Source organism: Epinephelus fuscoguttatus, linkage group LG10 (genome assembly GCF_011397635.1).
Source record: "Epinephelus fuscoguttatus linkage group LG10, E.fuscoguttatus.final_Chr_v1".
Classification (NCBI taxonomy): Eukaryota; Metazoa; Chordata; class Actinopteri; order Perciformes; family Serranidae; genus Epinephelus; species Epinephelus fuscoguttatus.
Window position 1 is genome coordinate 26689787 of NC_064761.1, and position 103202 is coordinate 26792988.

Below are 103202 nucleotides of genomic sequence, written 5' to 3' on the forward strand. Positions count from 1 at the left end.
TGTCTTTATGTTGAGCAGTGTGTTTTCCTTCGCCCAGACGGCGTGTCATGTGAGCGGATCTCCAAATGATAATTTCTCAGTAATGTGAAATCATTACAATGAGTTTCAACGTCCACGCCAAATTGGTTTTGTGCTTTGTTTGCTGCTTGCCCTCTCTTCACCAGCCCGGGCATGTATTACTCATACAAGAGGAAATAATGACGCCAAGGTCCATTAAGTGGGATGGCAGGACATCATATCAGCATTAATCTGCCACTTAGCAGAGCAGCCTCAGGAGGGAGAGACAGGGAGAGGAGAGATAGAGAATATGATTTTCAGCTCCTCCCAACTGGACTGAGGCTTTTAATTTTTATTACTGTTTTTTTTATGATATAAAACTTTAGTCGAAAGGTCTGGTGGAAACAAATTGATTTTGGTGACCCCAAATTTTCTGTTTCTTTTATATAACCCTGTTACGTTTCCCTTAAAGTCACAGTGGAATTATTTAATTTAATTGGATGAGTTTATTTATATACCAAGATGAGTCACAAAAATATTTCACTATTACAGGAAGAGAAGGAATGGAGGTTTTATATACTATGTAAAAACATGAAGATGTTTTTGCTTGTGTCTTTCTTTACACATAATTGATTTCATACCAGAAGATGGCAGACAAATTAACACAGACACAGAGATAGAAGTGTATCTAAAGTGCCTCATCTGGTCTTTTATCTGATATGAATGTTTTTGTTTGTACATGTTCCCTGCTAAAAACATCATAAACATTTTTTGGAAAAATATATTGTGTGTCCTAGTGTTGTTGAAAGGGACAACAACAGGATACAGAACACGACAGCAGAACCATTTTCTTTAGTGCAGTTTAAAGGCATTGGTCACTGATGCCATATATCAGACATGTTCAAAATCTGGCCTCGGGGCCAATGGTGGCCTGTGGACCAATTATTCAAAAGATACTATATGCAGCCCACCACACAATGCTGCTAAATCAAGCAAGACCACTTTGCATGTTTCCGTTCACCTCAAACTGGCTGGATTATCATATAGTTTGTAGACATGCACCAAGTAGAAACTGTGCAGATGAAACTAATGTGTTTTCATAAACAGATGGCAAATTATGGTAGCAGACGTGGCCACAGCAAAGAAACATAAAGTGAACAGCAAGGGTGCTGCTTTCAAGACTAGTGGAAAGTTGAATAGTTCTTCATTGAGAGATTAAACAGCTGCATTTGTCTCATTTGTGTGACATTTTTTTAATAACTCATGTGATGCAAGATCCTCAGATATTGCCACAATATCTAATCTGGCTCCCGTTCAAGAAAGTTGCCACACTCCTGCAAGATATGATATGAGTTGTGGTTATGGTTAGGTACAGACATTGTTTCTTTTGGCCTTTTTTCTTCAATGTGCATGTTTCACAACATTAACATTATGAGACAAAGATCTTATTTATGATCAGAGAGCTAAGTGTAAGTCTACTGTTTAGTAATTTCTCTCACCAAAACAGACAAAACATTGCATGCAGGGCTCATGAGTACACAGTATTTGTAGGGTCACAGTGTCACCAAAAGGAGTGCTTACTTTGTTAATTTCCAACCTGGAACCTATCTGCCCATGTTTTTGTGTCTAAGTGACTAAAAAGACCACCAGTTTTTGAAGGTGGTCCAGTACTGAGTGAGAGTGCTGCAGCCGGCAGCCACTAAACAAACTGCAATGTAACCACTCACAGCAATTTAGGTCCACTAAAAGTGCTTGTTTTTGCCACTGACAGGCTCAGACTGTAGTTATAAGTGTCTGACAATTTATTGAAAGCATTCCTACAGAGATAGCCTTTTTTGTCAAAGGTTAAGATCCACATTTTTAACCAGAAACAGCCCCGAAATCGTCATTGCCAAACCCAGCAGCCTCCATTTAAGTAAACAGTCATTTTAGGGTGTATTGAGCCAGTATATTTTCACATCTAACAGGGCTTAAGGCTTTTTTTTTTTTTTTTTTTTTATAAAAACAGACCAGAGTTGGAACAGTGGAAAGACAAACTAAGATGGCTTTCATGAGTTTTATTTTGTTTGTTTCAACTTAGAATGAAATGTGTTTTATGTTGATACACTTGTGTTTTTTTTTAAATGGAGACTGGTGTGTGGTTAAATGGATCATACTCTTTAACGAAAAGGTCTATCTCTGGGGGAACCTTTCCATAATGTTGTCAGACAGACTAACAATCTGAGCCTGCCAGCGGCAAAAACAAGCAGTTTTAGGGGACATATATGACCATGCATAAATGCCCCAAATGGTGACACTAAAGCTTGTTTGACTGCTGCCAACTGCTGTGATCTCTTTAATGCTGGGACAGTTTCAAAAAATGTCGTTCCCTTAAGTCACTTAGACACAAAAACATGGTAAACTGGGGTCAAGGTTGAAAAATACTGACATTACCCTTAAGTATTGTGTAAAAATGATACCAAACTTATTTGATATTTTATTTGGTGCACATTTGGTGCAGTCAGATTGACATGATCGGAATTACAATTATAAATGCAGCTAAATCTTTTCACTAAGGTCTGATCAACATTGTAAATCCCAGTCAAGGATATTACATGGCCTCCACCGTGGCTAGTTTCTATGGTGTACAGCGCCATCTAGTGTCAATAATAATACACGGTCCCTTTAAATATAGCTGCCCTACAAGATGCCTGAAGGGCCGTAGATTCAACTCAGTTTGAAATGAGTAATTATCAGACAAATATTATAAACAAACGCGTACTATTCAATAAACATTTAATTGTATTGAAATATTTTCACAATCTGGCACTAATGTTGTATTTGTTGTGGTCTCTCTTTAGAGTATTTGGTCGTCCGAGTATTTGCCTGATCAGAATTACCTATCAGTTGTAGCTCCGCTTGGTTAGCTGCCTGGCTAATCTGGGTCCCCGGCTGTCAGTTGCTGAGAGCGGTGACAGCTGAAAAATACCATTTTATCCTTAGCTGTGCGCTCAATACAATCGCCACGATGTTCGAGGAGGCTAGTGAAGTGTTCGATAACATGTTTAAATCCTCGTTTCCCCTCACCTTCATTGTGTTTATCCCCGCGGTGTTGATCCTGGTGTCACCGCTCCCGGCCGAGGCGGCACATGAGTTCACGGTGTACCGTATGCAGCAGTACGACCTGCAGGGACAGCCCTACGGTAAGTCAGCTGTTTCTCTATTTTATCACGCTGGAATAAGTGTAAGCATTACTACGCTGGTCCCCAACAGCTAACCCAAGTTAGCCTCGTTGTCGCCTCCAGCTAACGTTCAGTTGCCTGAAGTAACGTTTCAATGACAGCATGTAGGGGGGCGCTAGCTAGCTAGCTGCTAATGTAGCTTAGCTTTGCTAGAAGGCAATACCAAGCTAGCTCATTTCCTAGACGCAAAACAGGATTATTATTCCGTAAAATTGTATGTGGGCGTCACTCTTAAAAGCGTATTCCTCGGTTAATTATATCGCTTTCATGCTTACCAATATTAATATACCATTAGAGAAATAGCAGTGCGGAAAGACCTGTCACACTAAATCAAACAGGACAGTCAAAACGCTGGCAGAGTGTGTTCACCTCTCCACAGAACAGTGTGTACAATGATTAGTGGACTGTTTCTAAACAGTGTATATCTTTGTGAGTAAGACTAAAGTGAACTAAGATTTCTAGCACAGGTTATGAAACATGTTGACAAGGAGAAATTGTAGAGTACTACTCATCTCTTTCACAATTCAGAAAGTGAATCAAGGGGAAGTGGTTGCATTTTGACACATAAACACATTTTCTGTGACACGTCCAAGATGAAGACTAGTACAAGCTACTAGACTTGACAAAGAGATCAACAAAACTCAGCCTTTTTGTTATGGTCTGTGTCAAGTAAGGTGTAATTCACTCTGTTTCAGCCTCAGCATCAGTTTGTCAATACACTGGCATTTGTTTCAGTCTCTATTCAACAGCTCCTGTGCTCTAATACTAAGTACATAAGTAAGTCAAATTTATTTGTGTAGTGCTTTTCTCAGACATGGATCACAGAGTTAATATACAACAAGAAAGACAAAGTGACTAAGTGAGCCACATAGTTCAAGTGCACAATGATTTGGGCACGCACACACACACTACAAGAAGATTTCACAATACACAATAACGATACATAAAATGGATCAAATACAGATCTGGTGCATTCAAGTTACTCAAACATCTGTCTTAACAGGTGCGTCTTTAGCTGGCTTTTAAAAGAAACCCCAGAGTCAGCAGATTGTAAGGGCGCAGGCAGAGCATTCCAACATTTAGCAGCTACTGCTGCAAACACTCGATCACCACATGTCTTAAGGCAGCAGGAGAAGTCATTCCTGTGCTTGCCTGTTGACATAAAGACAGGATTAACGTATCATGATTGATGATAAGTGTGTCACTGTCTTCTACCCTCAGGTACCAGGAATGCCATCCTGAATACGGAGGCTCGTACTGTGGAGGCAGAGGTACTAAGTCGTCGCTGTGTCATCATGCGACTCGTAGACTTTTCTTACGAAGAGTACCAGAAAGCCCTGCGCCAGTCAGCAGGAGCTGTGGTCATCATCCTGCCCAAGAACATGTCTGCTATGCCCCAGGACATAGTACAGGTAATAACACACTTCAGTGACACAAATCAAAGTACTGTGCTGTGTTCTGTTCTGTACCCCTTGACTTCTCCTGTTTTTTTACTGTGATTGTGTGTTCAAGTAAAATGCTGTGATGTCACAGTGCAGAGCTTTGCTTTGCTTTGTGAATTAAATATTTAGCACTACTCTACCTTCAAAAGAGATCTTTAAGTGATGCATTTAGTAGCGATGGCAACCTTTGACAAGTGAATAGCAAAAAAGAAAAAAGTACAAAGGAGGCAAGTGCTGTAGCATTGAAGTGAATGTGATCTACAGATACACAGCACAAGAAGGAGAGCAATTAGAGCCATATTGTCATGACCCTGCTCACAAGCCATGACAAAAAACGGGCCGTCACAGTACACATTTTTGTTGTGCCTGGTACAAGTCATGAGTTGCATCCCTTAAGCTTAACTGAAGATAGCAAGCAGTGCCCTGCTCCCTAATCACACAGTCAATCTTATCTGTTTTGGGCTGAATCTGTTTTGGCTAGTGCCTTGCTCAAGGGCATCACAACAGTGGAAAGAACTAAAAAGCATGTAGTGTCCCAATGTATAATTGATTTAACACAACCATCCTGCTGATTACAGTTTTTGAAGATTTTCCACTCAACATTTCCAAGCTCGGTATGACTTCAAAGCAAAAAAAAAAAGGGGGGGGGGTTAAAACTTTGATAAAACCTTGAATTTGCAGCGTTTCTAACCCTTCACAGATATTGGTTGTGATGTTAAAGCACACTGTGACTAATTCCATGAGTGGGATCATTAGATTAGTCTCTCTGGAGAGCAGAAGTTGTAGGCATTTGATGAGTTACTCATTTGGTTATGCAACTAAATTCCATTTTTGGTGAATTATCGTAGAGACAAAAAGCTCATTTGTAATCATTGGTTTCTCTCCTGTTCGCCACTGTAGCTCTCTCCCATTAATTACATTCCTCTCCAAATGTGAGCAACACTGCATTTGCAGGGTTGAAGGAGCTAATCAGATCCCCCCCCCCTTTCAGGTCCAATCCATCAGAATTTCACGCCAACAGACGGAGCTATGTGTTTCAGTTGTTCCCTCTGTTTATCCCGTGTAGCAGTTCATGGAGCTGGAGCCAGAGATGTTGGCCACAGAGACCATCGTTCCTGTCTACTTTGCCATGGAGGACGATGAGCTGCTGTCCATCTACACCCAAACCCTGACCTCCTCCTCCTCACAGGGCTCCTTATCAGCAGCTGAAGGTAGAGAGTCATTTCATCTAAACTGGACCTGTTTTTGGGCCCAATTTCTCCACCTGTCTGCAATATACACAGAATTTTATGCACATATATGATGAGAAAGTCATCCTATCTTTAACAGATAAGAAAGATGGTGATATGGATGGGCACTCTGCAAGTCAGTCAATTCTAATGTTATGTTTTCTGTTGATTTTTGTAGTGCTGCTGCACACAGCCACAGCCAACGGCTTCCAGATGGTCACCAGTGGAGCTCAGAGTAAAGCCATCAGTGACTGGGCCATCACCAGTCTAGAGGTGAGAAATGTAACCATTATCTGAAGGCAGCTGTACCTGAATCGGCTCATTGCAACACACAGACAGTTATAAATTGTTTGTCATTTGAATCATGTAACAACATCTAGTCACTCGTAAGATTAGAGGGCTTTCCAAGCAGTCAGATTTTCAGTATTTTAAACTCGGGGTAAATATAAAAATATAACGGCACAATGCATTTTGGAAGAGCCGAATTGAAATGGAAACAGAAAGTACTAGAAGTTTTCTGTATGCAGAAATAAACCTCAGAGGCACCAGACAGAGGGCCGCAGGATAGTGTTACAGTAACATCAGGCAGAGCGATGGCTCTGTGGTTAGGACTGTTGACTCACAGCAAGAATGCCCTGGATTTACCTCTGTGTCTTGGTCCTCTCTGTGCGAGTTTTAGTTGGCGTAGTTTTCTCTGTGGCTGCTTGATCCAGTTTCCTCCCACAGTCAACAGGCCTGAAGCTCAGATAAACGAAAAACTGATTTGAATGTGTGCACGATTTAAATGTTTGAGAGGTGAGAGTCATTTGCAGAATATTTTAAAGGCACACTTTGTTCTCAGTTTGGTAAGGCTTCAGTACTAAGTTACATTTCTGTATTTTGTTATATAAAAGGCAGAGTTTTAGTAGATGAAATCAGTGAATCCTGAAAGACTGTGGCTTAAGAAATCTTCTGTCTATTGCATGATAAAGATTTTTAACCTCTAAAGGCTCTGTGACTCGGATTTAATGGTAATGCATTAAGGCGCACAGTGGGGCAAAGTCCCTACCTGTTCCCAAATCATGTCAATTTGGGCTTTGATAATTAGACTTTTTGGCTTGTTTTGTGGCCTCTTACCCCAGGTAATGTACTGTTTACGCAAAACGTTATTTATGAAGAATTTTTAGTAGCTTGCCTAAGACAGGTGTTTCACAAATGAGCCCTGTCTCCAAATTATGGGGATCCACTTGTGAGGTGGAATAAGAGAGGCCTCCGCCACCTGAAGCTGTGGGTCAACCTTGTGTTATTAGACCAGGGTAGTATATTGTGCTCTGCCTGCTGACTTAGTGCCCAGTGAGTGTTTTCTACACATGTGGGTGGCCATAAATCCCAGAACAATGATGGTTGTGTGGATGGAAAGCCTGCACATTTTAAATCAAGATGGATTTAAAAAGAAGTGCACAATATTTTTTAGTTGATTTGAGACTATATTTTGTAGTGCTTATTTATATTTACGCACATGATCTAGCCTGATGGGACTTAAACTTGCTTGGTGCTGATCTTTTTCTCTATTTTGCCTTCAAGGTTAAAAGAGTCCTTCACCCTTAACAAGCCGATTATTAATGCTCAGTGTGAGAGCATGTGAATGTCTTTCTTCAGCTGTTTTCACTCAGACGTTACAAGAACTGATTGTCACAGTATTTCTAACCCTTCTCTTAAGAGTTCATGAGGGGATTTGGGTGGCTTTGATCATTGTTTGAAGATACTTTTTGGATCAAACAGTTTGAGTCAGAACAGGTCCAAAACAGAGCAGGGCTGAAGTGTTAGTTCAGGACTTTCTAATCTGAGCTTTGTGTTAAAACCAGAAGGAAGTGGTTTAGACACACTGCAGGGGATTAGGAGGCTCAGAGGTCTGCGGACAGGAGGTCGACTGTGACTAACCCACTGCAACTCTGCACTGTCATGCTGCCAGCCTGACAGTTTAATGCGCACAGTGCTGTTGGTTCAGCTGAATCTTCATTCGTTCGCTTTTGTTTTGTTTCACTTACCAAATGGCTCTGTTTTTATTTCCCAGGGCCGTCTGGCGGGAGTTGGAGGAGAGGACCTGCCCACTATTGTCGTGGTCGCTCACTACGACTCCTTTGGTGTTGCCCCAGTATGTTCACTGCTTACTTTGTCTTACAATTAAGCCCAGACTCTTTAATTCAGCAGCTGAAGGAATGGTTTGTCTGCAGATACCTGTAGGATTTGGTTACATTTAGTCTCTAAGTTGATTAGTCAGACACTGTGTCTCTTTATAACTTGATACAATAGTAGCTCAGGAGAGAACACAATCATGCAACACAACTGTCACTAAAAAGAGAGTAGGCCAGGAAAATAATCTGACTGTGTGTGTTTGTGTGTTGTTGTGTCCAGTGGCTGTCGTACGGAGCAGACTCAAACGGCAGCGGGGTGTCTATGTTACTAGAGCTGGCTCGTCTTTTCTCAAAACTTTACACCTACAAGAGGACACACGCTGGGTGAGTAATGATGGTGACTCACATTTAGATCATTTTGTGTCTCATTAGCCTCAAACAGCAGTTAAACAATTCATAACCACCAAAAGCACAATGTCTGATTATTTTACACGTTCAGTGAAGCGCTATGCTGCACACTTCATGCACTGTATACACGATAAAGTGGTAGAAGTAGCATCGATTGCTTGCCTAGGTGGTTCATCTCAACATGAGGTAAAGTCTATTTGTTATGTCTCACACAGTTGTTGTGGTTAGTACCCTGCCCTAAATGCTTTTTGAGAACGATATTGAACATTATCTGTGCGCTCCGCAGGCAATAAGAATCACATTGGACCGTGTTAAACACTTAAAGCAGTCAATAACATCATACAGGTTCATTCCTATGTCTAAATGTACTTAACAATAGCTGAGTGTAAGGACCTTCCTCTTACAAAGAGTGCAGTAAAGGAGTAATCGACTTTACTGTAACACGCTCTGTTTAGGTTCAAAGTCAGCACTACTCACATGATTTGTCCGTCATTTAAGACGTACCTTGTGGTTTATGTCTCACAGACTCTGATACTCCCTCATGTCAACTCTAGTCTCTCATCACACATCCTCCTCCATCATCAAATCAAATCAAATTTTATTTACATAGCACATTTCATACAAAGTTATCTCAGTGCGCTTTTGCCTACAACATCATGTTCCCTGACTCATCATGTTCCCATGTTCCCTGACTAATTTGTGAATCATGCTGTGTGTTCAGGTACAACCTGCTGTTCTTCGTATCTGGTGGAGGAAAATTTAATTACCAGGGCACCAAACGTTGGCTGGAGGACAATCTGGACCATACAGGTACTGTTCAGTTCGTACTATACTTAAAGAAGGGACTATAAGAGTTCATGCAGCTGGATTTGGTGCGATATACAGCTTTGGGGCTATGAATCAGTAGAAGCAGAAATTTATCCACATGGCGCCCGCTGTACAAAGGCTGTGTCTGTGCCACAGTGGCCATGGATTTAACTCCAACCCACGGCCCTTTGCTTATGGCCCTTTGTTTATGCCTTGAAATGGCTCCGATGTAACTCTACAGTTTTGTCACATTTAGTATGCGGAGATCTATAAATAAGCAAATTATCCCTCAACTGTTCGGCAGCAGCCTGAATCTGAACCGTGTGACTCTGCTCATCACTCTCTTCAACTTTAGAAATGTAACAGAAATTGATCATATGAACCTTCAGCAAGACTAGGTTATCAAACAGCTAATGATATGTTGCTAGTGTTAGATAAACCCTGTTCCCAGTTGCAAATTTGCATTTCCTAGGATAGCGAAGGCACCACCTGCCCACTCTGCCTCGGATTGGCTTACCATGACATTCTTACCCTTTCCCTAACCAGTCTCACTCCTCTTGCCAAAACCAAACCAATCTTACTGACAAAGGCAACAATTACTAGCTAATCAGAGGGAGGGTACGGCAAGTCATGCTTACACTACCTTAGGAGAGGCAAACTCGCTTCCCGATTACCAGATCTGACGACTTGAAGTAAAAGGGAACGTTAAACTTAACTTGCAAAATACTGATACGATGGCCTGACTTCTCCTCTGATACCCTTCATTTCACTGTAGCGTTATGCTAATGATACAGAAAGCCCTGACCCGCAACTTGATGTGATTGGCTCCATAGGATTGTGACGTATGAAACCCTGGCTGTCATTGGTACACTGCAGGTCCAAGGCGGAAGTGCTCAGCCATGGCGTTGACTGCTTATTTTGCTTGATTCATCTTGTAGCATATAAAACACCTGCTTGTTGTTCAAACCTGTCGCTCCCTTTCTTTTACAGACTCCAGTCTGCTACAGGACAACGTAGCCTTTGTGTTGTGTCTGGACACGCTGGGGAACGGAGACTCTATGCACCTCCATGTGTCCAAACCTCCTAAAGAGGGAACTCCTCAGTATTCTCTGCTAAAGGAGCTGGAGACGGTAAGAACCTCAAGGCTTGATGCCTCTCGGCTTGATTTTTCATTTACTTGTCACTGTGTCACTTAAATACGCTAAATCTCTCACTACAACCTTAGACAAAACATGTTAAAATGCACTCTTATTTAGTAGCAGATGTATAGATCTGATTAATAATCTAAAACTTATTATAGAAATGCAAATGTTTTTAACACAATAGCAGTTATACTTCTTTTTTAAGCCACATCATGTAAGTTGTGAACCAGAGCACATGTGCTGCTTCACCCTAAATCAACTTACAGAGTGCTAAAAATTAGTTAGATCATACATTATATTATAAGCTATAATTTTCTCCCTCTCATGTCCTCTCAGGTGGTTGCGAGCCAGTACCCAGAGGTCAAGTTCTCCATGGTCCACAAGAAAATCAACCTGGCAGACGACATGCTGGCCTGGGAGCATGAGCGCTTTGGGATCCGCCGGCTGCCGGCCTTTACATTGTCCCACCTGCCCTCCCACCGCCTGGCTCAGCGCTCCAGCATCATGGACGTGCGGTCAGTGTCCCCCTCCTCTCGCCACGGAGCGGGAGAGCCCCCTGCTGGGTGGGTTCATTACTGCAAGTCTCTCAATCAGCGAAAGAAAAGAGCCTCCATTCTAGCTGCCAGTAATTTCTATTCATGCCATAGGTGTTTGTGTAGACACACATCCTCTGTCAAGTCCACTTTCACCCTCCATGGATAGACTGGGTGTTGTGAGAGCGCCGCCAGTGCCTATTTTACATCACTCATGACTATCGGAGTGTGGCAGTAACGCCTTTTGTCCTTTCACTTCCTCTTTTTTTCATTTCTTAATCCACTGCTCCCACAGCCATCCATCTATCTGACTCTTTGTTCATAAACCATTTATCTGTTCTGTGTTACAATTTCACACTTGACCTATTAGTAGATTTGGCATTTGCTCAGTCCTCTTGTCTCAGACTTTCCTCTTGTCAGCCCACCTGTGTGGAAATGGATGCTCTATAAGTGGTTCCTCCTCTCTTCCTTGCTGCAGAGGGTTTCTCTCCTCGTGCTTTGGAGCTTTTCCCCGTCTCTAACTGTCTGCACACTTGTGTCTGTGTCTTACAGGCCTCATGTAGATGTAAAGAAACTCAGCAGGAACACCAAGCTGGTAGCAGAGGCGCTGGCCAGGGTCATCTACAACCTCACCGAAAAGGTAAACACACAGATGGAGAAAATGTTTTGACTCCAGATACTGCATCTGCTTTCTGCCTGCAATGTGACAACTTTGTTGTTTGTGTACTCTGCTGCACAGGGGGCTCCTGGGGACCTGCAGATCTTCACCGAACAGATGGTAAGTCACCGAGCTGCCAGGGCACAGTGGTAACAGATCTGTAAAGAAACAGTAGCAGCAACAATTGTCTCTTTGTGTGTGTGTGTGTGTGTGTGTGTGTGTGTGTGTCTTTATCAGGACAGAATTTGTGTTAAGTTTTATATTGCAAAATTGCAATTTTAAGTAACTTTTTCCATCAAATCTGAAAGTAAATCTTACATATTACTCAAAAAAACCAAACAAACGGTATTGCTATTTGTAATTATTATTCTTAATAAGAGGTTTTACTATATCCTGCCCTGTCCATCACACACTCTCGTGGTAATTTTGTGTGTGTTTCATGCTGTTTTGAATGTATCCATGTGGTCTGCGCAACACCTGACAGGACAACACAAAAACCTGACCTATTAAAGGTCACAATAAATAATTAACAGTAATAATAAAAGTTGTTGTTTGTTGCACATTACAAATTCTCATGAGTGTCATTTAGAAATATCAAAATTATAGTTCAAGTTGAAGACATTTAGTTGAGGCTACACAGCAATAACAAATAATATAATCAATTATTCACACACAAAAAGATTAAATCGAAATACATACAGGGCTAAAATCCATAGCCTTAAAACAATACCAATAATAACTAATATAACGGACATAACTCACCGCTGACTTCAGAGGATTTAAGAAAATAATCTGTTAATCATGTTCAGTTCTGTGGAGTGGAGTGAGAGGAAAAAGGAAGTGACCTCATCTAATCTTTATATCTAAAGAGTGGTCCAGGGTTGGCTAGATTGTTATCTTTTTAATCAGGATTACCTGCGCCTCTGTTGTAACACAGTTGCCATGTCAGCAGGTGCAGGACGAGCAGCTATCAGCGGTGGTGGATTGGCTCACAGCGCAGCCCCGAGCCGCTCAGCTGGTGGACAAAGACAGCAGCGTGGTGTCCACTCTGGAGTATCACCTGGGACACTACCTCAAGGACGTCAAGAGACACTACGTCAAAGCTGACAAAAGGTAAAGATAAGGGTGGAGGCGCACAGAAAAGATGCACAGTCGTTACTATTGGACTAAGCATGTCGTTAAAAAGTTTAGATGGTGAAAATATTCATATTCCACAAGACTATCAGCTGCCCATTTAAATGCAGAGCTTCTGTTCCCGTTTATTAAATCAGACAGCACTGTATGAAACTTTAATGTGCTTGTTGCTGTTTGTTCCTTGTTCCATGAGATTGAACCGCCAATACTGCAAAGCTGTTTTCACAGTGTGGTGTAGTAACCGCCCTGACAACTGCCTACCTCTAAGAGCGACTCCCTAAAAAGCAAAGTGTTTTTAAAAGTGACCGCTATAGTCCACGGCTGCGATGACAGGCAGGTGCCTGAACTGAAATTGTAGAAATTACCAAAGATTTCTACATATTCGGACAATTTTCCAGTCATCTGAAGTTTGGTGGGAATGTTATGACAGGTCCGGCTTTTGTTCTGGTTGTCCTCTTTAGTTTTTAGCGCCATAACTCCGGGTAGTCGGACACAGACATTATCAGCTCCCCCATCTTGTCTTTTTTCTGTTTCCCTGATGTCCATTTATTGAGCAGCCAAGCCAGGTGAAAACCACCAAAAGTTCAAAATGGTTGACTCGTGGCAGAGCAAAATATGTGCAAGAGGGAGAAAAGCGGTGTAATGCAGTGGCCAGAATGCAGTCTTGGAACCCACAGGCTCTTGTCTGGTGACGATTTAGCTTTTTATCAGCAGATATCTGTTAATAGTGTGTCATGACTCGATGTGCATAGCCTCACAAGTTGCTAATCCAATATATCCTTATATCTACTGGCTACACCGGAACCCTCTAAATACTGGCTGTTGCCCCCAGAGGCTAAATGGTTGTCAGACTGGTTGTATATTTCCAACAAGGACAGATCTAATGTGTGTTGTACAATTTGGGTGTTCTGTTGTCTTGATGTCATAGTGACAGCTTTTAATCTTTTCATCCTCAGGGATCCAGAGTTTGTATTCTACGACCAGCTGAAACAGACTATGAATGCTTACAGGTACGCCTTAATGAGCTCCTCTTCCTCCTCTGAGATGCTTCAGTGCAGTTCATTCTGATTTACTGTAGCTTTGTAAAAGCTCTCCAGTTTACAGCTGTCTGAAAGCAGATGAAATAGCCTCATGACTTTACAATCAGTCCTCAGTTCCCTGTGTTTCACACTTTTATCTTTTACTACTATGGACCAAATCCAAACTTTAAAACCAGCCATCACATCATTATGTCAAAGATAAATTCTTACTGTTTCTCTTTTAATAATCTCTGTATCTTACTCACTCTTCTTCCTCTCAGAGTGAAGCCTGCTATTTTTGACTTGCTGCTGGCTGTCTGCATTGCAGCCTACTTAGGGATGATGTATCTCGCTATCCAGGTAAGTCACTGTTCATGCAGTAGCTCCTTTAGGACATGCACCACATTACATAAATGTATTCTCATTTTTACATATTTGAAGGAGCTATAACATGTATTTTACAAAATCAGTGTCAGTGGGGGGTTAGATATAGAAATATTTCGATTGTCTTAAATTCATATTGAAGGGGTCTTAAATATTTTTTCAGTCACACCATCGATATACTGTAATTGTTCATGTTGGTGCTATAGGACACATAATTTTAACAGGAGGGAAACACTTTTCAACGAGGTACCAGACTTTAACACAACACCTGTATGTGCTTAGTGTCCCTATTTTTCCCCCCTCAGCGTTCTTAAAACACATAATGAGTATGCAGCGTTAAACCAGGACCTTGCAAGCTATGGAAAAATGCAAGTAAAAGGACAAATAGCTTAAAAGAATCACCATGATTACTCGTGGTGATTGAAGCCAAGTATGTTGAAGGTGATTCAGACGTGGTAACACGGAATCACACATGCAGAGCCACAAGCACAGAGTGTCGTCAGGGTCATTTTAATTGTTCATTTTGAACTGACATGAATGTGTGTACTTGGAAAGAGGATATTATCACTTGTGTGTATTTCCATTGCAAGTTTGGTCTTATATTTTATAATACTTAATTTAAAGTGGTATGAAAATGTCTTAAAAAGTCTTAAATTTAACATGTTTGTCAGTTATTGTATCTTTAAATTTGTCGTTTTTACAGAAAAAGGCAGGATGCTAATCCTACGAGGTCTATGAATGTTTCTGTATCACTTTTAACATGGCACTAGTCTGAATTCTGTGCCGTCACATTAATGTAAAGGCTGCAGCAGCACAGAGAGATATCCGCTGCCTTGTTTAGAGCACTGTGATGCATTTATCATCTCTAATGCAGAAAGGAAATCTATTAAATCAACCACAGAACACCAAGAGGCAGCCAATTTGAGACTGTTGAGGAGTTTCTCCTGATGTCTTTCAATTGAAAACCACTGATCATCACATTAGCATCTCCCTTCTAAGTTTACAGCTTTCTGTCATGCAGTGGACCTGGATGAAATGATATCCTGCAAAACATAGAGCATGTGGATGGATGGGAATTAAATTAGGTGTTGAACTCAATAGAGGACATTCATAAGGGGTTTCAGCAGAAAGAAGAGGAGCCAAGCTGAGCTCACAGTGGTGATTAATAAAGGCCTCAGAGACACTGAGTTTCAAAATCAATCACTGATGCAGCCTGTGAGGGAACTAAAAACCTCTCCTTTCTTCATATTGACACTTTCCTACTCGATGCTTGTTCTTGCTCACCAGATGACAAATGTCAAGCAGGCATTGTGGCTGTCGTGTTTGCTCAGAGCTGAAGTGATATTTTCCTCGCTGACAAAGCCCAGAAATATTTACTTTTAGGTAGATGATACCGACATTGTTAGTATTCCACGTCTGAAAAGGCTTTCAGTGTCGAGATGTTTTGTTTGTCTTCTTTCTCGATGCATGAAATCAACCCATCTTGTGTTCCTTTGTTTTTTTTTTACAGAACTTTGGAGTCCTGTACAGTGTTGTCCGTAGAATCACCCAACCCAAGGCGAAGGCCCATTAAGGCGCACGACACCATTTTTTTTGTTTCTTTTGTTTTGTTTTCTCCAGATCCCACCCTTCTCCTCAGATTCAGATCAATAAACTCTAACCAGTAAGAACGCAGAAGCTGGGCCAAGCTGCTGTTCTCATGATGGTTTCTAAACCAGCAGAATCACTTTCATTTCTTTCATCCCGCTCCACAAACTATGATGTCAGATCCTGTCCTGCTGCCAACTTAATCCATTTGGTCTCTCGGACCAGAATAATCAGGAATCATTTCTCACTCTCCCTGTCTTCATGAACACAGATGTCTTTTCAGTCATTTAAAATGATCCCTTGTGTTGGAAATATTCCGTTATTCGACTCCTGTGAGGGATGTAAAGCATTACATCGACGCCTGTGAGATCTCGATGAGATTGGGAGTTCCTGATGTTGCTGTCCTCCCGATCACGCCTCATTACTCGTCCTCTCAGTATACTGTATGAATGATCGTTCTGCCAAACTGACGTCGTGTTGTCTCAGGCAGCTACAGGGAGAAACTGACCACAGAGTTTAGCCCAGAATTTCCTTTGTCGAGAGATGTGTTTCCCCAACATGTTAAAGGAGAGGTTCACATTTATTTCAATCTGCTTAAATACAATACTCACATCTTTATACAGACATTTAAAGAGTTCCTGTTTCTGTAATTGTTTTTTTTTTGTTTGTTTGTTTTTTAACTCCACACTGGCATCGAGACCCCCTCCCTAAATCCACAGTGCTGATTCTGTACAAAAACACATTTTAATGTTCAGCTGAAGAACATATTAAAGTCTTCTTTGTGTCATACCTTAAAGACTAACATTAGAGGATACCCATTTGGCCTCATTTTGGCTTCAGATGAACTTCAGAACACATTTTTGCACAGAGAGGACTGTTGGCTATGTCTTCCATCTCTTCAGGGCTGCAGCTAAACATTAATTTCATTATCAACTGATCAGTCGATTATTTGTTTTTAATTAATGAATCAAGCGCTTACTCTATAAAATGTCAGGAAATGGTGAAAATGCAGATCATCAGAGTCCAAGATGATGTCTTCAAATTGCATTTTCTGTCAGAGTATCTGAAGAGAAAGCCAGAAATTTAAATTTACAACAATATGGATCATAAAAGGCAACAAATCACATTGAAAAAAGACGGCAAATGTTTTGCATTTGTGCTTGATAAACAATTTAGAGGACCAGTGTGTAGGATTCAGTGGCACCTAGTGGTGAGTTTGCAGATTGCAACTGACTGAATACCCTCTGCTCTCCTTATGGTTGCCTTCAGGTAATGCAAAAACGTGACTGGCCCTATCGGGAGCTAGTGTTCGGTTTGCCCATGTCCGTTTGTCGGGGTTGCTGTAAAAACATGGCAGCTCCTTGGACCTGCTGCTTATGTAGATATGAAGGGCTCGTTCTAAGGTAACGACAACACAATGATTCTTAGTTTCAGGGTTTTTCTTTCACGTTGGTGAAAGAAAACACACTCTTATATTGTAATTCCATTTCTGCCAATAGATGCCACTAAATCCAACATCGATTAGCATCATCATATTATTTAATATATGAGCGAGTGAGTATTGTATTGAGGCAGACTAAAAACAAAATCTGAACTTATCCTTTAAACGCTCAGTGAAAATGACTCCACAAATATCATTTACAGTTAAGATGAGTTGCCTGAATAAAATGTGAAGTAGTGTTTAGATGATCCTGATTCCATCGCCTTGGTAGTGAATTTATTAAAAGAAATATTCAGTTGAATGAAAAAAATCCTTGCTAAATTATTAAAGTATGTATTAATCTCCCCGTTAATATATGATGTTACAAAAATTTAAAGCAGATTCCCTGTGAAATTCTCTCCTCACTTTTTGTGCCACCTTTTTCTGTTTGCTGTCACTGTGTGATTTGATGTGTCTTATTTTTACTGCTCAGAGTCTTTTTTTGTTTGCTTTATTCCTGATAAAGTTTTGCTGGGGATGTTCAGTCCTGTTGAATAATGTCACATGCAACAAACATGTTTGTCTAATCAGAGGACATGCGTGTTCGGTGTGTTGGAGTGCAACGGCCACACATGACGAGATAAAACTCCCCCTTTACTCCTTTTTTATCAGTAGGAAACATGTCTTTGACCTTTTGCTGACTGTAGCAATAATGTGATTCCACTTAATCAGAGATTTTTAAAGCCGTGTTGAGATTTTGGTCAAGCCAGCACTGCGGTGTTTGTACACTGGAAGTCTTAAAGTGGGCCGTAACACAGAGGGTGTTGGATAAAATAGGGACGGATATCTTAAACACACCTGGAATTTAATTTCATGAGATGCCGGTGTGTGTAGAAGTAACACCACAGTGTTTCCTTGACCTTTTCTCTGCCTTGTTGTGGGTGAATGGTGTTTATTTGCCTTTTTGTATCTTCCATGTGTTACTGCATGACCTGTGACCCACCCGCCCCCCTGTCGCCATGGTAACAATGACAGGATTTTTATGATCTACGGACATGAGGGAAATACTGTGTGGTACATATGATTTTTTTTTAATTTATTGAAGGTTTCATTTGTGCACTGAAATGAACTCTCCTCTGGTCTGAACTCTGTTTCACCTCATCCACAACACTTGATCTTTGCAATGAAAATGATATCAGTTGTGATTCAGAAAAAAATAAATTAATGAAAAAGAAACCACGAGGAGCACGACTCTTGTTTACTGACATGTTTTTATTTTATGGGAAAAAATGATAACATTGGCTGAATGGTATTAAAATTGCATTACAAAAGAGCAAGTATGTGTCTTTATCAAGTGGTTAGATTTAGAAAGTGGTCAAATTGAACTTGGACAAAAAAAAAAAAGGGGGGGGGGGGGGGCAATTTGTATCAATTACAGTGTATCAATGGTCCAGAAAAACATGTAGCGTTAAATTAACAAGAGGTTTAGGTACTGATTCTTTCCAGAAAGTCATAAAAATCCCCAAATTCTCCCTTCCCTTTTCTAATTTTGATCTACGAATGAACAATAAAAATAATACTAATAAATTACAGTGCAATTTATAAGAAATACCTGCAGGGCTTTCTCAGCCCTTCATTCTCTACTAGCTCTCCTCGTTGCTCGTCGCCACCTCCCACAAACACTCGCCTCGCAATTTGGGTGGACATTTTGGCACAATCGTGACTTTGTGTCGTAATGGAGGCGAAGCGTGCGAGCCAGTTCAGGCAGACAACTCCACATATTCAGTACAAAACATCTGCCACTGCTCAGCCTGTAAACACTGCTCACTCCATCGTCACTCCCTGCTCTTAATGCAAACAGGGAGCGACGAGGTCAGAGAATAGATGCCAGTTATTACATCATACTCCTAATCGTTGCAATACAGATCTACTGCAGCCTTTCCAATTTTTCTTGCTCAATTTATCAATGTTTTTTTTTTTTTATCATCACTCCTTAAATTTCTTTGTACTGATTGTAATGTATAGAAACAGGGAGTGATGAGGTCAAAGACTAGACATCAATTATTATATTATACTGTAAAACTTCATTTAAAAGCCCAATTAAACGCCCAGTCTCTTTTACTAGCCTGGTGTGGCTACACATTTTGACAAATAAAAGCCTGTCTCATTTAGAGGCCTGGTCTGGTCGCTAAGCTGTTCATTCTTACAGAAGCTCTTCTGGTGTATAAAACCAAATTGCTAAGGTAACACTTAGCTGTTTAGATCATACACAGAAATAGAAATGTTTAAACTTTTGTCAATATGGAGATGCTACACATCGTTAGCTCAGTTCATTTCATTTTACTAAAACCGTGATAACCAGAGACCATAATTTATTTAAATTTAGGGATATGACGACAAATACAAGTCCCTTCCTCAGAGTACGTGTCCATTCCTTGATTACCCTGTAAGTTATTTATATTCCTTTATTCCTTCTGTCCCAAATATAGGCCTGTTGAGTTAAGTGATTTAAGCAAATAATAGCTTGGGCTACTAATTGAAGTTTTACGGTACTGTACTCACTGCGACACAAATCTACTGCAGCCTGTGAAATGTCTTAGCTCAGATTATAAACACTGCTCCTTTTATCATCAGTCCCTGATCTTAATGTATACATACAGGGAGCTATGAGGTCAGAGACTAGACGCCAAGTAGTTGTTACAACACTGCTTCTGCAGTGTTCTTGCTCAACTGCTTCTTTTATCATCACTCCCTAAATTTCTTTGTATAGATCATAATGTTTGAAAACCAGTGATAAGGTTCGAGCCTAGACACGCTATCACATCACTACAACACAAATCCAAAGGAGCCTTTACAAACTGACCAGTGAAGCAGCAGCACAGACAGGTCTGCCTTACCGCAAACACTGCTTCATCTTTTTATCGCCACTTCCTAACCCTCTGATTAAAGTGTATGCAAAGAGGAAGTGACGACCCCTTTGATGCTTCACAAACACAGCTTCATCATTTCATCCTCACTCCCTGATCTCAAGGTCATTAAACATCAGGGCTGTGCATTAAGAGTTGTCTGACTGAACTGAGCCACACATGCAACACATGTCCGGCATGCCGGATGTTTAAATAAGAATCAGCCAAATCCACAATGAAAGACAAATTAATTGACATTTTAAAAATGTTTGTTTTTCCTTCAATTTTTGATAGTTCATCACATCAGGGTAGAGGTCAGGGGTGGGCGACATGGGTAGAATCTGAAGTTATTTCATATCATACAAACACACATGATGATTTAATTAACTTTGAACTATTGCATCAAATTAAATGCCTGAAAAGACATAAAATAAATTAAAAAATCCAATATTTCCATTAACAGTTCATTGATTTACAGCATTAACATCACGGTGTAAACAGTACAGCAAATTAATATCACCTCATGGTGTATTCTGTCATATCGCCCACCCCTAGTAGTTACTCGTTTATACGTCACATCACAGGACGGTTTGTAGTATGACGCAGTGGGGGAGAGATTGAAGGCGCACCGTTCGCACACAGTACCATACCGGACGACCAGATCCAGATCACAGGTCTTTGTGGGTTTACTGCAAACTTCACTCCTGTCACCTGCCATTGTGTCACAAAAATATCAGCAAACTATGGATCATATAGTCTCACAGTTGAGCAGTTAAGACCTGAGAGGTCACTTCCTGCCAGAACACCATGCTAGTAAAACCAGTCAACCACAGGACTCTGAATGTCTGATATATTACACACAGTGACATGTCTGATAAAGCATGTCACTTTACAGTACAGGTGTATAATGACTACAGTAAGATGAGTGTAAGCCAGCATACAGATAAAAAAGGGAAGAGATCTGAGACTTAATCCAACTCTCCCTGGAAATTATCTGATCTGAGCAGACGATCACCGACTCATACGTAGCAGAAAAAAACAAAACAAAACAAAAAAAACAAACAAAACTGGAATACCAACAGTGCTCTCAGAAAAAAAATAAAACAGCAGCAATTCCAAAAAAACAACAACAAAATCATCAATGATAACCTGAACTACAGCAATAATAGTGATAGTTTAACGTAAAATTAAAAGTTAGTTTTAACCTTCCCCCACATGCTCATGTGGGGGTTGTGGAAGACAAACAGAAAACAGCACAACATCTGCGGCCCGCTCCAGCAGCACAAGCATGCTGTTCATCAAAACAAGAGCTTGAATTTGATCGAGAAGGTAGGAAGAATAGAAATATCCCTTATTTTCTGCAGGTGCGGCAGCTGTGTGTCCACTAACACACACACAGTAAACCAGCGGGTACCCAGGGAAACCCTTTCCTGTGGTTTAATTTAACGTGTTCAAATTACAGATGACATCAAAACACTTCCCATATGTGGGATTTCTGGGACAAAATTCATCGTGTGTATCTTAAAATACCCATATTTAGACGCCACATGAGGGTTTATCACACACTGGTTTGTATGTGTTTGTCAGCCAGTGTGATGTGTGTTGAGTGGTCACCGCTGCTTCAACGAAAGATCACTTTTCAGATGATTCTTAGACATTAATAAAGACATTATGATTACATAGCTAGAGGATTTTTTTCTTTGTTGTTTGTAAGACAATTTCATAGCATATTTCCAAAATCATTCGATGTCATGCATTCCTGAATACCATAATGTGCATACATAATGTTTTTTTTATCATACTGATTTTTATCTTTACACAAGTTCTGGGCTATTGTTCCAATTTCATGTGAACCCGATAGCCGCCACCACCCACAAACTGGTTATAAATGTAAGTCAAATCCATATTGTTTAAACAAATCAAATGATGAGGATGAAACCCAGTCAATCAATTCTAGCTATTTGCTGTCATTAAACCAGCAACCAGCTTGTATGCCTTCATGTCAGTGCAGCAACAGATGCTTCGCAACATACATGTAGGAAAGACGAGAAAACAAAAAAACAAAAAAGCTTTTTCCAAACAATTAAATATTCCCAATGCCTGTTGATCATCAGTACAAGAGATAAAATGTCAAAGAGAGAAATAAACTCAGAGGTGAAATGTTGTGAATGGTTTTGAGTTTAAAAGATTCGGCTACATCCATCCTGAAACACCGAACACACGCACATACCTACACACACCGATGTGGCTTTTCACTTCAAAATGATGGACGCTGGAGCTGTGCGATTGCCACTGCTGACTTGTGCAATGATATGGAAATCAATACATGTGGTGAAACGGCAGCACACAACGCCAGGCGGGCTCTGCTGCATCACTGCAGCCATGGGAAATGATATTGAGAGAACAACGCAGTGTTTCCCGTCTGAATCATGATTTTTAGCCTTTTCACGTCTGGAGTCAGAGGGGATGGACGGAGGTTAAAGGACAAGAGGAATTCATTATATCACTGATCACCTCTAAGGAATTAGCATATTGCTTTTTGCTAAAGGTTACAGTGGGTCTAAATGTCTACAGAGCCACGACAGGCCTATATGAACCTGTTCCTTGTCTGCTGTTCAGGTTGACGGTGGTGATTATGACACCCTGTACTACTGTACGTGACAATCACAGTCCAACTCTCACTTAAACTGATTTTTGTTTCTATTAATCTATCAAATGTAAAATTAGCAACGATAAGACAAAAAGTCACCTGAAATAACATTCACAGTGCTCTAATAAAAACAAAACAAAAACGACAGCGATGAAATGAAATGTTCTAAAACAAATAAAAAGAGTAAAAACTCATTGCAGCCTAACTCACTATTTTCCTTCCTTTTTTTTTTTTTTTTTTTTTTACTTCTTGTGACACTCTTCCCTTCTCCAGCCACGTTTTTTTCAGCGTGAGCCGTCCAAGGAGGGCGTCTTGTCTTGCTTGTACTTGTTGCCTAGTGCCAGGTGGTGGCGACGGAGAGCCTGTTATAGATGCTTCTCCTTGGTGATCCCGTTCTGCACGTGCTTCCTGCAACACAGAAACAAGAGAGTGTCAGGGAACTGAGAGAGCGAAGGACAGGATGGGAAGAAGAGAACAAGCTTGTCAGGCGAGGTGATCAGCAGGTGTGAAGCATTAGCAGGCAGAGAGGATATCAGCGGTGGTCAAGGCCAGTCAGATAAGGAGTGCCACATGATCACATCTCCATATGGTCTCAGGCTCTTTGATCCTATTTACTTGTGAGGGCTGCTGGTTACACAAGCTGAGTGGAAGATCTGTTCTCCGCAAATACACCTGGACTTCATTAGAAGAGAGCAGCGGAGGAAGTATTCAGATCCTTAACTGCTGTAAAAGTACTAATACCACACTGTAAAAATACTCTATTACAAGTTAAAGTCCTGCATTGAAAATGATAAGTAAAATTATGTCAGCATAATCAGGAAAATGTACTTAAAGTATTACAAGTAAAAGTACTCAATGCCAAAAATATACATATCTTAAGACTATTATAAGGCTTCTCATGCATCAGTGTAGAAGCAGGATTTTACTGTTGTAGTTGGTTGAGGTGAATCTCATCTTAACTAATTTGTGACTGCGACTAATTTTTATTTTTATTATGCATTAATCTGATCTTATTAGTTTATAGATTTTTTGGTTCACAAAAATTGTGAAAATAGTGATAAATGTTCACCATAATGACCCAGAGCCTCATGAGACACCTACACAATGTTTGTTTTGCACAATTAACAGTCCACATTGGAAAGTTATATAAACATAATTAAAATTATTACACTACCTGGAAGGAAAAGCAGCAAATCTTCACATTTTTGAAGGTTAAATGCATGGAATATTTTTACATGATTTATTAAATGACTAAAACAATTATCAAATGCATCAATGTAGAAGCAAGATTTTACTGTTGTAGTTGTTCAAGGTGGAGCTCATGTTAACTAATTTGTGACTGCAACTAATTTATTATTTTCATTATGGATTAATCTGTTGATTATCTTTTCTATTAGTATATAGATTTTTTTGGTTTGTAAGAATTGTGAAAATAATAAGTCATCACAATGACACCTATGTTTTGTGCAGTTAGCAGCCCATATTGTAAAGTTATTAAAATTTAATTAAAATTGTTACAATAACTGGAGGGAAAAGCAGTAACTCTTCATATTTGTGAAGATGAAATGCTTGAAATATAGTTTCATGATGTTTTAAACAACAATCTTCAAATAGTTGCCAATAAATCCTCTGTTAATCGATTCATTGATTATGGAGTAAATGTTTTAGCTCTGCTTGTTGGGCATGTTAACCTAAAAAAGTAGCTAGTAGCTAAAGCTGCATGTCGATGAATTACAGTGAAATAAAAAAGTAGAATATCTCCCTCTGAAATGTAGCGAGGTACAAATAGAAAGTGGGATGAAAAGAAAAGACTCAAGTAAAGTACAAGAACGCCAAATCTGTGCTTAAGTACAGTACTTGAGTAAATGTACTTAGCTATATTTCTCCATTTAGAGAGGAGAATGTGAGTTAAATCTCTAGATTGTACCACGACAAAACAGCTTAGACAGTCTTATTTTTTTATGTAATTATTCCTAACTAAGAGAAATGTGAAAGGGATGTCGTCAGTTTCAGGGTCTTCAGAGTGTCAGCGGTCAAAGGGTAACACAATAATCAGCAGCAGATGATAGAGGTACACATGTCAGTCAGCAGATGGATCCATAACTTCAGATAAAGGTTCAAACAGATAGACTTCAGTTTCAGTCAAGTTTGCATTTTTTCTTGCTTAAAGCTCGATGTGTTTAAAGTGCTGAGTGAGTGTTTTTGCATTAGAAGAGACCACCATTACGTAACACAATGGTTTGTCTGGAAGTAGAAACAGAGGACATTGACTTGTCTGTCCACTGGAGACAACAACTGACTACAAAAATGATAAAAATCCGCCATTTTAAATAATCATTAAATGAAAAAGAAAAGTGCTATGTGTACCATTTACCAACACAAACGAGTGATTGTATGTAAGCAGTGGTAATAGCATTAACACATGATTAAGAGTATTAAACACAGGGCGGTGGCACTGATAGGAGCTTTTATATCACACAGAATGTGGCTGACGAGAAACAAAATTGCGTCAATGTGGTCTCTGTTTGTAAACAAGCATTCATTGTATTACATACATTTCAATAGTTTTAATGTCAATACACAGAGCCTATGCCGGCAAAATGAATGATCATATTAGGCCATATTTATATTGAGAAATATTATTTTTTATAATTAGCCACACTAGCAGCTAACATTATTTTCATCAGGACTTCTTCAGTGATAGCTAGTAAATATTAGCATGCTAACATGCCAAACTAAATGGTGAGCATGGCAAATATTATTCCTGCTAAACCATGTTAGCATGCTAATGTTAGCATTTAGTATTTCAGAGTGGTACAGTCTCACAGAGCTGCTGGCGTGGATCTGTTTTCTTAGGATATTGAATTACACCTGGCTGAGTGTTAACATGTATCTTCTCAAATAATTTAAATAAACTTTAAAATGTGTTAATTTCTAAAATATTTATTGTGTTATAGCTTAGATCTCTGTCTCATAACATTAGATCAGCCATTAGAATTAAAATTGGTGCAAAAACCTACACAGGCCTCCTCTTTACAGTGTTCCATGTCTCCATAATGACCTGTCTCAAAACTAATGATTTATTGATGTGGAAATTCTACAAATAGCAACGTAAACCACTGGTTTGGTTTCAAACTCAACATTTACAGTGAAAACCTGCCAGCAGTTGGCTGGTGGTATTTTTCCACCCTGAGCCGAGGTCTCTCAGTCAGATTAAACAAACCAGTGCAGAGCCTGTTCAAAACGTGCCTGTTCAGAGCGGCCGATTGCTCGGCCTCCGGTATTGCTGCTTTCAGCTTTCCTGAGAACTGCTTATCTAAACAACTTTACCCTTGACACTGCGCTTCCTTCGGAATATATGCGTCATTTGCTAACAGCTAACTATTTGGAACCAGGCTATTTCTGGGAACAAAGGCATTCAGTCCAAAAGCTAGGTTGCTAATACTTGAAATGTCTCTGTGCCTTCATCTGTGACGGACAGAGAGCTGCACCCAGCATGCCATTTGGCGGTGTAACAATTAATAGGGGTCTCCATGAACTACACAGTGTACATGACGCACTACTAATAAATATGTCCTGCAGATCTCAAGAGCTCACACTCGACACTGCACTTCCTTGAGTCCTCAGCAATACACCTCACAATTGTGCAGCCCAAGATTAAATGACAAACGGACAGACAGACAGACAGGCGGCGACTGCTTCCATTTCAGTTAGATGACAGGGTCTGTAGGTGTTAGCTCACCCCTCAGCAGCATTGTGATGTCCAGCATCATCATCGTTGTTTTCTGCCTGAGGTTCTTTGAGCAGGCTGGCTGCCGCCTTGCCGCCGTCCTCGTCCTCGTACTCTCTGACGTCGTTCACCTCCTTAACCTTTAGCACCTTCACTACGAAAACCACGATGAACTACACAGAACAGGAAACACAAATAGGTCAGATTGTTGCGGCAGTTTGGACAAAACAAACATTGAACATGAATGCTTTCTGGGTTTGAGGTAATAAACCTGTGTGACCTCACCAAGAACCAGTAGATGTTCATGAGCAGCAGCGCCAGTAGGAGAGCATTGAAGAAGAAGTAGAAGGGAATGTTGGGGACGGACTGGAGGCTGGACACACATGTGGCGTACAGCACCTTGAGAGGGAACCAGTAGAGACGGAACCAGAACCTGGAAACACAAAAGAAACCAGAAATAGAAATTCATGTCCGTCCAATTAGAATCAGAGAGAGAAGAAATATGAAGCTGCATCAAGTGTGCGTGTCCTTTTGTGCATCTTTGTTGAGCCTCACCAGGTGATGCTGAAGCTGACGGAGCCCATGTTGGACAGCACGTCGTTGAGTAGGTGATAGCCTCCTCCTCTGGACTTAAGGTAGATGTTGAGCTTTGTGAACTCCAGCTGGATGTCGTTGATGTCGTGGAGGAACAACACCAGAATCCCTACGTTGTGGTATCTGAACAGCACAGAATGTATGGTAGAAGTCTGAGTAAGTTTCAGATTTGGGTGGTGCAAACTAGCAAACTGAGCACTGAAACTGTGTTAATCAACCTCAGTGACCAAAGTATCTTTCATCACACATATGACTCAGTGCATCTGTGCTCCGTCATGTGGCCTGATGTGGTAAAATGATATACACTGACATTTTACACTCAGTCAAAACCAGGTCAAAAGTACATGTTTTTAGGCAAAAACATCAAACTAGAATACGTACCTGAAGGCGTAGGAGAAGATAATGAGTGCCAGTGTGATGATGTGGTGCACCACCATGACAGCGGAGTCCTTCCTCCACGCGTCCATGTAGACCGTAGCGTAAATGGAGTGGCCGTAGAAGCTGCCCTGGATCAGGTAGGCTATGGCGATGTCTGCAGGCACTGACATACCACTCTTCCAGTCTGGACAAACAGGAAGGAAATGTGCAGAGAGGTTTAAGAGCACATTAAGGATGTCAGCTTTTAATTCAACTTACAAATCAAACGATGAATGACGGATATAACTGACAACATTTGTTTAGTACTTTTTGCATTAGAAGGCTTTTAAATCAGAAATACAAAGACTACAGCAGATACAAGCTTACTTGTTTAGTATTTATTCACATTTCTTTGTTTATTTGTTTGATAGCAATCACCAACATTTGCATATACAGATCTGAGGCCAAATGCAGATTAGAAATCAAAAATTTTGTATTACTAAAATAGTTATGCAGCCTTTGGCAGAGGTGCACACACTCTGAGAGCTTTCTCGTATCTGTTGTAATCATGTTGTTTCTTCCTGTTATCTGTTTTCTGTTGTTTCTAGTTGGGGGTCTCAGACTGTTGGCTCCTACACTTAAACAGAAGGAGGTGATTGTATCATGGAGTTAGAGACAGTTCATGCCAACAAACGTATTTACTTGAAGCTCACTGCTTATCAGTGCGAGCTCATGTGGAGGAGGCGCTTGTCAGTTAGTGTGTGTTGAGACAATACCACTCATTGTCTCACAAAACTATCAGAGATTGTGAATTAAAACCAGCGCTGAGTTTATCACAATATTATTGGTGATAATTTAATAGATATTGAAAGTCTTATTCACACAGGACTAGTATTACCAGGGGACCTCATGATTTTGAACAAACAGAACTGATTCTGCCACAAGTTGTCACAGGTATCACGTCACCCATCTCATCATCTTTTGAGATTTCACTCTTGTGATGGATTTGAACTTGAGCCTCCTGCACCCAGAAAACTGTCAAAACTTTAATTTATAATTGCTAATGCAGACTCCATAATTCTCGAACGGAACGAGGCAGAAAGGAGACAAACTATGACCTAAAATCACTGAGATGCAGATTGGTACAGGTGTAATATCATCACATGGTAATATGGTAATAATTAATAAATAATGAATAACTTGACCAATTATGGACATGGTAGATTCACACAGGATAAAGATCACAGACAACCAGCACAGTTATTACAAATTAGAAGAGGACTCCACTTAACACTCATCGATTGTGAACAGGGTTTCAGTGTACTCAGTTCCGCTTTTCTGCTGCTTTCAGTATACCGCTAAAATACAACAAATTGCTTGTTGAATAAAAAATAAATAAATAAAAATTCTTACCAACATTATTTTATTGGAAAAAAATGTACATTAAGCTGAACACAAAAGGCACCAATAAAAAAATGACAGTTGCATTTTAAAGGTCTAGTATGTGGGATTTAGTGACAACTAGTGGTGAAGCAGCAGAACTGAAACTTCTTGAATGTGCCAAGCATGTAGGAGAACTACGGTGGTCAATGAGAGAACATGAATGACTCTGTCTATATATATATATATATATATATAAACAAACACAACACAACCATTCTTATTTTGAGGTGATTATAAATGGATGAAAACATAGTTATGAATACTATTTACCATTGCTGCTAATTGATGCCCCTAAATCCTACATACTGGACCTTTAAAGTGCAGTTTTCTACTGAAACTGGATTTAAGAACTGTGTAATAACGCAGTCGTTCATGATGTGTTTACAGTATCATGTAAATTGACTTCTCGATGACTATTAAATAAAAGAATAAATAAATAAATAAATAAAACCTATATAATGTCCTGATTAAAACCAGGGAATTTGGACACCATGTTAAGTGTGACTCAGCATCTGTATGTCCATTTTCTAACACATTTCAGATCACAAATGACTGTGGAGGCTGGAGAAATCATTTACATTTTTAAACAGCTAATCATATAATCTTTAAGGTGAATAAATCTGCATAAAACTAACGCAAAATGTGCCAATTATTCTTCTTCATTATTCTGTGTTTTAATGAAACAATACATTCTTGAGCAGATTTGCATGAGGATATCTTAAAATATTCCATTTTGCAATTAATTTATCACCTTTTACACTTTTAGTTTTCTCCAAACTCTAATTTAAAATAGTTGTTTTTAACTGACAGACACTTCTTTTTGGATACAAATACAGTATATCCAATCTGTCTAGATACTGAGCTATATACAGTGACCTCACCAGATGTGAAGGGTCGGCTGGGGTAGTTAGTATGAGGAGGAGGCTTAGGGGATCAGGTTTAACCTCGGAGGAATTAGAGAGGGTTTCAAAAGTACCAGTAGGCAGGACAGGCCAACTGTACGTTAAGGCTGCTATGCTAAGCTCATGTCTCTCAAACCTATCAGATGTTGGACGGAAACTTTCTCCTCCGATGTTTGAGTAAGGTTTGTCTCTGGTGGGATGGGGTTACGTTCGGGCCGTGTGTAATGTTTATTGATTGGACCTTCCGTCATTAAACATTGAGGAGAAGGCTGCTAGATGGATCACAACAGAAGAGCTGCCAAGGGGAGGCATGGGAACTGGAGACTTTTTTTTTTCTCCCAGAGACTGAAGCTTTTTTCTTTCTCCTCTTTTCTCTTCAGAGTACAAACCCCTCTTTGCGTCTGACAATGTGTTACTTTGATTTCTCTTAATCCACCAAATAAACTCTTCTCTTTTCAGCTTCATAGCTCTCTCTGTCCCTCTCTCTTCCTCTCTCTGCTTACCTAACAGTCCAGGAACATTACAGTACACTGCTCCTGTACACATCTCAGGCTGACAGCAATTAGAGGTGATGCAGCTATTAAAGATGAACCTGGCGCTGTCAACCAGCCTTTGCTAGCTCCACTCAGAGCGATGGAGTTTCGACCGGAGCCCTGACACCTCCGTGTGTAATGCAGGAGGCAGAGAGACTATTAAAGATGTCGCTGGATTATCAGTGGAGTCCTCATCTCACATATATCCTCCATTAGCGGTGATAGTCATCCATTAGGTGCAATTATGCAGATAAGTGTTGGGGCAAAACTTAATGTATTCTGTCATAAAACTTTGCTCTATTTTGGATCATTGTTATTTCATTTCTGTCCTTTCCCCTTTTTTACTATAAAATGAAGGGGTTTATGTAAGGGTGGGGGGAAAAAATGAATATCACAATATTTTGCATGGATATATTGTATTGATTCACAGACGCCAAGTATGGATTTTTTAATAACGTTGCAAATACAAATTAAACTTTTGGTGGCCTGCAAAAATAATAAAATCAATTGCTTTTTAGTCCACTAGATACATTTTACTGCAATAAAATTGACTGAAATGAGATGAACGGTCAGAAAACTATATCCTGTGCTGTCGTTACGTTTTCCTTTAGCAGGGGTGTCAAACTCATTTTAGTTCAGGGGCCACATACAGCCCAATGTGATCTCAAGTGGGCCGGACCAGTAAAACCACTGCATAATAACCTATAAATATCAAGTCTGATATAGATTTATTTGTACAGAAGCTGCTGGTTGACAATATTTTGCGCAACGTTCAATATCTTTGAATATGACCACAGAAAATATTCATTGTTGTTTCAGAGAGCTGTATTCTGGTCAGAGTGAAAAAGCCATTAAGGCAGTATTTTACATGAAGTATAAGCTCACTGTTTAAACTGCTCCTGAACGCTCTCAGCCGTCACATGTGCATCAACACTAGGTGTGCAAAGTCATCTTGAGGGCCGGACTGGACCCTTTGGCGGGGCAGTTCTGCCCCCCAGGCCGTATGTTTGACAGCCCTGCTTTAAGGAAATAATTTGCAGTTGAGAAAAGGTACTAAACATCTTAAATCCCAATAATATTGTATCTTGTATCGTGACTTAAGTATCACAATGTCGTATCGTGGGGCCTCTGATGATTTCCACCGTTTTTTGTATCAATAACAGCTGATTGCTAACGATTGAATAACATGCAAGTGATCAATTCAAGGCTCAGCATGAACCACCAGGCTGCATATCCAGTATGCTCTGCTATAAATATCCTTCTATTTGAATACTCAAAGTGGCATTTTACCCCAACAGAGTCTCTATAGGATTAAGGCGTGCTGCCCGCTGTTTCATTAGATTAAAATGACTTCAGTTCCTTGAGAGGTTCGCGAAGAAACTGCCTACGTTACTGTGCTGTTAGAGATGCTTTTTCTGAGGTCAGTGTTTATCTAATATGGACAGACTTCAAATACTGAAAATGAATTAAAAGCAGTAAATTCAATTTCAATTCAAGTTACAAATATGTACTGATTAATTAATTAATTGATTAATTAGGCTCTTTTCTTGTAACATCTTGAGGAGCAGATTCAAGAGGACTAATGTCTAAACTGCTAAATAAATGACCCTAGATGACACTATGTGTTCACACTGTTGTGTTCCTTACTGTAGAAGACAGAGGGCGGGTCATGGAAGAAGGAGTAGGAGGTGAAGAAGAGCAGGTAGGTGCTGTATGACCACGACATGGTGTAGAAGACCAGCTTCCACGCGCTTTCCGGCATCTTGGCAGCATCTTTGGGCAGCAGCCTGCACCACTGTGCTAGAGGCTGCGGGGACAGAGCAGAGAGAGGAGGCACAGTCAGACAGAGGAGAGGAAGTCACACTCTGAATTAATTTAGCTGCTTCTTTTGAGAATGCGGCCAGGTGAGCTGCTGACAGGTCCTTTGGACGCAGTATCTGATTAATTTAGAGGCTGTTCTTTTACAGGATTGTGACATTTATTACAAGGCTCTCGGTTCAATATGTGTGGTGAAGCAAACAATTCACCACACAGATTCTTTACAGTCTTTATTGCAATGTTGTGGCTTCTGGGCTGAAATCATTTGGTTGCTTTTGTTTTATTGTTCCAAGATGTAAACGCTGAGGAAAAAAAACATCCTGTTTCTTCGTAAGGACTTAAATATTTTGGCCAGTTGGACCACAGATGTTTTTAAAGGGGTTGTAATTGTTGCAGCAACCCTAGGCACATTTTTCTGAACTAATAAACTCTGGCTGAAGAAAACAAATGGGCCTAAGTGGAAGCTACAAGGAAGACATGAAGAGGGCAGCGTACACTGTGTCTATGTAATAAACAGCTAGTAGTATCACAAAGTATCACAAATGAATCACATGAACATTCAAGACAATGTAAACTAAACAAGTTGTGAAACTGGTGTGCACAAGTTCAAACTGATGGTATATCTTTGCAGTAGAGAAGCTAACTGAAGAATGACAACATCGTCTACACAAAAGAGGTATTTAAGAATAAGCATGATTGTTTATTCATCTATATGGTGGTTTATATTAAGATGCCGATAGAAAGTGTAAGGTGATCCTCTGTTGGCCCGTGGCCAGCACTACTGACAGTGTCAAGATGTTGTTTGGATGCTGGAGACAGAGCAGATGTTGTTTTTACATACACACATAACTAATATTACATTGACACTTGCACTCTCTTCCTTTCTGTATATCGCTCACAGCTGTGATTACATCACCACATATTGAGGGCCACATCCCCCCTATACTCACTATACTAAAAATGCTCTTTCCTCTCCGGTATATAGATGAAAAATGTATGTATTTAAAAAAGTGCTATTCTACAACAGGCAAACAAAAAATTATAATAAAAATTGCCATTAGCATAACTACTGGTTGTAGCATTACAGTGTTCTGCAGCTCTGTGTTGTTTGTCCAAGTGGTGTTGCCATACCCCAGCAGTCTTTGTTACCTTATATCTGTCAGATAGTCCTCGTGAAGTCTGAGTAAAGTGTCAATCATTTATGTTAAGCTCCTGTGAGGAGGCTCCACTTACTCACTCCTTCACCAGTCAGATGAAAAGTTCCTTTATTTATTAGTTTAGCTGAATATTTCCTTTTGGTTATGTGATGTGTTTATCATCTAAACTTAGATTCCAGTTTGGTTGATTTATAAATCAATATATTTAGGATGTTTTCATTCCAGTATTTGTTTTATTGTTTCCTGTTTGTTTTGATTTCTAATCATATTTTTTTTCCAAAGTCCACTTCCTGGTTGAGGACAAGGAAAATATGAAAGACTGTGACAGTGTTTAGGAGCCAGACGGGCACAGCAAATCACACTATAACCCATCATGTCTTTGTTGTTTTAACTTTGACTGAAAAATCTTTCCACCATATTAAAAAAACACACATTACGTGATGTATATTGACATATTTATCTCAATATGTGCATTAGTTTTCCTTGTTATTGGTCTCCAAACAGATCATGGTTCCGTCTAGCATCTGCATCTCAGCCTCACTTGGACAGACCCATGATCTGTTCGGAGACAAATAACAAGACAAACAAACATGCATATTTAAATAAAAAAATCTCAGGATTTTCAGTCAAAGTTAAAACAGCAAAGATATGATGGATTATAGTGTGGTTTGAAGTGTCCACTCTATTGACTCCAGTAGAAATGACACCAAAGTCTGGCTCCTTGAATGCGTTCGCTGTCATGACCGGGACTAGGCTTCACCAGGATTTGGTCATATGGACTGTACCCAGTGGGACTTGTGGATGTGGAAGGATGTTGTAGAGTCATTGTACTTCAAGGCCTCAATAAAAAGACTGATTTATGTGACATCTATTATAGCTTAAAATGTCTGTTTAATTTTACCTGTTCTAGTACTAGTCTGATCATTGAGTACCTTAAGTCCTTGTTTCAGTAATTTGGCCTTTTGTCTGTGGGCTAGGGACCCCTTCTCAGGCTCCAAGGAAGTTTGCCAGGCTTTGAGGCCAATTTCACATAGCGGCCAAACACTGGAATTACAACTTTGGAGCCCATCACATGATTCCCACTGGGCTCAAAAGGGCCTTTTCTGATACTTACATTATGAAAGAGACGTCTGTAAATCAGGGGATAGATTTTTTTGACTTGTTTCACAGTTAGGATTTGATCCATTCGGTCCGATAACATAAGGAAGGTCTAGAAGAGATGCACAATTGAATCATTTTTTTCCCATTCAAGCTAGCAGAGCGCTAAACTTGAAGCAGCTGGCTCAACCATCTTAAGTCTCTAGTGCACCTGCTCTATGGGCCAAATGATGCAGAAGCAGAGCTGATCATCCGGGTAATTTTCATGGCGGCAGTTGAACCATTTTAGCTTCACTTCCACTACCCAACTTTGACAGGCCTGAACAGGGGTCCACCCCCAACACTGTATCTGGGTCTCTTAACACATCTATGCCTTTCCTTCATGTCAGTATGTATTTGTGTCTGCATTGATGATGTGTGTTTGATGTATATTGATGTTAAAAGACAGTAAAAAGCAGAGCTCTGAACCAAGTTACTGGACTGTTATGCTAATTTTGGTTCTCCAAACCTCTCAGAGCTGCTGGCTCACAACAGGGTCTGACATTCACACCCTAACAGATACATGTGTAATTTATGCAGACAGTAGTAGCTTTCATTTGTTGCATAATCATATAGTATATTGTAGAGCTGTACTTGCTAATGATGGACTGTATGGTTTTTTTCCTGGAGGGGTGGGAGGACACCAGATCCCCCAGCAGATTTGGTTAACCCCAGTGTTGACTCAGTTGGTATGGCCTTGATTTCGTTCTCTTCCTGACACACACTTAGACACCACCATCAATATGCTGCACTACATTACAACCATGTGACCTTCTGCCCACAGAAACACGTCTTTCACAAGTCTGCTTATGATTTGCTATGCAAGCAGAAATACAGGAAGTCAGAGCAAAGGCTTCCTGATGCTGCCTGATAACATACAGACCCCACCCACTCACTAGTGGGGCCATGTTATCATCCTCCGTCTCCTCCCTAATCATGCTGCCTCCACACTCCCACCTTTTACTCCTTTTAACACTCTTTCCCCAACCTCTGTCTGAGCTGTGGCAGCAGAAACTCTGAATCACAATCATGGAGGCACAAAGATGTGCAGAGTGACAGGGTAAAAAATGTAAGACAGGTACATTAGTGAGGCAGTAAAACAGGCAGGTGTTCAGTTTGCCTTTGCTGGACCAAGACAGGAAACCAAACCCAGCCCACAGCCTCACACACACACACACACACACAGAGACACACCACTTTGGAGGGCAATGAAATGGTGTAACAGGAGGCAGGAAAGTGAAAGTTGCCGGTGTCAGTGATACAGTACATCTCAGCCCGTTGTTACTAAGCAGCTAGTCTACAGGATATGATACGACAGGGCTCAGTGACCAAGTACATGACAAATTAATGGAGGGAGAGCTGAATGTAAGCCATGTCTTCTAAGACAGTCACTTTCACAGAGGGTTCATAAAACTGTCTGATACTTTTCCTGCCTGCGTGACAAAAAAACATGACAGGACACTGTGTTATACGTCTTGTTTATCGCCTTACTTTCATTCTCTCCCTCTTTCTCTCTCTGTTTTTTCTTTGTTTTCTGTCCCTTTTCCTGCTGTTTTCTGGATTTGACGGCATCCTTGCTTCAAACGCGAGAGAGTCAAAACAAGACGGGGAAGGAAGCTGACAGGGCAACACTGATGTGAGATAAAAACTGTAACAGCAACAGACTTTGTGGTCCTCAAGCCGTGACACACGAAGAAGAAGCAGACAGACAGATGCAGGGGAGCACATGATCCCGCCCGGGGCTGCTGATTGGTTCAGACGGTGGTGACATGTGGTGCGTGTTCGGTAAGTCATGACCGGAGCTCAGGACACTCACCACATTCTTTTAAGTCTTTCAGTACATCTGTAACAGTCCTGCTCTATCAGCCCTCCCATCCTCCCTCCCTTCCCCTCTCCTTCCCCTTTATTTCTCACTCTTGCAGCTCCCTCGCTCTTTCTCTCTCCACCCCTGTGTCTCCCCCCTGCCTGCGACATTTATTTATAGAAGCCAGCTGTCAGCACACAGCATACCCCCCCAGTCTTCCACCACATCACCCCCTCCGATACACAAAAACACAAGCCTACGCACTCTCACAAAGGCGGAAACACACTAGTGGCTGGCACAAGTTACTGCAGACACCAGCCATGCCTCTGCACCTCATACTTTACATGGTAACCACCACAACTGCTGTCTCACTGCTGATACATCTCTTACTAATGTCTCTACATCCACATCTGGTCTGTTTACCTCCGTATTCTTCCGCCCACTCTGTCACTCTGCCCTATTTGCACCACTTTAGCACCAATTGTTATACCTTCCTTCCTCTGTGTCAGCGTTTGTGGCTACGTTTACACTGCGACTGTACTCATACGTGTAGCGAGTTATGAAAGAGTTGAGTGTCAGCCGCATTTTACAACCAAAGTTGTGATGTGTAATCTTCGGTTTGGTAGTGACAGACAATTTGGTGTATTCCTGCAGACTGTACTGTAATTGCACATGACAGCTTGAAGTCGGCAACATAATGGTCATGACATTTACGGTGCGGAAGTGTGTACTCTGTTACCATGCTGGCTACAAGTCTGCTTTCTCTGAGTAGTGGAGGAAATTCAAACAAACCTGCTCTGACAACATTAGCACTGCATAAAAAACTGGTACAGTAGATTGCTTCTTAACATGAATGCACAGTTGTACAGTTTACTCAGTGACTGCCTTGATGGAAAACAGAAATGACAATATTACAATAACTGTCATGATAACTTTGCAGAGTTGTCAGACATTCCTCACACTAACATAAACAGCCATGCAGTCATTTGGGTGTCTGATAAGCTTTCAGACTCATGGATCTGTTACTCAAAATGGGCTTTTTGGATCACATTTCCTTCTCTAACCTGTACCTCTAGTAACACACCCCCACCAAAGCAGCCCCATGCATTTTTTAATGCAGCACTGTTCCTGGAATTTTACCCGGCGTGACTATAGAGCAAGAAGTCTCCTGATTACACCCAGTTTCAATGTTTAAACCCTTGCAATATCTGCCTCTGATAATACATAAACCCCAAAACCCAAATATGTACAGAGCCTGTTACTAGGGCTGTGTATTGGAAAGAATCTGGTGATACAACAGGCACCATGATACAGGGATTATGATTCAATATATTGCAATAGCAAGGTGAAATATTGCATTTTATTTTTTAAACTTATTTTAGGAAAACTGCTACAGTATAAAGAACACACCACCATATGCACAGTGTCTGAGTTTAAAGGGGACCTGTTGTGTTTTTTTTGTATTTTGTGTCTTATATAATGTTAGTGTCAGACGTTCATAATAAACGTGGCCGAGGTTTTAAATAATAAGGTATATGTACAAGTGTTTTCTACTGGCTTTCCAACGACTACATAGTGTGTGTCAGATTCTTTACATGGCACACTGCTGTATGTGTTAACAATACATAGCCTACACTGCTACATAAAGCTACATGCTAGCATCAGGGAAACATGTAAACTTTGTTGCCAGTATTGTACATTTCTCCCCTATATGGATAACATTCCTGCTGGAACATTTGGTTGTGTAGAAGCTTTAATTGGTGATTTTTCACGGTAAACCATGCTGCTATCCTCTGGCACAGTCATTCCTTAGTTGCAAGTACACTGCAAACTAACGTACATGTAGCTACATGCTAACATCGGGGAAACGTAAACTTAGTTGCTGATGTTATAAAGTTCTCACTGAATTTTGGATCATATATCTGCTGGAATATGTTTGGTTGTATTAAGAAGCTTTTATTGGTGATTACAGTGTTGCTATAGCTGCAATGACAATACAGAAAAGCCGGAAACGACTGGGCTTTTTTATCTTGTTCAACACAAGTATTAATCTGAAAATGAGCATAATAGGTCTCCTGCAATCAGAACAGTGGGATCTAAATTTGTATTTATCAGAGTCCCTGTAACACACTAGCAAAGTGACCATATTTGGGCGAGAGGCTGGAGCTGTGAAGGAGTGAGGGGTGGATCTGACTGAGAAGCCGAGGACAGCCTGTCACTCCAAGCAGCCCGCCCTTAATGATGCGTAACTTTACAGTTGTCATGAAGGAGGAAATTAGTTATAGAGACCAAAACTGTTTTTATACCAGGCTGTAACCATGTTTATTTCTACTGTTAAGTTGGGCATTTTAACATGGGTGTTTAAGGGGTTTGACTGGCGTCTAGAGCTAGCTTCAAGCAGCATTTCTAATAACTGTAGTTTTTGGCACTTGGTGTTGGCTTCAGTTTTCAGCCCTGGAAGCTGCCACTTGGTTAAGAGAGAGCACAAAATGTAAACTATTAGTTAAAAATTGCTGCAGTGTTTATGAGAATCGATACATGATCACAAAACCTAATACCCCTGATACTCAAATTAACCAATATTTTCTTACACCCCTGCTGGCTGTTGCAGGGAAAAAGCAGGGTATGAAATCAGCTATTGGCAGTGGCATGACTGGGCACCAGCTGACAGCAGATTTGTCTTTGAGGTTCACTTACTGGCATTTGTTGGGAAAATGTGATGTTTTTACTTCCTGAATAATTTTGGACAGAGGTGGTCTCACTGGTCTCGGCCTTTCAGTGACCAAATCACACAGCAGGGACAAAATCTTTGTTTCAAATGCAGATTCTGAGAGATTACATAACAGCCTGCCAATGGCTCCATTACTGTCTCTCTGTGCCAGCCAGCCAGCCCACCATCACACTGGGTCCTATCCACCCACTCTATCCATCTACCCTTTAGTTTTCTATGCTAGCCTACAAAGTGGGGGTATAGTGGGTCAAGGACACCGAGATAATCCACTCGTCCTCTGCCGGATAAATGACAAGGCCTTGAATTACACTCAGCTGGGACCTGCGACCATTCAGCAGCTCCCCCCTCTCTTCCGCTCTCCCTCTGACAGACAGATTCTGGCTGAACTCATTCTCTAGCTCACGGCATCACTGGATTTCATTTCACTTTACGCTTCTCCGTGCTAAAGAGAAGCAGCTTTAAAACAGAAGGAGAAAGGGAAGCGGAAGAGAAACAGAGTGTGACATGACAGGAAAAGAGTCGGTGTGAAAGAGACTTGACGACAAATAAGCGGTTCCCTTAGCAACCGTGCAGGGATGCTGGCAAAGTCCTACAGTGTGGCTTCCATCTCTCCTCTACTACAGTCCTTCCTCATCCATCCTTTCCCCCTATGTTTCCCTGCTTATCTGCAGCTGCACCCCATCGCTCTCCCTTTCACCCTCCACTCTCTAAAAGTTCCCCCCCACCCCCCCTCCACCCCTGCCCTTCCTCGAAGCAAGTGATGAGAGAGGAGAGAGGGTGAATGGACTCTGCCGGCCTGTTGTGTAAGAAGATAAACTGGGCCAGTGAGTCAGGATGCTGGCTCATGTGTGAATCTGTTCAATAAGCCCCCCCTCTCTCATTCACCCTCTTTCATTCCTTCGATCTCTCTCGTTAATCTGACGTCACTTTGTCCATCTCAGTGTCGCTTTTAAACCCAGTCCTGTCATGGATCCTCTCTGCTCTTTTTTTCCAGAGTGGGGCCTAAATGGGATTTACAAAGGCTAATCCAATGGATGGCCGGAGTTTTAAACTACATTTACATATGGAAATAAATGAAGCCTATTTATCTGTGATTATTAGTTCACACAATACTTGAGGTGTGTTCCACATTTTCCTAGTGCTCTAAATTGGTTGGAATCATCCATTTTTAATCCCCTTCACTACACTTTGATTACCTCACCCAAAAAAGAGTATCAGCCTCTATAAAGAGAAAATGAACTCACCCACCCACCACACTCCCTCTTCTCCCCCATTGTGCTTAACAAGTTGATGAGCGTACAGCTGTCCTTGGGGATAACTCTCTCGCCCCAGAGGGAGGCAGAAGAATCCAGAGAGGATTCCCTTTGCTGAATTTTTATATTGTTGGTTTTCAATGTGACAGGAATGACACAAGAAGGGTGTCTCTTGTCTGAGTGATATGTTGAAGGCTTTACGTTCAAATATATAATAAGCACATGTTGCCCACATGGCTACTGCGGCTGCTTCTTTTTACTATATCTTGTCTACAATAGTTGATACTTATTTACCGACAAATGGTGCTAATATCATTCAAATCCACCTGTAGATTTATTTTTAGTGAGCAGTTTTAGTAGACTGGCAATCAGAACCTTTCCCAATGGACAAATAAACCCACAAAGATTTGGGTGGCTGTGGCTTAGGATGTAGAGCAGGAATCAGAACATCAGCAGCTTGATCCCCGTCTTCTCTAGTCCCCCTGTCGAAGTATCCTTTAGCAAGATACGGAACCCCAATTGCTGCTGATGGCTGTTCCATCGGTGTGTGAGTGTGTTAAAGAAAAAAAACTGAGTAGCAGGTGGCACCTTGTGTGGTAGTCTTGGCCACCAGTGTATGAATGTGTGTGTGTGTGTGTGTGTGTGTGTGTGTGTGTGTGTGTGTGAATGAGTGAATGTGACTCATAGTGTAAAAAGCACTTTAAGTGGTTGGAAGACTGGAAAGGCACTATACAAGTGCAGTCCATTTACATCTGGCTTTTGTGTTCAGTGGGAAAGGTTACAATCAGCATTCATGATTCCCAGGAAAAATGACACTGCAGTAGTCACGGGTATTTATCGGCTTTAGTTTCGATCAGCAGTGATGGAAACACGACACATTGGTGAACACACTAATTTGCGGCCCTTTTATTTCATAAAATGTAATGACAGGCCACAATAAATTTTGTCTGTCTCCATCCAAGCAGGGCTCAAAAATCATTACAAATTAGTCGACATTGCACTGAGGTTGAAAGAGAGACTGAATAAGTAACAAAAAAGGAATTAACCACCATGAGATTATTAATGGCCTCCAAGTTGTTTCCTGTTTTTCGGCATGTCTGTGACGTTGATCCCGTGTCACGTATTTATAGCGGGTTTTCTTGTTTTTAAAAACTAAAAAAATTTGGTGTAAAAGTTGCAAAAATTGCCTTTTTTCACTACTTTCCTTTCATCCTGAATATTTTTATGCAAACTGATATGTTGGGTACTTATTGTACCCAATCCGTTGGCAGCTTTGGTAGTCACTGCTAAGAGCAGTCAGCGTTTTTCGACATTGATCATCTGATCATGTTGATTCAAATGTTATTTCTGTTTGTACAATTAAAACAACTTGTACAGCAGCGTTGGTCTTATCCACGCTCGTCCCCTTTATCCTGTCACTCTTTTTCACAGAGGTAGCGAGGTAGCTAGGAAGGAAAATGTCCCCATTCTTAATCCCACCTACTTAGCTCTGATTAGTCGAAAGTTTCTCAAACTGGTGGACACAGCCACGAGTGGGCACAACACCTCTTAAATCATGAATCAGAGGTCTGGAACCAGGCTTCATTAGCAGTCATCACCATCAGAGGCCGCCTTCAAATAGTTCGCTAGTGAAAGGTTTTTAATGAGAAGCAATGACATGGAAGTATTTGCATCATCGCCAGCTTAACACAGCGACAGGCTTCATCACAGTGGGGCTGCTATCTGTATGATAAAAGTAACAAAAATGTGGGAGTGCAATCAAGAAGTGTAAAAGCATGGGGCACGGTTAAGGCACACACCACATTATCTCAATGCCACTGATTCGACTCTTGTCGGGAACCTTTGTTGCCTGTCGTACAACCCTCTCTCTTCCCATGTTTCCTGTGCCGTCTACATAGTGGGACGGAGAGGAAATGGGTACTGGCTGTCCTTTTGTAGTCTCTTTCTCTCATTTAACCTCTCCAGGTCACTAATGTTGGGTAATTGCAGCTTTTCCAGTCCTGACCTCCTCACTTCCATATCTTGCTGCCTGATGAAACGAGTCAGCTGTTAATTTGTATGCAACTCAGGAAAAGGAAATAGACTAGAGATGAAAGACATTCTGTGAGGACTTCTGATCAATCAGACGAATGTGAGTGATGTAGAAGAGAAACTTGTGAAAGTTTGTGTAGGCAGTTTAAATGTGGCCTTATTGGGCAAAACTCCCATAATAACTTTGAGCATATTGTAATTCAAGAGGATTTGGAGTAAACAAGACGTCTGCACCTCCTCTTTGCTCTGTTGTCAGGCTTTAGAAAATCTGTGCGGTGAAGGGAGACTTTGGCCAATTACAAGTCATTTCAGAGGGAGGGTGTTACTATTGGCAGTTGTACAAATGAAGCTGTGTGTGCACGTCCCTTTGATGAAAGCCTGATTGAATGGTGGAGAATCCTGCAAAGTAAGTTGCTATTCCAGCATTGGCTACAACTGGCTACACAATGATGGGCTTATCAAAAAGTGAGTCTAAAAACTGTCAATATCTGCAGAGCTTTTCAGAGATGGAGAGAAAATATTGCTAATTGTTAAGCGTCCAGCTAACAGGAGCTAAAGGCTCAGAGCTGTGACTTCAAGTTCACATATATGTTGCTTAACATTACCTAGAGCCTCGAATCACAGTGTGACCTCCACCTCACTCCCCACTACAGACCACCTCGGCGGGAGAAGAGCTAGCAGCGGCTCGGGAGACAGATCCCCAGTCAGCAGCCACAGCAACACAAATCCAGCCAGCCTAAATCCCAGCTCCAGGCAACCACCAGACATCCCTTCCTGATCAGCTAATAGGTTAAACTTGATGCTGCCACTGGCCACCAGTCTGCTGTAACATCTGGTCCTGGGGGTGCCGAATTTGAGTCTCAACAGCAGCCGACCGAAGGTCAGTCTCCAAGCTGCTGCCAGCTTTCTTCACAGGGAAGCAGTACCACAGCAACATCAACTGAGGCAAAGAGACAGTTGGGTGGCTAACGTTAGCTTGCTAGTTCTTGTCTCATTTGTGGTCTGATACACAGAGGCACAGAGAGAAAGAGGGCTGAGTGAATGAGCTTTGTGCAACTGTAGATGAGATTAAATAAACTGAAAATAAGATTAAATAAACTGCAACTGAAGATGAGATTAAATAAATCAATGTATCTGGGTAACACTGGGTATCTGTATGAAGCATGTGCATATGCCCGGGGTCGCCTGGAGGGGCTTGGGACAAAGAGGTGAGCTGCAGGAGGAGGGTGGATTTTCAAATGTTTATGTTTATTCTTTTGCTTTTTCCAGATTTCCCCGGCTTTAGTGCAATCACATTGAGAAGGAGCACTCACAAATAAACCCTATATTTGTAAAGCAAATATACACATAACTGTGTATGCACACATAAACTATCAACACTACACTTCTCGGTTCACTACAAGCTACCAGATGGTTTGAAACCTGTTTCTTATCTCAATATAGGTCAGCTGATGTATCTATATAGTAGCAGCAGGTGAATGAACTTGATGAAGCCTGGTAATGAGAAATCTTTGCAGAGTTCTTTCTGCACATGCACAAGTAAACAAACATTTATAGGCCCTCTTTCTTTACACTTATATTGCAGTTTATAGCGGTAGATGGTCTCTGTCATCAGGTTTAAGCAGGTGCTTAATCGGATGATACGTTTAAAGTTTGGATCAAACTTTGAAAATATCCCTACAACCTTTTTGCTCAACTAGTATTTTTTTTCATCAGGCACTTAAAGGCAACAGATGTCGATGACTGCTAGGACAGAAAGACATATTTTCTTCAAATAAATAGCCCAGTCATATCCTTGATAAGGACCTTGAGGGACAACAGCTCTGTCTATTCCAACAAAAAGAAACGATCCACCAGATGTAATGAATTTATTAGACACATCTGGACGAAGCTAACCCCGCGAGACTATTTCAAGATCAAACAGTGTGTGATGTTTTCTGTCTTTCCATTTGCACGTTGCTTAAACTTCTGGCCCACCGGGACAACTCGCATTACTCCAGATGGCCAGTCCAACACAACGCTGCTGGAAGCCTGATGCTGAAACAAGAGGCTGGCTTGAGGTTTGAACCTGATTTCATTACAAACACATGATTAGACGAGGCATTGTCCCCGCTGAACAAACTAATTTGCACAAAAGTACGTGACTGGAAGAGCTCCCACCGCCACAATCAATGACTGTGGTAACATGTAAAAAACAAAATATCTGACCAGCGCAGATTAAGCAAATTTAAAGCCGCCCCTACTGTCTTTGGCTAGTGTATAAATTTAGTTGCTATTCAACAAGTTCAAGGTGCACGAATGTGATTACTTCAAAACTTCCTCAACACTTACAGTCCTCATATTAATATGACTCACAGCAAAGGAACCTTCAGAAACCTGCAGTGGTTTCAGTTCCTGCTGTATAAATAAATTAGATATATTCAAATAAGGAAAGGGTTTGAAACCTTTCTGTCTCATGTGTGTGAGTATGCATACGATTTCCTGGCATATATGTGTCACAATTTGAGTGTACGTGAGAGAGAGAGCAGGTGCACCTGTTAGGAGGAGGTCTAGCCTATTAGTTGATCCCAGTGGAGGCATTAACCCCGTACTTGGTTCTCAAATTAACTCCTGGAGCATCAAAGCAAAAGAACATGCAAAAGACTTTCACAGCATGAAGCTAAAGCATCAGCTACATATTTGTAAAGCAGCTTCACGTGTTCTTAATAGTATCAAAGATTAGCAACTTTTTTCACTCTGTGCTAGATGTAGAAGAGGTTATTCATGTATATTAAGTCTGTCTAGGTTTGTCAAGACTACAATAAAGTCTTTTTAATGGGTAAAATCAGCTGCTTGTCCTAAACATCATAACATTAACACAACAGCACAGTTACACCTGCCTAAGCACTATACAGATTGCTTATAATCTCTACTGATGTGAGAAATAGTTTGTTTTAGATTTTATTATTCCTTCATCTTTATTATCTGTGACTGCACAGTGCTGTTTCCTCACATACTAAAGCACAGAGGCACTCCTGGATCCTGACGTCAACCCTTTTTATTTTTTTTTATTCTGGTGTCTACATCGTATTATTGCATCATAAAGCAGACACTTAAAAGAGTACAAATTATAAATGGGGGGCTACTGCAAAGATCAGAAAGATGAAAGCTACAGGAGAGATCACCGCAAGAAAAGCTAGCTGGGCTTTTGCATTTAAAGGGACAGTTCACCCCCAAATCAAAATCAGTCTAGATTGTTTTGGTGTGAGTTGCAAAGTGATAGAGATATCAGCCGTAGAGATGTCTGCCTTCTCTCTAATATAATCGAATTAGATGACACTCGGCTTGTGGTGCTAAAAGTGCCAAAAAAATACAATTAGACAATTAAAGCAATGTCTCCAGAAATCAATTTTCCTTCTACCAAACTACACCCGCGACCTGTATCACCACACAGAAGGAAGCATGCATCTACTGCAAGCTCACCTAGAACCACTAAGATAACTAATGTTACATCTCAGCCAAGGAGGATGCCATTAATGGTTACATCTCACACTGTCACAAGCACAAGCCGCTTCCTTCTGCACAGTGATACCATTGGCAGGTAAAGTTTGGTAGAAAGAAAACAGCTCCCACATGACACTGTCAGTGTTGGGCAGTAGCATCACTTTAAGTACAAGATGAGGGAAGTTCTTCCGTGTGACATCACATACTAATCCTTCAGTTTATTTATGTGGATTATCTTGAGTCACCAGGTCATGATTTCTGGAGAAAGACATTGCTGTTGAGTTTTTCTAGTGTTTTTTGTTTGTTTGTTTGTTGTTTGCTTGGTTGGTTGGTTTTTTGGTCCTTTGAGCACCACAAGCAGAGTTCCATCTAGTTCCATTATACTGGAGAGAAGGCAGACATCTATATCTCACACACTGCTCACACCAGAACAGTCTAGACTGATAAATAGCACTACAAGTAAGAGGAAACGCCCCCTTTAAAATAGAAATAGTTAGAAAATGTATTATACAAAAATATTTTAGCCAGTGGCTGATTTTACATGTTCCATTTTGGCTGGAAATGGCACATTTGTCCACTCCACAGGAACAAAACATGACTTTCCCACCATGTTACAACAGACATAGTCTACATCAGTACAGACACACTGTGGCATTTAAGTAGCATACAGTGAGCTCTTTATTTGATGCAATTGTACATCCACTTCTTTTCATCTTACTGTGATCAGGGAACATAAAGCTTGTGATGTTTGGTCACATGTTTTTTTATTTGTGTCTGATGACTTCCATACTGAAGGATATATAATTACTATAATGCCGTCTCTGTCTTTGTCTCTGTCATTATTCATGTTCTCATAATGCAGAAAGAACCACATGTTTATATGAATACAATTTAATACCTTGCATAGCCTGTTACCCCCATGACCCAGCCCTGCAGGAAAATGGAAGGGTGGACTACGATTTAAAACCATCACATTTCTGATTTGTTTAAATTAACAGAAACTGTGTGGAAGAATAAAATGAACGTACAGTCTCAGTGAAGTGTTAAAATATTCACTCAAGCTGCTCCCTGTCCAAACTGACAGCTAGAAGACATATGGCTGTCATTTATAATGCACTAATCATGCCGTTGGCAACACACAGAGAATGTGTGTGTGTGTGTGTGTGTGAGTATAAATAAATGCATGTGTGTGTCTTCAACAGGCCAATTTATGGATGCATCAACAGGCCTATGGTTCATGAGTCCACCATAATCATCCACCCACAGATAAGCTATCTTAAAACACACACAATCATAGACAGACAGCAGTGTTGACTGTCAGAGATAGGAAAATCAATCTAATAACGTACCAGTATTTTATTTAGAGACTTTTATGGTGCATTAACAACTAAATGTGGAGTATAACAAAACACAGACAGAGAGTCAACTGCCTGCGCTAAATGCAAGTTTTTGCTGGATTTTACTCAATTCGGAGTCTAATGATTAGAGTTGTGTTCAAAACTTGTAAGTCACATATCTCCATAATGTAACCAGCACAAAAACATATGTTGCTTGACACCATATGGAGCTGAATAATAAATACAAATCTGGCTCATTTCATCTGGCTTCATTTCTCATTCAAAGATATGATGCAAATATAAATGAATGATGTATTATGAAATACATAAATACATAGCTAAGTTAAATATTAATGCACAGCTAATATAAATGAGACTTTCTGATGACATTGATTCTTGTTAAAACTGTCAATCAACAGTCCCACACAGGCCACAAATCATATAAATGGTGAATGATACTTTATTATAATATCAAATTGGCAATTTAAGATCCAACATAGCACGAGGACAGACCTGAATCTTCTACAAGTTAGAGAAGCTTGTCTCTCTGATGATTATAGCTCTGCTGTAATGCAGATAGGCCTCATTACACTAACAGTCTAATGGAGTTAAATGATGATGGGATGTCTGGATTAAGGTTAGGTTATTGGTTCAGGCATGGATTACAGTAAGGAGTAAGGCAGAGCCACATCACTGTGGCACTATAGACCTGTGCAGTTAATCAAACAATGTGATTCTGTCTTTTTTAATTTTCCTTCACTTTGATAATTCACACTGAGTGATAGAACAATTAGTATTTCTCTGTAAACAGGTCATTTTAAACCTGTGTAAAACATGCTTTGATCCCCAGATGTCTGTCATAGTGTTTTCTATATAGAAGAATTTCGTACTAATATCCTTAAATTTCTACAATGCAATTTCACTTCCCTTTCACAAACTTCTAAATGCTCACTTCCTCTTACAAAACATCCACATACAAACCAAACAAAGACTTGTACTTTTGACACTGTACCAGACTGGACATTAATCATCTCAAGTGGAAAATAGCTGTCATTCTTTGCCAAAGTATCTGTTTTTCAGGGGATTTCAAAATGTGACAACAACAGTGGTCTGTGTGTTATCTCTGAGTCACAACTCAACTCATTCTTGAGAATTGGGACAAAACTTTCTTTTGGGGGTGGTTGATGTTTCCTCTTCAGTAGGCTGGGAAATGTATTTTAAAAGATCAAAGTCTTTACTATTAAACCTTGTTATAGGCCAGGGGTGGGGAACCTTTTTCATATCAAGGGCCATATCAATTTTTATAAAGTCCTCCAAGGGCCATATTACTATTATGAACACGTGACCAGCGATGTAAAAAAAAAAAAAAAAAAAAAGACAGAAAAAAATGTCTATAACCACTGTGTTACTGAGCCTCAGGATTGCTGTATTTCTTCACATCAGACTCATCTAATGCGATGGCTGGAACTGTTTCTCTTTGGCGAGGCGTCTGATGTCAGCTGTCAGTGATGATGATGCTACTCGAAGCTGGTTCTCCAAGTTTGGGTCAGTCAGTCTTGAGCGGTAGCGAGTCTTTGCAAGAGTCAATTTTGAAAAGAATTGTTCACAGCGGTACGTTGTCCCAAACAGAGATGCAAACTTCAGGGCGTTTCTCCTCAGGATGGGAAAATCTTCAGCACGAGCATACAGTTTGTAGAAGTCCAGCAGAGGGAGACTGTTGTACTTAGCTTTTAGCTCGTTGTTGCTTTGCAGCTCAATTATTTCCATTTGGACATTGTCTGGCACATCAGCTGGTTGCACATTAAACAGTGTAGTAAACATGTCCGGTTGTTTTTGTATATATTTCACATCATTAAACCTCTCATCAAATGCCTGAATGAGTTTTGCACACTCACCAGCATATTCAGTCATAACATCAGGCTTTTATTCTTGCAGAGTGGAAAAGTGCACAGTGTTTCACCTTTCCAGTTGTCCTTGCCACAGCCTTAACTTCACTTCAAATGATTTCACATTTGAAAGCAGGGAGCTGATCAGCTGGTTGGGACCTTGCAGTTTGATGTTTAACTCTGACAGGTGCTTGGTGATGTCCACCATGAAGGCCAAATCACTGAGCCACTTGCCATCACTGAGCTCCAGGACAGGTTTCCCCTTCATCTCCATGAACTGTTTGACTTCTTCCCGCAGTGTATAAAACTGTGCGAGCATATTTGCACGACTCAGCCATCGCACTTCACAATGATAAACCAAATCACCATACTCTGACTCGAGCTCGCTGAGTAGCTCCTTTAACTGACGGTTGTTCAGCCCTCTGCTTTTGATGAAGTTCATGGTGGACACGACGGTTTATATCACGTTGTAAGCTTCAGGGAATGTGCACACAGATTCTCTTGATGTATGATACAGTGACATACAACTCAATCACTTGGATCCAGACTCAGACGGCTCATTTCTTTTTTGACTAATGCAGTTAATCCTTTTTGCACGCCAACCATTGCAGGTGCTCCATCAGTAGCGATGCCGCTCAACTTCTCAAATGGCAATTCAAAACTGTTCATGGCCACAACAACTTCACTGAACAAATCCTCACCTTTGGTAGTGCCATGCATGGCTTGCAAAGACAGCAACTCCTCCTTCGTCTCAAACTCGGCCGTAATCCCACACACAAAAATGGCAGCTGCGCTGTGTTTGTGATGTCTGTTGTCTCATCACAGGCCAGAGAAAAATACTCAAAGTCTCTTGCAGTGCCCTTCAGTGTTTTTTTTCAATGTCTTGTGCCATATCTGTAATCCTGTCTGCAACGGTTCTTCGAGACAAACTGACGCTTTGAAAAAAATTCACTTTGTCGGGCGCGAGCAGCTCCGCAGCGGCGACGAGACACTCCTTCACAAACTCTCCTTCAGCATGAGGTTTCAGCTTCTTGGCTATTAATTCACTCACCACAAAACTTGCACGCGTAACATTCTCTCCGTCAGCCTGTGGTCTTGTGAAAGCTGCTTGCTGGGCACCCAACCTCCGACGAAGAACGTTGATTTTATCCACACGCATTTGTCCTTTCAACTCGCCGAGTTTAGCATGTTTCAAGCTGTAATGGCGCTCGAGATTTGCCTTTTTCATCACTGCCAGCGCCTCGCCACAAACTAGGCACACTGGCTTGCCTTTCACTTCAACAAAGAAAAAATCGTTTGTCCATTTTTCCTGGAATATGCGGCATTCTGCATCTACCTTCCTTTTCTTGACAGTCACCATGATTCATCACTAGTCAACATTGCGCACTCTAGTGTCAACACACAAAGTCACGTAAATCACATGCTGTGTTCACAGACCCTGACGTTGACTCGGACATTTATAACAGTCTGTTTTATTTCAGAAAACTAATGGCTGTCGGTCATTGTTTCCCTGTTTTTTTTATTCATACTAGTATAAAATGTAAAAATTTTATTACGTTGCGGGCCGGTTCAAATGGCCTCGCGGGCCGTAGGTTCCCCACCACTGTTATAGGCCAACCTCCCAGTGATTTATTTTTTTCTTAAATGTCATGCATAATTGATGTCAGAGGTAAAATCTGACAGAGTTGACATCTTACAGAGTTGAAAAAAGCTTATATATGTATCAATTTCACAGCAGTTGTAGCGAGTAGTCATTTTATTCTTCAAAGTTGCTAAGAGTTCCCTTAATGCTAATCAAAATGCTCATTTTTAAAGCATAATTCTTATTCAGTTTTGATTTACAAGGGCTACGGAGTTGACACATTATGGTTAAGACACACCCAATATTTATCAAAAAAAATAGAGAGCTTGCCAGTAGGTACTTGAGCAGCATCCCTGCTTTTTTGGAAACCAGGAAGTAAGTCAGGAGTCCTTGGGATATAGCTTACTCCTTGCAGGCCTGATTAAATGATGTAGAAATCTGATGGAGTTGACAAAAATCTATGACACATCTTTATAAATGTCCAACATTTAAAGGTGCTGTATTTAAGAATGTGGCCAAAACAGTTACCTCACTCAAATTCAAAATACTGCAGCGAGTCGTGTCCGCCCCCCCTTCCCCTACAGATTCGAGGTTGCTGGACAGCGGCACGCTGGAGACTGATTTGTTTGCCCATGGACGGCTGCCGTGGCAGGGCCGCGTCGCCGCGTCCGTGATCTTCGGTTTTCCAGTGGAACATTCGAGCAAGTCCGGCTTCTCTGCTGCTAATGCTGCTGCCGGGATACAGCTGAGGAGGAGCCGGCTGCTAATGCTATGTACTGGGACACTGCTAATGCTGCTTGCCGTGCTGCTGTAGCTCAGTCGTAACTGTAACTGATGCTGAGACTCTACTGACTGCGTAACTGGTAGACAGTGGTGGGTGGCGCAACAGGCCAAAACACAAATTCAAAACATAAACATGATTTGCGGACTGTAAAATATTTTTTTAAATGTGAATATTCTGGCTGTACTATTGTTGTCGGTGAGATCAGTATGTTATATTAACATTATTCCTTAGTCTCTGTGACATATTAGGATGATTTTATGACTATTTGCTTTAGATTTCTTACATATAGCTCCTTTAAAGGCTTTTACACATCTTTTAATTGTCTGAAGTTGTGAAATCTTGTCTGGGATCAGGCTTTTTTTCTGGCACAGGGCAAGTTTGAAGTTTAAAAAAACAAAAGCAGATCAAAATATTTCATAAAAGAACATTTCTTTACTGATATATAAATTCCTTCACGATGATGTTTCACACAGAAACAAAATTTGTGTGTTCATAGGTTATAATTTTAATAGCTTTTGGATAGGAAAAGATTTGCCCCGATTATCAAGAATGGATGTGTTACAACAACCTCTGTAATCGCTGCCTTAAGGGAGTGAACTTCAATGAAAGTCTCACTCTCAATGTTCAGGTCTGGGCTTGGTAGCTATGTGGCTATACAACCCTTATACTAAATAGTGGGTGAGAACGAGACAGAGAAGATGAAATGTAAGGGCAGAATATGAGAGAGTAAAGTTAGATCAAGATAGAGAAAAAAGAAAGGTAGGTGAGATGAGGTGAACAGAGGGGAGAGGAGGACAGAGAAGAAAGCCACAGGCAACTGTCCTGATCGCATTTAGTATAGGAAAGTGCACCCTTTCTGATTGTGAGTCCATGCGGATGTACCAGTTTCTTTCACAGACAGTGGGAGACAGAGACTGGAATGGAGAAACCGATCTAATTGCATCCCAAGAATGCTTCTGAGACCCTACCCATAACGAAAGTAAAGAGAAGCACACAATTAATTATCAACACCCTGTGGACCTCGATGAATCACACACACATAAACATGGCCTAACAGTGCGTGAAGATGATGTCAAAATGAACTTTCCCCCGCGCGACCACTGCGCTCTCACACGCCGTTATAGAGTGGCCTTGTTAGAGGAGAGGCAGCTGCCAAGTGTGAAGCCTACAGTGACAGTGTGTTCTTGTCTAATGACAGTCTGTCGACTGTGTCTATCTGGAGGCAAGTAAGTGAGACAGGAAGAAAGAGGAAGAGGGGAAAGATTGAGAGGCTGGCCACCGCAGCTCTGTAGCGGTCAAGGCCTAACAGCACATTCCAGTTGACCAGAGGAGAGTTGGACTGTCACGGTCAGCAAACAGAGCTGATTCATGATCCTGTTTTGTAGCTGGTGGTACATATGGCGGTTGTGACTCACCATGTTAAAGAGTATAAAAGCACTCCTGCTGTTTCTACCCTCAGTGGAATCCCTGACAGACCTGCTATCTATGCAACAACTCAAGGCTTTTACTAAATTATGGTGTATGAGTCTTCTAAAAAATGTTCTATTAAATACTGAAAAGTTCCATACACATCTGATAGCTGCACTCTCTTCTGATGGAGAACATAAGAGTACGGATGCAACAATTGATTAGGGGTCCAAGCAGCACCCTCACTACTGGAGCCCTTCTCATTCTTCTTCTTTATTTCGTTCTGTCTTTCTCTTCTTATTTTTCTCCGCTAAGTGTTTGTGCAGCAAAAACCATAAAACGAAAACTCACCAGAATTGGCAGATGGGTTATAAATTCTACCCATGACTTAGGCACAAAAAGATAGCACTGTAACAATCAAGTTTAGGTTTTCACATCTCAAAAATGGCTGGGCTTAGAGTCAAAATTCTCTCACCACATAAATCTCTCAATTCTTTTTTTAATTTTAAATTTTTTTATTGAGGATTTGCACATCACAACAATGCCACAATGAAGTTGGTGAACAATTAATCTTTAGTTTTGTAGTTTTTTAACTTTTTTGTTTTGTTTTGTTTTTTTTCTCTTAAAAAAACTATAAATCTCTCAATTCACCTGTATCTTTGCTCAAATGGTCTTCTGTTCCAAAAATACTGAATTTTGCGACTTTTTCGGAAGTTTCTCTTCATCAGATTTCTGCAAACTTGGTCATATTGTCCCGAAACTTTGGCAGGATCATCTACAGACAACTGTAGAAAGTAGATTGAAAATACATAAAATGGGAGGTTTGGGAATTGTGTGAGTGTCACTCTGGTGATTTCTTTTGCACTAATTTGTGCACTTGTTGCACTCAATGGTATAAATGTCTGTAATCTTGTCAAATGAGGAGGGCATCCCCCTGAAATCTAGGCTTATGTTCCGATTTGATCAAGTCTATAAAATTACAAAGTGGTGAAGTTCACAGAGCCCAGTGTGACATCTTCAAATGTTTTATAATGTTCAACCAAAAGACTAAAACCTGGAGATACTCAATTTACAAAAAACAGACCAGAAAAAAAATTCTATCACTTGAGAGGCAACCAGAGAATGTTTTGTATCTCATTTTTTAGTTGCTGTTTTAATTGTTTTTTTTCTCAACCAATTATTTAATCTACTAATCAAGATCTACATAAGAATCTATGTGTGGTGTTAGTTAGCAGGGCAATTAAGGATAGCAGGTGTTTTCGAAACTGGGTTAAGTGTTTTCTTCATTTTGCCAGACTTTAAAAATTCTGATACGTTACTTCAGTCCTAAAAAATAATATTAACTGATCACTGGCAAAACATAGTTTATATAATGGGTCCAAATCAGAGACTGTTCGTAGACTCCCATGTTGAAGCCTCAATTTTGGCATTTCGGCTAGGGATGCACCGATCCACATTTTTTCACTTCCGATCCGATCCCGATACCTGAATTTGGATATCGCCGATACCGATACTATTCCAATACCAGAGCTCTGTTTGCTTTAATATTATTATTATTATTATTATCATTATTGTTGATTTTCGGCCCCATCCCTAATTTCGGCCGTTGCCATCTTGGTTTGTTGGTGCCAAAAGTGATGTTAGCCTGTCACTCAAAGCAGTCGTGCCCTTAACTATGTGTGACTTCAAGCCTTAATAACATTTAAACAGGTGAGTTATACAGAAATTCATCCCCTGTACAGTTGTCATAAATGGGAAAATAAGCTAGAGACCTAAACCTTTTTTTGTACCAAGCTGTAAACATAATTATTTCTGCTGTAAAGTTGTGCATTTTAACATGGGGGGTCTATGAGAACTAACTCTCGTCTAGAGCCAGCCTCAAGTGGCCATTAGAGGAACTGCAGTTTTCACATCGGCTTCATTTTTCACCCTCGGAGGTTGCTGCTTGGTCCAAAGGCTTCAGAAAGCCAGGTATATGGAGACTAGCTGCTAAACTTGACAAGCAAGTCACCAAATACGTCAGTAGGAAATTTGAACTGGACAGCTTGATGCTGAGTGCATTGCAGGTTGGAACAATCCCGCAGGCAGCCGACTCTACGAGAGCACAAAGCCATCAGACATTCAACTTTCTGCAAACACACAAGAATAGAAACACACTGGGGCCCCAAAATTAGGTATGTTTTACTCTTAACATACACAAAAATACTGTGAATACACAACACAAACGTGATGGATATAATTAGACTTATGTAGCCCCATATATCACAGGGACACATTGTGAGTAACTGAAGCACAACCTGTGTGAGAAACAGTGGCTGACAGCTTTGTGAACCCATAAGGGCTCTATATTTATGATGTATGACACACTGGAGCACACACAGCAATAGATCACGTGACAGGTGATGGCGAAAGTGCTGCTTGCTTAAACGCTATGTGATGATAGATACCTGAGTCAGGAGAGGAGAGGAGAGGAGAGGAGAGGAGAGGAGAGGATGTGACTAATAATAACCAAACTTCCGCACGATTGCTTGCAATCAGTGTCAAAATTACAAGCCAGATTCACCTGAGTGGGCACTTTTGGCTGAATGGATAGCACTTCCCATTCACCACAAATCCAGTATCAGGTTCCTCTCTGCGGCTCTAATGCACAACAATGAGCAGGGGCTCAGTGGAAGGTGATCTGGGATCTGTGGTCGGGAGACCTTGTCAAACCTCAGGCTGTTTTCACATTTAGAACAACAGCAGGGGATGAGGTGCTACTCGGCTCTATGCAGGGAGATAAGCTCTGCAACAAGACTGGAGCTGGCAAGCACACACTGCTGCTCTCCTCTTTGAGTGACTGCTTTAGTGTGGGTGTGTGTGTGTGTGTGTGTGTGTGCGTGGCGTGTGTGTGTGTGTGTGTGTGTGTGTGTGTGAGAGGAGCTATGGGAGGCATTTATGTGAGCAGTTATAAACTGCTGCAGCTTGGACAGTTTGACCACTGTCTGCCTTGTTTGTCTGCACTGAGTGAGCAGCAACTGTGTTGTCTCACTCAAAACACATGCTCTGATGCCGATGGATATAAAAGTTATGTGGCGTGTGTGGATGTTGCATGTGCATGTATGAGACAGCTTATATCCTATTTACCAGCATATCCATGTGTGTGGGTGTGAGTGAAATTGCATTAATGATTGGCTGCTGCATGCTGAGTCAGCGACCAGGCCCCAGCTGCACAACCCGCTTCTCCTCTCCATTCTTTCCTTCCTCTGTCTCTTCCTTCTGTTTATTTATCACCTCTAATAACCTCTTCTTCAACCCAGCATCATCACTTGGTATGCTCCTTTAAAACTTTCTCCTCTCTTTGCTATTCTCATTAAACCAACACACACGTGCATATTATAAATGCAATGCACCACTCATAAACCACATCACCTATTTGAATCAAGCAAACATGAACCACGCTTCAGCAAATATGTGTGCAGAGTGAAGTTATAAACACAATGAGGAAGGAGCACAGCTACTTTCACATGCGTCACGTGACATTTACAAGATTACAAGGTGCATTTTCTCCTGACGACAGATCATAAGAGCCGGGTGAAGCATTTCAACATTTCAACATCCATTTCCCTGAGCTAAATGGTGAGCCTTTCAACAGCTTAACTTAAAGGACACATTTTAAAATGCCAGTGTCAGTAGTGACAATGGATGAGTCAGGAGATTATAACGCACCGCGGTGTTTTGATGTAACAGCGGGGCTCAAGTGGCTTATCAACAAGTTGTGTTTAATTTAACCTGAATAGGTGCCGCTCTAACTCAAGCATCAAACCAAAAGTAAAACATGATGAAAAGCACTCACTAAAACCACACAACGCTGTGCACAGAGGCTATCCCCACCCCCAACACACTCTTCTTACCTCACCACAGCATGCTCACTGACATGTGAAGTGATGGTACCATGTGGAACCTAGTTTGGTTACCATAAACACAGAAAGGTTGACACATAAAAAAAGACTCCAGTGTAGGCCAGGAGTTGATCCATCTTGACCTTATTTGCTAGCCTTGTTCATGAACCAAGTTAGGTCACCATAAAAGCAGGCATCTATCTGCACTCTTGTGTCTAGCAGTGTGCTTGAGGACACTGAATCCTTGATTGAATATATCTAAAATATTATACCGTTTCTGACAGTGAGTGGGTGGCATTAGTCTCACACGTGTACGGCTTACACATTATAACAAGGTTTGGCTGCTGTCATTTGGTACCACTGACTGAGTGCAGCGAGATAAGCATACAAAATCAAGTGTCACTGCGCTGCCTTCATAATTGGGATCCGACTGTACGGTGGAAAATGCAGAAGAGAGAGAGTAAGTGAAGATTTTTAAGTGGGTCAACCTTCATTCTTCAACCATGACTGGGAGTACTGTAAGTAACAAAACAGGAAGCTAATTATTTTCATCCATCAGTGGCAGATGTGCTCTGAAATTCAACAGCAACCTCTGCAAATAGAGCTCGATGTGAGACATGAAATAAGGGCTGCAACAAACACTTATTTTCATTATGGATGAATATGCTAATGGTTTGGATTTATCTTTCGGTCAATAAAACATCAGAAAACATTAAAAATGGCTGTTTTATCCGAGCGCTTTGTTGTAAAGACGAAGAAAAGATGCAAATTCTCACATATGAGAATCTGGTGTTATCAAATATTTAGCGTGTCAGCTTGAAAAATGACTGAAACGATCTTTGAACTAATCGATTAATTGCCTAATTGCTCTACAAGAAATAGGTCCTGTGAACAAAAGCATGTCAACTGAAGCTTATTTTGACAGACAAATGTCCATCTCTATCCTTGACAGTTATATTGATGTCTGTATGATTTCTTTGAAGTGCATAAATAGTGCTTTCAAAGTATGTCAGAGGAACTAACACTCATTCTTCACACGTCAGATCAAATCATCACAGTCCACAAAAGGTCGCGACAAGACGAGATGACACGGTGCTTTGTCCACTGATGTCTAACATTTAATGTCCATAACGTGGCCTCAGCTCTGAACCTAATTATGTGTACTCACGACTGTCTGTCATTTATCCTGCTCATGTTGTGCACACATTACTTTTCATGCATTACACACAATACATTACCAGCCCGTACCCATTGTGAAAACCGCAATTCAATCATCACTGTAAAGGTTTTAAACGCATTGCGGTTTGCTCGACTGCCAGTTTATCAAGTGAGAAAACATCCTGCATGGGTCAAGTCAATGCAATTAGCTGTGCTCAAATAAAGTTGCACTCTCCTGACAACCCACCTCAGCTTTTGTGATGTATAGCAGCAATATTCATATTGCATTAGCTCAATACAGCTGACCTAACACTGAACCCATCCTCTTCATCCCTAATGTAAGCACTGTAAAGGTGGTATTATACATGCACTAAATAACGAGGGAACGCTGGCTGATTCTTAATTCGCCTGATATAAAAAATCTCACCTCATCCTTCACAGCCCTTATATGGGGTGTAGCCCATATTGTTCCATAGGGGTCATGAGTCACATGCATACACACTGTGAGACACATATACATAATGTAAAGTGGAAAACAGGCCTCATTCTTTGCATTCTCGAGCCACATCTGGCTTCACACATGGGGCCCTGAGCTACAGTATACCGCCGTAGCATCGTCGTCGTAGCATCTACCATGTGCAGGCTCTCCACCCCCACCCACACTCATGGCAGAGTAACGAGCCACATCCTGGCTATCTGTGGAGAAGGGCTCCTCCCTGGGATCACCAACAGGGCGGAGGTGCTCAGGACTTGGGACGGGTGTAGGGAAGACCCAGGCATAGGGCCAGTCAGTCAAAGCATAGCATGAGCATCTGGCGTCTGAGTGACAAACTATTATAAGAAGCAACGTGGTGGTGGTGGTGGTGATGCTGCTTTTAGAGACACTGTGGTTTGTAAGTGCACATCCTCAGGTATATACCACACATTTCTAATGTTGCTTGTTGGTCTCATTTCTGGAAATAAAGTCATTAATATAATGTGGATGCAATAGGTCAAATGTGTAAATTTGCCACACCATTTAAACCAAGGGAAGCCATCTCTTTATGTGGCATCTCTAGGTGTATGAGGCCGTTGTGGGAAAGGCTGGAAATCAATGAGCACAACTGACAATTTGATTTTTATATAATTTTTGCATCAATGTGAACAGCCAAAAACAGGCATTCCTGATTCTGATATTGTGATATAAAATAAATCACATATACTATACCCCTAATTTCAGTGTACTTTGTATGTGTGTGTGTGTGTGTGTGTGTGTGTATGTGAAAGAGAGAGAGAAAGAGACAGAAGGGGGAGGGAAGTGGATGCTAGGAAGTCTGCATCACTTGCAGTTTGGCGTAATTACTATTAATGAACATGCTGCCATGTTCCAAAAAGTACCTAAAAGCACTAATACAAATCTAAGAGCTTCAAGGTTTTATTGACTGCTACAAATGGATAAAATGGAAAAGTGTGTTTGGATTAAATTCAGTGAGCACAGACCAAAAATAGATGCTGTTTTGTAGTGTTTGTTTCATCCCCTGTCACCAAGATATCTGATTGAAAATACCACTCTCTGGCTGAGGTCATTATTCATCATTTGTAACTAACATGAAATGCCTATACCTGTATATATATCTATGTGTGTGTGGGAATTGACCTCAAAGAACTTCTGGATTACATACCTATTTGTTACACCTGTTCAGCTCAAATGTTTGCAAGCACAAGTACACGTAGATAAGGGTGTTTACTGTCTAACAAGCACACACTCTGTCCCTTGCCCCTTTATCTTAAACCTACAGATGGATCTAATATTTGTTAACATGTGTTATACTATGTCTCACCTGCTGCCTCACATTCAGTCATGTGTCTCCAGTCACAACTCCTCAGAGATGGCACACACAGAGGCCACACTTCTGGGGCTCTAATTAGAGGAATAAGCTACTAAGTCCATTAATTAATGGTGTAAGCAAATTACCCTTGGGGAGCTCGAGGGTGATCAGTGTGCATTGGGATTGTGTGGCACCCACCTGAAACAGACTGTCTGTCAGTCCCCGCCTGACTTGCGTCCACAAAAAGGCGCAAAAGAAAAACAGGGCGATTTCGGTCCAGGTAATGTACGCGTTATCCAGAAGAGTCCGTTTGGAGAGCTCCAGACCGCAAGAAGCACAGTCTCTCCATGCGCCCAGCATGACGGTGGTGGCTCTGGTGATGAGGTCCAAGTATCCCGGCATGGGCTCCACTTCCACCGGCCCGTTGTCCCCGGTGTGGCTGCTCATCGTGGTGCGGAGCAGGGAGAACAAAAACGTGGAAACCGGAGGATGAAAAAAATACTCCAATTGAGGGGCAGAGGGAGCGCAGGGAGCGGTACAGTCCAGACTGTGTGTCTAATCCGTGAACCAGCTTGCTAGCTCACCTAAAAACGATAAAACAAGCTTATCTAACCAGCTTACCCTCTTCAGTAGCCTAATTCTTTGTTTTCCAAATTAAGACACGGGCCCATTCTTCGCGTCCAGGACAGTTTTATGAATGATAGCAGGGCCCACCGGGTTTCAACAACCACGCCGGCTGTGTGGCTCTATCTAACAATCACACAAACCAATTATCACATATGGTTTTGACAATTAATGTGAGCCATAAGCGCCTGTCTGCTGGAGGTTTCTTCTGACCATCATTCCGCTACGCACACGGGCTCATCAGCGGCAGCAGCAGCAGCAGCGCGTCCTGGTTTAGGTTAGCCGCCTAGCTAAGTTAAATCAAACGCACACAATAGTGAATGAACCAGCATTGGCTGCGGCTTCCGAGCTAAGCTAGCTACTTGAATAAATTAACCCCAAAACGTGATGGAGCTCACATACATGGATGAATTCAGCGTGAGAGGTCCGACGTTTGTGTCGCCCTTGCTTTCAAGCGCCAAGCCCAGGCAGGCAGCACATGCGATTACTGTGCCGCTGCGCTGTAACGTCTCATCTCGGTCCGTTATTCGCCTTATGTAACGTCTCTGTACCGCTTCATGAGTTAGAGCAGCTGACTCCCGACACACCGGCACACGAAGGTAAGTTATTCCAGCGAAGATAAAAGGTTGAATAAAAAGAATATTATCCTATATGAAGAGAGGTTGCCGTCGCTTCTTCTTCTCCTCCTTCTTCTTCTCCGCCGCTGCCGCTTCTGCCGCCGCTGCTGCCGCTCCGGGCTGGTCAACGTGTCCTGGGCTTCGTCTTTTTTTTTTTTTTTTTTTTTTTTTTTTTTTTTGACAAGCCGCGCTTCGCTTTCAATGGGAATCAACTGGTACGTTGTAAAGAGGCCAGCGTACGTTTATGCTAAAATAAGGAGAAGAGGGGGGTAAAAAAAGCCAAGGGGGCGTGACGTAATTAGGGGCCGCTGTCTTCATTTTGAACCCTCTGCTTGAGGATTAAAAAGGATGACTTAAAGAGACAGTGCAGACAAATGCTTCAGACGAGGCTGCACACAAGACGCTGACATCATATTAAGTGTGACAGAGAGCACCAGGAAACACTTCTCACACACTTTCACTGTTCACACAAAACCACACTGCAACACAGGTATTAAACATTTATTATCATTGCACAGGAATGCTTACATTAAAACTGTTCATTTCTATTGGAGAAACTCAAATTAATAAAGGATGGGCATGTTTCATGTGCACCCAGGGGACATGGTGATTTCTGGTCCGGTTTAAATAATACAGCCGATGTTTCAATGTGACATTTTTTTCTGACATATCAAAACAAATACATGTATGCAAGTTAGAAAGAGGAAAACTGTTGGTGTCTCAGCAAAAGAAGACGTCTTATGCTGTGGCGGTGGGAGCGTACTGCATCGCTAGTCTGTCAATCTCATTCTCCTGTGGGGACAAAAAGAGCAGAGGAAACAGTTAAACACCAGGAATAACATCTAAACCAGCTGTGCATCACATGGTTTGCGTACATAATGTTTATGTACATCTGCGCTCATCTGTGCCAAAGGTTATAGATTCAGAGTTTAATGCTCTTGTGACTTTTCTACGAGGACACCTACTACCCAGGCAGGTGATTAATTTATAACAGAGTAAAGGTTACTAAGGCTCATCAACAACTGTGATTGGATCATGTGAACTTAAATAGGCCTGGCCATAGGTCAGAGGGATCCCTTTAGAATAGAAAGCATTAATTAACATATACAATCAAGTTACCTTGGCGAAGTAGTCTTTGAGGAATGGGTGGGCTCGGTGTGCATCTTTGAGCTGAGAGAGGTACCGATTGGTTACCTGAGGGAAGACAGATGATGCAAAGATTAGGAAGTGACGATAGTAAAGACAGCCAAGAAAAGCCTCTTGAGCAAATGTTTGGAGGCCCCAAAAACCTGTTCTTTCTAAAGTTGGGGACTTTAAAATTGTGAAACAAGGTAAATATTACTGAGGTTTGTCAATGACAAAACCTGTTTTCAGGGCCTGAAAACAATTTCTGCCAAAACTTTACAACTTGGCAAAGATGGCTGCATTTGTGTTGTCCACACACTAGTTTGAAGTGGGTGAGGCTCGCTTGGAAAAAGGTGACGTTTCACTCTGACTCCGCTGACAGTTGTGGGTTTGTTTGTGTAAGCTATCAGGCCACTATATAGTCATGAATATTTAATATTACAGAGGAAAAAAGGCAGGTCAGACGGTACTTAGATATTGTAATATTGTTGATCTTTGTACTGTTGTGTTTGAAAGGGCTCAAATAGGTTTGCACTTGTGAGATTTTAAGACCTGATTTGAGTAATGAGAGTGAGACGAGGCAGAAAACAGACGCTATTCAGCTGAGTAAAGGCCAGTCTACACATCTCATGTCCACACTCAAACTGAGTTTTAGGTCACTAAAATTAAGATTTTTTTGCGTTTCTAAGATGCCAATTCTTCAAAACTCTGGCTACTGTTTATCTGTGTGGATGTGTAAAATGGAGCATTTGGGAAATGATGACGTAATCTCCTCAATCTGCACATGTCCATTGTTGCTTTGTGTAATGAGCATACGCTAGAAGCAAAAACAATGGCGGATTACCGGTTTGCTGACATTTTGTTAGCACAGCTCGGTCTACAGACTACGTTACACCTAAACTCTATATTGCTGCACCACGTCATGGACGACCAGAGGCATCTGCTGCACCCAATTCTTTTGAACGAGATGTCCAGTAGGTGTTTTGAAAAAGGTAACATTCTGTACTCTTCACTACCTTTGTAACAAGAGGAGACTAATAAAGACAGCTAATGCTGGCGAGCGTTTGTGGTCGTTTATGCATCATAGTGTGGACAAAGATATTTTGTGAAACGAAGGTCTTATAGAGAATTGTTTTTTAAAATGGAGGGCTTTCAAAAATATCTGTATACGTGTAGAAAGGGCCTTAGACAATTAATATTTGAAGATCTGTCCTAGTCAGGAAGGCATATAGGACAAGGACTGACGCATTCAACATTGGTTGGCTTATATTTAGCCAAAAAGAAAAGTTCAAAAGTTACTCTGTATTACCGTACCTAACGGTCCACATAATTCCATTTAACCTTGAGTGGGATGTGCTAATCAGTGGTTATCACAGTTCGAATCTCTTTAATGACGGCTTTGAGTCAATGGTCAGCATTCTATTGCCATTATTATCAAGTCCATCAAACGTAAGAGAGATAATTAAGTCTTTATCTCATGAACTCTGAGTTCAGGGTGTAAAACTCACACAGCACTAAACCAGTGGAAATGCTTAGATGACACTTTCCATGATACAGGACAAACGCAATCAAGAAATAGATTGGTTGAATGCTTTTGCCTGGTTTAATCAAAGCAAACACATTAAATTGCTGAGAATGGCCTTTTGCTCTCCGAGCACGGAGTGTTATTGGACAAAGATTTTTCAAGTCCTCTCTGACTGAGGATGAGTTCGTCTAAAGGAAATGGCTAGAGTGACGGCAGTTAAAGCGTTGCCCTCGTTAACAGCTTTGAGTCCAAAGTCTCACCTCGGGAGCTTTGCCCAGGTGCTGAGTCAGCACTATGAGGTTGATCAACGTCTCAGGGTGGCTGCTGTCCTAAAAGGGGGAAGAGAGAAAGACAGATGGACAGAAAATGAGAGACTCATTCCTCACAGAGCAAAGTGGACAACTATAGAATCACAAACGTTGACTGAAAGAGAAAGAACGCTGTTTTTGCTGATTTTCATATCACTTACTGGGATGAATAACTTAATGATACGGTTTTAACTTCCTCTTTCACAAGTACAACACATAACAAGGTGGTGCAGGCAGCTGTTGTGCAGTGTTTTAGCCCAATGGTAACATCCACCATGAATAGAATTATGAGTGTTGCTCCAAATGTGTACATGTGTTTGTATAAAATACTTTAACTTATGTGTCTTTTCCTATTATTTACTCAACTCCACCATTAAAAACATTTGTCTGGTTTTGGAACATATGAACATGTAAACTTGTAAAATCAAGTAATAGTCTTCCTGCATGTTGTGTCTATTAATTGACCATCAAACATCAATGGATAACCGTCACTTTGTTATTATTTAACTGGTAAAACGAGAAGAGGAAATGGAAAAAGGAAGCTCAGAGAAGCTGGACATTTGTGAAAAGCTTCATTTCAGTCAACCTAAGCAGGGGATTTAGTTTTAAGTCCTTACAGAGAGCCATCTTAGGTTTAAACAGTCAACGTAACTGAGCTTGTACAATGTTAAAATCAAAAACAGACCCCAAATGTCAAGCACTTATCGCATCTATTCAAAGTGCATTTCAACTGAGAGCGCTCATATTCTCAAAGGTGAGATGGAGCAGTGCATATTTAATATTTATTAAGTATAAAAGATGAAAAAAGACAAACTTAAAAAAAGTAGTGATGTAAAGTGGATATTTTATTGCATTCTGTAGATAAGCAGTAGGCAGAGGTCAAACCTTATCTCACTATGGATAACTGTAGACTACAAAAGAGTTTGATGGCTCCATCTGCTGTTAAGATATAAGCAGTTCAAAATGTTCAAATTGGACCTGATGTTGACGGAAGCATCAACAGAACAGGAAACGTTTGGCCTTGTTTCTGAGGCTGTGACATTAAAGCTTAGGTCTGTTGCTAAATTTAAGTAATACTTTGTCCCCCCAAATAACCATTTGTGTATCAATTACTCAACCTGTGTTATGCTGAATTTGTGGATGACCTCAATTTATGAATTGAGGTCATAGGCTGCTGCGTTTAACAACAGCAAAACCTTGTCAAAACATCCATTGACAAAATCTCACACAGCTCATTCAGTATAATCCAAGTCTCATTTATCCAGTTGTATGCTCAGTACTTCCTGAACACATTATATTACCTTGCTGTCAGACAATGGGGAAATGAACTTCAAATGAACTTATCTGTGCTCTCTTTAAAGCCTAAAGGAGGCTGCTGGTATACCACTACCTATTTCGGTAGTTAGTATGTGTTATTGTGCAACTTTGGTGTTTTAAAGGGTTAGTGTGGTTCACGAAAGTCACACAATAACACACACCACCAATCGACGCAGCAGTAGACCAGCGGTTCAAGTAGGTAAAATTATTGTTTTTGTCAATGGAGTCTGGCTTTGAAGAGAGAATAGAAACGTTTCACTTGTAGTTCAGTTCACTGTCATCCAACAGCAAGGTAAATGAATGCGTTTGGGAAGTACAGAGCATACGACTGGATAAATGAGTCTTGGATTATACTGCGGCAGTTATGTGAGAGTTTGCAAATGGATGTTTTGATATAGTTTGCTGTTGTTAAACACGGTCCCTAAGACTTCAGTTCATAAAGAATATTCTCAATATTTGGATTTTTTGGTCACTTTGGAGGCATGTAGGAAAGACAAAAGATTCCTTTACAAGTTCAACGTAACATGGGTGAGTAATTGATACACAAATGATCATTTTGGGGGTGAAGTATTCCTTTAAAAATGTTTAGGGACTAATTGATATGCTGCTGTGTGTCTATATAACACATAGATTTGGATTCGGTAACATTTCTTCGGTGTTCAGTGTGTTACACATTCCTTACATGAAACAGACTTTTTTAAAAGAACCTTAACTTAACAATAGCATACTTAATTTATTCTGCTACACTGACTGGCCAACCACACTGCTAGTCCTGAAGGCTCTGCTGATAAACCATATCTAAAAGACCATATTTAGCATTACACAAGCCTGATTCACCAAAAAAGTGTGTTCTTTCTTCTTATCTGTGTTTTATTTTCAAGTTGTGACATCAAACTGAGTTCAGAAGTTCAGATTAGCTTGTTCAAAATGTGCTGCAGCATCACTTCTAAAATAATTCTGAATGCATCCTTTAGCTAGATTTAACCCTCTATGCATATTACATAGTTGCTACATAACACGCATTAGCACCTCCAGCACAACTCCTGTTTAACAAGCATTCATTAAGGATTTAAATATAAGGGATATGACTCTGATACCAGATTCAGAAACAAGCCACTGAGAGCTTTAGCTGAATAAACTATGCATGTGTGTACACCTAAGTGTGCTGAATATGTCAGTTCATGTGTGATGAAGAGACAAAACAAGAGGGACAAAAACAGAACAAACTGTTGCCATCTAACCTTGTCGAGTGCCTCCTGTAGCACTCCCTCAGCCTCCTCCCACTTGTTCTGAGCCATGTAACAGGCCGCCTGCCCGTTGAGGAGCAGCAGTGTCGATGAGTACTTGTCCGACATCTCCTGGAAAATGTAGTAGGCATCCTGCAGCTTCTCTCCGCCCTGGAACAACAAGCAGGATGCAATGAAATGTGGGCGAAAATACTCTTATAAAACGGTGTCAGAGGTACCCAGTGCTTCTCGTGAGCTGGTGGAACTACAGTGTGCAGTATGAGCAATTTAAAGGGAATAGAGTTCTTCTGAGAGCTGCCATACTTTGGTTATGTTAATTCAACACTGCACTACTACATACTACCCCACCTGCTTATCATTTCAAACCTGACTGCAGCTTCAGTCAATCACAATACAACCTGGATGCTGATAATGTAATGAATGGGAATTTAATTTGATTGGTATATATGCAGACACATGCCCTTCTCTCCATTACGCACAGAGGGTTTACAAATTATTCATGATAGAGCGTTGACTTATAAATTGAATATGTGTATCATGATAATGTTAAATATATGTAACAAAATGCTGGTCTCCTCCTCACCACAGCAATATTAACCCAGGCTGTGGCCAGCTGGGTTAGAGTAGCATCCTCATCCTGCTCCTGCATCTTCTTCAGCTCTTTCCTGTCAATGAGAAGATGTAATGTCATCATTACAAGAGGAACACAGTCCCACTTTAAAGAGGCAGTGCATACTTTTCTGTATGCTAAGTCTCATTTTTTTTTCTCTCAGCACATTCAAAAAGCACCTAGATGTTTTCCATGAGCATTCAAACAACAAATCTAACCTGAGAATTTAATGCAAATCATCCACAGTTTGTGTGTTTTGCCATACCTTGCCAGGTCAACACGATCCAGACTCAGCAACACCTGAATGGTCATGGCCATGCTGGAAAATAATCAAAGGTTCAGGTCAGTTTGGTCAGCTTCAGGCTGTTGTATTTAAAATTAAAGCAATTTCATAAACCCAGTGACCCATCAGAGAGTCTCATGGAGCTAAACTTTAATTTACAGAACATGTTGTGGAAGCCTCAGGTGCAAAACAACCATCTACTGTGTGTTGTTTTTTTTATTTTTTTATGTTTCTGTTACACGTAACAAACTGCCAAACAAAACATTTTAGAGTATAATAACTTCAGGATGCAATTTAGTTAATCTATCTTTCATATACATTAATACATCAACCTCGTTCATTTTTGGGTAGATTTGACAGAACATTGAGTCAAAAAGCAAGTTATCTTTTTGAGAAACATCCAAACTCTTTCAATTATCATGCAAACATGATTTGCCATGATGTCATGATTAACCTGTGAAGCGGGAGCCGTGTGTAATGTGATATTTCCATATAAGACCTTCTGGATATGTCAACCTGTTTTGTCAGAATGCATCAATCTAGTTGAGATGACGATACCGTCTAAGTTGATTTTTTCTTAGTAATTCTTGTATTCATCTACACATTACTTGGATGGTTGATGACACTCCAATGCAAAGAACAAGGATGAAACAAATACCATTCTCTTTACTGTACCAACAGTTAAAGTAGTCTGCATAAAGTAATATATTTTCTTTTCTTTGTTGATACATTTACTGTGAATCACTTTGGTACATGAACAAAATCTGTCTAAGACTGTTTTAAAAAGTAAAACCTTGATCCTTTCTTACCACTCCAGGCTTTCTCCTTGGTGCAGAGTTCTGAGAGCAGCATCAGTGTTCGTCTCATGGTAGTAAATGGAGGCAGCCATGAGGAGGAAGGTGGTGTTGGCAGCATCCACGCTCTTGGCCATCTTCTTGTCTAGATCAGCAACAATGGCATCCCTGCAAAAAGACAAACAGCAGTGGGGAGATTGATCAGACAATGAAGACTCCACTCAGCACTGCATTTAGACTTGTAAAGCCTTGATTATTTAGAAGATAAAGTATATTATATTATTTGTTTAACACACTAAAGTATATAGCAGTAACCCACATACGCTTGCAACAAGCTGCCTTCCCTTCACCAAAAAATAAAAAATCTGTGACGTGGAGATAGTTTGACATTTAAAGACAAACCAACACCTTTTGTAAACTGAGGAAGATACCAACCAAAGTTGGCAGAACAGCTTAAGTGTTTTTAATGACCTCAAACAGCATCTTTTTACGCTCATCCACTACCAGCACTCAGAGCTGGCTGTATTATTCTACCAAGGTGGGCAGTATGCTAACAGCAGCAAAATCTGGGAAGGAAAAACTACTGCAGTGATGTGTCAAATCATCAAAGACATGGTTTTCATCAGTACTGTAGATTCCAGTAGATACTAAAGACCCTTACACCACAAGTCTCTGTTATGAAGGCGCTTAAGAAACTGTGCATTCATGTGTGACTGTACATCTGACTGTTATACTTGGTGCTCAGTCTAATTTGATACCTCTGCTAGTCAAATACAAGCTCTTACCTTTTGCTTTCACTGGACAGATATTCAGCAAACATCTTGACAGCCTGCAGCTCTGGTGGAGAGTTGCCCTTGATGTCATCCAGGACAACAGCATACTTCCTCTGCAACAGCACAAAACACATGTGAGGATGATCGGGGTTTTAAACTGCCAAACAGCTGTGACAGCAATGAATATGAAGTGGCTATCAGCTAATGACGAGCTCAGTGTGACACATAACATTTCTTTTAAGGAAAATGCCACGTAACAAAGGTTTACCTGGGCAATGTATGCTCTGTACAAAAACATGTCCCTCTCAACCTCCTTGTCTGGGGCTGAAGGCTTCATAGAAAAAGAGAAGAAGTTCAGTATTTCATAGAGAAATGTTCGCTAACATGTTTAGCATTGTTGCTCATAAACGCCATTGACTACAGTTACGCTGAACGGGTAAAATGGAGGAAACAGTTTATTTTAGATCATTTAACTGATGCCTTGTTAGATACTCACCTTCACCTTCTGAGCCTCGTTAATACATTGTTGATAACTGCCAATATAATAGGCATTTTTCACATCGAAGAGCTCATCAACATCACTCTGCTGCGCCGCCATGTTTGACTACAGAATTTCCTGACACGTAGCGCAAATACGTCACCTTCCAGCTTTTCAGCGAGGATTGTGGGAGATTGAGTTCAAGACCTGGTCCAGACACTAAGAGATCATATAGACAGATAAACCAATAATCTATCGTCTATTGTAATGCTCTGCAAAGACAATGTCTTCACGAAGGTACAAGTTTACCATTACACTATTTATTTGTTTTAATACCAACGATAATGTACATCAAAAATTAAAGAGTAAATACACCCCAACCACTGTTTCAATTGAAAACCACTACATATGGGTGTTTAGTGGTGTTTTTGATTGATTCAGGTCCAAAAATTGACATCTGAGTGTAATTAAATTGTCCATATTGTGTTATAAATATGCCTTGTGCAGAGGAAGACTTTAGAAACACTTATATCCATCAATGAATTTAAGGGCATCATAAAGTATTTGGTGAGAGAGACATGTGCTTGTTTTTCTTGAGAGCCCACTATGTTTGAATAGTTGTTGTTTTATTCAGGATTTTTGTATCATATGTCATATTTGTTGCATTTTAAAGGTGTTTCAATTGGCTGCTACCTTGTCCAGGTCTCTCTTGTAAAAGAGATTTTAAATCTCAATTGGATTTCCTGGTCAAATAAAGGTTGAATAAAATATGCACAGACCTGTGCTAGCCTCCTTAAAATGATGGTCACCTGCAGAGCTGGATTATCTGAGTAATGGTGAGTTTAATCTCAACAAAATCCAGCCTATAACATGTCCTCATTCATGCAGAAATTGTAGTAATATAAATGTGACGTTCAAAGGGTACGCAACTACCAGCTATCATAAGTGCCAGTTTAAATTATTCACAAAATAAATGTGGTATAATTAGAGATAAAGTAATTGCTCAATAAATCAGTTAGTCAATCCACAGAGAATTAATCTGCAATTTTTTATGCTGATTAATAACCCTGACTTTTCAAGAAAAAACAATCTGCTTTTATTTCTATGTCATAGTAAACTGATATTTTATTGCAACTGTTGGTCAAGACAAAACAAGCAATCTGAACACAATTTTCTCACGTTTTACAGACCAAACCATATTGATTAATCAAGAAAATAACTGTCAAATTAATGATGAAAATAATTGTTTGTTGCAGCCCTAAACATAATACTATCACCCACTGAAATACGTATATTACAAAAGAGAACTACCATTGTGGAATGAAACCTATTCTAATAAGACAGACACTATTTAACAATTACACATTAATCATGTAGCCTAATTACAAATCTAATTAATTTCATGTTGTTAATGTATTGAAAACAATAAAATCTATATTTCTGCAGTTGTCTTTATATTTTGAATAAAGGCAGGCTGATTTTGACTTACCATAAAACTTCAATTAAAAGCCTATAGTCCCAGTTAAACACCTAATCGCTTTAATTAGCCTTTTACTGCACATTTTGACAAATAAATGCCTGTTTAATTAGACGCCTGGTCTGGTTGCCAAGCAGTTCATTCTTTTTTATAGAAGTTCTTCGGATGTATAAAACCAGGTTGTTGGCTACCTGAAAATATGTGTCCATTTCTGTGTTACCCTGTAATTTATTCATATTCCTCTAGTCTTTAGGGATCCTCAGATCAAAATAATCAAAAGGCTTTTTCATAAAAATGTATCCAAGTTGTTAGGATTGTCTTAACAGGATAAAGTGGTGTCGTATCAATATGCTGGGTGCCATAATCCTTGAGTGCCCACACTCACTCTCTCTCTGATGCGCTGTCTGTCAGAGTTAGATCAAATGAATGATTCATAATTAATATATTATCTGAAGCCTGATTTTTATACAAGTATTATTCATTCTGGTTTAAACAAACAGTTTGATTATATTTCCCGATCTTTGCTGAGCAACAGTTTTGTGTGAAAGGAATTAAAGGCCTGTCCCATATAGATGCCTGTCCCTAATATAGGCCTGTTGATATCAGTGAGTGAGCAAATAATAGCCTGGGCTATTGACTGAAGCTTTACGGTACTTAAACTTTGCACATTTCTGAGACTTGTTGAAGACAAGACAGCTCTAAAGTTGTTTTCATTACTAGATATGCTTAAGTTAATTTGAGATAGCCCTGTTTTGTTTTTGTTGACGTTGTTGTTCATCCACCAAGCTGCCAGGAAACTGAACTCTCTCCCAGAGCCCCCAGTGAGCTGAGGCATTGCAGCCTCAGTTCACACCTTTTGTTGTGCTTTATTTCTATGATTTTGATCTTCCTCAATCTGATATAGAAGCTATTCGGTGAATAAGAGGAAAAACTTGAGAATGTGCCTTGTTTGTTTGTATTTATGATGTTCTCAATTAAAATAAAGAACATTTCCTTCCTCTACCAATGATTCTCTATCGTCTTCCCCCACTAATCACACTATACCACTAGAGGGCGCGCTGGATCAGCCTCCCCACTGCAGGTGTCTCCAGTAGGGCACTGGAAAAATGATGACTTGCAGCAGCATAATACTACACTTACAGTACAAGATATAAATATTTATAGGTATAGTTCACGGGGTAGAATAAATACCGCTCACATTAATAACACTGAGGTACAACCCGAGGCTTGTGGCTAAAATGTGCTGTGTATGGTATCAGCACTGTGTGTATAGCATTACCTCAGCGTTGGAATAACAATGCATGATGGTTATTTTAACCTCGGGAATTCCTGTTTCCTCATTAGACAGATGACGAAAAACTTCCTGTATCCTAAAAACATCCGCTGACAAAATCTGTGTGTGTGTGTGTGTGTGTGTGTGTGTGTGTGTGTGTGTGCTCATTACTAACTAGTCGTGAAACTATTAAATGCACATTTTTTGGAAGAAAATAGTGATGTAACTGAAATAAAAGTTTGTTTCCTGACTGTGTAACTTAACAAGCACATATATCATGTAGTCCATGACATAAAAACTGCTCCCCACAGTTCCTGCTCATTGTTCCCTAAACACCATTTCCTCTGGGAACTTTTCAGCCTTGGGACTGGGGGACTGGACCGGGATAATTACTGGAAACCCGACAGGGGGGGCAGGGAATGTGCTGGCTGTAAATGGTCCTTTCTTCGGGCCTGATTGGGCTGGTCCACTCCCCCCTCATGCTCCTCCATTGGCCCGAGCCCACATCAATCTGTCCATTTCCAGGTCCCCCTCAAGTTTGAAACTTTTTTTTTTACGAGGAGGAGGAGGACTCGGATTACAACTAACTCTTGTAACCGATCTCACAGCAGCAGCCGAAGGAGAAGAAAACAACTCTCTCAATAATTTACACATCTGTGCCCTGGTACACGGTTACAGAACAAGAAGTGGCTGCGAGGCGAGGACGTGTTGCCTTTATCGCGGAGCTCCCAACAAAACAAGCGAACAAACACAAACATGCTGTGAAGAGACTTTTCCCAGCTGCTGCTGCTGCCAGGATGGAGACTTAAAGATTTGGTTCACGTTAACTTGTCGTCTTGTTGCTGGCTGTGGCCGCCCCTGAGGTGAGAGGAAGGTGAGTCCATGTTGTCGGTTACCGGTCATCTTAACGGTCGAGCGGTTTGTAATGAAACATGTCATCAGCAAACACCAACGGTTACCTATTATCAGAGGCCTGTGGTCAGATCACACCCAGCCTAACAGGCCGTTAAAATGTTTATTGTTGTCAGTGTAGCGCAGATTTTTCACGGTCAGAGCACTGATATGAACTTAATAAACCTCAGCTGTGTTTGCTGGGTCACTTGTCTGTCTTTGTCTGTCTGTATTTTTACTACAGAGTTAGCGGAAGTAACGGTCACGGTCTGGAAGTGAGTCAAATATAGCATTCTGATAATTAAGCTAGCAATAACAAAAATGGCCTCAGGTTTTTATGGCATTGTGGTTATTTTGTTCAGGAAATTAATTAATTGATGAGATATTGACTGTTGACAGTTTTCTTAGTCTATAAATAGAATTTTAATGCTATTTATTAGCAGCTACCAGCATATTAATGGAAGACAATGAGGCACTGTGACTCAGTTCATGAATTAAACAATACATTGAAGGTAATCATGTGCATGACAACCAAGATTAATAATAGGGTTTATAATTTATTGATGGGTAATGAAAAACACTGCAGAATGGCTGACCAAGCATTGATTTTTTTTTATTAAATAAATTATTAATATTGCAAATAGTAATTAAATCTTTGGTAGCCTACTAGAATAATAAAAATTAATTGCCTTTCCAGTCCATGAGATATATTTTGCGGCAATGAAAGTGATTGTAGTGAGATGAACAGACTGGGGACAGATGTTGACAAAGTTTTACAGTGGGGACACAATTTTCTGTTGGAAAAAAAAGGCAATAAATCACAATATATGTCATGGCAGTACTCAACATATTGCAAAACAGTGAAAATCACAATAATATTCTATCACAACTTAAATATTGTGATGATATAGTATTGTGTAATGTCTGGTGATTCCCACCCTTATCGGATATCTTGCATTAATATCATTTAATTTTTTTATTTTAGACTTTTGCAGGGCTTTGGATAGGGCTGGGCAATATGAAGATATCACACCATTATTGAGATATGAGACTATATATCGTCTTAGAGTTTAGATATCGTTGTATCGTGATGTGGCAGAACTGGTGTTTTTCCCTCATTTTAAAGGCTGCATCAGTGATGTAAAAGCATCAACTTACCAGACTTTCCTGTTTGTTTTAACGCTTGTCTTAACCCACTTAGTAGTTATATTGATGATTATTAATCAAAAATCTCATTGTGTTATTATATTTTCTGACATGCTTTTGAGAAGGTTAAAAAAGATCAACATAAATGACGTGTATTGAGATATAGCCCAAAAATATCATGATATAATTGTCAGGACATATCGCCAAGCCCTAACTTTGGACCACCTTTGCTGAATTTCACAAGACACTTTGATTTAAATTTTTGCTCATGCTTTGGTCGGCACACTTATTGTTCCATATCCTGTGTATGTATTGTCCATGTTTTGTAGAAACTGGATAAAAGATAAAACAACCTGTAGAGCACTATACAGAGAATATGCGTTAGAGTTGTCAAAAATATTGATTTGAAATGGTTTCGATACTTGTCACCAATGTTGATGCACCGGTACCAGCTTTCTTTTGCGTGTCTTATTCTGCACTTTTTTGCTACTAACCAAGACAAGACAACCAAGACAAGTCATCATGTTATTGCCTTACATTTACCTTTTAATAACAAAATTGACTTGTTTGTCCTCAATGTCAATTTTCCTTCCTGGTTTCAAAAGTGGTATTGAATATCGATATTTTCAAAGGTATTGTATCAAAATTAGAAATTACAGCACTAATATGTGTATACTGCCGATAAGATAATTGAGAAATATTTTCCAAGAACCCTATGTTTAACATTTGAGAGAGTGTGCATGGTGAGTGTACACGATTTACCATCCAACAAATTGAGAGAATTTGGAAGAACAAGAAAAAAGAAAGATATAGAGAGAATGCTTTCATCCCTGCTGCTTTAAACCTAACAAGCCTCTTTGTAGTTTCAGTGTAATCGACTGCGTATCCAGACCGAGACTGAAGAGGGTGAAGACATATGTTGTGCAAACACTGATATGTTTTGTAACACATTGCTGTGTTTACATTGTAAAGCCTCGCTCCAGAACAAGGTTTGAGTGTGGATGAATAGCTTCACTGTGCAGCTGGGATTCTGGCAGGTAGCAGTGAACATTATCATGCACAGCCGCAACAGACATGTCAAATGAATTATGGCCTTGGATCAGGACTTGGAGTTGCCTCTCTCCTTGCATTAGCTGTATCAGTGGTGAAATGATTTGGCGTTTCTTCGACCTACTCTGTTTTAGTTGCCGAGGCGTCCTTTGTGTCTTTGTTGTTGCGAGCAGTGGCTGACAACCATTGAGCTGAGGCAGGGCCAAATCATTCTCACAGAATACCTGCAGGACTTACTATTTTCGTATTAAACTATTTTTTTTATACATCTTCTGTATAATTATCAGCCAATATATGTTAAGATACAGACTAAATAACCTAGATCAGTGGTTTTCAAACCTTTTGTGCCCAAGGCACACCAAAGGGCGAGCCAGGGCACACCTGTATTTACATCTGTGCACAATAGCTTGTGTAACATGTGTTATCACGACATAAGACAATGAATAAGAAAAAATGAGACAGGTAGCTTTTGTGATACTGTCTACTGTCTTTTCTTTCGGTGGTAGGTTGTCTTCGTTGGTCCTTTGCTGTAATTTGCTCCATTTGATAAAGTGATCCATTGTCCCGCTCACAGCTTTCTCCTTTTAAATCCCTCACACTGGCTGCCAATCAGGGCTTTTGATGAGTCACACACTTATAATTCCCACATGCAAACAGCGACAAATAGGTTCCTTGTGAAAGTTTTGGTTTTTTTTTTTTAATTAAATTACATTTTGTAGCTAGCATTTGTCTCTTTATTAGGAAATGGGTGCGCCCAACATACTGATACAGTCAGCTGAAAGTTCATTCAAAACTTTTTGTATAAGCCCAGTTGAATATTGCAATAATAATGTGAGTGTTATCACCAAGTCCCACCGCGCACCTGGACTGGCAACACGGCACACCTTTTGAGAACCACTGACACAGATGATTAGTTGATTAATCTGTTTGTAGTTTGGCAGTAAATTTAATCAATTATTTTCATGATCGATTAACTGTTCAGGTAATTTTCCAGGCAAAAATGGCTTCTCAGTTGTCAGGATTTGCATCTTTTCTCCCTTTTATATAAGTGTACTTTGCATATCTTTGTGGTTTTGGCTGTTAATTAGATAATTGGTGATTTTTAAGGTATCTCCTTTGCCTCTTTGAAATTGTGATAAGCTTTTTTTGCATTGTTTTCTGACATTTTATTGGTTAAACCAGTGGTTCCCGGCCTTTTTGGCACATGACCCCTTCAAAAGAAGCAGTTACGTTATTCTAAATTGAATACATTTTGTTTTTGGACTGTTGTTCGGACAAGACAAGCAATTCTAAGGCACAAACTAAAGTTGAGGGAATGAATCGTGATGGGCTTTTCTGACATTTTGTGATATAAAAGATTAATCAGTTAATTAATATGATAATCGATAATGAAAATAATGTTTAGTTACAGCCCTAAAATAATCAAATTGATGTCCGTTGCCTTGGAAGGCAAATAAAGTGAAAATGAAATACAGTATAGTACAAGTACAATGAAAGTCCTTTTGTTTTAGATTTCATCCATGGCTGGTTTTAATGAGTATTTGCTTTTCATCATTAATCATAGCTTTGTGCTTCACAACAGCTTTATTATTGTTTCAGCACAATGTGATTCTGAAAGACAAGAAATAATAATAATGATATATGATAATTGCCAGTCAATAGGAGGATTAAGCAAATGCCGGGGAGACTCGCCTATGTATATTTCAGTGTAACTGTATCCGTGCACATCCCCTCCTCCAAGTGTCTTTTAGAACAGGACAATACACTCACGTTGCCAGACAGCCCCCATGCAGTGTTATTAAAGGCAGAGCTTGAAATTGCAGCAGTAATGCCAGAGACACTGTTGTTCCTGCTGAGGAGAATCTATGGCAACTCACCGACAAGACCAGAGAGGTGTTTGACCTGCTTTTACTGGGCTGCAAAGTTCAGCCGAGCACGCAGGTGGCCTCCAGTTTCCCTGGAAACCCGAAACACTCGGAGCATGTGGCCTTGTTTGAAAGAGCAGAGCCGCATGACCTGCAAATATCACGGCATTGTTTGAAATGGAGAGAGTGAGGGATGGTGATGTCTGCCAATAGACCGGACTCAATTTGAGATCCCACTTGAGTCATCTATTAGTCACAGTCATGTCCTCTCATATTGGTCCCCCTCTGTTTTCACTGATCTCACTCCCTGCTGTTCCTAGCCAAGCACTCTGATATTTGCCACTCCATTGACATACTGAGTTAACAAATTATGCTCTCTTGAGGCTTGAGGTGAAGAAAATTACTCATAATATGCCCTGCTCTTATGGTGGCCTTAATTAAAATGTCATAGGGCCAGACATCAGTCATAGCTCAAGCACCAGTTAGCACCTTGATTATGTCTCGTATTACGTGCAGTGCTGTTAAGATGCTAATTATATAGCGAATAATATGTAATTAAAACTTGAACATGGCAGCCAAAGTGAAATCACGTGATTGTAGACTGTTCTTTTTTCTTATTCTTTATTCTTTTTTTAATCTGTCCTTTTTTTGGGCACACATGTAATTCCAAATCAGCTTAGTTGTAACCATAAAATAACTAGCAGCTTCTGAATTTTAATGCCAGAACAAATGTTGTCAGTGAGTGTTGTGTTGGCCCTGGGGCAGCGCAGCAGCCACTGTATTCCCAGCCTTATTATACATGCGCAACACTGACTGATGTTCCTAAATTAACGCCATCAGCTCACAGTCGCTGTCTCTTACTGTATGTGCTTTCAGTCCACCCTTTATCCCACGTCCCTCCTCTCTGCCCCAACCTGTTGCACCGCGGCAGACTCCTCCTAGCCTGTGGTCTATTTTAGTCCAAATCGGCAGGCTGAATTATTAATCCCCGATCCATTATATGCCGATGTGTTAATTATTAATTGTTCAGCCGGCTCTGGCAGATCTGAGAAAACTGTTAAAAAAGGCTAGGATGGGGCATAGTGTCGCAGTGAAAGGCACTGATTGCCTCCTTTCTCAGCAGATCTGCACAAGTCTTCACAGATGATGACTGTGTGGGAGGAGGAGGAGAAAGTGACAGCACATAACCATCGCACAAAGCCCCACTTCATCCACAGCATGCTCGTAGTATGTTCACATATGTGTATCTGTTTGGATGTAATCATGGCTCTCATGTCAGAGCAGCTGAACTAGTTGAGGGTGCAAAGAGGCCATTACACAGACACACACGCCTGCCATATAGAACTGTTAACGTACAGCACTGGCTCTCTTATTAGCAGTCAGCACCTCCTCTGTTATGCAACATCTCAAGAGAAGAGTGAGACAAACACTACAAAACTTGATGAAAGATGAAATTGCAGCGTTCACTTGTCCTGAAATCCTGCTGTTGATTCCCTAACAGTGGAGTGGTTCCAGTAGCACAGCTCATTTGAGTGGTTACTTGTCCTCTCTGAACACAAAGCACGGATGTACCTTATGTAACAACCAGGGCTGTCTATTGTTTCTCAAAGTGGAGACGGATTATATCATGCAGCTGGGGAGAACAAGTTTTCTGTTTTAAGATTTTCCCAATAAGAATCCGATTTTAATGACATCCGTAAGTTTCGGTCATGATCAAGAAGCTGTTTTCAAACTTTCTCTCCAGCGTCCACAGTTTTCTTGTTATTTTGTGCAGTGGTGAGGAAGCTTTTATTCAGACTGGCTTTATAAAAGATAGGATAGTGGTTCTGCAGACTTCACACATTTGCTGTTTTTTATTCACCCTTAAATCGTGGGAGTTTTTCCAAAAGGCAGCAAAGCAAATACAATATGTTCAGAGTGTGTACAAAGTACAACATTTTCCAATCCAGTTCAGCAGCTCTGCAATAAACACTACCTTTATGACTGTTATCATGTTTGATTTTTGTTGCTACGGTGTTGACTGACTGCTCTGCTCTATTGTATAAGAAAGTCTTTATATTAGAGCTGAAATGATACAGAAAAATAATCCTTTTTAAGATTATTAATTCTTTAAGCCATGTTTCAGGCAAACATGCCAAAAAATAACTAGCTCCAGCTTCTTAGATGTTAGGATTTGCTGCTTTCCTTTTGTCTTATGTGATAGTAAACGGAATATCTTTTGGTTTGGGGCTGTCGCTCTGATAAAACAAGCGTATTAAAGACATCACCCTGGGCTCTGGGAAATTGTGTTTGCTGTTCTCTGACAAAGGATTAATCGAGGAAATACTTAAATCAACAAATGTCACATTGGTAGTTCTTATTGTATAGCATTTCTACAGCATTAAAGGCTGCTATTGCTGTTAATGTTTCCATACTGGTTCATCTCTTTTTTAAGGTCCTCTTCAGAGTGTGCATGTCATTCATTTAGATCTGACATTATGAGTTTATTAATGAATTAATTGACAGGTCGACATACTGGTCGACCTGGATTATGATAAAGATACAGAATTTTATGGCGTTTGAACTGGACGTATTTCAGTATTTTCTGCCATGTCATAGACCAAACAATTAAGTGATTACATGAAAAATAATCAGCAGATTAATCAGTAGAGAAAATAATTGTTAGCTGCAGCCCCAAATTGATTCTCTTTGCACTGCTCATGTTGTTCAGTTTTTACCAGTTTTACCTGCATTGAAATTATTCTATTTTTAGTATTTTGCATTTATTGAACAGCCGACAGCAGCAGGAAACAGCAGGTGAGAGGAGCTGGGGAGGGGTGGAGGGAGGAGGACATATGGTAAAGGTCATCAGCCGGACTCAAAATGGGGACGTACCAGTTGACAAGGTTTATGCTTTTGAAAATGTGAAGGACTGAGCTCAAGAATCTTTTTTGCATTTCATACACCTGGAAAATATTAATGAAGTGCCTGGATGTTGGCACAAGCTACGTTCAGACTGCAGGCAAATCAGATCAACGTCTCAAATAAGATCCTTAAGACAGACTGTCTGAACTATTTGCAAATGATGGGATCAGATTGGTGTGTCCAGACATTGTCAGCCTATCTGCATGGGTTGCTGTGGTAATGATGTAGGCGTCAGTTGGTGTTTCTCGGAGTCAGGGATCTTTCTTTGGTAGGACGAGTCCCTCCAAGTAAGGATCCTACAGAGGCAAGGCAAGAGTCCTCTCTAGCATTTGGTGAGCCCACATCTGAACAGTCCCTCTGAGGACTCAGGGGTTTCAGGGTACTGTGATAATGTTGGCACTCTCTGATGTTGTTGTATTATTTGAACAAATGTAAGTGGTATTTTCAAGGTCACGTGACTTTTAGGGAGAATATATTTCAGGATTATACTATACTATATAAACAAACCGGTAGGCTGAATGAAACACTTGTGGCACCTGGCGCTCCATCACTGCTGTGAATGATTAATTTAAAGACTTTTATTTTTATTTTAATCACAGTTTTTTAAAAATCTCATTATTTGGCAGTGGACTCATTGGAAAGCATAAATTATGAAGTTACTTTCAGTATTTTTTTTTATGCTTGTATGATTAAAAACTGGCACAGTTTCATTGTAGAGGCCCCACCTTCACTTCCAGTAAATCGTGTCCAAAGAATTGTGAGTACTTTTTAACTGCTGAGGATACACAAATGCATCCTTGAAAATTCTCTGAATGAAGGACTCTGTCCTGAGTAGAATTTGAAGGAACCTTGACATTGGGAATGTCCTTAAGTGGGATTTGATGACGTAGCATCCTTGGAATTCAGCCATTCAAGGATCCTTCCTTGACTCTGAGAAACACCCAGTTAACTACATAGCTTGGGGTCCATTATTTGCCCTCCAAAAAATCGCACTGTCAAGTTGCTGTGCAGAACTTCTTCCTGTTCCTCCATACTGCTCTGCTAGCAGCAGCATGGATTCTGCTCAGCACTTCCCATCACTCTGGATCTGACATTGCTCTGATTTGTTGCTTGGCAAATGACACAAAAGGCACTTTGAAATCTGATTTGAGTGGCCAGAGTATCTAAGCTAGTGTTGTCACAATACTGGAATTTCAAACTTTGATAAAATATCTTAAAAAATGTATTAATATTTGATGCCATTTTGATACCACTGGAAAAATTTTGATGTTAAGGGCATAAAATTTTAAATTTTTAACAAGGCTGTAACACAACAACAACTTGCCTGTCTTGCAGAATGACTGTAGTAAATATTAACAGTAAGAAAAAGCGAGAAAGTGTGGATGGTACCAGTGTATCTGTACTACAGAAAATGGCTATTGAAGCTGTTTCAAATTTTCAAAATTGAGGTGTATCAATAAATCAACATTTTTGACATTAGTCTGGACTGAGATGTATCTATAGAATTGAATTGCATTTCAAACCACCTCCAAATTAGGTGGATCTGATTAGCAACAATCACATTTAATGTTTTTTACTGTCCAGACTTTGTAAAAATCTATCTGGATATGCCAAAACACAGATTTAGACCTGCAGGCTGAACAAGGCCATGATGTGTTGGGCACAGAGCAGAGAAAATGTTACAGTCAACTATCAGCAGTAATCATAGACACACATTATGTTGAGGGCAGATCATCGGGGTTGTTTTGTGTTGCTTGGTGCATGATTCTGGTATTATTTATGTCTGTTCAGACAGTCAGAGAGCAGTAAATGCCTACAAATGCAAAGCTGTTTTCAGTAATCGGTTCCATCCTATAGCGCTGGAGATTTTCTCTGCTGATGGACTCGTCTCTGTCAGGGTCACAGTGCCCCACTCCATGTGACCACTCATCCCTGAAGAATAGGAAAGTCGTGACATTTTCTGCTGCCATCAACCAATCACTCAAGACGAAGTGTCATGGAAAGTTCTGCAGTCTCTGCCAACGCTTTTTTAGCAACTTGTGATGGCCAGGCGGTGTAGAAACACATTCTTTACTGGTTTTCTCTTTATGCTGGCTGTTATCAGCACCCACCAAGCTGTCTAGATTGGCAGCAGGTATTAGAGTGTTGATATTTTGGGTGCTGTGGACTCTTCTTCCTCATGAGGCATGATGGCATACATTAGAGTGGGCGGGAGCTACAGGTGTATCCAATTTCTGGCTCTTTCTCACCTGTCACACCTCAGCTTTAGTTTGAGTGACAAGTGAGTGCAGTCGATTCAGAGGCTGCATCCTGGATCCTGCTCAATGCCCCTTTTGGAAAGCCGATGCTACGCTTGCATCATGTTGGATTTACTCTAAATATCTGCAACCACAAGGCAGGAAATGTTCATGTCAAGCAGCATGTGTGGAGCGATTATGTACTATCCAGTAGCAACAAATACTACAGTGAGTTCAGTCAAACACTTCCTGTTCCCAGCTTCTCTTATGTGAAGATTTTCAGCTTTTCTCTGTCTAATATCACTGTAATTTCCATATTTTGGGTTTGGGGGTGTTAGTTGGATAAAACAAGCAATTTGGAGTTGTTTTCTTGAGCTCTTTGAAATTGTCATAACACTGTGTGAGAACATTTTCTCACACTTATATCTGGCATTTTAAAGGCTAAAACTACTTTTTTGGCTAATGAGCACATAAAAGAAGCAATGTCTACTCATGAGCCCTAATGGCAGTTTGAAATTCAAGTGTGAGTTGTGAGCAGTTAAGCCAAAGTAATTTTTCCTCCTTGAGTTGGTTCAAGGATTCAAGATTAAAGGTTACAGTATTGCACAAGAAAAAACAGAGCTAAGGGCTAAGTCCTGAATGTCCTCAAATCCTAGAAATGCCCCTGTGTACACTGCGACTAGCCTTCTGTCAAATTACAAAAGTGGCCAACAGGCAAAGCAAGTTGAGTAGCCCTAGTTTACAGCATGGATGTATTGTCACATATGGATACTGGACCCCAAGATGGCATCTATTCATTCCAATGAGAATTGCTGGCCTTGTGCATTTGATCAAAAAGTTTCTAGCTTCAGGGTTTACATCCAGGTATGCAACCCACTGAGTATGCTTAGTAGTGTTTCACCTGCTGGCCCCTGCCCACGAGTCCCTACTTTGCCCATAGATTTTACATTGTTTTGACACAAATTTTAAAATCCCTTTGTTTGGCTCAAGGAAAGTTTTGTAAAACCTCCATGGATCAAAAATCCATAATAACACAAGGAGTCATAATTTAACTTGTTTGCAGTTTGAGGTGTCCTGACAACAGTTTTAGAGACTATCTTTTATACTGGTGGTCTATTGGGAAAATGCTATTTTGGCCATAGGGGATTTTTGCTTCAGCCATAAAGCTTAGTGATGCTGTACTTTGGCTCACTCGTGTTTTGAGTTAAATACTAACATGCTCACAGTGATAATGCTAACATGCTGATATATAGCAGTTGTTTTATTTAGCGAATGCAAAGTCCTTCAGCCAAACAGTTGCCGTCTGATCTGCTGTATGGAGGGTGACTAAGCCTCCTTCAAGTCTTTGTAGAGGGCAAGCTTCAATGATGTGTTGCATTGTTTGCTCCTCTCCACAAGCACAAAGTGAGCTTGAGCTGCTGCCCCACTTGTGAAGGCTGGCCAGGCAGGGGCCATGTGTGTGTTAGCATGCTAACATTTACTAATTATTCATCCTTCATTAATTTTTCCATAACCGCTTATCCTGTAAAGGGTCGTGGGGGGGCTGGAGCCTATCCCAGGTGGGGTACACCCTGGACAGGTCACCAGACTATCACAGGGCTGACACACAGAGACGGACAACCATTCACGCTCACATTTACACCTACAGCCAATTTAGAGTCACCAGTTAACCTAGCCTGCATGTCTTTGTGGATGGAAGTTGTAGTACCCCCAACCCTCTTGTTGTGAGGTGACAATGCTAACCACTGCACCATGTTGCCACAATTGTACCTATTAGTACAGTGTAATGATGCATTGATATAGATTGCCATATCAATTCATGATCAACGATTCAAAATCATCTGTGCCAAGTAAAAACATCAATGCATATTGTCGTATTTCGGATACACCTTTATTTTGAAATTCCCATGGCACACCTCAATCACCATTTCTGTCCAAGCATGCCTTCCTCCTAAATATTAAAACAGTGCGAGAAGCCTAGCGTCAGGCAAAGAATAGCAAGAAGCAAAGGTGATAGTATTTGATATTAATCGCAGGCTCCTGAATTGAGTCAAATCAAAATGGTATTGTGGCGCATTTTGTGATATCAGCAAATATCGTGTCATGTCCAAACATACAATATCATATCGTATCATGATGAAACTTGTGATTCTCACCCCTACATATTAGTACTAAACACATAACACAAAGCTGAGGATGATGAGAATGACATTACATTTGCAGGTATAAACCAAAGTAATTTTGTCTTGTGGATGTCGCTAGCTAAGTCAAAGGATCACCAGAGTGATTGAGATTCATTGTAAGGGGAGCATGAGTGTCTGCGTCAAATTTCATGGCAGTCAGTCCAGAAGTTGTTGACACATTTCAGTTTGGACTGAAGTGGTGGACAGACTGACCAACAGACCATCATAGCCATCGCTAGAGCCAAGCCAACAGATTAACTGATAATGAAAGTCATCAGTAGTTTCAGTCCTATGAAAATTGCTAGCAATCAGCAGTAATTTACATTGTAGTACGGTCTATACCTGGACGCTTGAATAAGTTAGACAGTGCTTCAAAGTTAAATCAAGATGTAGAAGTCATTCTTTACAGCCCTTGTTCACTGCTTCAGTCTCAAAGGTCTCCACAATGGCCACGTTGTGAAAATGCCAAATGAAAACGACAGCCAGTGCGAGTTGTCATCCCACTCGTTCCCCTTCCCCCAAATGAATAAAGCTGTTGGCTGAAGTGTCCCCAGCTTTACCTGCCCTGAAACTCTAAAGCAAATTAAAGCCAGATAATAAAGGGCCTATGTGGCTTCAGGTGACCCAGCTTCAGTAATCCTCCAAGGACTGAAGAGAGGACAGTTAGGTTATTTCTTCATCATCACAGCTTCTTTTTACCTCGATGCCTCAGTCAGCCTGTCACACAGAGCTGACAAGGCTGTCTGCACCTGAAAGAGGGTGTGAAAGTCCCCGGGTGCATTACCCAGGCTCCCTCGCTGTCACGAGACATCCATCCAACGCCGTGTAGGGTCTGGTTTCATTTCCATGAGTCATGTTTGCTGAGCTTTTGCCTGCATGTCTTTGTGAGTGAATGTACGCTGGCTTGTTCTACGCGAGTTGATGATTCTGTAGCTTGTCTAAATGCTGTAATTATGCTGGGGAGCTGTTAGCTGCTGCAATCTGTCTTTGTTTTTCATTTCAGTCTCAGCTGCTCAAACCAGACCTATCAATAATGTTTATGTGTACACGGGTTGTTTGTTTGTGCGTTTTTTCTGCATGCAGCGAAGGCTGTGGCTTGTGTATTTTGCAACAGCACTCAGCAGTTTTTGCTGCTGTCATGTCTTGTTCTGCCTTAAATCCGTTAAGATTTTGCCTCTATAAATACGATGGAGACGCTGTGTCAGTGTTGGCCAGGCCGTCCTCTGGGCACTGGACTTCACAGGCCATTTAGATCTGGCACTAACCACTCTCATGCCGCAAAGTCACCCAAAAAAAAAAAGAATTCCTTGATCGAAAACCTTTTCATCACTCCAAGCACTCGTCCCCTGAGGTTGTTTTTTCATGAGGCCTTTAGTTTTCTCATTTGGGGGAAATGGAAAAGGAAAGTGAGGATCTCCCTCCATCCTTAAGATAATAGTGCCAGGGGTCTGTTATGTCACTCTTCATCTTTGAGTGAAACCTCAGACAGACAATCCCAAGTGCCACCACGTTAAAGTGTTTGTATTCATGGGCATGAAAGATAAAACACTCCTCCGTTTCTCATTCTTCTGTTGTTTGGCGGCAGGCTACACAGAGTTGCGATTGGCTCCGCTCCCCGACGAGAGTGGAATTTAATGAGCAATATGAAACCACCCTCCAATCTGAGGAAGAGGTTGCTTTTCCTAATGTGCCCATTATCCAGTCGCACTTTTCTAAACTCTTAAACGTCTATCAACAAGGGCGCAGAGAGAGGCAAATGCAGACTTACTCTAAGTGTTGCGATAAGCGATTGTCCTCTTGAGGCTCACCGTTGTGATTAGAGGGTGACAGCAGGACTAAGTGATTGTTTTCAATCGCTGCTCGCATAATGCTCTCCAGTTTCTTTTTTCTCTTTTGGTTTTTCAGTCTGATCATTGGTGTCTCTCTCCTTGTTATCCATTTCACACACATTGCATCAGAGCAGGATTTTCTGTTAACAAGTGCAGCCTGGCAAGTTTGGAGTTACAATCCTGGTGAAACGGTCGATGGGGATCTGCCAGTGATCCTTGATCAGCACAGCCAGAGGCCCGATTAAACGTCCAGCACCTGCAAAGAGAGAGGGAGTAAAACTACATTCAGCATGAGACGGAATATAAATGACCTCTCATTCAACACCTACATTTCCCCCGATGTTTCAGGATTGATATATAACACACCCCCACCCTTTTCCCCCCCTCCATCTCTCTGCCTCTGTCTTTGCTTTCCCTCTCCTCATGTGTCTCCTCCCTGGGAAGCATCCTGCTGACACTCTCTCCAAGGAGTCTTATTGATATTCTTGGAGAGGCATTGCAGAGAGAGAGGGAGAGAGAGAGGGGGGGGGAATGAAAGTCGCACACTGTAGCAGCAGACGCACTGCCTTCTAGTACCAACAGTAAAAATCACAAGTCACGCAGCAGGGATGTGTCACCGTTCATTTTGTCTCCTGTGCTAATAGAAAATCTCCTGCTTTGGATTTTTATTATTCTCGAGCGTGTGGAAAAGGCAATTTACCAATCATGCAGATTTTCAGTTAAGCTTTAGGGTTACTTTCATGTGGAGGAGATTAAACCCCTATTGTGACGTGAATGGGATACTTTGCTTAAATAATTATTTTGTTTTCACTGACAGTCACCTATTAGGCTGCGTTTAGCACATCAGTGACAGGGAGTTGTATTCATAAGATCTGACTGTTTTATTCCCCCGAGGTGAAAAAGTGTTTGACTTATTTGCCTAAGATGCAACACAACAGGGCTGGGTGTTGTTGAAAATGTTTCAATACTGGTGCTGATTCAACACTTTAGTTTTAGTACAGATAGTAGAACCATACTTTGTTTGATGGCTTACTTTTAAGGAATTTAAACATGTTTTGTACAAAGAGTGGAAAAGAGTTCATCAACTATTTTGATAATCATTTCAGTCATTTTAACAAGCAAAAACTTCAAATACAGTTGCTGTTTTAGCTTCTGTAACGCCAAGAACACACCAAACAGTGGCCACGCCTCCTCGCTGCAGAAAAAATGTAATTATTACAGCAGACAGCACTGTGCCACTGCTTGGTGGAGGATGTGTTGTTTTTGTCTTTGAAATTATAGTGAAGTGAATGTCCTAGGGTTTTGGACTGTTGGTCAAACAAAACAAGACATTTGTAGATGTCGCGTACTAATCTAAAGGAAACTAAAGCTGACATTTTCCACTCATTTCTGACATTTCAGTGACAAAAACGTGAATAGATAAGGTTAATCAATGATGACAGTAATCCTTCGATGCAGACCAAGTTATCTCAAACCTCCCTTTTTTCATTTGACAAAAGAATTTAAACTTTGAAATGAAAACTTCTCATATGTAAATGTTAGCCCTCTAATACCTTGCCTAAATAAAGAAAGGGTCTAAAAGTGACAAGAAAGCATGTATCATTTACAGTTGGAGAAAATCCGTTGTTTTGTTCAAGGAGCATGCTTCTTTGCCACATGGCAACCAACTTAAAGGGGAACTAATGTTTTTTTCAAACTGGGCCTTATTTTCCGATCTACTTTTGTCTAAATGAGTGATAGGATGTTCGATATTTGACATTTCTCCAGTATGAAGCTAGGGCTGACCTGCCTGCAGCCCGTGAGTGCGCACTATATTAAATAATAGGGCACTCAGACAGCGTCAAACAACGTCAAAATACGTCCACTAAAAGTGCTTTTTTTTCGCACAGATAGGCAAAACAGTGACGTCAAACTCATGCATCCATGCTGATAGAAATTTGCAGCAAGGAGTCATGGCAGAGAGGAAGAAATGGTCCGAATCGTGGCATCATTTCGCAAAGAAAGATGACAACAGTGCTGCTGTAATGTCTGTAAAATGATCCTTTCAAGTCAGGGTGGAAACACCAGTAATGTGCTGAAACATCTTTCTACACCACACGGGCTTAAGTTTCAGGCGTGCCATGTATTTGACACTCTACACATGACTGCCATCACTTCCCAACTAAGCAGCATGTCCGTCACTGAGGGTAAATATCCTGGTATAATAACATTAGCACCATGTTGGCAGGCTTAGCACAGCATTGACTTAAGGAAAGCTAAATGAAAACGACTGCTGTACAAATGTTTTTTCGTTTCGTCTACACCGTTAAGGCACAGAGATGATTAAACAGCTGCGTTGGAGCTGAAAACCTGTGTGGGCTTACATTTTTTCCACAGAGAACATTGATCAGGAATCATCATCATCATTACCTTAGGTTTAACTGAAACAGTTAATTGATTTGCTGATTGATAGAAGATCTGAAAAATGTTGCTTATTATTATTATTATTATTATTATCAGTTGTCTGAGTCAATTATAAGGCACAAATGCCAAACAGTCTGTGGCTGCAGTTTCTCAAATATGAAGAGTTGCTCTTTTTTTCTTTCTTTGAATCACTGTAAAATAACTGTCTTTGGGTTTTGAACTATTTGTTGAACAAAGAAGCAATTTGAAGAAATCACCTTGGGCTCTGGGAAATTCTAACAGGCATTTTCTGACATTTTATAATCGCTGCTAATTAAAATAATTGGCAGTAGCAGCCCTATTTTAAGATCCCTTAAATTAAGTCTAGGGAGTTGTTTCATGATAAAAACTAATTAGTTTTTGGTTCTTTTTGTATAACTGTGCGAGAATAAATTTTGGAAAACGGTGGCCATGTCTTATCAAAATGAAACTCCCCTCCCTCCTCCTCTTCGCCCTCATTCATCTGGCCCATGCTGGCATCCGAGGGCAGCTTTGGAAAACAGCTTTTTGTTGCCTGTTTACTCTCGTGCAATCCCAGGTTATCCATGAAGATCCGTGAAGGTTAGATAGGGAGTATAAAGGAAAATAGATTAATTTTACTTTTCAAAAACCGAATGCACGGACCTCAAGAAGTGACCCACAGGACGCATTGAGACGCGGCTGCTGAAATGATGAGGCGTGCTGTGGACCTGCCTCATTTGATAGGAGAGATTGGAGGGGGTGTGAAAGCCGGCGGCCCCCGTGACCCCCGCTATTCATGAGCCTCCATCATGGGGGCAGCCTTTCACTGAGGCACTCTGCTTTGGCACACAAGCACACACTCAGAAACAACATCATACATAAATCAAGCAACATGCGTGAGGTGAATGAGTTGGCACTGTCTGTCTCCTGTTCACCTTCACACACGCGCGCGCACCTTGTTCTCCGCATGCATTCAGCAAGATGAGACATCCAGATTACATTGTCTGCTTTGCGTGGTCGTGCTGTAACTGACTTTACTCCTGCACGCATAATGACACATTCTTCTCTAACTACCTTGTAGGCTGCGAGCCAGAGGGTTGCTGGGGCTAATTTGACAGCTGCCACGGCTCATTATCAGATAAAGGGGACAGTTCTTGGCCCTGCAGTTTAAACAGTGTTAGTGTAGATGTTATTAGCAATAACCTCACACATTGCAGGCTGCCAGTGTGTTGTGTTTGGCCCTTCTTGCTTTTGTGATGAGAGGCTGAGCTCCAGTCGAAGAAACTGTTTCCTATCAACTAAAATCTAGGGAAGTAAACATGTTTCCAGTCACTATTAGAGAAAGGAAGCAAAAAATGTCCACTGTTATCACATACATAAACATTTAACTAAACTGTTTCCTTCTTTCTCTCATTCTCTAAGCGTGACTCAGACCTGACCATGGACTCCTTCAGCACTAAGAGTTTAGCCCTGCAGGCACAGAAGAAGCTGATGAGCAAGATGGCCACCAAGAGCGTGGCCAACCTCTTCATCGACGACACCAGCAGCGAGGTGCTTGACGAGCTGTACCGCGTCACCAAGGAGTACACCCGCAACCGCAAAGAGTCCCAGAAGATCATCAAAAACTTGATCAAGATGGTGGTGAAGCTGGGGGTGCTCTACAGAAACAACCAGTTCAACGGCGAGGAGCTGATTCTGGTGGAGAACTTCAGGTAATGGGAAGAAATGCACTTTCTTTCTAAGAGTTAGATGAGTAAATCAACACCATGTTGAGTTTTCAACCAGCTTTGTATCATAACACTGTGGGTAGTATGTGTAAATGAACTGTAGTAAACTTCCCTCAGTCTAACCAGTGCTGAGAACTCCTTGCTCCCCTCCCAGAGAAACTCCACCGGGTAACACGTTTTACATCGGCCAGCTAAGTTTCTCTGGCTCTTGGGCTGTTGCCCCAAGTACAGGCTGTACTTCCTGCATTTTTGTATTGCCCACCACCCATGCCGCCACCGCTGACACAATGAGTATAGAGGTAGATTAAGAGCCTCTCTCTCAATTTCAGACCAAACTTCAATCATACCATAAAACCAGGCAGTGCTGATTGAATATCAACAAAGATTATGTCACTGCACTTCCTATGTCTTGCTTAAAATGTTTTCAGAAACACATTTTAGTGCCTTGTTTAGCTTTAGTGGGGTTTGTGAACAGGGAGTGGGAAGTGAGGAGTGCTGATCAAATGTAAACCAAGATTCTAATACAGAGTTGCCTATTTCTCGCCTCATGTTTTCAGAAACATGTTTTAGCTTACTTTTTAACTGTAATACGATATAATTTGTTTCCACCTGGCCTCTATTTTGTCAAATGGACGGTTTTGCATTACGTCACCTACCAGCAGAAGCATTTATTGGTCCAGTGGTGCAGTGCATTCTAGTCGTTATAGGTTTTCTACCTCCTAAGAAAAAGCGAATGCCACAGTATTTTTCTTCTGTTTTCTCTGGTCATGTAGCACCAACTTCACAAGTATTTGCATCTTTCTACTTAACAGACAGCCAAGCTTTATTAAAAGACTGTCTTACCAGTTGGGAAATACTTCTTTTAGTACAGCACAAGATTCAAGAGCCGAATAGCTTTGCATAACATAAAGACTGGAAGCAACAGCCAGCCAGGCTTTGTCCAAAGTTCAGAAATACACCTACCAACACCATAGCTTTCTTTATTTGTTTTATCTGTACACAAACAGCAAAATGACAATCTGTGATTGTGAAGGAAGTTGCATGCAGAGATAGATTTCTGTCAACTGTACTTGCAGCATTATTGTGGGCATTGTGGCACTGTATCGTAATCAGCACAGCGCATTGGGAAAGGTGCTGCCAAAATTGCCAAAGAGGATAAAAAAAGAGCCGTCTGTGTTTTGGCCGGACCACAAAGCTGGTACCAGTCCTATAAACGCAAAAGAAAGCCAGTGAGGTCATTATGTGTCTCCTTTTTCCTGTCATTCAATGTTTTAATATAGTTCTGTATCGCCAGCTGGCACTTACAAACTGTTGCAAACGACAGTCAGTGATACAGTTGGAACGATTTTCACAGATTCAAATGTCTTGGATCAATAACTCATAAGCAAAATGTTGTTAAAACACAAGTAACATCTCTTTCCAATCATAGTAAAGTACATGAGTGAAAACCTAATTTTGATCAAAACGAGCCGTCCTCTGAGCTGGACAAGTAACGTTGTTCTCCATGTGCAGCCGACTATGAGACGACTGAGGGATCGTCTATAAAGAGAAAACACCAAAAAGAGATATCCTACCATAAAAACATTCATTAACATCACTCTTATACTGTGCAGTGCCCCCAAAATCACTTCACACATCAATAGTCTCCTCTTGGTTGTATTAGAGCACTTATTCTTTTGCATAATTTGGAGGGAATTTTTATTGGAAAAAATATAACTTCTCTCTCACGCAGTTTCAAATATAATTATCACAAATCCTTAAATACATCGCTTTTTGAAAAAGCCAGCTGAAGCCACAGTGCACATGCATGTGTGTGCACATGATCAGGATGTTACTACCTCCGCCAGGAAAAACCCTGATGCTGGAACTATTTTCCTGACAGATGACGTGTTATCAATCCTCCCTGCATTTCTGTGCAGTGTCTAGACATGAACAGTATCAATCTTCTCTAATACTCAGACGGAGAGCAAATAAGTGTTTTCCACAATGTCTGAAAAAAGAACCTCTGTCTCGTCCTTCCATATATTTAAATATTGTTGTATTGTGTATCAGAAGGTGACAAACCTTGAGAAACAACAACAGGCCGGTTCTGGTTGAGCGCTTCAAATGTGGAGAACTGCAGTTCAAGTACATTTTTGTGTGCTGATGGAAGCAAATTAAGGAAATTGACTTTTACATCAGTTTATATATTTTCCACTAAAATAGTGAAACTCAGCTCGGAGGCATGTGAAGCTGACATAAGTGCACAGTATGGAGAATGGTGATTATATTAGCATGGAGATGCATCGCTGCGAAGGACAACACTATAACTGATAGAGGGGGAGTTGTGGAACTTTTCTAAAGAAAATCATAAGACAGCAGTTTCTATTTTTACTTCCTTCTGCTGCTCCAGTCAGAATTAGAAACTGACAGCTTCTCCTCTCTCCTCTCGTCTCACAGGAAGAAAGTCCACACTCTGGCCATGACGGCAGTCAGTTTCCACCAGATCGAGTTCACCTTTGACCGCCGCGTCATGAGCGCCATTTTGAATGATTGCCGTGAGCTGCTACACCAGGCCATCAAACGCCACCTGACAGCCAAGAGCCACTCGCGAGTCAACCACGTGTTCAATCACTTTGCCGACTGCGACTTCCTTGCGGCTCTCTACGGGCCCACGGAGGTTTATCGCGGCCACCTGCAGAGGATCTGCAACGGGGTGAACAAGATGCTTGACGAAGGGAACCTCTGACCTCCCCTGGCCTTCTTATCGGGCACCTTTTACCTCCAGTCACCCCTCATGCAATCCTGCAAGATATTTTTTTTTTTAAGGTGACAATCATGAATGCTTTGTGTTTGTGCGTGCCTTTCAGCCGTTACTGTAACACTGAAATTATCTCGGCTAGTTAGTCCAAAGTGTGTTTGTTCTCCAGTCTGACTTTTTGTTATTCCACAGCAAACAAAAACCAGCAGATGTTCTTGTTAAATGAATGTAAAACTTCATGCTCTTATCAGTATATTCAGGGATAGGAGCCTTGACAACTGTGCCTTAAAAAACACATTTCTAACTTCATTTCAAGGGCACGATGTTTGCTCTCCTACTAAATCAAAAAGACATGAATCAGGCACAGGCCTTCAGTCATATCTCTGTAAGGAGCTTTTAATGGACCAAAATGGTTTGGGGAGCACCAAGAGAGGAAAGAAAGTGAATTTTTCTCTTTTCCAAATACCCAAGGACATAAAGACGTGATTTTTTTTCTTTTTGTTTATTTTTTCTAAAAGTAGTATTGCACTCAATCCAGAACAAGCGCTGTACTGTACTTTCCCGCAATAATGAAACCATGTGAAGCACAGCAGTCAAGTAATCCTGCTTAGCCTGCATTTCACCATCATGCACTGAACTCCACTTTGAGGAGAGGCCAGGCCTTTTTGTTTCGAAGGCACCTATAAACCCAGTTTTGTTTTTAATAGTCTGGTTTATAGCCACCACAACAAAGATGAAGTATTTGGGTCATCGGGGGCCGTAAACATGAAGGAATGTGTGCTGTGTATTGTCGAACGTGTTTGCTGACTGCACGCTCATCTGCTCAGAAAACATGCAACTTTTGTATCTATAAATGTCATAATCGCAGCAGGGGCAGCACAATGTGACACTATCCTTAAAGGTTGCTCTGGCATTTTGTCGGAGAGGACTAAAGAGCGATCACAGTCGGAACTACTCGTCATAATGGATGTTTGAGCCCGGGGTCAGCTGTGTTTCAGATTTATCGGCGTTGCCTCAGGTTTATCCAAAAAGCACTAAAACTGTGGTTTGAATTCTGACAGATTTGAACTAAAAAGACTCCCCATGAGCATTCAGATGAAAGGCTGGACGAAAAACTGCAGCTCCGTGTCTATGAAAAGGGCCAGGCAGGGTATAGAGATTAGAGCAGAGACAAACACAGTACCTGATTGTACTCTGCCACTGCAATTACAGCTCCCCACTCTGGGGTGGTATAATGGCCCAGAGCCTGCCTCCATCGAGCAGCCACTCCATTTCACCAGTGCAGCCTCATGTAATGTGATGGAGATAACCATCTCTCTTTGCGCAACGCAAGTCCTTTAATGGAGTGAAAGATGTTGTTGTGTTTCTTTCTTATAAAGGAGAATATGAATAGTTACTACTATCCCTCCCGAACCTCACATAATAGCTGTCTTTCCCTCTCTGTCTATGTGTTTTTGTATCACTGAGCCTGTCTGGGAGATTGTTTTGTGCTGCGGCCTCATTTTGTATTCTGTGTGTGAGTGTGTGTGTGTGAGCGTGTTTGTGTGCGTACCTGTGAGAGAATTGGAAATTGAGCCGTGTAATAAGCGCTGTGCTTTTTCCAGATAGGATTGCTGAAACTTTAACTTCATCCACAGCAGCTCTGCCAAAGAAACGAAGACTGATGTTACTCAAAATACAGTCTTTTTTTTCCAGAGGAACCTTTTCAAGAAACACTACATGCACTTGATAATTGCAACACCCGTAAAGGTGATAATGAATACAAAGATGGTGGCTGTTGTGGTTTCGCCTTTTCAATTCTTAGATGACTTCCCTGAGTGTACCCTGGTTTGTTGGACCCATTTGACTCTGACTGCATCATTTGGGAGGCTTTGAGGTAAATCCTCGTTCCTAAGTCTCCCACAACAGTTGACTTTAATTGTCTCTGGATGCCATTTTCTTCAGTCCCTCCACATCTCAGGGTTGGTTTAAATCTCCCTCAGTTTAAAACCCATGACACACTAAGTAGAAATGGCCACAAACCTCTGCAGCCGCCCCACTTATTTCACTGAAGCCCTCAAACTAAGCATACTTATCAAGTTGCATTTTTACTATTGTGAATTGTGAAATGTTTTTATTTTCACTTGTGTACATATGATTGTTTTTGTGTCTGTATTGTATCCACACACGACAAATATAATACTTTTTTAAAAGAATAAATGTCTTGTCTTTTTTTTCTCTCCCTCAATCAAGCACTAAGCATCTTCCCATTAGTATGTTGGAATTTTCCAGGCCAGATCAGGGGGTAATCTGACTATGTCTGACCTGGATTTAGCCAGCCAAATCCCTCTCCTCCTGCTCCCAGCATTGTTGGGAAGCGATGAAAGCTAACACAAACCCATCCCACTGACAAACAATTCAACTTAGGGTCATTTTTTTCCACTTTCTGCAGGCCCACGCCACGGTCAAAGGTAGAACAGGAAATTAGTGCGGTGGAAGACTTCTTGCTTCTGTTTTTGGAATTGTAAACACTCAGCTGCAGTTTAATTTCAAGTGTAGCATGAGTAGCACTCAGGCTGGATTCGGTTTGAGTTTAACCTATCATCGACTTTGCTGCTTTTCAGACTTTGCAATGATAATTTGGCCCGTAGCACGTCTGCAGATCCTCCCTGCAGCACACTTGAAAGGCTACCGCAGTACCAAGTGTGCCCAATTATCAGCTAATGGTCATGCATAATGTTTTTTTTTGTGTGTGTGTGAATGCACCCTCGAGTTCAGAGAGCGATGTTATGACTAAACTGGGATGTGAGTACAGTCACGTCTCATTGTCTTTCTGTGTACTTCCTCCTCTTCTTACTTGACTTAACTGATGTCAAAGAAAGCAAAAAAACGCCTGACATCAACTTTAATGATTCATCTCTGAATGGCTTCTATTTTAAGGTAGTTGTGTAAGAAGTTAAAGGGGTAGTTTGGATTTGTTGAAGTGGGGTTGTGCAGGGTACTTTTCCATAGTCGGTGTAGATGTCTGTCAGCTTGACCCCAGTTTGGAGAAGCAGGCCGGAGAACTGTCACAGAAGCTAAGCAATCTACTGTTGTGGACATGGTTGGCAGCAAAACAGTTCAATCAGGAGAGACTCGTTCTAAGAGAATATTTATTTACATGTGCACATGAGAAGTGTAAAAGAGAGGGTAGGAGAGGAGAGGGTGCACCCATACTCAGCTGACTGGAGGAAGTGGTGGGAGTGGCATGGAGAGAGATGTGAATGGATATAGACCTAAGAGAAATCTCAATCAGATATAGTGTATGCTATATTGAGAATACTCTTCCTTACACAGCCTGTTGCGACAGAGCAAGCCAGCATCAGTTCCCCATCTATGCTCTCGTTAAAGCCACCAGACTCCATTGTCAAAGACAGGAATTTTGGCTTGCTGAACACAGGAGATGCCGGTCTCACACAGTAACACAAACAAACTAATTGACTTTCCACTAAGCCCCGCCCCTTTGTGACGGTCTGTTAAGCTGTCGCAGTAAGCATGGAGCCCACACTGTAACTAACTGCACTCCCTGAAGAAATATTATCATATTTTTGGGACAATGAAACAGTGATTCCAGAGAGAAGCAGACAGAGGGGTCTACAGTCTGTGTTTGAAGGATATATCCAGGATGTCAAACTGACTCAGCAGCAACATCAGATTAAAAAGACAAAGATAGTTAGAAGCTAAAGCTGAACTATAGGCTACAGATCACAGTGTAAAAGTGAACCACCACATCACTGCTGATCGCCAGAAGATGATTAATATAAAGGGATCTCTGGGGGAAGTCCAACAAAATTCATCTGCACACAATGTGATGACACACAGCTGGTTGAATATCAGCAAAGTTTCCCTGCTTCCCTTCACTGGTTCCTGTACAGCAGGGTCGCTCTTTGTTTCACTGTTATAATCATTAAAAAGCAAAAGCAGCATGTGTATACATTCAGTAGGCTATATCTTCAGTAGCTAGCTAGCTAACCCTAAACTTTTCAGGGTCTGATTTTGGTTTTGGAACAGGGAGGAAACGTATATCTTTTTCCAAACTCTCCAGGTAACGAGTATCATTAATACACGACGTGCCCCAGGCACAACATTTAGCTCCAAATCCACAAAATGAAGGAAATCTGAAACGACTGCATTAAATTCAATGGAGCACAACTGTGTAGTTGGACCCTGGTCTGAGCTGGCCCAATGCTACGTTATGATTGGCTAGGGTGCATCCAGGGGCGGGACTTAGCAAAGGGTCAATAGATGAAGGCTGCAGTAGACCAGCAGCTCTTGTGTTCAGCGATGTTAAACTGTTTTTCTCAATGAGTCTGGCTTTGAAGAGAGCAATATAACAGCTTCAGCTCCCCGAAACTGCTGTCTGACGTCAAGATAAAGTGGTGAGAATATTCTAAATATAGCGCACACTTAGCCTGATAATGTTTTTGTTTTAGCTGGGACCTTTTTTGACAGCTAAACATTCTGTTGCTGACCCCTCCACAACATTACTTTACTTAGCTTCTGTGTCCCCAAACTGGGGGCATGCCAGCTGACATCTGTATGTAATACACTGACTTTGGTTAAGTGCCTCATACAACCCCACTTCAAAAAATCCAAACTATTCCATTAAAGCAGAATAAGCAGTATTTGGGATGGGGTGGGTGTGGGCGGTAAAAGTTGAGGAGAATTTCAGTTTGCTTATTTTTTCCCTTTCCATTCTCTGTGTGTCTCGCTCAAACACTTTCGGAAAATTAAAATTTGAAAATGACAGTCACGACGTGATTATCAGTGGATGTGACTGAGGGCTCTAATACATTGTGGTGAAGCTAGCTTCCACTGGGGCATAATTATCATTTCTACATAATGAAGTGACTACAAAGGAGCTGCCCTGCATCCTAAGGAGGGGAGAGCTGAAAAGAGGAAGCGTGAAGAGGGCCCATTACTCTTTCCACTTGTGTTCAAGCACAGATTACTGAGCTATGATTTCTGCCTCGTACTTTTAACCTGAACTAAACAAAGTTTGAGCTGAGCTGTTGTAGCATCACTTTTAACTGTAGGATCAATTATGACAAAGGGGTGATTCTCGTGCTCGGCTGTGCGCACAAACAAGGACAAACCCAGTCAGACTTCCATGGCCCATCCCTGCAAAGATACAGGCAGTTGGTTTTGGCATAACACTGCAAAGTCTGGCCGTCTGTCAATATGGGCGCAAACATCCTAATGTTTGAGTTCTGGGTGGTGCTACAAAACAAACCACAGGGCATTGTGTTCAAACAGCAGGCATTGCTCAGCGCTCGTACAACATCACACAGTCATATTCCTCGTTTTTCTTTTATCATCAATGCCAGCAGAAATGCCTTTCAGGCCTAATGAGCGAAAAAAAGGGACTGGGAATGCAGTCAAAAGATGAGTGGCACTAAAGAAGAAAATGATTCAGCTATTTCGACAATGATCGCTTTATTGTACTTTGCAAACAAAACCAGCAGAGAAGTGTGCATGTGTTGATTTATGCCTTAGCATAAACAGGAAGCAGGTTTCTATCCTGAAGCAGCAGATAATAAGTGAATTATATCGTGAGTATAACCGAGGCTACCTACAGTATGTAAAACATTTTGTCACGTTTTGATTCAGCCGCCACAATGTCTGTTTTTGTTCCTCATTTCTATGGAAATCTATGTGTCGAGGCCGACATCCCAATCTAACAGTTACGTCCATGCTTTCTAAATCTTATTACAGCGTGTACGGAGTGTTAAAGGAGAGGCCCCTTTTACACGGGGCCCTTGCTGACCTTTCAAGCTCTTCCAAATTTTCTCTCAACACCAATCTCATGTAGGTTAGCTGGCAGAGGAGCAGAGCAGAGTGAGCGCTGCTTATTATGTATTACTTTGCTTTTGTAGTCCCTCCACATAGTTACTCATCCAGTATGCTTAAAGGTGCTCTCCCCTCTGGCAAGCACAGCTATGACAGTCAGCTTGGAAGTTAGAAGTCTTTCAAAACTCTTTTTTTCTCCTGTCTTCCTCCCCTTTTCTCTGTCTCTCTTTTACTCTTTCTTGGTGTCCCCACGTCTCTCTCTCTTCCTCTCCCGCTCTAGTCCTCAGAGAGCACCTGACTGACGTGTTGTTCAAGGATGAAAAGCACGGCGGAGGGGAATCCAAAAGCAAACAACACAAAAATATACATGAGAGGACGGGAAAGACACTGCTGCACACACACACACACACACACACAAGCACGCACGCACAAGCGGAGCGCTGAAGCCCTGAGGATTATCACCAGCACGACACTGGACACTTCAGGGAAGACAGCAGCATCTGCTCGCTTCCATATTTAATACAGCAAAAAAGAACACTCTGTTCTCGGGAAACTTCTCATTTCCACTTTGCGTGAAATTCAGAGCTAAAAAACAGTGGTGCAAACACATACAATCCTCCCCAAAGTACACATTTGTGCTGTCCAGGCAGCCATAGAAAGTTCCCAAGTGCCCAGACGCATTCACACTGTGACTAAAAGCCATTTTGCACAGGAAATTTTGACAGACACGGGGTTGTTCGCCTTTCAAAGCACTGCTTTTACATCTATCTTTTCCACCAAGTTATGTAAGGTGTTCAGTGGCGTGCTCGCTCCCTCACACACTCTCTGTGACTGTCTCTCTCTCTCTCTCTGTCTTTGCTCGAAGAAATTCAACCAGGAAACTGTATCTGCAGTGGCAGTAAAGTTCAAGCGGACACACATGCCGAGTGTCCCAGCGCACTCGCTCTGCTGCTCCTCGATGGGCAGTTGGCCTGTTACAGGACTCAAAACAAGCCAGGGAGCACTACAGGAGGCAGCGGACAAGGTTACAATGAGGCCATATGCTCTGTCTGTCACCCCCCTACTCCCAACTGCTCCAACAATATTGAAAACTACACCATGGTGACAAAAAGACCTCCTGTTTGACAGCTTTCAGAAGAGGAGGATGTGTACGAAGCACTGCAGCAAAGCCAAAAAGGAGAATTTTTCTCCCAGCTTTGGGCGAGTTTCTGTCTGTTTTTTGTCCTTCAATCACACCCAGCACATTAATATAATGGATGGTATGATATAAAGGCAACCAGACTCGAGAGGCTGCGCGGCCAGACTGTAAATGGACAGCAACTGTGACAGCTACTTATTATTATTCCACATTGACTTTAAAATGAGCAATGATTGTGTGTATCGCTGCTATGTTATTTATGGACCTCACAACGTGGGTGGCTGATTGGAGGGGAACTTAGACTTCTAAGAGACGCAAATTCAAGGTCTTTAACACTCACAAACACACACACACACACACACACACACACACACACACACAAAGAAACATTCAGGGAGGGTTATTTGTTTTCAAATGTAATCAATCACATATTAGCAGTTGTCACATTAGAGAGAGGTTATTTAAATCTGTAATCTTACAATACTTTACCAAAAACGAACAACCAGCATGTCGCCACTGCCCTGTAGAAAAAAACATATCTCAAACTTTTCCTGAGCTGAGAGACACAACTCTACTTATTACCCTGTGTATGCATTTTATTTAGTTACTCCAATGAGAGTTTAAATGGGTCCAACGTTGCCTGGGTCCAGACGTTTGAGTCCGCCCACTCCACAGAGTTTGAGTTGACTGAAACAGATTGAAACGGAGTGTAATGAGTTGACAGCTCTGTCTGGTATTAGGCAAGTAGAACGGGTATATTTAGCTGAGGAAGTAAGAGGATTTTCTCAATTTGTAAAGTGACATTTGAGCCCAGTCCCACCTCTTATTTTTACCCTTACCCCTTTGCTTTTGGCCCCTGGAGTCATCAGGGGTAGTGGTTGAAATCTTCCCTTATGACATGGGACAACTCTTCAAGCTCCTAATACATCATCAGTAGTTGTTGATGGGGTTTACGGACACAACGATGGCAATTATAGTATCATCACAATGACATTTCCTATCATTGACATGCTAAGTTATCGATTGAAATAGAGCACAGTTACACTACCAGGCCACAAGTGCAACCTGTGTTCCTACCTTACCAGTCTGCTCCCATATTAAAAGGGCAGCAACAAGTGAAGCAACCTCGCTGCTGGACATAAGCAAAGATGCCCTAAAACAAAAGATATCTCGTTACAAGCTACACCATGGTGTGCAATGATATACATTTTCGGGGACCTCTCAGTGGGCGCGGTTGTTTCTCCCCCGTATCCCCCCAGGTTGTTTTGAATTGTTGTGAACATGGTGTGGATGGATGACAGAAAACAACCAAAGCACTCTTGTTGTTTTTCCTTATTGTGTGGCTTGTTTTTATCTGTTAGTTTAAGACCTGATATTAACTGAGATCATATCAGCTGTTGCCAGACCTTATGAGAGTGTGTTGCTGAGACAGAGACAGCCCTTGAACAAAGTTAATTTTCTCCTGATTTGTCTGTCTGTAAAATGCCATTTTAGTGCCAGAGTGTTTGGGAGATATGTGGCTTGTGAAAAATGGGCCCTGTATTCACTTCAGTGACTATGGGGCAACATGGAAATATGTCAAAATGCAGGATGATCGTGCACAAATCAGCAATAACGATGTGAAGTTGGCAAGCTTGGCCAGTTGGCAACCAAGACATCAGCAGAGGTTTACTACGCTCGATTTTTTTATGCTTGCTTAAAAGTAAAGAAACACAAAACATCGAAACAACATAAAAAGAAGATAAGACGATTATCATAATTTTAAAATCTTTCCTGACAAAGAAAATCTGCGGGTTTCTTTTTCTTTTATCCCTAATACCTCACCTTAGCCCTCTACCCCAACGACAATCAGGACACCTTAGCCTTTAACGTGAACCCGCACAACAGAGGGATGAAGGGTGAAGTGGTACGAGCAAAGGGTGTATTGGGATTGCGCCTTAAAGCCACAGTGTGTAGGAATTTCTCCCATCTAACGCTGAAATCATATATTGCATTCAAACAGATGGCACACTCTAGCGCCTCACTGTTTCAAACACGTATTGCAAGAACTGTAGCCGCTGTGTACCAAAAAGCTATGATAACACTGATGAAACCATGTCATCCGATACTACATGGAGTATTCATTCAGGCTCCTACACAGATACACGCGACGCAAGTTGACAAACCCCCTCCTCACCATGCTGGCTGTGTTTACAACGTAGGACTGTTGGGGCAGATGTAAATTGAAACAAACCAATCACGTCTTGTCCTTTGACAACTGACAAGTGGCTCAACCTCACACACCTCATCCCTCTCCTCACATTACTGCGCCGCTAACAGCTGTTAGTGGCCAGCGGCACTACTGCCGCATAACAAAGTCCCACTCATTGAGCATAATGCAGGATCATGTATTATGCAGCATCACGGGAGACAGAATCCTCGTCGCCAAGAAAGTGCAAAAGGGAATCAAAAAGGCAGTGTGACCGGCGATTTAAAAAAACAAGGGTCAGTATTGGGGTTGCCTTTCCCAGGTGGAGAGACCTGCTGAAGGAGAAAGGTAATACAATCACAGGCCAGCGCTAACAAATTTGCCAGGGTAGTAGCGAAGCGCCTCTTGCTCCTCTCCTTCGGCTCCTCAGTCACGCAGTGCTGGCCTGTCTCTCAATGAAAATGCCGAAGGCGGTGCTGTATGTCCCTTGCTGGCGGGTGTATTCTCAAGATGGCGAAACGTAATGGAACCCCACAGACGACTTACCCGCACAATGTACAAACAAATCCGAAATTCTCCTTTTACGAAAATAAGTCAGAATATTGGTGGAGGTAATAGTACACCAGTGGTGACATATTTATGAATGCAGACATCAATTTTTGCCAATAAACAACTGAAAATGTTACACAATGTCCCTTTAATTAGAAAAATTTGAAGATACATGTGCTGTGTCTCAAATCACATACTTCTGTACTTACACTTAATATTTTGGGTGCATAAGTGCGTTCACACTGAGAAGTATGGAAAAATGCAGTGCACTATGAGTACCGGGATGGTGCACTCAAAACGGTCAAGAAGTTGAGTGTGGAACTATGCACACTTCTCACCCTCACTGGTCGCCATCTTTGCTACGTAGCAGAAGGGGAGGGACCACTTTTCAAACTGGAAATAGCGGCCGAGGACTGTGCGACCATGAACATCGCTGCATTTTACAAATACATGTGTTTTTTGCACTAAACACCACTATACTGTTGTCGGATATAAGCCAGCAGTATGTTTATTGGGTTAATTTAGCAGTCTGTAATGATTTGGTACCGCAAACAATAACGTGAATGCTAATGCTAGTTTGCTAACTAGCTAATTTGCGGTCGTCATTTCCGGTGAGTGCACAACGG

At 41.0% G+C, this 103202-nt stretch overlaps 4 protein-coding genes across 10 annotated transcripts; 2 read left to right on the top strand and 2 right to left on the bottom strand.

Moving 5' to 3' along the window:
- The first annotated feature begins 2892 nt into the window (after nucleotides 1-2892).
- Nucleotides 2893-18107, top strand: ncln (nicalin). 5 transcript variants are annotated; one of them, XM_049586975.1, is made up of 15 exons: nucleotides 2893-3179; nucleotides 4440-4630; nucleotides 5727-5871; nucleotides 6068-6162; nucleotides 7943-8023; nucleotides 8284-8387; nucleotides 9133-9221; nucleotides 10209-10348; nucleotides 10697-10923; nucleotides 11446-11533; nucleotides 11633-11671; nucleotides 12501-12664; nucleotides 13642-13695; nucleotides 13986-14064; nucleotides 15599-18107. In XM_049586975.1, the coding sequence occupies exons 1-15, from the start codon at nucleotides 3005-3007 to the stop codon at nucleotides 15659-15661; spliced, it is 1734 nt and encodes a 577-aa protein (XP_049442932.1). In that variant the 5' UTR covers nucleotides 2893-3004; the 3' UTR covers nucleotides 15662-18107. The 5 variants fall into 5 exon arrangements, with proteins under 5 accessions (XP_049442932.1, XP_049442934.1, XP_049442936.1 ...); XM_049586977.1 differs by having other exon boundaries at nucleotides 12504-12664; XM_049586979.1 differs by having other exon boundaries at nucleotides 10697-10875.
- Nucleotides 18108-18347: 240 nt separating this feature from the next.
- cers1 (ceramide synthase 1) lies at nucleotides 18348-61090 on the bottom strand. Its single transcript, XM_049586981.1, has 7 exons — nucleotides 59666-61090; nucleotides 31858-32017; nucleotides 27357-27537; nucleotides 26937-27098; nucleotides 26667-26814; nucleotides 26394-26554; nucleotides 18348-23059 (listed from the first exon to the last, which is right to left on the bottom strand). Exons 1-7 carry the CDS (start codon nucleotides 59912-59914, stop codon nucleotides 23017-23019), a joined length of 1104 nt encoding a protein of 367 aa, XP_049442938.1. The 5' UTR covers nucleotides 59915-61090; the 3' UTR covers nucleotides 18348-23016.
- A 102-nt stretch (nucleotides 61091-61192) lies between these two features.
- Nucleotides 61193-69307, bottom strand: cope (COPI coat complex subunit epsilon). Its single transcript, XM_049586982.1, has 10 exons — nucleotides 69187-69307; nucleotides 68959-69021; nucleotides 68703-68803; nucleotides 67933-68085; nucleotides 67106-67159; nucleotides 66814-66895; nucleotides 66225-66380; nucleotides 63619-63687; nucleotides 61828-61902; nucleotides 61193-61500 (listed from the first exon to the last, which is right to left on the bottom strand). The coding sequence occupies exons 1-10, from the start codon at nucleotides 69286-69288 to the stop codon at nucleotides 61447-61449; spliced, it is 909 nt and encodes a 302-aa protein (XP_049442939.1). The 5' UTR covers nucleotides 69289-69307; the 3' UTR covers nucleotides 61193-61446.
- Nucleotides 69308-72453: 3146 nt separating this feature from the next.
- Nucleotides 72454-95061, top strand: tnfaip8l1 (tumor necrosis factor, alpha-induced protein 8-like 1). 3 transcript variants are annotated; one of them, XM_049588359.1, is made up of 3 exons: nucleotides 72454-72792; nucleotides 89859-90138; nucleotides 92593-95061. In XM_049588359.1, the coding sequence occupies exons 2-3, from the start codon at nucleotides 89867-89869 to the stop codon at nucleotides 92879-92881; spliced, it is 561 nt and encodes a 186-aa protein (XP_049444316.1). In that variant the 5' UTR covers nucleotides 72454-72792; nucleotides 89859-89866; the 3' UTR covers nucleotides 92882-95061. The 3 variants fall into 3 exon arrangements, with proteins under 3 accessions (XP_049444316.1, XP_049444317.1, XP_049444315.1); XM_049588360.1 differs by having other exon boundaries at nucleotides 72455-72781; nucleotides 89849-90138; XM_049588358.1 differs by having other exon boundaries at nucleotides 72456-72792; nucleotides 89849-90138.
- The last annotated feature ends 8141 nt before the right edge of the window (nucleotides 95062-103202 follow it).

What these genes read in the sequence shown, in the direction of transcription:
- ncln (XM_049586975.1), top strand. Translation starts at nt 3,005, where the DNA reads ATGTTCGAGGAGGCTAGTGAAGTGTTCGATAACATGTTTAAATCCTCG. An exon ending in TGCCCCAGGACATAGTACAG is followed by an intron (nt 4,631 to 5,726) that starts GTAATAACACAC and finishes TATCCCGTGTAG; the next exon opens with CAGTTCATGGAGCTGGAGCC. An exon ending in CAGACTATGAATGCTTACAG is followed by an intron (nt 13,696 to 13,985) that starts GTACGCCTTAAT and finishes TCTTCCTCTCAG; the next exon opens with AGTGAAGCCTGCTATTTTTG.
- cers1 (XM_049586981.1), bottom strand. Translation starts at nt 59,914, where the DNA reads ATGAGCAGCCACACCGGGGACAACGGGCCGGTGGAAGTGGAGCCCATG. An exon ending in TGACAGACAGTCTGTTTCAG is followed by an intron (nt 32,018 to 59,665) that starts GTGGGTGCCACA and finishes CTGTCCCCGCAG; the next exon opens with CCTCTAGCACAGTGGTGCAG. An exon ending in ATCTTCTCCTACGCCTTCAG is followed by an intron (nt 27,099 to 27,356) that starts GTACGTATTCTA and finishes TGTGCTGTTCAG; the next exon opens with ATACCACAACGTAGGGATTC.
- cope (XM_049586982.1), bottom strand. Translation starts at nt 69,288, where the DNA reads ATGGCGGCGCAGCAGAGTGATGTTGATGAGCTCTTCGATGTGAAAAAT. An exon ending in TACAGGAGGCACTCGACAAG is followed by an intron (nt 63,688 to 66,224) that starts GTTAGATGGCAA and finishes TCCCCCTTTTAG; the next exon opens with GACAGCAGCCACCCTGAGAC. An exon ending in TCAAAGACTACTTCGCCAAG is followed by an intron (nt 61,501 to 61,827) that starts GTAACTTGATTG and finishes TTGTCCCCACAG; the next exon opens with GAGAATGAGATTGACAGACT.
- tnfaip8l1 (XM_049588359.1), top strand. Translation starts at nt 89,867, where the DNA reads ATGGACTCCTTCAGCACTAAGAGTTTAGCCCTGCAGGCACAGAAGAAG. An exon ending in ATTCTGGTGGAGAACTTCAG is followed by an intron (nt 90,139 to 92,592) that starts GTAATGGGAAGA and finishes CTCGTCTCACAG; the next exon opens with GAAGAAAGTCCACACTCTGG.